The sequence below is a fragment of the Salarias fasciatus genome, chromosome 20 (assembly GCF_902148845.1).
Source record: "Salarias fasciatus chromosome 20, fSalaFa1.1, whole genome shotgun sequence".
NCBI lineage: Eukaryota > Metazoa > Chordata > Actinopteri > Blenniiformes > Blenniidae > Salarias > Salarias fasciatus.
Window position 1 is genome coordinate 24,968,900 of NC_043764.1, and position 138,546 is coordinate 25,107,445.

A 138,546-nucleotide genomic window follows, 5' to 3' on the forward strand; every position below is an offset into this window, starting at 1 on the left:
ACAATAACACACGTGTAGAAACAGAAACCCCCTCTCTCTTTCTCTCTCCCTCTCCCTCTCTCTCTCTCTCTCTCTCTCTCTCTCTCTCATATATAGACTTCATAGGTATGTGTAACATCCTCCCTCCACTCCTGGCTGCAGGCTCCACCCTCAGTCCTAGAGGACAGGCTGGTTGACCCAGGAGGAGGGGATAGCGGTGGAGGGAGAGAGGGAGGGAGAGAGGGAGGGAGGGCTGAGGTAGGAGCAGACCCAGCTCACATTCATTTCTGTTTGTGGTGTTGGAGAAGCAGCACATTGCAAAGGCGTAACGTGACGCAGGAGGACCTGGGACACACATGGCTTTCTAATGGATTACTCTGAGAAGCAGTCCTGAGCTGCAGCGCTGTGATCAGAAACACAGAGGACCTGCACAGCTGCTTCTTCAACACTAACAACCAAAAAAAGAAAAGTTGCCTGACTTCAATGAAGAGAAATTGATTTTTCTTTTATTAATTGTGTTTCCTCCTGCCTGATCTAATTCATTCAGGAAATAACTGATATCACACTGAGTGAAGAGACACTGATTGAGAGCTTTGAAGATGTGAACATTTTGGAATATGATTCTTTTTGGGATTCAGCTTCAGCACTGAGGAGGATTACATATAAGTAAGTAGCTACCTATTTCAACACTCTATTTCAACACACACACACACACACACACACACACACACCCACCATATATATTTACATTTGTCACACGTTGCTTAGCGCTGCAGAAAGTCATTCACGTGCGTTCAGGTCTTTTTTTTTTTTTTTTTTTTTTTTTGTCTGTATCTCTGCAGCTCAGATATGACTTATCATTTATTGGTGCACTTATTCGTTCCCCACCCTCAGATTTCATCACCTGAGACATTTTTTCCCCCACAGTTTATGTTGCTATCATTAATAAAAAAAAAAAAAAAAAAAAATTCACATTGATTGTGCGAATAAATTGGAATTTTACAAGATAAAAAATGGACGCATGAAAAATTAAATAAAGCAAAACAAATCTGCTTTAGTCATGCCAAAATCTTTCGGAAAGTTCATTATTTGATCGCCTTTTGCAATATTATTTTAAATGTATTCACTTGTTTTATAAAAAACATTTGCTTTCACATATGACCTTTGCACATATTTCTCTTTTGGAACATCAAAACAAGACAACAACAAGACAATCACAATGAATTAATTACTTTTTTCAATGAAATTTCATTGACTCTACTAAAGACAGTCCTGATTCCCTAATTTAATATCTGTGTTGGATCACCTGGATTTTACAGCATTTTTTCCTTTAAGTTTAATCTATGGATTAAAAAAGCTGAAGGGAGCTGTCAGCTTGCTCATGTAATGTTAATGGGGTGTAATGGTGACGGCTCTTAATGCTTTTCTCCCACAGCCACAGACAAGAGCAAAGCAAACTCAAAGAAAAGGACACATGTGAGAGAGTCTGCCATGCACTGAGGACAAGGTGAGAGGCCACAGACAGCGGTCTGTCTCTGTGCACGTGCACGCCCTTCCCTTATTTTCAGAGAAAAATCAAGTCTGTGGATGACAAACAGATTAGAGCAGATCTGTTGTCCCTGTCTGGATTTGTGTGTGTGTGTGTGTGTGTGTGTGTGTGTGTGTGTGTGTGTGTGTGTGTGTGTGTGTGTGTGTGTGTGTGTGTGTGTGTGTGTGTACAGTACGCACAAACGCTGTCAAAATCTCATAAAATCTGTGCCAAACTTTAATAGAAGTCACAGAATCAGATGATGGAAATTTGAAGAGGAGAGTTTACAGCAATTACACAATTAAAGAAACATCTTTGACTTGTCGGCTGTGTCAACAAATCTTGGCAGGGGCTCTTCTGTAATTGCAGCCCTCTGTTTATACCACATGAAGTGTTTGAAAAGACTTTTCCCATTAATTATAAACTATCCTCTCCTTTTGGTGTTACACAATCCATACACACTGCCTGCTATAGTGAGCGCCATCAGGCAAAATCATCATCATCATTACTGTTGCTTTCATGGTCAATTAAGCAGTGTGTCCCACAGAGAATCATTTCATTGTGTTTGCTTCATGATCTGAAAGTATCAACTGCGTCCTCCGGGTGCTGCCAGAGCTGACGGAGGAACACTGCAGCCCACTTTCCTTTCTCCAGGAGGTTTTCCCTGACTTCTGTATCGGCCTTGTGATGGGGAATCAGTTCTGCTTTGTGTAAAGGACCTGTTTGTTGGCAGTGGGCTGGTTAATGATACATAACAAGAACAACAGTCAATGATCTTATGAGCGGGGCTTTTATCAGTGGTGATAAGGAAAAAGTTGGACCTGTGTTCTTCCTTTGAGTTTTATGGAGAAAAAAAAAAAATAACTGCAATATTTGCAGACGCAGAGGTGGAAGAGCATACCTGGGAAACATGGCAGTGACTGACTGACTGTGTGTGTGTTTGTGTGTGTATGTGTGTGTGTGTGTGTGTGCAGCCAGGTGTGGTCCCGCATGATTAAGGTTTAATGGACTGTTTGGGCAGGACAGTAAAGGAGCGGGTTGTGTTATTGCTGATGTGGGCTGCAGTTTGTGGTGAAGACCAGAACCTGTGTCACAGAAACCGAAAGGAATAAATCGCGATGGAGAGCTGTTAGTCTGATTTCCAATGAGTACAGCAGGTGCAGCCACAAACTGAAAAGCATAAATGCATAGAGAGTCTGCACCTGCGTCTGACCCGACAGAATCGAGAGGGCGAATTTATGCCGCGAGTGAGTGTGCCGGTGGGAGGTTTAATTTATCCACATGTGGGGCTCCAAGAAGCAGCCGAAGTCATTCTGGCTTTATCATGCAGATGAAATGCGGCACCGGCCTAGTTTGTATCCCCCACATGACTCATTGAGGCCGTTATTGTGCAAGAAACTATTGATCAATATGTAAATAAAGAGAGAAAAGCAGCATGGCATACCAAAGCGTAGGAACTACTACGACTCATCCAATACGTTAACTTGCAGTGAATTTAAGTGCAGCCTGAGCCAGACCATTTCAATTCTGCCTTCTGTCTGCATAAGTTGATCAATGAGGGTGATAATAGAATGAAAACAAACATGTATATTAAGTGGCTGGTTTGGAAACAGAGATATGGGCTGCTGGATGTGAAAGTAGTGGGGCTGCTAATGAGACCTGAGGAGGTCCTCATTAATCAGATTTGCTCAGACCCGGTCAAAGGGAGCTAATCAAGGAGCTGACCAACACACACACGGTGGCAGGGAAGTGATGGATCGTTCATTAGGTTGGGATTATTGCACCGGTGCATAAATTCACTCAGTAAACGCTTAAAGAGTCATAGCAAGGGTTCAGCAATTGGCCCATGTTTACTTCACAACTCCCCACAAATTAAAACAAACCAGAACAGAAACCAAAAATTAGACAGATCTCATTGAAGTGTCTGCACGCTAAATTATTGACACGACTCTTTAAGCTATCAGATGATCTGTCAGCAATAAAAAAACTGATCAGGTTTTTGAACAAAGGCCTCTCTTGGAGGGAAAAAAAGATTCATGAAGAAACTGGCCAGATAAAAATCACCATGCAGACATCAGAAACGTTCATGTTGATTATCTTTCACAACACTGTCACGAGGAACCGAATCAGTTCACCACTAATACTCTGGTAAACAGGACATGAGTGAAAAATCACTGACAGACAACCGCTCCTGCTTCTGTTGGCTCAGCCAGCCAGAGATTAGAGTGTTTCTAAATAGATAATTGTAATGAGTTGCTAAAGTGTTCCTGATGCATTACTCACAGCGATTATCATCTAGACCGTCTCGCTCGTCACACTGGTGTGAGAATCTGAGTTTATGAGTCCTGCTTAACTTTTCTGTGCTTGTTTTCTTTTTCTCTCTAGTTTCTTCCAAAAACAGCAGCCGAGGTGAAAATTTCTTGTCGGGGTGTGTGTGTGTGTGTTTATTTGTGTGCACGTGTCCAGGGTGTAACTGGGTGTAGCACGCGTTTGATCATTGTTCGCAGGGACCGGCTCCACCCTGAATGGGATAAACCTGCTTAGAAGATAGATGCAACAAACCAAACTGCTTTATCTTGAATTGATTTTTCCCTTAATGCCACCAATCCTGAGTCCTCACTTCATTTTACACAGCCTGCACCGTTCTTAACTAAAAGTCTGCTTTTATTTCTTGCTCCTACCAGAACGTCAGCCACGATCTTCATAAACCAATTCAAGAATGTATTTTTTTCTTACGCAAATGCATCTTGAGATTAATTTTCGAAACTAGAAGCATTTTTCAAAATCCCCACGTCTCCCAGGTCGTGTTTACTTAGACCAACTAACCATACAACGGGCAATGTTTCTATAAGCCATCGGGTTGTGAACAAACTTTGGGATGTTTGAAAAGGACTTGGACAAAAAGCAGATTGTGTTTAGATCTTGGCATAGCTGGAAGATGACGTAGTTTGTCAAAGAGAATGACCAAAACATGTGTGTGTGTGTGTGTGTGTGCTCAGCAGACAGTGGCATGACTGGGACGTTGAAAGATGCTCTGAGATGCTCTGCGGCTGTAACGCTTCTTGTGAATGCGTACGCCTTAACTACCTGTTAGCGTTGTCCCCCGAGGCGCTACGAGGCAAAGCAGCGCGGGATTGGGGAGTACGTGGAAATGGATGGTTGCACACTGGTTTGCCTCTGGAGGAGCCTGAGAAGGAGGGACCGGCTGTCATTAATCACAGTGAAAGCTTTAAAGTCAAGAGGGGAAGCCGCATGCTACGCTGACGACTAAAAGCAGCAGCTACAGTCTGTCCGGTGGCGGGATTGAATAATTCCTGCTTTACGTTGAGTGGGACGGACAGATGGGAATGACGCGATGTACTCGGAATACATTAACCTGCTTCCGACAGGATCTGCAGACATTCTTCACTTCTCTCGGCTTCAGGTTGAGAAGCGTCGTCCTCTGAAAGGGAGTCGCACTGCCAAGAGTTTCACTGTTGCGCTGTTCGTGAACCGGCTGCGTTGAGCAATGTGAAGACAATTCGTCTTGATTTCTTGGATGCGCAGGCAAAATGCAAATGAGCCTCCAGCGTATTTGGAGAAATCACATGGCGTCCTTCAGGAAAACAGAGGCTGCTCAGAATTTTCGAGAATAATAGTTTGATTTGACAGGAGGAATCCACCTTGAGCCTGAAAGCATACACCATGCTGGAGTTTCTTCTTTATGCTTGCGTAAAATACAGCTTATTAGATCAGCATGACCTGGATTCCTTTCTAAGGCCATGTAGGTAGTACGGCACCTTCCTACAAGCCATGACTCCAATTCTGACCGGAGACACACTTGACAAAAGAATTTCACATCAGAAATTAGTCACATGGGGAAAATATACATAATGAGATTATGCAGGAGGGCTTAAAGGGCCACAGACAGACAAAGAATCCTCACATGAATTATGCCATAATTACAGAGGGGGGCACCGGGCTGTTCAGGTTCTGATGAAGAGAGGCCCTCAGAGTCCTTGATCAAAAAAGGGAGTCATTGTTTCAACGTCTAATTGAAGAAGCGTAATAAACACATAATAAGAAACAATATTACCTTCTTTGATCTGAAAGCGTCTCTGGACGGGGCCAAATAAAAGAGGAGAATTCTTAAAAGCTATTAAACCGATTAAGCTGAAGCGGCATATAACGAATGTTTGATTTAGTGTAGCCTTCTAAGGCAGCGGGAATCCACTGGAAGCAAAAGGGGAGCAGTTGTCGGTCTTCTCAGAAACGGTTCTGCTCAGATTCCCTCGGTTTGACGCGCTGCTCTTCCTTTGGTGCTGGGCGGCGGAGTCCAGCTGGCCTGGCCTGTCATGCGTTCATGCATTCCTCTGGCAGAGTCGCTACGCAAAGCCTGACAGTATCCTCAGCTGTGTTATCGCAGCCGGCGCGACCAGCTACCGCAAGCAAATTGGTCATTAGGTCGTTATAGTGAGAACAACCCCGTAATGTCTTCTGATTCATGCTCAATTGTTTGATGCTATTTTTAGGCATGGAAAGTTTCCAGCACCTACTCAGCTTGTGTATCTTGACCGCTCCCTGCACATTAGTCAAAATATTACTTCAGTGCTCTGTCAATCATGGAACACTCCTGCATAACTATTAGTGCACAACTCTCTTCACGGCTATATTTGGACACCTTATCTTATCATCCTCTTTCACAGATCTATTCTGTTACCTTCTCTGGTCTTTTTTTTTTTTTTCCTTTCCCCACACTGCCTCTATCGTCAAATACTTTGTTCTGCAGTTTGTTTGACCAAGGCTACACCCGGCATCCCTCCGCTTCCTGTTACTTAAACTGTCATCTCATTTCTGTCAACCTGATGCTCTTTTTAGCCATTTATTTATAAGTCAAGAAAAATAAATGTAAAATTCATTGAGATGAAGAGATACTATGTTGGTGGGGGGAGGACGAAGGGGGAAAGATTGCTTGGATGCATGAGAGAAATCTGGAGAAAGAGGAACGAAAAGAGGAATGTATGGGGGTAAGCATGGGATGAGAGCGATTAGGGGAGGTGAAGGAATAAGAGCGGAGGGATTGAAGGGGAAGCTGTCAAGTCAACCTTGAGAAAGTATGAGAAAGAAAATATACGGGGCTGGACTTGCGTCAGACAGAATGGGGAGCGATGAGACGCGCACAAACAGACAGCCCCAAAACTTATTAAAAAATTTTGAGAGGCAGCTACATTCACATGGCAGCGTAATTGGTACCAAGTCTGGCTTTCATTAGTTTCACTCAAATGTCTTGATGCTGCACAAAGGAAGCTATTTGTAGTCTGCGATGTGAAACTGCTGCTGATGCTCCCGCAACAGAAGTCCCCATCAGCAATTCCCTCATCAGCGCCCATGTAAAATAAATGAGCTGAGTGTTCTGGTTTTGATGCTTGGCTGTTTAATAAAAACATATTTAGATGACTCAGCTGACAAATTCAAAGGCAAATAAGTCCATCGGACATTAAACATAGGTCTGCCTGATAATTCATAACAAGGAAACTCTTTGTACCATACATTTTTTAATAGTCTTATGACCTGCGTTCCAGCAAAACACAAACAGCAACTGGCCTCATTAATGTGCTGATTGTTTTACAGGAATGGAAAGCATCAGTGTGGAAACAGACTGGGATGGGTTAGGCCTGTCCCCTCTGGGCGCCACAGGAAGACACAACTTCTCCTCCGCCTTCGTCTCCGAGCTCAACTCCTTCAACGCCTCCCACAGCGGAGGATCCCTGTTCGGGATCTTCCCCGAGAATGGCTCCAGCCACTCGGCCCGCACCACGCCCCAGCCCCGGGTGCGAGACCCGAGCCTGGCCCGGGCCGAGATCGCCGTGCTCGGGGTGGTGCTGGCTCTCACCACGCTGGGGAACGGCCTGGTGCTGTGGCTGCTGCTGAGGAGGAGGAAGCACAACGCGCCCATGCACGTGTTCATGGTCAACCTGTGTGTGGCTGACCTGGTGGTGGCGCTCTTTCAGGTCAGTTCTCGGGTTTTATAGAGCGTCAGAAGAACTGGAAATATTCAGTCATCACTCAAGCATTGGAGATGTGAACATTTACTTCTTGCTTCTTCAACACAAAGATTACTTTGATTTACAATCATACAAATTTCCACTGAATTGAAGTGTTTCTTTTAGCTCCATGCATTAGTCTTGTTTTATTCATTAATATGAAAATAACTAAAGGAAAAGGCTCATGATTTTCTTTTTCTTCATATATATATCGTACTAATTTTCAGTAAAAACACATCAAAAACATTTCAAATAAGACCATCTCAATTTATATTAAGGGATTTCATTTTCTATTCCTACTTTATCAAACTAGAGGTCTCGTTTACCAAGATCCTGTGGAAGACAGGATGGTTAAATTACTCACTAATATGCTTTTAGTTTGCCTGCATTTTGTGGGGGATCAAATTAAAAACAACACAAGCCATATGAAGCATTGAAAAACCCTCTTAACCTCAGTTGACTGAAGGATTTGACCTTTTTTTAAACTGTTTGTGGTGGTTTTTCAATCTGTGCCTGCAGGTCCTTCCTCAGCTCATATGGGACATCACCGAGCACTTTCAGGGACCGGACTTTCTCTGCCGGTCCATCAAGTACCTACAGATAGTGGGCATGTTTGCGTCCTCCTACATGATAGTCGCCATGACAGTAGACAGGCACCACGCCATCTGCTGCCCGCTGCAGGCCTACCGTGGAGGAGCCATGTCCCGCTGGAACACCCCTGTCATTATAGCCTGGGCCCTGGCACTGGTGCTCAGCGTACCCCAGGTAGGACGGGCACGGACGAAGCCCTTCGCACGCAGCACAACGCAGAGCGCAGAGGAAAACGGAAATGAGAGCCCAGCGTGTGTGCGCGCACACCGGGCAGAGCTCAAGATGTTGGTTTTCAGTTAATGAGCTCAGCTGACAGGAGAGGAAACGGGCGAGTCTGCGGGTGAGCTGACGGCCCTCCCTTTGTTCCGTCTGCCAGGTGTTCATCTTCTCCCGCTCGGAGGTGGCGCCCGGACAGTTCGAGTGCTGGGGCCACTTTGCGAAGCCATGGGGGCTGAAGGCCTACGTCACGTGGATGACTGTGGCCGTCTTCGTCCTGCCCGCCCTCATCATCACCGTCTGTCAGGTGTAGCCCCTCTATTCCGCATATACTTATGGGGAGGGCCCTGAGTTCTTTTATACTACCTTATTTTGTTTTAAAAGTGCTTGAGTTGTAAATTTTTTTAACTGAGCTGAAACAAATAGAAAGACCAATGAAATTTAATGACCAGCCGTCACTCTCTCAAGTTTCAAACCACCAAACTGTATTAAACCTTTTGTCACAAATAACAATGCACAATAAACAATGAATAGAATCTCCCCTCTCCCACAGTCAACCAATCAATTAAGTCCATCAAATGCAAATGAAAACAAAAAAAAAAACTCAGTGGGCCCACTCTCACACTGCACACCCACACAGACCTCAAATTAAAAGTTCCGTTGCAGGCCTGAAGCGAGGCTCGTGTGCGGTGTGGCCTAAAACTGAATGGCCGCTTCACTCTGAAGAGCACTGAAAAGAAAAGTTGGTACCGTTTGGGCAGAGAACTCCCTGATGAACACCAGTCCTTGGTCCCGAGTGCAGGATGCAGGTCTTAGCCGGATGCAGGCCTCTGCAGACTGCAGGCCTCAGCACGTGCGCAGGCCCAGGCTCCCTCACCTCCCAGTCACCAGCCAGCAGCAGCAGCCCAGCGACGGTCAGGAGCAGCCATGGAAACTCCTCCACCTCCTCGGGAAAAACGCCACTCTGCAGCCTGTAGTACTCACTGTTCCAGTAACTAACTTGGCTGAAAGTCCGCTCCTTGGTCAGCAGCAAACACCGCGTGTCAGTGGCGGCCTTAATTGATCCACTTCTCCAGTGAAAACACGGCGCCTCTGAGTCCACGGCAGGATAAACGATACAAAAACTCCGTGCTGGAAGTCCTCAGTCCGTTTACACCCAAAAGTACATGTATTCGGAATCTCTTCAGCCGACTTTCGAGTAGAAAATCCACAGATAATCCCACACATGCATCTATTTCGTCCGTTTTCTTTCCACCCGTTTTTTTCCATCCCTGTTCATTGCTGCTCCTTAGCCCAACTCGTTCCTCCGCCCCTCAACAACCAATCAGCTTTCCCCATTTGTCTCAAACACACACAGTACTTCCGATTCACCCAGTGACCCTTCAAAATAAAATACACATTCAAAACAGTTTTAAATGGCAATAAGGCACTCATAATACTTAGAACACTTTAAACAATCAAATCAAATAATGAAATTCTCATATTCACCAGACATGAACTACATTCTCTTTTCTTCTTTTTAATTTTTCAAACATTTCCCAGTAATGAGCTCCTTTTTTAAAAAAGAAAAAAACTTTAGACACTTTTAACCATGGGTTAACCTGGTTACATCCTCCCCCTTCTAAACATCTGATGTCCTCAGCAGACTTTACAAACTATACATCTGGGATCACCTTTTAGTTGGGAGGGTACATATTACACACTTATTTTTTGCTCTTTCCAATTTTAATGGTTACACCTCTGTGTACTATGACAAGTGGTTGGTCCTTAGCCTTTCCTGGCTCATCATAAGTTAGTCTCACAACCGGTTTAATAGCCCGTTTAGGTCTATGCTGTCTCGGTGTCACAGTTCTGTTAAAACTTTCTGTCAGTGGTGCTTCATCATCATCACTACTGGACGACGTCTCAGAAGCAGAATCAGGGTCAGGAGTCAAGTCCAGTTCAGGTTCATCTTGTACAGAGTCATCTCCCTCTGAAACACACTCATCGGCTGGGGAATCAGCCACAGTTTGCTCTGACCTGTTTTTACACCTTCCTCTTAGTCTCCGGGCAAACTCTTCCAGGTAGGTTCTATAAGGAAAGTGTGACTGTTCATATTCAATGTCAGAAGACTCAGTTGACACATCACATTCAACCTGCAAAGGCTGATCCTTCAAGACACTCTTTTGACTTTTGGGGCCATTCACATGAGACTCTGTTTTGTTCTGCACCATTTTAGTGTTATTCCCCACTGGAAGTCTGATCAGTTCCCCAATAGGTAATAAGTTATCCCTGTGTAATGTCCTTATTTTACATTTACCAGTCTGGTGTTTTACCTTATACACAGGTAAATTTGGAAGTTTTTCAACCACAACACAGGGAATGTCACTCCAGCGGTTTCCAAGCTTATGCTTCCCTTTCAGTCCAAGGTTTTTTACCAACACTCTGTCACCAGGTTTTAAGTCCTGAAACACAAGTCTCTTGTCATGAGCCTTTTTGTTTCTCAAATGTCTCTTGTCTGAGGCTTCCGTAGCCAACCGGTAGGCTCTCTGAAGATCATCTTTTAGCTTGGCAACATAGGAAGAATGCTGAGCGTCACCATTCTCAGTAGAATTTGTACCAAAACAAACATCTACAGGCAATCTGGCCTCTCTCCCAAACATGAGAAAATAGGGTGAGTACCCTGTGGAATCACATTTCGTACTGTTGTACGCATGGACAAGATGTACAACATGTTGGCTCCACTGCCTTTTTTTCTCCTGATTGAGGGTGCCCAACATGGACAACAGCGTCCTGTTAAATCGTTCTGGCTGGGGATCACCCTGTGGATGGTAAGGCGTCGTACGAGATTTTCGTATCCCGAGTAGGTTGAGCATCTCTTTTATCAGTTTTGATTCAAAATCTCGGCCTTGATCCGAGTGAATCCTGGTTGGCAAACCATAATGGACAAAATATTTTTCCACTAAGACTTTAGCTACAGTGAGGGCCTTCTGGTTCTTAGTAGGAAAAGCCTGCGCATATCTGGTGAAATGGTCAGTGACAACCAAAACATTACTGACACCTTTGGAGTCGGGCTCCATCGAAAGAAAATCAATACACACAAGATCCATCGGCCCTGTGCTTTGAATCTGGTGCAATGGGGCAGCTTTTTGAGATGGGTGTTTTCTCAGTACACACTCACCACAGTTCTGAACATATTGCTCAATGTCAGTAGCCATTTTGGGCCAGAAAAATCTGCTCCTGATCATGTCAGTTGTTCTTTCAATTCCCAAATGACCAAGGTCATCATGCATGGACTTAAATACCATCGCCCTGAACTCAGCAGGCAGTACGAGCTGGTAAACTTTCTCTCCAGTGTTGTTTGTACTCACTCGGTGGAGTAAACCATTTTTAATGAGTAATTTTCCTTTCTCTCTTTTCATAGCAAGCATGCACGGATCAGACTTCACATCATCGGGCCATTTGCCTGTCTTCACAGCCTGGACTGTGGGTCCTATTAAAGAATCCTGTGCCTGAGCAGCCAGCAATTCCTCTCTCGACATTTGCCCGAGTGAATTGAGTTGCATTCTCGTAGGGAAAGCATACACATCAGGAATGCTATCAGGAGGAGCACCAAGTTGTTCCACATACCTCGGGGAGTCGGCAGAGGATCCTAAGACTCCAACCCGCTGGCATATAGATTTCACACCTGACTGAGAAATGCCCTGCCATTTCGATGCTTCTTCTCCCTCCTCCAATCTCGATAACAGATCAGCATCAATGTTGTTTCTGCCTGGTCTGTAAATAATGTCAAAATCATAGACCGAAAGATCTGACAACCAACGATGTCCTGTGGCATTAAGTTTCGCTGTCGTAAGGACATATGTTAGGGGATTATTGTCCGTACGTACGGTGAAACGAACCCCATACAGGTAATCGTGGAACTTTTCCACCACAGCCCACTTCAGGGACAGAAACTCCAGCTGGTGAATGGGATAGTTTCTTTCTGAGGGACTTAACTTTCGACTTGCAAAAGCTACTGGACGCAGCCCCTCTGGATGTTCTTGGTACAGCACGGCACCAAGTCCAGCCAGACTCGCATCCACATGCAGGACATAGGGTTTACCAGGGTCTGCGAAGGCAAGTACCGGAGCATGTGTCAGACAATGCTTGATCTCCTTAAAAGCTTTTGTGCATGAATCATCCCACCTACTCCCAAAAGGTTCTCTTTCATCGAAATACACAGTACTTTGTGCTTTCTGGGGTTTCCTCCCTTTCTGAGTAGGAGCATATCCCCTTGTAAGATCAGTCAATGGGCGAACAATGGCAGAGTAGTTTTGGATAAACCGCCGGTAGTATCCACAAAATCCGAGAAAAGATCTCAAAGTCTTTAGATTGTTGGGCTTGGGCCAGATGGCAACAGCTTCGATCTTTGCAGGATCGGCAGCCACTCCCTCAGCTGAGACAATATGACCGACATATTTTACCCTGGGCTGGCAAAATTGGCACTTATCAAGGGAGATCTTGAGCCCCACCTCTCTGAGTCTGTCTAGAACTTTGAGGAGTCTCTCCTCATGTTCTTCCAAGGTCCCTCCAAAAACAATCAAGTCATCAAGATAGACAAGCACCTGAAGCAGGTTCATGTCACCAACTGCTTTTTCCATCAGTCGTTGAAAAGTCGCAGGTGCACCAGTAATGCCCTGTGGCATTCTCTCAAACTGGTAGAATCCCAGTGGACAAATGAATGCTGTCTTTTCTTTGTCTTCATCACTCATGGCTATTTGATAGTAGCCGCTTCTTAAATCGATAACAGAAAACCACTTACTCCCCGAGAGGCAGTCCAAAGCCTCATCAATGCGTGGGGTGGTGTACTGATCAGGAATAGTACGACTGTTCAGCGTCCTATAATCAATACACATCCTTACATCACCATTCTTCTTCCGAACAATGACTATCGGGGAAGCGTACGGGCTTCGAGACTCTTTGATGATGCCTGCAGCTAACAGCTTCTGAATGTGGCGACGCACGTCATCAATGTCAGCTGGAGCAATACGCCTGGAACGTTCTCGAAATGGTCTGTGATCTGCCAAACGAATGGTGTGCTCAACTCCTTTGGCTAAGCCAACATCCAGTTCTTCAAATGAGAAAACATCTGCTCTCTCCGACAACTTCTCCTTAAGCCTCTGCTTCCACTCTTCTGAAACTGGTGAATCCCCAAAATCAATCAAATTGGGATCAAACTTCTTCTGCACTGACTCCCGTGTTGATGTTGTGGTTACAACATCAGCGACACAAAGGTGGCCAAGGAAAGTGTCGACCTCTATATTAACATCCTTGAGTGACTCATTCTGGAGTACTACTGTGAAACAGTTGGTATCCACAGCATTGCTTGTAATGACCACAGGCTGCAGTAGCACACCTGTTGGTAGGGGTCTTAGGGCAGAGGCTTCAACCATCAGTATCTCTTTGGGCAGTGGCTGTTCCACTACAACTTTGCTATCCACCTTACGACTGCCACCCGCAGGTAACACCAAGGAACCAGGGCCCTCCCACTTCACCCATCCCACCACATCATCAACATCATCTCTTTTTTCCAAGCCGGATGGGTTTACCCCTAAGGTTTGGGCTGTGACCGCTTCTGTTTTTGGTTGGCATAACTGAGCTAGTCGCTGATGCAAGCTAGCTTTGGCGTTAGTACCGACAATCACCGGTGTCTGATCTGGGCCTGGTGGGTCAGGACAAACCAGAGCGAGGACTGACATGGCAGTCGGGGCTCCAGCGACTTTTTTAGGAAACTCCATATCTACAACCACGTAGCCTAAGTAGGGGTAACTGGAGTCACTTAAACCCCAAATGTCAAGCCTACTCACAGAATGGATTGGAGTACCTGCCAAGTATTTCCGGTACCAAGACTCAAAGATTATGCTCACTCTTGAACCGCTGTCCAGAAGCGCATCACACAGGTGTCCATTCACTTTAAGTGGCTCTAATGATGGTGGGCCTATTAAACCCTCTGGCAGCCCAAAAGGATCCAATGTGTGAACTTCACTTTTACGCACAGTGCAGGACGGCTCAGTCGGTGTTGCATCAGTGCTTGGCTGTTGTTTAGTAACTTTGGATTTCTTCAGAGCTTGGATAAGCCTCTGAATGACTTTGCTTTGGTTCTCTGGGTTTCTGCAATTACCAGCAACATGTCCATTTTCCCCACAGCGATAGCAAAAGTAGGGTTCTGGATTTGTAGGCGGACTGTTCAGTGTGTTAACAGCATTAACAGTCGCCATGACTTCTGTTTGTTTGGGTGATTTTGAGTTCACCTGTTGCTGTAATTTTCGCACTTGTTTTTTCAAAGCCACCACTTCAGAATCAAAGCCTGTTTCTGGGGCTGACTTCACATTAACAGGTGGGCTTGCACATTTGTCCTCTGTGTTTTTAGGTGGATGGGTGGTAAGCACTGCAAAAATTGATCTCAGTTCTTTAATTTCCTCTCTCAGTTTTTGAATCTCCGATTGCTTCTCCTCACTTTCAGGTTTAGCATGCACTGTGCGCACCGACTGAGTGAGTCTTGCCCGTGAAGCTTCATATTCCTCCTCTCTACGAATCTCACAGAGCAGTTCAAGGAAGCTTGGGGGTGTATCCCTCCTTTCTCTTAAGCGCAGTTGAAGTAACATGAGATCAGCGCCTACAGCACCTTTCAGCAACTGATCGACTCTGGCTCGGTTCATACTGCTAGCTGGGAGACCACCCCTTTGCACAACTTTTGCTAAGCAACGCTCCAGCCTTCTCAAAAACTCAGAAAGTTTCTCTCCGCGGTTTTGCTGCATCAGTCTGAACGCAAAAAAACAAATCCTCTCCAGATTCAGCTAGTCCAAATGCACTGTCAATAGCCTCCAGGCATTTTTCAGGGCTGACATCAGGATCAGACAGACGCACTGCTTTTATGATTTCTAGTGCGGGTCCCTTCAAGCTCTCTATGATCCTTCTCCTTTTTTCTTTCAGAGAACAATCACTCTCTTCGACCATTAGGTGAGCCTGCTCTAACCAGTGGTCAACTTGTTCCTCTCCAGCCGGAGTGGGAACAACACCTGAGAAAGTTCGAAGACGGCGGTAACCTCCCCCTTCAGATGGCTTGGTTGTTTTTTCTAACAGGTTACCAACCACACGAAGAAGAGATTCAGTTTCAGAAGTAGCTGGCTGCGGTTCAGCGAACAGAGCTTGCACATCATCCAGAGACTTTCCCTCAGCATGTAACAGGGCATTGAGCTTACTGGAAAAGTCATCCTCAGCATCAACACTTTCACCCACAGTAAAGATTGGCCAGGCCGACAATCCTTCAGGGGCTAGTACTTCAAGAGGAACATTCGCACCAGTCACAACTTCTCTACATTCACACAGTACGAGAAGATCTGTAGCTGTCTCATTCAACATCCTGCCTCTGACACGCACGCGACCAAGGCACTTTATGTTCTGCAAAGTGTTCTCTATTTTATCAATCTCTGTGTTTGCTGGAACAATGGTAAGTAAGGCATGAGTCTCATCCAATGTCTCTCCTTGACACCAGTTCTTCAGCTTGCTTACAAACACACTGCGTGTCTCCATTTTACTTTTGCACTGCAGTAACTTTAATGTGACGGTTATGCTGGTCAAAATTTTTCCAAATTGTGAATTTTAACAACTCAAGACACCACAAATACATCCCAGCAGTGCCTCCATTTATGTAGCCCCTCTATTCCGCATATACTTATGGGGAGGGCCCTGAGTTCTTTTATACTACCTTATTTTGTTTTAAAAGTGCTTGAGTTGTAAATTTTTTTAACTGAGCTGAAACAAATAGAAAGACCAATGAAATTTAATGACCAGCCGTCACTCTCTCAAGTTTCAAACCACCAAACTGTATTAAACCTTTTGTCACAAATAACAATGCACAATAAACAATGAATAGAATCTCCCCTCTCCCACAGTCAACCAATCAATTAAGTCCATCAAATGCAAATGAAAACAAAAAAAAAAACTCAGTGGGCCCACTCTCACACTGCACACCCACACAGACCTCAAATTAAAAGTTCCGTTGCAGGCCTGAAGCGAGGCTCGTGTGCGGTGTGGCCTAAAACTGAATGGCCGCTTCACTCTGAAGAGCACTGAAAAGAAAAGTTGGTACCGTTTGGGCAGAGAACTCCCTGATGAACACCAGTCCTTGGTCCCGAGTGCAGGATGCAGGTCTTAGCCGGATGCAGGCCTCTGCAGACTGCAGGCCTCAGCACGTGCGCAGGCCCAGGCTCCCTCACCTCCCAGTCACCAGCCAGCAGCAGCAGCCCAGCGACGGTCAGGAGCAGCCATGGAAACTCCTCCACCTCCTCGGGAAAAACGCCACTCTGCAGCCTGTAGTACTCACTGTTCCAGTAACTAACTTGGCTGAAAGTCCGCTCCTTGGTCAGCAGCAAACACCGCGTGTCAGTGGCGGCCTTAATTGATCCACTTCTCCAGTGAAAACACGGCGCCTCTGAGTCCACGGCAGGATAAACGATACAAAAACTCCGTGCTGGAAGTCCTCAGTCCGTTTACACCCAAAAGTACATGTATTCGGAATCTCTTCAGCCGACTTTCGAGTAGAAAATCCACAGATAATCCCACACATGCATCTATTTCGTCCGTTTTCTTTCCACCCGTTTTTTCCATCCCTGTTCATTGCTGCTCCTTAGCCCAACTCGTTCCTCCGCCCCTCAACAACCAATCAGCTTTCCCCATTTGTCTCAAACACACACAGTACTTCCGATTCACCCAGTGACCCTTCAAAATAAAATACACATTCAAAACAGTTTTAAATGGCAATAAGGCACTCATAATACTTAGAACACTTTAAACAATCAAATCAAATAATGAAATTCTCATATTCACCAGACATGAACTACATTCTCTTTTCTTCTTTTTAATTTTTCAAACATTTCCCAGTAATGAGCTCCTTTTTTAAAAAAGAAAAAAACTTTAGACACTTTTAACCATGGGTTAACCTGGTTACACAGGTAAGACTGGTTGCGCTGCCTCCGCTCTGCGCGCTGTACGCAACCGCTCGCCGTGGCTCAAGACGGCATAATCCATTAATGAAGCATGAATGAAATGCTGTTTTGTTGTCCTGAAGTATTTGGCAGGCATTGTTCAGAAACCTGTGGGGAGCTGCGTCGTGTTATGTCACATCCCATGTGGCACTGGCGTTCTGGGCTGCCTCCCATCGGGCCACTCTATTTAGGGAAAGATATTTCTGGGGTCCAACTATTTCCCCTAATTAACGCAGCACTTGGATGTCCACTGCTGAGATAGCTGCCCACTCTGAGAACCTCCTGCCAGGAAGTGAACTGCAGCAGATCTCAGCAGGATCCTTGACCTCTGTTCAATGCTAGATTTCAATTGGACATTTTGCATTTTGCAAAAAGAAAGAGGCGGTGTTTATGCAGAAGGATACAGTTTTGGGGCTTTGATTCAAGTGGATAAAACCCATTTACTGTTTGGTTGCACACTGAAAGTAACTGTGAATAAGCGTTTAGTGTTGAAAGGCTTTTCTTTCTGCATAATGTGATGGAGCGTTTGATTTTAATGCGACGAATAATATAAAATAACTAGCATGACTCATCTACTATTGCAAAATTTTAATCATCACATCACGAACCAATTTTACTGCAATTCCATTTTATGGTAGCTGATCTGAAGAGTTATAAAGGAAGCCTGGTGTTTAATGAAACAATAAAAGTGTTCGGCAGTGGTTTATGGCTGGTGGTGTAGCCAACACTCAAACAATCCTGTTCGCTGCAAAGGGAAACCTCTAAAGGAGACATTTCCTGGCATAAACTTCAATCTCCTGAGCCATAACTATCTATTTTTTTCTCTCATCAAACTGTTATGACTCTTTGCAACATTCCTTTCTTTTCCAGATAAGAATCTTTCGTGAGATTCACAATAATATCTACCTGAAGTCAGAGCGGATGGTGATGGCCGAGCTGAAGAACAGCAAGATCCTCTTTCGTTTCCACGGCTTCAAGAAGGAGGACGAGCGGACGAGAGAGAGGGGGAGACGAACGTCTGGGGGAGGGGGCAGAGAAGGGAGGGGAGGACAGCATCTGAAGGGTGCAAATAACAACCCCCACAATAACCTCCGGAACAGCCAGCAGGCGGGGGATTGTTACGACTATGTACCCTCCGCCATTCAGTACAACGCTCGCTGTGGAGAACCCGTGACGACGACGGCGCTGGCGGCACAGCAGCAGGCGCGCGACGGCCAGGAGACCCACGCCGGCTCTCCCCGCTGCTCCCTCGACTACGCCCCCCCTCACCCGCCGCCCACTCCGCCTCCCAGCATCACGAAAGCCATGTCCAAGACAGTGAGGATGACCCTGGTCATCGTGCTGGTCTACACCATCTGCTGGTCCCCCTTCTTCATCGTGCAGCTGTGGGCAGCCTGGGACCCCAACCCTCCAGACCAAGGTGAGGACCAAACACACTCCAGGACTGAGGCGCTCCGGGTCCAGGAGTGCTCGCCTCTGTAGTGCACACCCAAAAAGAAAAGCAATAAAAACAAATGCATGCGTTCCAGGGATTTAAAGTAATTAATAAAAGTTGTTTTCCCCAGATGGATTGATCCTGTTCAGCCAAGCTAATCCACTTAATTGCCTTTAATGTGCAACCTTTCCCTTTTTGCACTCTGGGCGGGCCAAAGTTAAATGTTTGTGTCTGATTCATCACAACAACCTGTGATCAGAGCCGGCGTCCTTCTTCATGAGTCCAAATACGATCCCACGGTTGTTCTGAGGACAAGCTGCAGCTCCGGCAGCGCAGCGGAGGGTGAAACAACAAGGTCAAAAACAATATCTGTTTGGACCCTGAATGACACCTCTGGCCCCTGCGTTTGGACACAAACACCATGTTTTCATGTGTTCTGACAGCCGGCGATGAGTCAAGCCAGGGACGCTGCTGCAGCATTGAGATGCTTCTGGCAGTATGGACCCAGTGGGTGTCCTCCGCACTGAAACCAAGCCAAACGCCAGAGGCCGCTCAGCGATTTGTTTATATCTCCTGCTGATTTAACAATGTGGCCAGATGTTGACATGTCATCAATAGCGATCGGTGCCAGCAGCTTGCAAACATCAGTCAAAATCACAAGCAGACTCGCAGGACGAGACACATGAGCCTCACATGAATGTATGAAAGCCTCTTAGCGGGCAGCGAGAAGTATGCGAACAAATAAATGAGTCTTCACCGGCAGGCCAGGAGCTGATGGCTGTCAGCTGTGTGCTCTGACGTTTCTTGGCGTTTATCCGTCTTCCTTATTTGGCTTCAGTGAAATCATTGCAGTTATTATTAAACCTAAAGAACCTGAAAGGAAATGCTAAAAGATACGTTTAGAGTCCTGATGCAGTTCGGAAGGAAATAAAAAGAGAAACAATAAGGACAAATGCTCTATATTCAGTCTGAAAACTACATGTTTATGTTTCTGTGAGTGGAAACAATGCATTTTCATTCTTGCATGTGTTGCAGGAATCGCCTTCACCATCCTGATGCTGCTGGCCAGTTTGAACTCGTGCACCAACCCGTGGATCTACACGGCCTTCTCCAGCAGCGTGTCCAGAGAGATGCAGAGCCTGCTGCACTGCCGGTCACGACCCGGCCGCCGGGGCTCCATCCCCGACGACTCCACCACCACGCACACCTCCACCACCAAAGACAGCCTGTACTGACGGGACATGAAACAGATGACATGTGGGAAAGGACGTGCACCCGCCGTAAGGACACACAAATCTGCCGCTGCCATAACCTCCAAAATTACAGTCTGAGAGCAGCGCTGCCCTCCACCAGATGTTTTGAACAGCGAAGGACAGCTGCACTGTCAGCAGGACATCCATGTGTAATCACCTGACCAGCCTGGCAGTAAAGAAAGGTGCCATTGGAAATGTCAGCATCAAGGATACGCCTTCATTTCACTGCACTTGACAATGCAAAACAGCCTTGAATATCAGGACATTTTCACCCCAGTTGCCATTAAAGAGGACCTGTGTAGTGAAAAAAAAAAAAAAAATCTGCCATGCTCAGACATGGCAGAGCAGCAGGAATGCGAGGCGTGGATCACTGCGCTAATGGACTTATGGCACGCCTAATGTACAAAGCTGCAGACATATCTATGGGTGTAAAGTAAACCATGCGGCAGGACGAAGAAAAAAAGAAATGAACACATGCAGACAGCAAAACACAGCCAGACTGCAGCGGGGCAGAGAGCAGACATGGGATGTCACGGGTGTTACAGCTGCCGGAGCGGTCCTGGGAAGGCTACTCATGAACTTTAATAAAGAGAACAAATTTTTCTATATCACAGGAGGTGGTTTTGTGAAGGCCACATGAGGCCCGGATTCATAACTAAGAAGGAATTCTGTTCTAAGTAACAATACTGATTTCTTTGTAAGATAGACTCATGTGCATTTAAGACACAGAGGACAGGGGAAAAAAAAAACCCTCTAACAAACAAGCAGGGGTTTGTGTTTGGAATGGGAGAATTTATACCAACATTCTGGGTTGCCATAACTAAGCTTGGCCACAGCTATGTGATTGTATTTTTTGTACAAACAGTAGAGTACGAGGTACGCAGAAGGACCTTCCTGCCGGGCCGTCGCCGGAGTGTTGGAGGAGAACACGATGACACAGGAAGGAAGCGCTCAACAACATTCCATGTACAGAGACAATGTACAGAATATTTATTGAGAAAGTAAGGCACATCGCATATTATGACATTCTGTGTAAGATAAAAGCTGAATGTAAACCACCTGTACTGGTCTGTATTTGTGTGAAAATGTCAAACCAAAGATTTAACGAAGCTTGACTTTAGACGCTCCGCACGTCTTAACGGACAAGGATTCATTGTTTTTAGTGATTTAAACTGCTGGAGGTAAGGACTGTACGTCAGCAGTGGAAGTAGTGCGAGTGAAATCCCGGCGTGCCTGTGGTGTCAGCGGGGCCTCCCTCACTGGATTCATCCTCAAGTGAAGTCAGCCGTGTTATTCTTAGAGCTACCAGCGGAGCCGGGATCGTCGGGATTCTTACATCACACCAGCAGCCGCCGGTTCTTTTGCCTTATGATTTATTGTTGCACGAATTAGAATACACACATAAACACACAGTTATGTAACCAACTTACCGCCTTTCAAGCTACATGACAGACCAGGAGCACTGTTATATTTTTTTCTAATGATGGAACTTATTGAATAAGCCACTGTAGAAACGGATGGTGTGTGTGTATAAAGCCAGATAAAGATTTGGCGCATTTCGTGCAAATTCAGCGGCTTCTGTAAATAATCATGCTTTTTTTTTTTTCCCTTTCTTTTTCTTTTCTAAGATGTTCGCTCAGACTGACCAAGTACAACACATCCTTTTTACATGAGAGAACAGTGCTGTGTGTGTCTGCAGGACAATGCTGGGATGCTTTCAAGGTGTCTGGGGAGCGCTCCTCTGGGTCGAAGGAGCAGCCTCACCTTTTCCTCTGGGCCGCCGCCGTGTTTGGGCTTTCAACACGCCACTGTGCATTTGTTCCCCTCAGACACAAGCCTCCACTTTGATTGTCTGCCAGATGAAAGGCTGCGGCAACGGCGTCCTGCGTCTCACTTTGTTATGTCAGGAAATAGATGAACTTCTCCCAAACCTTTTCGGGGTGTTCATGTATTTTCCTCTTCCTGACAGGAAGTTGAGAGTTCGGAGGATTTCAGAGCCGTTCAGCCTCTCGGATCAATGAGGGAGGCTTTTAGCACGCCCATTAGGGAACATTAAATGGTTAAATAATATATGTTGGCAGAGAGTTAGCTGGAGCAAACATGTCTAAACATCCACTATAAATAACTCCATCAGAGCGGAGATTTTCCCTGAGCCTCTGTCTTTTTCCCCCCCTCAGGACAGAGGACCTGATAGTTGCTATTAGCACCCCAACCACCATCATCCCTCAGCTGTCAGGGCCCGTGATGAATGGACCGGCGGGTAGAACTCGGCTTTTTTCTAATCTCGCAGTGTGTGCGTGCAAGAATGTGGGTGTGTTTAGGCTGAGCGTCCAAACGCTCGTGGCTTTCCATACTGAAGCGCGGCCGGCGTCTAAACTCAAGGTCAACCCTTCATTATGGACGGAGCGGCTCTTCCCGGCAGGCCCGGCGTCGCACGGAGGAAATAAATGGCCGCTTGGCGAAGGGCATGAAAATAGGGCAACTTCCTCATTCAAATCAATTCAAGGGCCACCCCTGACTGTGGAGTGACAGACTGCCCCCCCACCCCCAGTCCCACTCCCCCACTCTTCACCGCTGGGGGTATCAATCACATGCGGAGCCTGGAGCTTTTCTGCACTGAGGGATGTGTCTCTGCTGCCCAAAGGTTGCTCCTGAGCTCATTCTAAAAGTGTAGTTTTGTTTACACCTCAACAAAAACCATAATTTCTTCATAGTAAAAACCTGTTTTTACAATGAGCTCCCTTTAAAAAAAAGGTGTTTTTATCAGACGCCGTCCACATGCCTGCATGTGGACGGCGTCTGATAAAACCACCCCTTCTTTTTTTTATGGGAGCTCGTTCAGCAGGATTTATGCACCGAGGAAAGGTTTGTTGTGATGTGTCTGCTCCTGTTTGACTGAGAGTTTTTCATGGCTCGGGGCCAGCTATGAGCAGCGAACGTACATGTCAAAAATGTGTACTCCAGCAGCTGACCTTCCAGTGTAAATTATGAAGGACACGCTGAAATTAACCAAGAAAAAAAAAACACCCATAAAAACAGAAGATGAAAGTGACAGACAGCGATATTGGCATTTTTCCCATATATGGTTGGCAGGCAGAGCGGATTAGATGATACCCAGAGCAGGAAAGGAGGAGATAATGAGGAGACAGACGGCAAAAAACCCTTTCATTTGCAGCTATACGTCCAACACGCCTCCCCTGAACTCATAATCCAGAACAATGAGTGTTGTCGCAGCGAGGACAGGGGAAGTCGGCGTGGAAACGATACAGTCACTTTTATGATTGTTGCATTAGCACGCAGTGTGAAGTGTGACCAGCGGGCAGAGAGGACAATACTGACAGGAAAGTGGGACTCCGTGTGGGAATCATTCGTGCGACGCCAGTTTCCACATTGCTGAATCCAGTTAAGCCCATCGGTGTCTGTGTTACACACACTCACACACACACAGACACACCTCTGTCAAAGCAGCTTTTCTTTGCCTGGCAGCACACACACACACACACGCACGCAAACTCATAATCGGGCCTACCCAGTGATATAATAGATTTTTCCTTCAACGACCTGATCTACTAACTCAGGGTTTCAGGGTGTCATTCTGTAATTTTTACTTGTCCCCAACAAATTCAGGAATAAAAATCTGTGATTTAATGAACCGACTGAGAGCTTTTCCATCCATCCATTTCTTTTCATCCTGATTTCTCCTCAGCAGTGAGAGAAGCTGTGGATGTTGACGTGTTGATGATCTCCGGCTCCCTCGAGAGGAGCCCCGGCCATCACTTTTGAGAAACACAAACACAAGCAAACTCGACCTTGTGTCCAAAAAATGTGAAAGTTCTTCCACTAATATGGAAAATGTGGTGTGTCTACCAGACAACCAAGAGTCAGAGGTGGTCTTTTATACAGTCGAGTTTAACTGACACTGACAGATCCCATAAACCTGGGGTGTCAAACATGAGGCCCTCGGGCCAAAACATTGGGTTTTTTTTTTTTTCGTTTTTTTATTTTCTTAACAGATTTCTTCAGACCCAAGCTGAGATACTGGAGATTCTGCCATGAAAGATAGCCGCCTCATTTCTCCTAAACTAGAATTAGCCTTGAGCTTCTATAAACAGCTACAGGAGAAGTTTTGTTCAAACATTTTACTGTATTTAGCACCAGAGTGTTTCATTAAAATTGGCTATATGTTGAGATTGCAGTAATTTTTTTGTTAATTTTAAAGGTTATTGTGGTATTTTACTTGTCCGGTCAACACAGGGTGAAACTGGGCTGGCTGCATGTGGTCCCTGAACTCGGTCTACGTCAGATCCATTAGAACTATTCCTTTAGTGATTTAAAATACACTGAACTGCTTTCATATCTAATCATGAATTCCCCTCTATGCTCTTGTATCTTTCACACAGTAAGAATCCTGAACAACCTGTTCTATGAGAACCAGCTGCACATGAGATTGTTTGTTTCTGGTTTCCATTGGTCAGTCCTGTACACGTCTTCAGAAATCAGCTGCAGGACGTTCGTGATGTGCGATTCCACAGATATTTGTTCTCCGATCTGATACCGAGTTCAAACTGATCCTGTTGACGGTGACACTGATATTTTGAATAAAAGCATTTTTGTGTTGAATTTCCAGAAGTGCTGGCCTGTCAATATCATGAGGCCTGTTTCCTGTTGGTGGAAAACTGCATTACACGGATCAGTCAAAGCGTTATGAGGGAACTGGCAAAGTGTTGTTGTTGGACGACACGAGAATGAACCACCAGGAAAAGTGTGACACTGGCTGGATGGAAACCGTTTTTCTGATTCTATTTAAAATGAAGTTTTGTGGGAGAGTGATATTCAAAATTTTGGGGATAAATGGTAACATCATATTAAGAGTTAATCAGCCAAGTTGGAGTTTTTGGAAACCTGCTCCCTCTAAACGTTGCCCTAATGTCGGGAACCAAAGGAACACTTCAGATCTCTTGATGAAACGCGGCACAACATGTAGTCATTTCCATCTACAGTTTTATCATCACAGGCCTTTAGAGACACTTTAAGCTGACCTGAAGCTGAAGGTGAAGCTTTCTTATCAACCATGAAGAAAGAATGTCGAATGACATTGTTACTGAGCTGTTAAATACATTTGACTTTTTATAGTATTTTCCTATATTCCACTTAGCTCCATGTTCTTATTTTCTGTTTATAGATAGAAATATTCATAGTTTCTCATTATCATGAGTAAATCTTTATTGTCTCTCTGGGTTCGATGTAAAACTGCACTTCACTGTACATGAACGTTTTAAAATGACAATAAAATGACAATAAAAAGAAAGCTGATCTACAACTGAAGATAATCCAGACCTCTGGTCTGTATCCGCCTGGTTGTGAATTTCATTAGATATCTCATCTTGTTAAAACCAGACGAGCTGTGTGAACCGGTCTTATCATGATGATGATCCCAGATAACAAACACTGAACGCCCCCCGGGGACTTAATGAAAGCATTGTTTATGATGACTTCTGCACATCACATGTTTGAAAAGGAAACATAAACAACTCATTGTGTGACAGGGTTTTACTGAGAACTGCTTCACCACAAGTTTTCTTTACAGTCGTCATAGTTTTCGATCATACTTTTCGACACATTGCTCTTGTTTTTTTTTCCCACATGGACTTTGTGACAGCTTTTCTCTCTACAATATGTTTTTTTTTTATACACTTCTTCTCCAAACACTTTCACCTCCACGTTATCACATTTCATTTTATAGTTGTGGATACTCAGCACTCCATTTAATCTTTCCGCAGTGGATAAAAGCAGTATCAAGCGCAAAATGCTCATTTAAATTACCCCTGTTTCCCCACTCTGATTTTATCAGAAGCAAAACACACACACTCCTGGAGGATCATGGTAAATCCAGCTTTTCTGTAGCCTTTGCCAGAAAAGTGATATCTTCACTCTCACTCCTGTTTTCAGGCCTCACAGAGAGAGAAATACACACCATAGAGTGTGTGTTGGGCCTTTCCCATTGACAGAATGCAGTCCTCATCTCCCACACTAATTTTAAAACATTACAGCTGTCTAAGCCCGAGTTAACCTTTATGTGAACTAAAAGCGTATCTTAAGCCTGACATGTGTGGGACCATAGATTTGGGCCCCTCAAAGATTTCCACAGTCCTCTGCGGTGAAACGTTTTATCTCATGTGATGATAGTAAAGTTTAGATTTCAATCATAATGATATTTATTCTGTACCTTCAAAAAAACAAACAATGCTTTTCGTAAATCGAGATCTAAACCCCAAGTGGTGTTCGTTGACGTTACTTTAGAAATTAGTGTCTGAAACAAGAGAAAAAAAAATTCCTTTAAACAAACAATCCCTCAGTGACAGAATAAATTGTGGCTTCCTGTGAGTGCATTCAATTTGAAAAGATAACAACTACATCCCTAAATATTTCATTCAGCTGTGGCCACTGATGTGTGTGGGTTGGAATTACGCACGTTTTACTTATCGTTGGAGGAAGAAGCTTGTGTGGATGTCTTAAATGTTTGTTTGTTCAGTCCATTTATATCCCTCCATCCAGCCGCGCTCTGCTTCCCACACTCTGATAGGTCTGCCGAGTTGGAAAGCAGTTCGAGCTTCCTGGATCAATAACTCTGAATGGGAACATCAGAAGGTTAGGTCGGACACCTCACTGATACGACAGGGTGGAAACAAACTGCAGCTCCATTCATTTTAAACCATAAACAGCCGTATGGGTTTGACTGGCCAGTCAATATGTGGAGTTTGGGCCCTGAGATCGATGCAGGGAGTGTCTGCGAAGCACAAAACTGAAGTACAATTAAAAAAAAATAAACATTAATTTACTTCTGATTAATTAGGAAGATGTCCTGAAGACTGCATGTTAGGCAATAAAAATTTCTAAATACTCCTCAATAGTTATTTAAACATCTCACCTTTCTTCAAAATGGTGCTGCAGGGACAGACTGCAGTCCTCAGCAGTCCTCAGTGGTTGAACGTGAGCCTCAGCCTCAGGTCGGCGCTCCGCAGGGCTTTGTGCTGGGCCCCCTGCTCTTCAGCCTGTCCCACCATCAGGGACGTGGATGAACCGGTCTGTGTCCATCTGCTCTCTGTTCGAGCGGCCAGGAGATCCAGGACTGAGCAGGTCAGGGCGAGCAGACTCAGAGACTATTTTTAACCACATTACTGCCCTGAATGCTGGCAGTGACGTGTGCAATACCTGCAGGATGTTTGTTTTGTGTTTGTGTGTGACTGACTGGTGTATTTTTAGAGTTTAGTCCTTTCAGGGTTTTTTTTTTATTCTTTACGCATCCAGTTTCATTGTATTTGTGTAATAACAAATGCAGATTTTTAAATGCCAGTGATCAGTGATCCAGTGAACCAGTGATCTTCAACCCGAGGGTCGCAACCCTCACAAGGGTCACAAGATGATTTCAGGGGGCCACTTAAACATTGTAGGAAAAATGTAAATGTTTTCTGTTTTATAATCTGGACAGATTTTTTTGAAGGGGTTGAACTGTGCATGCATGACATTTCTGTTCACACCCAGATAGAAGTACAACAGTCAGTAGCCTGCAGTCTGACACTGGGGTGCGTGTTAAGGTTCAAGGCTTATCCAAGTAGACCGTTTTATTTTCCCCAGGTGTCCTATAACTTCTTTAAACAGGTGAGAACACCCTGACATCGATTTTGCAGTAATTGTGAAGGTTAAGATGATTAACTCTGAAGGGTGATGCTGCAGGCAATTCAATCCCCACTTCAGGTGTGGCTGGATGATTGGAGCTCATTATCTACCTTACGGAGGAACTATCCGGCGCCATTAAGGAGCCATTGATCTGTGAAGTATGTATGACCGCCATTTGCTTACCGACTCCACTGAATTAAATCTGACAGGTGACTCCGTCGGGGCGGATCCGAAAGTCATTCATGTGACCCCTTTTTGAATGAACAGCACTGTGATGTGCCCCGAGACAAAAGTGGAGATGTGCTTACACCACGTGAGCGTGCGAGAGGACAAATCCAAAGAAAGAAAATCAGACATCTGAGAAACTTGTTGTGTTCTGTACTGTAGACAGTATTTGCATGTGCAGATAGTGTTACTCAGGGTGTGTGTGTGTGTGTGTGTGTGTGTGGGGGGGGGGGGGGGGCGTCCCCATTAGTCTCACGGGACTCGGTGAGAGGGTGCAGTTGTGCTGCTGTCTTAGAAGTTAAATTGGCAGGAGTGTATCAGCCGTGCGCGTAAACACTGATGTGGGACAGACAGAAATAGACGGGCTAAGTTTAAATCTCTCTAGCAAAACCGGGTAACTTCAGCCGGCAGTGTGTTGTGAGTGCTCGTAAATCTGCGTCGGTGGAGATGTGAAGCCGAGCTTAAACAGCATTAGGATCATAGTTCACACCGGACAAGCAAGGGTCAGGATTTATCAGTTTATAAAGTGAGAGCTGGCTTCAGACTTACAGCTAAAAAAATAAAAAATAAACAATGCAGCACAGTGCTGCCACAGTGTGTTGAGATGAGGTACTACACAATGAGCCAAGAGGAAACATCCACAGAATAATAATAATAAAAAAATAATAATAAAAAAAAATAAAGCATCTTTCATGTTGGGGATGGAGAGGAAACAGGACAGAGCATCAACAGCTGATGAGCTGCTGAGTTCGAACACTGATCTGATCCTAATTATCAGGAAAATACTGGTGGGACAGCGTCGCTCTGCATCTGTTTTATGGAAACGGTCAGCACACCCGCTGAGAGTTCAACCACTTATCTGGACATGTTTACAGAAAGAGCTGAAACAGTTTTTAATAAGTCTGTGAACTGCAAGCAATCTTATGTGATCTGTCAAACTTGAAACTCTATTTGTACAGTAGATAACTCTTCATTGAATCAAATTCCAAGAAGAGTAACTGTAACTGTTAAGGAATATCCACAATGTTGTACTTGAACTTGTGCATCGACCTCTGGAGGACAGATCGATCGTCTGGACTCTGCCAGTATTAAACAGATGTGACTTGTTCCTACGGGATAAGAAATCATACATTTTCCCCTATTTGTCTTGAAGTAGAAGTAATTAACAGAAAGCAGACCTTTTTTGTTGGACTATCTCAAGAACATCACAGAACACTGGAGTGAAAACAAGCCGTTTATTCATTTTCCTGGAAGAGACATCACCAGTCGGTCTGCTCCGAGCAGGAACATCTTCCACATGTTGTATATGTTTGAAAGGCCAGACCTTCCCTTTATTGGTGTTCAGAGGGTCTGCACCAGCCCGACTGTCCACACTGGCAGCCGTTTCATTTGTTCCAGATCAAAAAGGCTTATGTTCAATGTTAATTCTATCCAGGCTTATTGGTCTGGACATTTCTCCAAAGAAAGAAAGAAAAAAAAATCCCATTCATCCGTAGACAAAACTGTAAATTAAGACTGATCGCACACAGACACAGTCTGAATAAAAAAAACACAATGACTGCTCCTTTTCCTCCTTGGCCCAGTGCGGCGGGAGCGACAGAGTGGAGTCCTCCCGTCGCAGCGCTGATTAACAGATCGCTGGTCCAGCTCCACCAGCTCAGTCCTCTCCAGCGATCCAGTGGCTAAAAAGTGGTTTCTGTCTTTATGCTTGGATGGTGCTTTTGGCGCTGAAAGCCAAGTAGTAGACCAGGATGCCGATGAGCGCAGCCACCACCTCCGTCGATACCCAAGGACCACTCCACGCACCCTGCGGGAAGGAGGAGGGGGAAACATCACCAACAGAATGTTTAAAACAGGTCAACCAGGGAGTTTTATGAACAACAGGAACAGCAGATAGTGAGCATTTTGAACCCTCTGTTTATTTTTAACTTCATATTTCACCTTTAATACCCTATTCCTTGCCTTGCATGGTGTCTTTCTTCCCCCAGCACAACCTCACCTGTCTGATTCTACCATCATTTTTGAGGCTGCGCCTTATGCTCCTACATTTCTTGTGTTTCATCCGTTCCTTGTGTAAGGACTGTTTTTTGGAGAAAGAGCTTTCAGCTTTGCTGTCCCCATGACATGGAATACTTTACAGTCTGAAGATAAATTTATTCCACTTGCAGTTCTATCCTGAGGGATCGCCAGCAGGAGCCTACTGAACAGTGTCTCTGTTATTAGATCTAAAAATGTTTGTTGTCTGTTATAGAACTTTTTACTGTATAACACTTTAACTTCTCAGATGTTTGCTGATGACCTTTTGGCCAGCGAAAAAACATCCTAATCACATTGGGTTTTATCTGATTAAATAAAAATTAAACTTAGACATAATGTATGAACACATTGGATCGAAGATTGCATAAAAATAAACAACTACAAACATGTACAACAAATCAATTTCATAATGTAGAATGGAAATACAAATTTGAAAAACTATTACACAAGTTTAGCAAAGATCAGTTATATACAACTATTCAGGGAAAATGAAGCGATCCATCCTTTAATCAGATACAAACAAATCTAACGGGCTGCTGCAGCTCCACCTCTGCAGTGGTTGAATAATTAGGATGAGTGGAGCAGCTTTAAGGTTTGTCTCTAAAAGAGATCAAGGTCAGAATATAAAAATAACTTGTCCAAGTGGATCGCACCCAATAAAATCTGATCTTTGATGTTTGAAGTATTAATTAACATCTGACTGCTCCCACTTCTAGCAGTTGCAGGAAAAACTAGCAACCTCTCAGCGTTTTTTCAGATGTGTCTTTGGAAACGCGGTGAGTCAAGAGCCTAAAAGATGATCATGAAAATTTACATAATTCCAAGGAAAGTGTCTCTTTAGCCGCTCAGAGGGAAGTAAACATTTTTTCTACAAAATCAGACGTCAGCTGGTTGGAAAAGAAAATCTCCAAATCAGCTGAAAGATTAAAGTGATGAGGGTTTATCACGCACAGGGGCGGTCAGGAAATTCTTTACTGAAGTAATGACTTAGCAGCTATCGTTCAAGCGCTTATTTCGCTTCTAATTCTTTTCTACTGACAGAGGGTCTGTGGTTCAAGACTCACCCTGTGGTCGATGTTGACGGAGAAGAGAGGCTGAATAGCGTTTATGTCCTCGTTGTTTCTCTGGGCCTGAAACAAATAGCACACACACACACACACATACACAGATTAGTTTAAAATGTCTTTACGTGAAAGCAGCACATTTAAATGTGAGCTGAATGATTCATCAAACACGGACCTTGCGCAGGGCGCTGTAGGACTCCTCGTCGAAGAACTTCACCTGATACGTTCCAGAGCTGGCCTGTTTGTGAGGAAGACTCCACGAAACCTGACGGAGGAAATCATCTGTTACCTTCAAGTGACTCAACTAAAAACCGGGTCGGTCATGACGAGCGATTTCAATTTCAGGCAAACATTTTCTTCTTGGCTGAGGATACCATTAATTTAAAAACTGATCATTTCTTGACCAGAAAAGTCCTGATTGTTCCAACTCATTGATAAGTTATCTGGTTTTCAGAATGTTACAAAAAAGAAGAAGAAGAAAAAAAGAAGATTATCTCCATGATCAGCAGGGGACTAAAGGATATGACCAAAATCATTTTCATCAACACAGGAAAAATCCATACTGAAAAGAAAGAAACTCAGATTGATGAACTGGCTTGGGATCAGTGATGCTTGATTTGTTGAAATAAAAAAGCCACTTCTGTGCCTGCAAATGGTTTAATAAGCAGTTTACCTTAACACTTGACAGACTCATCAACCACTCAGCTCTTATTGGTGAGCTCACAACACTAAAAAGGTAAAACTTCACTCCATTTTCTGTATTTACTTTGGTTCTTCTGGCCTTTGGACCACAGTGTGGTTGTACAGTGCCGTCATACAGATGGCTGTCATTGTTCACACTGTTGTCTCGTCTCTCATTATATTATGCTGTATGTGCCTCTTTGAAAACTAGTCATTTGTGGAGTTTAAGCGGACATTCATACACAATTTTGTCAATATGAGTTCCAAAATAGCAGAAATGTAACAGACAATGTTTTGTGATTAAACAGAGGATCGTGAATGTGTAATAAAAACAACAAATGCAGGAAAGAGAAGTCAACTTAATGAGGCGGTACATCAGATCTGGGCAACACAAGGCCCGCAGTAAACATGTGGCCCTTAAACACTGCATAACCAGCCCTCAGGGTGTCACTGGGACATTCTGCAGCTAATGAAAATGACTGTTTGTGATGTATGCAATACAGCCAAGGAATTATAAGCTTCATTTCATCTAAATCAGTCAAGTTTTTCTCATTATTGACTGTGTCTAGCACCTTGGCTAGCAGAGAGCATTTTTTAACCTAAAAATCGGTGTTTACAGTGAAGAAAATGTTACCGTGAAAAGCTTACATTAACTGAACTCAAAATTTAGAAAAAAAATTATCAGTATTTCCAGCCAAAGCCTGTGAAAAACAAGTTACCCTCTCCTGCTGTACACTGAACCTTTTACAGTGCCATTATCTTGAGGTGTGCAGATATGATAACTGCAGCAGACAGAGTGAGAACATGTGTCTTCATGCTGAAGCAGCCTTACCTGATACTTTCCAACATCCTGGCCTCTGGTCACTGGGAACTGTCTTCCATTGACATCCGCGTACAGAGTCACGCTCTGCACAGAGATCACAGTCAGGCCGGTCTCAGTATCAGCAGGTTTCTGACGATCTTTGATTTACAGTATGAGCAGATATTCGGGGCTCTGTGTGATCTGTGAGTTGAAGTTACCTGAGCTCCGTTGGCACAGGCCAGACTGAGTTCAACGATGAATACGGACTCGGAGGAGATGACGGCGTCCGAGGTGGTGTAGGCCGACGGGGAGATGACGGGGTCCGTGCAGCTCTCTCCTGTCAGTAACAGAAGTGAAGTTAACTTTAAGTGAACGTATAATCTCTGTAAAAGCTATTGAGTTTTACACTCAGCCACACTAACATGCTAGCAGACAGAACCGAGTGGTTGAATGAGTGAGCTGCTAGCTAAACCTGGTTAGCTTTACTGGATTATTAACTCCGTTAAACTTCCCCAGCTGCTCGTCGCTGACCTACCCGAGCAGGCGACCACCAGCAGAGCGAGGAAAGCTGCTATCCGAATCATATTGGAGTCTGAGGGGTTGTCGGGAGGCTAGAGTGTTGTCCTGCTGCTTCTCTGTCAGACCAAACCGGAGGAAGTCCACCTCAGCGCACCGCCACAAACTCACTGCGCATGCGCACTACGACGTGGAGCGGAGCACCGCGGTGCATCTCTGGGAAAAATGGTCTCTGCCGACACGTCATCTGAACGTCAACGTGGACTCAACTGAGCCATTGGTTGCTGGTTCGAGTCTCGCCTTGGACGAAATGTCGTTTTCTCTGACTGTAAATTTAGAAATGTTGTTTTTTGGGTAGACTTGAAATGCTAGTTGTTTGACAAATTTGACAATCGCTCTGATGGAAAAAAAAAAAAAAGAAGCTTTTTTGGCATACCCATTAAAACTTACAGTCAGAATTTGGTCATTAACACAGTTTTAATTGCTGGAAACTAATAGCAGATGACTTAATCCTTTCAGAGAAACTGTTGGCCTTTTGTCAGTTAATCTTCTATTTGTTTATTATAGCATCTTCCTTTTCTGACTAGTATCTATCTATTGCCTAGCAGAAAATGTAAAACAATGTTACTGTGCCATACATGTTTTGTAAACTACAATTTCATTCAATTAAAAAAGTCACTGTAAAATTTCTGAATATGCTTTCAAAAATTGTATTCTCTCACTACCAGCTAAAAAAGCGCTTCCAAAATATCACAACATAATATATAACCAGACTCATAAAATTCTCAATTTCACCATATTTTCAATGGTGAGGTAGTTGGGCTTCTTGACTCACAGCAAGAATGTTGTGAGATAAATACTATCTGGGCCTCTCTGTGTGCAATTTGCATGAGTGTGGATTTCCCCCGGAAAGTCTGGTTTCCTCCCACAATTCACGACATGCACGTTTGATTAACTGGTGACTGAATTGGCCACAGGAGTAAATGTGAGTGTGTTGCTGTCTGTCTATGTATTTTCCCTGTGATGGACTGGCAGCCTTTTCCAGGGTGCATCCTGCCCTCACCCACACTTAGCTGGATTTACTCCAGTGCAACTGCACAGGATAAAACATAGTTTTAGATGGATGGATGGATGGCAAGAGTTTCCTGCTCAAGGACACTTCCAAAACATGTATAGAGAAAGCTGGGCAAATCAAACCACCATATTGATCTGGAAAGACAGCAGATTGAGCCACAGCTGTTCCCACACAGACCTTTCTACATGCATATTGCTGCAGTAATGCAGGTACTGTACTCGGTTAATGAGGTAATAACCCAATCTTCAACATCAAAACAATAACGTTGTAAAGTCAAGCAGCCAAAATGAGTTTACTCCAGAACTTTGCTAAGTGTGCACTCAGAAACCGGCTGGAGCGTCTTCAGGGAGCTCAGCACCGAGCCTGAGAGTTTCTCATTGAAAGAAGCCACTTGGTGTGCTTCAGGCATCCTGGGCACCATCTGCTGAGGATATAAAACACACTTTCAACTATGAGACCCCAGAAGACCCACAAAAGGCTAAAGAGACACAATATTTAATCTGGCTAATTAACACCTCAGAACACTCCTGGAGGAGTTTAAAAAAAAGCTCTCTGAAAAAGTAATAGCTGAATAATCTGGATTTTATTTATGAAAGTATTCTTCTTCATAAATACACGCCTTGCTTACAGTACAGAAAAATTAGAATAGGCAATTTATTGACAAATCAACATATAAAGACTATTTATCTGTCAAATAAGAAATATTTCATATGTACAAATTCAGAACAGCTACAGTATTCACAGTTTTCTTTATCGACTCATTTTGGATACAGCGTTTGTTTGCAGACTTTTGCAAACTTACAGCTCTGGTGCAGACAATGTTCCTGCATAATCGACACTAAATCGTACAAAACACAGTGCATTTCAAGTAATCCAGTTTCTACATCACGCTGCCAGTTTGCAGTCAGAATGTGAATCTGCTGTAAAAACACAAGAAGAAAAAAAAGAGCCTTTAAAATAGGCCTAAAGCAATCAAACTGGATGTCAGAAGGGGGTTATGGGTCAAGCTCTGTTCTCTAGAAATAGATGTGCTGAAAGCTACTGTCAGTGCCTTCTGACATGACACCTCAGATTTCATTAGTATCATCCCTGTCTCTCTCCCCTGTCATCTGTCCTCTCAGTCCAGAGGATCTGCGGCTCTGAAGAGCCCTGCTCCTTTCCCTTTGCGGCCATCGCGCTTCCCTTTCCCCTGGACGGCTTCAGCAGGGGGATCCTGCAGTGCTTGTTTCATTAGAAGCTCCTTGAAGACGGAATCCATCTGGCGGCAGACCTCCTGCAGTATGAAATAAACACAAGTGGTAACAGTTTTTTTTTTTTTTTAACAGAGACGCTTCTGTTTGGGGATTAAAGGAAGCCAGATTTCCATGAAGTCATGCTATTCTAGCTGAATTCTTTGCAATGAGCAGCTGAGGATGAACGATTATGTTGTTGGTGAAGGAACATTCATCACTGGAGGGTCAGAGCTGGAACCAGATGAGCTCTCACCCTGCACACCAGTTGACTTTTAAACTGAATTCAATATTTCCTAATGACTGTCATGTTGTCAGATATTGTTAAAAGTTGCTGGGATCCACAGGTAATGAAAAGCTTTGTTTTTTTTTTCTTTGGCAGTTTTGTATCTGACTATATGTACACAGTTTTCTATCTGAAAACTGTCAGAAAAATGTTAAAATGGAGAGAAAACCAGAACTGTATTTTATTTGATCACATTGAACAGTCAGTTCTATTAAAATTTCACTGAACGGTGTAAACGTAATATTACTTAGAGCAGGTGCGTTCAACATAGGGCCTGTGGGCCAAAACTGGCCTGCAAGAGGCTCCAAACTGGCCAGAGATAAGAAAACAGTTTTTTTGTTTTTAAAAAAATTCTTAACTTTAGAATACACAGCATGCTGCCATGAACGCAAACTAGCTTCAAAGTCATGTTGTTAGCTTGAGTCTGTAAAAACATGAACGACAAGACAGCTATAGGAAAAGTCTCCTGGACAAGTCACTGGATTTTGCATCAGAAAGTTTCATTAAATTTGGACTGAAGCTGAGATTATAGTGATCGTTTGCTTTTGTGAAAATATGGACATTGTCACCTTGTACAGTCTTCACGAAGGAAAAACTTTGGTTTAAATTTAAAAGTTTTGACACTATTTTACTGATCCAGCTCACTCAGGATGAAATGTGAATGAGGCCCCTGAACTAAAACATGTTTTTCACCCCCTGTTGAACAGAGAAATTAAACATGAGTAAAAATGAAATAAGACCGACCTTGTCTACTTGTACAGTTATATCTTCAGTGGACGACTGCGGCTGACTTCTAAAAGAAAAGAAAAAAAAAATGCACACATCAGAAAACACTTCCTGAAAGCGGCAGCTCTTGTGATTCAGCCACACTCACTGTCTGTGCACGTATCCTGGAGAGTGCATCCTCCTTGGCCTGCACTGAGGCCCCACTGGAATCTGGAGCGTCTTCCCAGCTGAAGCGACGGCGCCGCCTGCTGGTCCCACAGACGACCTGCTGTGCTCCACGGAGCCGCTGCTGTTCGCTCTCGGTCGTTTACTCTGTGCGGAGGCTGGAGTGGAGGCTCCGGTCTCCAGATCTGCAGTAAACATGAAAACCTGATTGAAACATGATCGCAGTTTGAAAGAAATGATCGTCCAAGATAAGCAAAAAAAAAAATCCCACCATCTTTACTGTGATACGCTTCCAACTCTCCTTCTTCGATGTTCGCCTCACTGTGAAACAGAATCTTCCTGTTAGATACTTCTCAATATCACGAGTGTCTCAGTTAAAAATAATTTCGCTCTGTCATACCAGTCGTCCTGCTCCAGCGTCATGCATTTTTCATACACGGGCCCTCCCACTTGGCCCTGGCTGGGGAAGATGCTCTCGTGCTGGACGATGAGGCTCTTGACCAGAGCGTTGATCTGCGGCTGCAGGGTGACCACGTCGTCGTCCTGATCGCCGCGCAGCAGGCTGGGGCCGAAGCACACGGCCAGGTTGTACGGCTGCATCATGTTCTCGTCGCTGTACTGAGACACGCTGGAGGCCGGGCAGAGAGGAGCGATCGGCAGGTGGTTCAAAAGAAAAGTTCAACAGTTCTTGAACTAATAACCTGAACACAACATGAGTCACTTCCTTAAACTCAATCCGAGGTTTAAATTACTACATTTGTTTGGTCGTATTGTTCTTTTCTTCAATAATTTCCTTGTTGCCACCTGGACTTTAGTTTTTCACTTCCATCAAAAGGTAATTCAGTCCTTCCTCATTTTAAAAAAAAAAAAATGTAAAAGGTGAAACTGCGGAGTGAAATACTCACTGATGGAGGAATGCGAAGAGGTATCTCATGACGACAATGACGGGTTCCGGGTACGAGCAGATGACCGTCTTCAGCTGAGCGGCCCTCTCTGCCTCGCTGCTTATTTCTGCCCGAGGACGAGAGATGACGGTGAGCTGCATCACACACACACACACACACACACACACACACACACACACACACACACACACACACACCCCGAGGATGAGTAACACTCACGGGCGTGCTCCAGGAGCTGACTGGTGCTGTCGATGGGGAAGAGCGGATTCTCCAGACTTCGGAAATACAGCTTCAGCACCCCGGCCACCGAGTCCAGGTCGTAGCTGCGCTCGGCCAGCGGGTCCTCTCCTGCAGGGGGCGCCCACAGCACACTGCCCCACATTATTAAAGCTCCACACCCAGCAGAGCTGCTCTGCTCCAACACGATACACACACACAAAAATCTACCTCGCTCAAACGCGTCTCTCAGGGCGTTGACTTCCGTTTGAGACCCCGGCACTCGAAAGATCCCTTCGTGGTGAAGCCCTGATGGTCAAACAGGATTTCTTAATCAAAGAGAACTTAATGTTTACCGACATTATCAATGGAAACTACATAAATCGCAAACTTTCAATATTGTGTTAATGTCGTCCATTTTCCAGTGGATGCTAGAGAGAGGATCCTTTTTGCCAAAGTGGTGTTTTAAATTTACGCTCGGCAGCTTTATTTATTCTGCAAAGCTGCACATGTTTATCTGCCGTCTTAAAGAAAACTCACCATTTAGGTTGATGAAGCAAATGCAACTTTCCACAACTATTGGAATTTGTTGTCCTGAAGCCTGAAAACAAAAGAAAACATTTGAGAAGATTCACACAGCAAAAAAAAAAAAAAAAGAAAGTTTTAAAGCAGTTAAATGAGTTTGATGGCAGCTACCTGTATGAAGGACAACATGTCTCCGTTGAACAGTTTGTGGTTGTGGATCAAATTGCCAGCGGACTGATTTCTCCGGACGCGTCCAAACTTCCCCGGGAGTCTGCAGAAGAGAGAAAATACGAGTGACGTCCAAATAATAAAACTGCACAAACAGAATTAACCCAGAAGAACCGTCATTAACAGCCATTTACCTCGGCTGGTGCTCGTCTGATGCTTCAGCTGGGAAAGAAGAAGAAAAAACAAAAAACACTATTTTCACCCAGATACAACTAAAGAAGTGTACAGATTTGATGACATTGCAACACGTTGCTCAGCATGACTTGTTCAGGGAGAAAAGCAGAACCAATACCTTTTTCCACTGCTACTTTTAGCAAGTCATGTTTGGCTTGCAGTTTGGACACCAGAGAACTGCCGACCAGATACTCTCTGACTTTCTGAAAGACACGTCGGATCATAGTTAGAGCCGTCCTCTCATCACCATGAGTCAGCAGAGATCAGAAACTCCCCGGAGCAAACTGTCAAAGATCAGACTTGACTCTGATGTGGAGGATTTAAAAACGAAAAGAAACGGACTCACAGTGAAGTAAACATTTTCGATTTCCTGCAGGTTGGCTCTGCGTCGGGCCGCGCTGGGTTTGACCGTGTTGTTCTCGGCGCCGTCCTCCTGAGACGCCTCCAGATCGTCGTCGCCGATTCCGTCCAGCAGGGAAGTCCGAGCCGCCGACACGCTCACGCCGGCCTGGGGGGATTGACACGAAAGCCGAGGCATCGTGTGTGTTCTGTCACGGAACACATGGCGCCGTCAGCAGCAAGAGACACTGTTCCAACTAGGGAAGTGGGAAAGTCTGGAAATCTGGCGCGTAGATTTGTCATCACATTATTACTGCATGAGAGTTTTCTTCCGGCAAGTAGGTTTTTACAACATACCTCTGACATGTTTCGACAGCGTTCTCCTGTATTAGTCAGAAATGTCAAAAAAATTCTACTGAACAAAGACATAATGAGCTAGCAGCTGAAAGTATCTGTTCTTCTTTAGTTAAAAGTGGATTTCTCAGCAGATTTGTATGTTTTTGAAGTCGACCACGCTCCCAAACAGCAAGTACAGTTCCACGTACGACCACAGATGGCCTGGAATAAAAAGGAGGAAGTGACTCTCTATATCGAGAAACTTACAGTTGCTAATTCATCACTTTTTATTAAATACTTCTCTTTCCTCGTCTTTGCTGAAACTCGCACCACAGAAATAATCTGTGAAGCAGAAACAGTGTGGAATGAATAAAATGTTAAAGATGCTTGTGCTTTACCTCCTCCGTCTCCTGAGTGACGGCTTTCAGCCGGGTCTGGATCTGCCTGAACCTGGTGTCCAGCTCGCATCTCATCTCAGACTCTGCACTGACCTCAGAAACCTGCGGGAACGCAAACGGGTGCGTGACCACACTGAGGAGTCCGCCAAGCATCTCACACACACACACACACACACACACACACACACACACCTGGTCCCCGTCGTGAGGCTGGTAGGGGAAGCGCAGCGGCATGGAGAAGGTGCTGTAGTGGTCCTGGAGGAGGGCGTCTCGGTCCCGGCTCTGGTCCAGGCCCGACACGGCGTCCTGCAGCTGCTGCAGACCCGAGCTCAGGCTCTTCTGGACCCGCCACCGTCTGGACAGGTAGGCCTGCATCACCCGGCTCAGGGAGAGGTGGTACCCGACATCTGCACACTGAACCGAGACCCCAGACAGAACGCTTATGTTTTCCTTTAGAGAAACGGAGTGAAAACCGAACAGCTGGATGGACTCACGTCTATCAGAGCGGAGATGTCCTGGAGGTAGTACTTATTCATGGAGGAATTGACTGCAGCCAGGTTCAGCAGGTAATCATTACGAGCCTTGCTGCACTTCAGGTGTATCTCTTTCACTTTTCCTTGTCTCTATAACAGAATCAAACAGTCACTGTGTGTGTGTGTGTGTGTGTGTGTGTGTGTTTTCACAGAAACGTATGAACGCTGCGTTAAGTGATTTACCTTTTCTATCAGTCTCTCCAGTTTCTTTGCGCTCTGCTTTTGTTTCTCCTCCTGTTTCTCGGCCTCTCGCAGCTTCCCCTCAGCACACACGAAGTCGGAGTGGTACTGGTAGTACGTCCGCCACGCCTGCTCAAAGCACACACAAACACACTGCTTTTCTCTGCGTGTTTGGGAAACAAAGCGTCTGAAGCGAGCCGGCGATCACTCACAGTCTGCAGCTCTGTGGTGACTTTGAGTAAACCGTCCTGCAGCAGAGTGCAGATGTCTTTACTCTGCAGGGAGGAGGAATTAGAGAGCTGTGAAACGAAATCTCAGGGTGAAAACCAGACAGGCGCACGCTGCAGAAGCGGACACCTGTCTGGCGAGCGACAGATGTTTGTGCGAGCGTACCTTCTTGGCGAGGCGCTGCGTGTATTCCAGGCAGTGTGTGAGCGGCTGGATCAGGACGCTGCTGCAGTTTTCGCTCAGGCCGTTGTGATCGCGGCTGTCCTGTCGGGTCTGAGACAGAAGAGCCAGCCAGACCTGCGCGACCGACGAGTGACTGCTGGGCTCCTTCCTGAGGACATTCACATGGACAGAAGTTAAAAAACACGTCAGACGGCCTGAAAACAGTATTCCAGTGCATCATTTGCGGGCTGTTATTACTTCTTGATCCTGGAAGTGAACTTTTCGGCCAGTTTCTCCAGAGAGCGGGAATACTCGCTCTCGATCTCCCCTCGCCTCCGCAGGTAGTCGGAGAGGTCCTGCAGCTGCTGGCTCTTCTGCTCAAGTTGCACGTCCAACACTTTCAGCTGGTCCACGAGCTGGCACCGCACCTCTGAGGGAGAGAACGCCAACAGGCCGGGTAAACAGAAAGGAACCGCCAGGGGAGCGAAGCTGACTCACTCTGAAACACCCGGGGCTGCAGGGCGACAAACCGTGCAAAGCTGGTTTCTCCCTCATCCAACTCAAAAACACAAGAACAAAAACATACATGTCAGGACAAAAATAAACCTGCTACCTTTGATTTGCGTGTCATAATCCACGATGCCGACTTTCTCCTTTCGCAGCTTGACGTGGGAAGACATCGTTGCCCCGACTGGGTGAAATTCTGCACGAAGCGAACAAAACAAAACCAACACTTTAAACCGCTGAGGTTTCCCCACATGAGCACAAGTTTCATTTTCTCCAGCAGCACGACCATGTCTGACCTACTGCTGCACCCTAACCAGACACCCTCCACCGGCTTCCTCCCACCAACGCAAAGAGCCAAAACAGCATGTTCCCCTTACTGTAACACATCTCCTCCACACCGGTCGCCCTCAGTCGCGCCGCGCCGCGCCGTCCTGCCCGGCGGACAAAACCAGCTGACATGTGTCGCCTGCCGCACCGGTCACGCTGCAGAACTGCATGTCGGGTAAAAATAGCTCTAGTAACATCTCGGCTGCCCTAAAAATAGGGGTGAACCACAAGGCGTACAACTGTGTTTGTGCTGAGGGCTACAGGTGGTTTCACCAGTGAGAGGATCTATCCTACAATCAGAGGCCGGGCAGCAGATCCCACTGGGTTTCACCTCATTACTGCAGCACTAGGATGACCTCTTCACAGGAAAAGTGAATTCAAAAGTAAAGCCATGAGGCCTCAGTGATATAAACACGGTCCAACTAAAACTTTGCCCCTCAGACGGGACAGAAGGAAAGCCTGAAACATGAAGCCGCAGCATGATTTCACCCATTTTCACACATCATTTTTTAGCATAATAATTACTGCGCTTTACCAAAAAGAGGAAGTCCGGGGGTCTTTTCCTGCTGCATCACAAGCTTTAGTAAAAAATGGTCACACACTCTCTCTCTCTTCACCCCTTGAGTTCCCCTTTTTTCACGAGCCAAATGTCACTCATCAGCATTCCTCCTCAGCTGAAGTGAAGCCCATCCGACTGACCTGCTGGGAGCGAGGCAGCGTTTCAGCCGAGCCGCCTGAAGAAAGCAGTCTCATTCTCATTTTTCCACACTGTGTCACCCTTTTCCATTATAGCCCTTCCATTCTTTCACTGTGCGATCAGCCATGAATCACCACCTCCCGTCGTCACAATCTGGTACCATATTTTATTTAAAAGGATACTCCTCAGAGACGACTTCCACGGTCGTGTTTCAGCCGCCCTCCCGGTGATTTTCACTCGCCTCATTTTAGGGTTTTACAAGTGCTGACAGATGCTGCCTGAGCTGTGAAACGTTCATGGCTTCAGGGCCCTGTCTCAACCAAAATAAACCCGGCAAGGCAGAGGCTGTTAACGGCCACACTTTCAGCTCGAAAACATGTTTGTGGAGGATTTAAATAGCCTTGCCTGTCTTGAGTAGTAGAGAGAAGCCAGAAGATGAATCTGATGAAGTTTTACAAAACGACGCAGTAAGTTTAAAAGAGAGAAAGAGAGAGAGTCGTACCTGAGGAGGAGCGGTCCTGACTTGCCTCGTCTCCAGACTGAGGCAACTAAATAATGCCAGTTAATAGCACAGTGAACTGTTTCACCTCCCCCTCACATTGGACACGGATGGATGTGGGTGGAGTGGAGCTCATCTCTCTCTCTGACTCTCTCTCTCTCTCTCTCTCTCTCTCTCTCTCTCTCTCTCACTTTCACTCTGCTGGCCTGGCTTCTCATCCCTCTCGCGTGTTCAGTGTCTGACTGTGCTTGTGTGCGATGAGTGTAAACCTTTTTTTTTTTTTTTTTTCTTACCCGAGCCCAGTCCTTCCTCTGCCTCCCGGGCTCCTCGGCAGGTCTGCAGTCCGATCCCCGACGCCAGCTGCCGCCCCTGATTGGTCCCTCCTCAGCCGGCTGCTTGAGTGAAATCAGCTGCTCGGGAGTTCAGGTGGACAGGAAAGCTTCTCAGATCCACCAGCGTGTCCACAAACTGTCAAGAGGGCAACGTATGAGTCAGTACCGGCTCATCTCACGAGTTCACCGTTTCACATTAAAGTGAGCATATTCACTGACTTCCTTTACTGTCAACCACAGGAAAACCATAAACAAAACAAAAAAAACAAAAAAAAAAACCAGAATGTTGTGAAACTTATTGAGATGACTTCGGTCTGTATGAGGTTTGGATTTTGTGTAAATACTGACAAAGTCAAGTTACTTCTGCTTAAAACTTCTCTTCTAATATAAACACTGATGGGTTTTTAAGAACTGACAAAAACACACCAGCCCTATAATGGATAAAATATTTATACTAACATCTGACTGTAAAGAAGAAAAAAAACACTATAACTGCACTGAGAGAGTGAAATATCCAAACCGATGGAAGATTTGTCATGAGCGGCACAAACATGGCCGTTGTCTTCTCGCACGTTGAGCTGAAAAGTGTGAAATGGCACGGAGGTGTGAATTTCAGCTATTTGTGACAAAGAGCCCAACTTTTTGAAAGGTCGCTGAGCATAATTTGCAGTTTTCTCTCCCGTACACTTCTCACTTGCCGCCGTTTCCTTCCTCTAACAGACCATGGGCTGCTGTTGTGCAAGAGCAGTCTAAAAAAAATAAAACACTTGGAAGACATATTTGAGTCGGTGTGATAACAGATGAGCGAAACATTTTCAGCTTAAAGTGAAGTCAACTCCCAAACCATCGGGAATGTTAAATACATCTTTACACTCGGCTGTCAACGAGGATTCGGGTTTAGAGGGCAGACAGATTCATTGAGGTAAATTTAAAGTGTCATTCAGCAGGTTTTACGTCCACGAAAAGACAGATGGGAGACACATCCCGGTGAGGCCTGGAAGCCTGGCGGAGGCAGGGAGGGATCATTTACAGGCTCCACAGCAAGTCAGAGCAAAGCTGCTCTAAATGACTACTTTGATTCAGTGATGAAAACTCTTCTTTCACGACTGTGAGGAGTGACTTCTGAAGTATTTCTCCTCAATTTGTCACCGTGTCTGTGTGGGTTTCCTGCTCAAGATGAGTTCTTTATATAATGCAGCGAGTCTGAATGGAGCTGAGGGATGGATGTGTGTGTGTGTGTGTTGACCCTGTGATGCCCCAGGCACCGATGAAGGATGAGTTTCCACTCTCAATAGATGTCTTGATAGATCTCTGGGGATATTGGAATGGATGGAGAATCAATGGCTCCTGCACCTCACTCCTCAAGGAGGACACTGTTTCTACCAATAGAACATTTAGACCTATTGATTGTACTGATAAGTAAAAAAACAGGATATAAATCCAGTCAGATTAAATGTGTTTATCGTGTCCACAGAGCACAGACAGCAGGCAGCGTTCACAGTCATCTCATGTCAGTCCATCTGAATAGGGTGGAAACTTTTACATATTAAACATTGCCGTGCACGGTTGACCATAGTCAGCAGATTTTTTAAAAAAGCTAAACAAATCAGAATAACGCTGTATGGGTGGAAAACAGCTGTTTATTATGAAATTAGCTTTGCTCTTACTTTTGTCTCTTCCTGTTAAAAGTGGCTGGGAGACATTAGATGAGTTTGTTAACAATCAAATCATTAACTCACACAAAGTTCATCTGAATACATTAATTTGGTTTTTCACCAAAAGTAACACATTTAGTGAAACTTCATTGACTGTAGTAGCAGTAAATTACAGCTCATATTAGAGTGAGACTTACCTGTTGTTGAATAAAGTGGTGGTGTGACACTCCTGCCTCGCTTTATAAGGTGGAATTCAACACAATGCTAACTTGTTTAGCACATTATCGCAGATCAAAGGTCAAGGTGGAGTCGTTTCCATCCACAGCACCAGCAGGTGGCGCCACATCCTGCTTATTCATCCATGTTGGGAGAATTCATGCATGAAATCTACATCTGCTCACAAATTTAACAGCCATAGTGCATCTACTGTATCTCATGCTTTGAACAGATATTTCATAATTTAATTCCCACTCATGTAAATTCAGTAAATAATCTGAATTTTACAACTTTTGAACTTCTTTTTGTATTTTAAGAGCTCATGCTTCATCCTCAGGAAACACTGAAATAACGAACACCAACACTGTTTGAAAGATTTATTTGCATTACTCTTCTTTAAAAAAACTTAAGACCGAATTAAAAAGCACAAGTTGTCTTTAGATCTGGGCCTCCACATGTTGCCAGCAGGAGTCAAATAAAGATGTTCAGGCAGTAGTTTAGGTTTAATTTGGAGAAGTCTGTCGAGTCACAGCAGAAGAGAAGAACTCTGGTGATGAAAATGTTGCTCTTTAATGCACAGGCGCGGCAATCCGTGAAAGCGCAGATAAAAAGAGGATGGTTTTAAAAATGTCTGGGTGTGCGGCGTCATTGCGAGTCGGAGGAGGAATCTTTAACGTCTGTGCTTTCTGTGGCCTCGCTGACTTCGCTCAGCTCTTTGCTCTCTCCCCCGCTGTCCCTCTCGCTCTCCCTCTCCTGGTCGCCGGAGCCCGACGGACTCTGGCCGGACGGCGCCTCCGGACCCGACAGGCGCACCCCGGGTTTCCTCAGCTGCAGCAGCACAGACAAGAAGGAAAAAAAAAAAAAAAGAAAGAAGTAAGGGGGGGGAAATTCATTATGAGTGTGCTTATCTGAGACGAGCGAGTTCACACATTTTCCTATAGTGACAGATAAACAGCCTCAGAAACAAAGGTGTGAACAACTTTATTACTTCATAATGCAAAGCGAACAGAATTTGGTTTTAGTGTGAGCATCCGTTCTTCTAGAAAGAACTGCATGCTTGATCCAGATCCTCCGTTTCTTCATGTAATCCCCGGCAGGCTCCATGATGAGTAGATCAGGACGTTCGCACCCTGAGACACTAACAGTGGCTAAACTACACACAAAGAGGGGAGTCTGTGGTTGATGACTGCTGCCAGGTCTCTCCATCCTCTCCAGAGCTGTCCACTATCTCCACCTCTCTGTCTGGATTCTTCAGACTTCAATCAGCCAATCCCCCAAACCGGAGTCAACACCTAAGAAAATCTGTTCGGCAGCGGCACAGAAGATTTGGACAATTCTTCTTGGACGCAACCCATATGCTCATCCCACAAATGCATGCAGGGTTTTTTTTTTTCCCCTTTTTAAACACATTTGGCATCATTTGTTAAAAAAAGGAACTAGAGCTTTCCAACACCAGACACTACCGTCCCTGCCTCATGCGTAGTTTAAGTTATTGGGGTTATTTCACTCTACTGCAGAGTAAACGATTCAGTTATTTTCTTTTTTGGTATTGCAAGATGAGACAGCAACATTACTTTCAGTCGGGCCGACAGAAAGACCACAGTGGTGTTTAAAAAAAGAAAAGACAGTGACCTCATCCGCCATGTGGGCCAGATCCCTCTTCATGGCGTAGGCATCCTCCCCGTCTGCGTAGTATTTAGGCTCGACTTCACTAATCCTGGAAAAGAGCAATGTTGGACAAAATCTGAGCAAATTGTTGATTTAATTATGTGAATAAATGATTAATATATCAAAGATTGATGCTAAACTCCAGCTATAACCATATAAACAACAATGTGACACATCTGCACAGCAAATTTTGCCTTCTTATTAAGTTTATACACAACAAATGCGACCTGAAGCCAAAACAACTACCAAAGTGTGATTTGAAGCGTCTATAAAACCAGTTGGATTTTTTTCCCCATGACTTCAGTCTCGTTTGACATTTGAGTTAATGAACACACCAACAGTCCCCGAGGGTGAGTAAAGCTGAAATGGACTTACTGGAATTTAAGTGTATTGGAGTACAGATGCAGGGCTGCTCGGTTGCTGCAGAGGAGAAACAACAAACACGGAGTCAGTGTGAACTCGCCAATAATTTATACACAGAGTTGGAACAACCCGGCGTCGCCCGTTACCTTTTACGAACGTGAAGCGAGACGTATTTGGCGTTGAAGTTTTCTATCATGGCTCGACTGGCCTGGTCCATCAGCTTCTGAGCCAGGCCGAGACGCCTGTGGGATCGCTTCACCGCCTGGAAGAAACCCAGAAAGCACCCAGGATTATCTCAGGAAATGAGCTGAACTGGCTTCGAAATGTAAAGAGAGGATTCAAGAAGTTTCAAGTTGAGCTGTGGTAACGGGGAGAAAACATATAGTGATTACACTTTCAGTCAGGGATGTCAAATCAGACGACATCTTCATCTTGGGAGGGTCAGACGTTGACAGGAAACATCAATTTGAACGTGCACTGTATGATGGACTGGCGACCTGATCAGATTATCTACACCCTGAGACAGGGTTCAGCCCCCTGCCACCCAAATCTGACTGAAGCAGAACTACAAAAGGAATCAATGGTACATTACTTAAAATACTATTATGAGTCAAGGTTAGAAATCAGTTCAATAACTGTCCGTAAAATACTGACGGCATGCACAATATTCTAAAGTGCAGCATTATTAGTATTAGCTGAAATTAACTTAGCATTGGTTGTAAAGTGGTGAATAATCCTGCGCATGTTTTGCAAAAAGCTGTACTATATGTACTATAATTGTCAATTCAATCACATAAAGAGGATTAATTCTTCAACAGTTCAAAGAAATTGATGTGCACTAAAAGCAGGACGACACTTGTAAATGGTTGAAAACTTCATTAATAATAAATACAAGTCATTAAAAATTAACAGTTTTTGGTTGATGACTAATGTTACATTTGTATTAGATGAACATTATTTGGAGAAGAAGAATAATGTGAATAATTTGGGGAAGTTGATCAAATTAAAAAGTTTTCTTTGCAGAATTCTATAACTTTCTACCACCTTTAATACAGTAATATTGTGGCATACGCACAAATTTAAAGCATTTTATTGCTTTCTAATTTTTTTTTTATATTCAAAATGTCGCACATGCACTTAAAGTTTGAAGCTTTTAACAATTAAAAATAAAGACTATAGTGACGCTGACATACGGATTATTGCTATTGACTACTTGTAAATACACACAAGAATCTGGAAGTTACGTAAAGGTAATGAAATAAAGTGTAAAGGGGGGGAAATATACCGTATGTTTCACTCTAAAATTTTTCTGGACTACAAATTGCTGAAAACTTTGGTATGAAATCAAATTATCCATTCATTCATTCATATCACACTGAGAACACTGCAGAGGTAGATTTTAAACACAGCAAGTAAGTAAGTAGTCTGCAGGTTGAACAGACAGAACACATTCATCCCTTTGACTCTTTTTTTTTTCGTTCCACTCACCAGAGATGTGATGTGTCCGTGAGGTACATCATCTGGATCCTCCTCCCTGAAAACAGAAGCGTTCCATCAAAAACGACCAGTGATTAAACAGATATCAACATGCAAAAACGATCACAGATACTCACATCTTTGCTAACACATATCCCACGATTTTTCCGTTTTCGTCCTCTGCAATGTAGGAGAGCTGGAGGGACGCACAATCGAAGGGTTCGGGTTAAAGAGAGTGAAAAAGGTCAGAAACAGAGATCCGGATAAAGATCCAGGGCTGTCAGTCACCTGCGGCCATGACAGCCCGTGGTAGAAGTAGTACTTCATCTGGTAGTTTTCTGGAAGACACAGCAGGTTGCAGTGCTGCATGTTCATCAGGTCTTCGGGCTGAAAGAGAGAGAGGACAGGGAGAGTTGTGGGAGCGGAGAGAGGACACCCGGCGGGGCGGCGGAGGCTAGCCGCAGCCTGGGAGAGCTAGCCTTTAGCTACCGGGGAGGAACAGCGTGGTGCCGGGGAGCGTTTCACAGCACTTACCCTCGCGTTTCGTATGTTCATTTTGTCAACTCTCACTCTTTCAACACGACGGGAAAAGAGATGAACTATGCCGCGCTGCTCCGAACAGTCATAATAGTCAAACTGCTGGTTTAAAGGTTTGTTTCGTTAGCCTAGCTGCGAGCTAGCCAGGAGGAGCGAGAGGAAGGAGCACGCGACAATAACCACCGGGACTTCCGGTGAAACGGACTTTCACAATAAAAGTCCTGAGTTATTCTTTAGCCAAGGACACAATCGCTTTTATTTTGAAGGACACGCTCATAAATGCCCCAGATCATCAGCGGGGGTTTTAAAACACACTTTTAATGCATAATGATCATTATTTATGGGAAAGTTGCAAAGAGTTAATGAAAAAAAGTTCACGATAGTCTCGCTGTCACCAAAATAATGTCTTATATAAGTGATAGAAAATTCTTAAAACTCACAGGAATGGCCAGGTTGGATCCGAATGTAGCCAAAATGGTATCTTTTATTTAATGAGAATGAGAGAGAGTCTTTATTATAATTATGCAATGCACAAAGAAATAGGAGAGCTGCGTTTGTCTAAGTGGATATATTGAAACATTCGACAGATTACAAACAGGTATCAAAACATGTCCAAAAGCGCCTGACATATAGACAGACAGATAGATAGATAGATAGATAGATAGATAGATAGATAGAGTCAAATGAATATAAATTTAAATGGAATTTAAAATTTTTGTATCTTTTGTGTAAAACCACTCATAGCAAGCCAAAACATGAAGAGAAGATTACTCTTATTTTTACAAATGTTGTCTTTTATTCGAAGTTCTGTTCTTTATTATTTATAATGAATGAATGAATGAATGAATGAATGAATGAATGAATCACTAAAAAATGGGACTTCTCCACTTGTACCACCAGAAGGAGAATCAAGCGACTGCATCATGTATGTATTTACGATTTTGTTTTTCATAGCAGTATTTTGTTACTGATTAATGTTACATAGAAATGATATACTGGATTTCCCGTCAGTCCTGAATAAACTGGTGAAAGGCCCGAGAGTGGACTCCTACTGGTCGGTTTATTCCAGGTAATCTGGCCTCGTCCAATCAGCTGTAAGGAGCAGGTGTAACGGGGAGGGGCCAAGAGGAGGATATTTTTAGAGGATAAAAAAAAGAGCCGACAGCGGGCGGAGCCGCCAACACTTCATGGTGATATGGCATGAAAGTGTCTCCAAAACAAGGTCATTCTGAGGAGGGTGACACCTGAGCGATAAGGACTGATGTGAGATCGTAATCCCGCGACTGTTCCTCGAAGATGTGAGAGTTTTCTCCAGATTAAAATGTGAGCAGAGAGAGCGTCGTTCCAGATGGAGACTGACCTGTGTTTGGAGTCCAGCCTGTGGGTCGGGAATAAAAGACACCGGGCGGTCCTGACGGGCTGGCACTTCAAGTGGACTGAGGTAGATAAGAAGAACAGAGATAAGAAAACAGGTAAGAGGCCATGCACCTTCTCTATAATCTACACATGCTGCTGATTCATTTATTTCCTTTCTTTTTGATTTAAAAAACTTCTTAAATTCTCTTTTGCTTGGAGTTGAATGTAAAAATAGGTCATTCTGAGTGCAATGCACTGCCACAGGGAAATTCTTATCTCCTGACAGTTGTTTAAAGCCATTATCTGTCCACACTTAAGTTGCACAAACAACACTGGAGATAAGCAGTACAGTACTGTATTTTTTTTTCCTTCACAGGTAGCCTAGGACACCCAATAAACCAAACAAGAGTCATTACATATCATTTGGGGCTATTTGGTGAAGGGTGAGCTTCAATTATGTGCATGCAGAAAACATGAAAAACGAGTTGAACAGCATGAAGGCAGCGCACTGAGTCAGTTTACTGAAAACAGGCCTCACACGCAACTCATGACAGCAGATCAGGAAGCAGCTCCGTCCCACCTCACTGTTTTTTAACAGCCAAAGGCCCAGGGGTGAATTTGCAGAGTGTGTATGTAGGAAGGGATGTGTGTATGCAGAGATGGAAAAATAATGCTGCCATCTTTTACAGTTGATGGTTTTTAATATGTAGACTACAAAGTGGAAAAAACAAACAGAAGTTACTGAACACGTGTTTCTCTTCTTGCTCTTTTGCCCTGGTTATTTTTTCCCCTCAACATCTGGGTTTACAAAGTGACATTTTATCAGTGTGTTTGAGATTGTCCAGTTGACATAAATTTAGAATGAAGTGATCAGATAACCATAACCCTAACCTCAATATCACCTGATTGAGCCGGTCGATCCATTTCATAAGACTTTATGACACACAGATTTAATTCAAAACATGATTCGTGATTGTTTCTTTGATCTGCGTTCATCTCCTTGCATTTCAGTCTTTGACTTGACAAACTTAGCGCTCCTGTGTGCGTTTGTGAACTTTCTTTTACAAACCAGCAGAAAGCCTTATCAATAGCTTTAGAAATCTGAACATGTGGGGATAAAAAAACATCCATCCATACACACTCTTCTCTCTCTCTCTCTCTCTCTCTCTCTCTCTCTCTCTCTCTCTCTCTCTCTCTCTCTCTCTCTCTCTCCCTCTCTCTCTCTCTCTGTATATAAATACTGTATATAAATACTAAGAATTGAAATCAGACATATTTGGTATCGGAAGCAAATTTTTGCATGAATGTGCAATTTTAATTCTAACTCTCTTCTATAAGTACGATCATAAAGCAGAATTTTTATTTTCTTAATTAGTATGGTGCTCTAACTTGAATTCCATGAAGGGTCCCCTGAGAGGAACCGTAGCTGTGTGTTTACAGATTAAAATGTTTTCTTTGGACACACAAAAGCAGCATGTCTGTTAAAGTTTACCCTCGGTGTGACTTCAGTTTCAGTTCCTGTGTCGGAGGTGGTTGGCGTTGAGGAGGGCAGAGTGGAAATCCTGCCACGGAAGTCAGCCGAGGACACAGATAAAGACTTCACAGGTGGGTTTCTTTTAAGAACCAAAACCAGCTGTCAATAAATAATGTGCTTTATAAGGGATCGATGTGGCAGAACGATGGGAGTCTGTTTGTGTTTCCTACTTTTCATTCAGGGCTTTTAGTTGATAATATTCTGCATGCGGCTGTAATTTCTATGCACGGATGGGATGAGTTTTAGATTTCTGTTGTTCTTAAGTTGCAATGACAATAAAGATTTTCCATTCTGTAAGGATAATAAAGCGGCTCATGTACATCCTATCTCTGTTCTGCTGGGCGTGTTAACCATGCGGCTGTAATTTGCTTATCTGTAATCTACCTTCAGTTTTCTATGTGAAGCGCAGCAGCAGCGGCGGCTCCTACGGGCTGCTGTGGCGACTGGGCCGGATCCAGTTCAGCTGTCCCAGCCGGGCGCTCCGGGACCAGTGGACCAAGCAGCTCCGGACGGCTCTCAAAACTCACAGTAGGGATGGATAATGGAACAAGGCACTTTGCTGATATTCTCACTACAAGTCTCGCATCGGAGTTTTGAATTCCCCACGTCAGAACTGTTGTAATATCCCCCTCCGGCTGCGTCTCTCAGGTCCCCTTCGTCCGCACAAGCTGCTGGTGTTCATCAACCCGTTCGGAGGGAAAGGAAAAGGAAGACAGATCTATCACTCCCTGGTCGCCCCTCTCTTTGAGCTGGCTGGTATCAGCTGTCATGTAATAGGTAAACACATCGAAAGCTTACACTGACTTAAAAAAAAAAAAAAGAAGTAAAACAACATTGAGTGTGTATATAACGTGAGTGTTACTGTTTAGTGACTGAGCGAGCGAACCAGGCCAGAGATCACCTCCTGAAGAAAGACCTGGCCGGCTTTGACGGGTGAGAACCATCATCACCGCAGTGCAAACGCTGCGGCGAAAGAGCACAATGCAGCCCAAAGCCTGCGGGGAAGAGCTGTCATAACTAACTTTTTTGTTTGCTTACACCAGTGTGGTGTGTGTGGGCGGGGATGGCATGTTCAGCGAGCTGCTCCACGGTTTGATTGGGCGCACTCAGCAAGAGGCCGGCCTCTGTGAGAACGATCCCGCCGTCACCCTGCAGCCTTGCCCTCTTCACATTGGCATCATCCCAGCAGGTTGCTGTTATTAAGTATTTATATGCTGGCTTTGGATTTACAGCTGTGATGCACACACACACACACACATTCTGATGCATCGTGTGTGTTGTAGGCTCTACAGACTGTGTATGTTATGCCACAGTGGGTGTGGTCGACCCCGTGACCTCAGCTTTGCACATCATCATTGGTGAGGAAGCTTTTCATTCATACCTTTCAGTTATTTGTTTTTAGGATGAAAATGTTGAAACAGCAGACAGCTGCAGACTGTTAGCTTTTCTTTCTTTATCCTCGCTGACGGCCCCCGACACCCCGCAGGAGACTCCCAGCCTCTGGACGTGTGCTCGGTTCATCACGCCTCGGCTCTGGTGCGGTACTCGGTGTCTATGGTGGGTTATGGATTCTACGGCGACGTTCTGGCCGAGAGCGAGAAGCACCGCTGGATGGGACCTCTCAGATATGACTATTCAGGTCTGGACTAATGAAAAACAGAAACGACTGAATAATATTAGATATTTATTTTGATCGTTGTGAAACCGTCAGGCCCTTCTCTCTGCCCTCTTGTTCCTCTTCACAGTTCTGTCGGTCCAGTCCGGTTTGTACAGTGTTTTTGTGACTGAACTGTTCCTCTCTCCTCTCCAGGCACAGTGGTGTATCTGAGCAACAGGAGCTACGCCGGCATTGTTGAATATCTACCAGCAGACCCGCTGTTCTCCAGTCCCAGAGATAAAACCCGCTGTCTCTCAGGGTAAAAACAGCACACAAACACACACACACACACACACACACACAAAGTCCAATTAACAAGGAGGAAGTTTTGAACCATTGTGTATCTTTACACAATGAGAAAGTGGGTCAAAGAGGGCAGCTTTGGCACGCTGCATTGTCAGTGTGAAGCTGTGAAAATATTCTCTTATTAAAACAAAAAGCATTTTAGTGACTTTTTTTCTGGGAAGCGATGGTTAAACAAACCCCCCCCCCCCCGCAGCCGCCACGATGGAAACTGTCTAACTACTAAACTCTCAGCCTCTCAGTAACTTAACAATGAGTATTGTTTTACCCGGCTGAAAGTGCCAAAACCTTTTAATCAGAAAGAGGGAAAGTGTTCATGTGAGTAGCATCATTATTATTCAAGCGGCTGTGAAAAGGTTCAGATTCGCTCTCTGGGGCACCGTAGCCGGTGCCTACCTACAGCGGAGACTCGGGTGTTGGCTGCACCTTAAGAAGAGTTGGAGCCACGGCAGGCGGAACCTGATCCAGATGAAAGGTGAGCCTGGCTGTCCTGCCGCAGAGAGCAGGGCCTTCGCCTTTGTCTCAGGCAGCTGCGTCTGGCTGTCGGCGACGGCTTTATAATGCTCCTATGAATGGGTGTCAAGGTCAAGGAGTTTGTTATTTCACAGACTTCCAGTGGAGTGAAACTCTGTGTTTGTGTGTGTGTGTGTGTGTGTGTTTAGGTGCAGTGTGTGCTCCAGAAGCACGGAGAGACTTTTCCCTCAGTCTTCAGAGTCAGGCTCCCTGTACAGCTCCCACTTCAGTCAGCTCAGTGCCGACTCTGAAGGTAACAAACACATCAAAACAACTGTTTTTTTTTTATTTATTTGTGTGTATGTTTCTGAATATCTCAGTACAAATCTTGAACACGGGTGGTTTGGTGACCCACTCACCAACAGGTTAATTACATCTACTGTGCAACCCTGAGTCGGGTTACACACACAACCCCACTGACCTACATCAGACCACGGCTGTAATGTTACTCTGATGGCTTATTTGAATAAATTATACAGATGTAAGAAGCAAATAAAGAAACTCTTAGTGTTTTCACATTAAATATTAACATCTGTGATTGATCTGAAGTGTAAAACCCCAATTTTCAACCTGAAGTTGTCTGCTCAGAAATGGACTTCTCCTCTCTCCAGGTGAGTGGGTGAGCGTGGAGGGGAGGTTCCGGTGTGTGTCCCTCACCTGCATGTCCAGCTCGTGTGCCAGGAGTCCTCTGGGTCTCTCCCCCTCCGCTCACCTGGCAGACGGCACTGGAGATCTCATCTTGGTGTGGGACACTCACCCTCTCGCCTTCCTCAAGTTCCTCCACCGACACACAAGCACACAGGATCAGGTCTGAGTCGGTCACACAAAAACCAGAAGGTTTAAAAAAAACAAAAAACAAAGCCATCTGACCAAAAGTGTCTCCTCCTCTCTACCAGTTTGACCTGCCGTTTGTGGAGGTCCACCGTGTGAAGGCGGTCCGGTTCTCTCTGCCCAAAAACAGAGATGAAGAAGGACAGGAAGAAGCGCGAGGGGCGAGTGTGGGGACGGACGAAGAGGAGAGAGGTTATGTCGACGCTATAGGCAGGGTCGATTCCCAGCAGCATCTGGCCGACGGCACGGCGGGACGGGATCAGACCGGCAAGCAGAAGACTGCGGCCCCCTTCCTGTGTGGGCTGTGCTGCAGGAAGCCTCCTTCAGAGTCTGTGTGGAACTGCGATGGAGAGATTCTGCCGTTCACTGAAATCCTCTGCAGGTCAGAGAGCACGGCACAGCGATTCGACAACGCTCAATAATCCATCTCATTTATGCACAAACCCAAACAACATGCTTACATCTGTGTATCAGTGTTTCTACATGTGTAATTACATGAGGGTGTGCGGAAATAGCCGGTCTGTGGACTGAGGTTTTGGTGTGGGAATGCCTCCGTCTTCATCTCTCACCCTGATTTTTATTCTCTTTTGATCCTCTGAGTGACATAGTTTTGTTTGACATCGTGTTATTTGTCCTCAGTTTAGACTCACAGGTGAACTTTTGTCAAGTTTATCAGTCCTGCACAGCTCCTTTATTTTTATTGTAAATGTATTATTGCAAAAAAACAAAAAACAAAAAGCAACTTCATAAGACACAATCTGTGCCAAACTAAAATGTTTGTATCGTGGTAAATTCTCCAGCACACAGAAGCAGCCAGCAGTTGACCATCAGTTCTTTTCTGCCTTTTCATGCTGTTCCTTCTCCCTCTTCTCTGAGCGTCCTCTCCTTAAACCTCCCTGAACACCACTGAGAGGAGGAGGGGGGTAAATAGTCCCTGACTAGCCTCTGTCTTTAGCGCCTCTCTTGAGCCTCCTCCTGAGGTTTCCTGTACCACAGTGTCCCACAGTGTGAGAGGAAAAAAAAAATCACACTTTTTGAGACTCCTGAGACATGACAGGTTCCCTAAAGGTGTATTAATATATCAATACACACAGCAAAGATAGTAAATTACTTAAAACTTTATTGATTGTGGTTCCTGTTCACAATACTGTAGGTATATGCTAACAAATCTCTTGAAACACTCATGCTAAAGCACTAGATTCTGCCTCAAACACTTGTCTCTATCTCCGTTCTTCACGTCTCTCAGGATCCACGGCCAGCTGGTGCGTCTCTATGCCCGGGGCATCGAGGACGGAGCGGCCATCGACAGCTGCAGTCAGGAAATCGACGAGTCCACAGCCCGATGCAGTCGATACTGAGGCTCCTCTTCACATGTGGAGGACTGGAGTGTGTGAAGCAGCGTGAGATTCATCCGTAAAGAAGCCTTACATGCAATAATGGCCAAAGATTTCACATATTTTCATACATGTTCTCATCCTAATAACTGTTATATATTTATTTATCATTGTCTGTTTATTGAATGTGAGGAAATTCATCTTGAATTTTTTTTTTTTTTTAAATATAATGTGTCTGCAGTTTATGTTCCAGTTTTATCTGAAAAACTCTTTCATCAAATAAAAACAATGACAATCTTTCAACTTATCATCATGTTTGCAGCTGTTTTCTGTAACACTAAATAAATGCTTCCATTTCCCTTTGATTGCACGTGAGTGATTTCTTTTCTTTTTTTTTTTTTAGGTCCATTTTGTTGAAAAGATTGAACTTCATGTTTCCCACAGGACTGCAGGTCAGATTAGGCCATAAACCTGGTAAAGAAAAAAGCAACGACACACAACATCAGGCTGATGCAGGCATTTGGGGAATAAAACAATATTGACATGTAAAACATAATTTCATTTTCTGTGACATGCTAATAAGAGTTAATCAATTTCAATGTGAAACACATACCTGGAAGTTGTTCTTACCTGAAGCAGCACACATAAACAAGTCTTCTCTCTGACGATTACTAAATAAAAAAAAAAAAAAGTGTGGCAAACCAGACTGACGAGTCCTGCGACTGTACAATGCCTCGAACACGTCACCCTCATCGGTGTTCACAATTGTGGTTCTCTGGCCGAGACTGAAGTTTTGAAACATGAATGCAAGCTGTTGTTTCAACAATAAACTTGTCCTATGTAAACTAAACACACGGCGATATACACCCTGCAACACACGACAACATCTTGTACATTATATCTTGGGCTATTTTGGAGCTTTTTTTTAACAGTGTATGCATATATGTGCAAAATGTGAGTATTTCTATAGGATTTTAATAATAACTTTATTTTGTATTAATGCAAAGACATATAAAGGAAAACTCAAGGTTTTACAGCCGTATTGTGCTGTGGCTGGCTTTTCAGCTTGTTTTTCTTCTTGTTTTGGTTATTTCTGATGCTGATACTTTCCTAGATCTTCTCCTGGGACAGACTGATCCTCTGGTTGGCCCAATTTGGTCCACAGGCCATATGTTTGAAAGCTCTGTTTTAGAGCTTTTTGGCATTTGTTGCACTGAACTGCATTACTGTTTTGTTTGGAAGCATTTACACTTCCACAAACGGACAAACATATTTAAAAAAAAAAAAAAAATCACAACATTCAGGTCTTTTTTAATCTTACCAAACCTTACAAATGTGAACACACCTCTGTGATTGCTGACTGTTGACTGTTGACCGTTGACTGTAAATGCAGACTCCAGTCTGTACTCTTAACATTCAGGTGACTCTCGCTGTAAATATTGATCCGTTTCTCCCTGAAACGTCAAACATCCTGAGGCCAAAATGTGAACCATTTACAGTGTGTTCTCACAAAAAGTGCAGGCAGAAGAGTGAACAATGATTTATTCAGAAAGCTGGGTGCTCTTAAATCAGGGCGTTACAGTGTCGTCACTCATTTCCACACGATCAAGGTGAGGAGGTGGTGGCTCCGTTCACACATGCAGAGAAAATCAAGAAGGTGGCGACAGTGGACATTCCTGTGAACTTTCTGACTACTGCATCCATGGTATCAGTGAGAACGTGAGCGCATGTGTGAGGAGAAGCGTCAGTTTGTGTGGGGCTGCACCCACTTGTATTTGCCCTCGTAGCGGAATCCCACCCTCTTCACCAGATCGTCTGCCTCTGCCGGACCACGACTGCAGACAGCAAACCGAGAACAGGAGGTCAAATCATCACTGCAGCTCAATGTGCATCAAGTCTTTCCAGCTGTCACAACAGCGGCGGTTTACCTGCCGTACGTATACGGGAGCGGGGCTTTCTTCTCTGCCTCTATCTGGTGGAGGAGGGGGGTGAAGATCCTCCAGGCCTCCCGCAGCTCATCGCTGGAACATGAAAAAGAACGAGTTTCTGGTTAAGACCGTTTAGCTCGGTGAGTCTGAGGAGGCTACCGTCTCTTGTTGGAGGTCTAGTGAAATGAGTGATGCTACCAACCTGCGGACAAAATGCATCTGATTCCCACAGAAGACGTCCAGTATCAGTCGCTCATAAGCATCTGGTAACTTTACATCCTGAAAAGAGACGACAGCCATCAGCTGACCTGACGTTCCCTGAAATTCTTCCCAGTCAGCAGCCCTCTGCTTCTTAGAGACGATTATGAGATAATCTAACACTGAGGTGCTTTGAAGCAGTGCGTGGTTGTGTTTTTCACTGACACAAAAAACAAAATCTAAAAAAAATCATTTGGCCCGAATGGACTGAACCTCAGTCACCTTGTATCTGCTCTTGTAGGTGAGGTCCAGCTCCGTCTCCTCCGGGCTGAAGTACACTCCAGGCCTCTTGGTCATCATTTTCAGGTAAATGGCTTCATCCGGCTGCACTCGCACCACCAGCTCGTTCCTCTGGCAGCGTTCGCCGAAGATGTCTCCTGGAACGTCGGTGAACTGCAGACGCACCTCTGCTTTTCTCTCATTTAGAGCTTTGCCACATCGCAGGATGAAAGGAACTCCTGATGGATGGATGGATATATGATTGGAAAACAGAGTGAATCAGGAGCTGAAGAGACCCTGAAGAGAGCTCACCATCCCATCTTTCGTTGTGGACATAAAGCACCGCTGTGGCAAAGGTTGGAGTGCAGGAGCCGCTCGGCACAGTGGGGTCGTCTTGGTAACCCAACCTGGAGTGGCCTTTTCCATCAGGATTCCCAATGTACTGACCAAGCACCACATCCGGCGCTTCGACAGGGGATACACACTTTAAAACTTTCACCTAAAGAGTAGGACCGGGCAATGTGAGGGCCTGATTACAGACAGTGATAATAACGTAGCATAGCAGAGGCGTCACCTTCTCATCCCTCACGTCATCTGGACTGGTGGAAGCGGGTTTCTCCATTGCCACCAAGCAGAGCATCTGGAGGAGATGGTTCTGCATGACGTCTCTGCATCAACAGCAAAAAACAGTGCATGAACTTTCTACTGTGGCAACAGGTTTTAACATTAATCTGAACGTAGTGTCTCTCACCGAATAATGCCAAAATCATCAAAGTATCCTCCGCGGCCCTGAGTGCCGAAAGGCTCCTTAAAAGTCAGAACAACACAGGCGACATTGTCTCTGTTCCATATCGGTCCAAAGATGCGATTTCCAAACCTGGAAAAGAGACGAGGGAAGACTATTTCTGCAATTCTGTATTTGTTCTTATGTATTGCTGAGGAGGATACCTGAGCACCATGAGGTTTTGGACCATCTCTTTTCCCAGGTAGTGGTCTATACGGTAGATCTGGTCCTCTTTGAAAAGGGAGGAAAGGTGCACTGACAGCTGCTGCGAACTCTGGAGGTCACGACCAAACGGCTTCTCGACTATTAACCTGTTCCAGCCTCTGCCAGGAAAAAAAAACAATCAGAATTTACTGTCACTGTTTGGAAAACAAGAATAATTTGAGCAGCATCAGCTGGCAGTGTGACTGGAAATACTGAACAATGTGGTGAATTAACATGCGAGCCATCTTTGATTCGGTCCACACTGACCTGGAGCTCGTGCAGTGGTGCCTGATGTTGGCGCTGACGTGGTGGTAGACACTGGGAGGAAGGGCCAGGTAGAACAGGCGGTTGGCGCCGGACCCGCCGGGCAGAGACGACAGGTGGCCGTCGAGCTGTTTGAAGGAGCCGGACTCATCGTACGTGCCGCTCAGGTAGGAGTTCTTACCGAAGAAGGCCGAGAGAGACTCGCTCTCTGCTGCAGTGACCTGGAGGACGAGGAGAGTATAAACTCCTGAAAGCAACCTCCAAAACATCCACGGTCTCCTCCGACGGTCATTACAGGAAGAGAGCTACCTTCATGTGAGGCAGACATGCTGCTCTGATGTCCTCTACTGTCAGCTTAGACCTGGCAAAACCCACAAAGAGGGTGTCGTCTGGAAGCAAGCCGTCCCTGAATAACCACCTGAACAAGTACAGGCATCAGTCAGGAGCTGTATGGCTGACCGCTCTGATCAAAGGTCAAAATGCTCTTTACACACAGCAGCAAAAACTGGTCATTACTGTGAGCGATGCATTTCTCTACTCACCATAAAGTAGGATAGATCTTCTTTTTAGCAAGATCTCCCTGTGCAAACAACAAACATGCAGACAGATCATGGCCATGGACCGGTAGTCACACTGGTAATCACATGGACTGTAAACAATCAATAAAGGGTCAAAAAACTCAGCCAACTTTAAAAATGAGCAGCCATGGTGGACAAAGATAAGATACACTGAACAGCATGAGCCTGATTTGAAGGAGACTTTGTCATGTGTCGGTTTAAAAGAGCAAAATGTTGCAGGTTTATTTCTAAGACTGTTTTATTTCTAAGCACTGTAGAGTGCTGGACAAAGGTAAATGCAGCACATTTTCTGGCTTTGTTAGTCTGATTATCCCTTTGTGGCCTCTCTGTTGGGAGACCCACCATAGACTGGTCCCTACACCGTCTGGTCTGCTGCACAGACGCAATCACAGTAAACAAAACACCATTAATAAAGGAAAGTTTTGAGAGTTCCAACTCAAAAGTTTAAGAGGCTTGTACTTACAGATGCTCCCAGGATGATGAAGATGTGTGTGTTGGTCTGTGTGGACTGCTCCTCTCCATAGAGCTCCTTCCTGAGCTGTCCAAACACCTCAGAGCGAGTCAGAGTCTGAGAGCTCATCTTCTGTGTGTCCCTGCAGTGTGTCCTCTCTGTCTACCCTTCTCTCTCTCACACACACATTAACAGCATGGGAGATTTTTCAGTTGTCACCCTTGCATTGCAGAAAATCCTGCAGCTCTGTGCTGCCATCTGTTGTTACAAAGTCTCAATACATGAACGTAGGCGCTTCCGCCTCGAGATCAGTCTCTCCAGTCCAGCAGGTTCTCCATGCTTGAATTCCAGCCCTCCTTCAGATCCGGTTTGGAAATCCTGTTCTTTCACTTCAGCACACAATTCAGGTCTACTTGGGAGACAGTGAAGCAACTGGCTGAAGGTTTTTCCATTTCAAACCACTCCTTGTTGTGCAAACATGAACAGATCCCTCAAGGTTTCTTATCAGCGCATGACCTCCAGTACTCTGGCTCTGAGTCATTATTGAAACATTTCTGTTCTTGAGCCGTCTAATCTGTGAAGTGTCAGTAACTACAGCAAAGATTAAGTTAATCATTACTTAAGAACAGAAAAGACTGTTGAAATATGGGAGGGAAATACTAGCAGCTGCGTTGTGGCGCTTCTCAAACATTCAGTTGTTAAATTTGCTGTGGATAATCCCAGGGAGAGGCAGGATAAACCCCAAACACGCCATCAGTCCATCACAGCAGGCAAGACATGAAAAACACACTCACGCGTCTTTAGAGTGTGAGAGGAAACCCCAAAACACGCAGGAAAAACATACAAACTTCAAATAGAAATGTGCCCGATGTGAGCTGCGAACTGCATGAAAAGACAATGGGCAAAAAAAAATTGAACAGATTAAGACACAAAGCTTTAGAACTGTCACAGTGAAATTTATTTAGAAAATATATAGACGCCACTAAATTGACATGTCATTTTGTACAGTATGTGAGCGGTGACGGGCCCAGTTACTCCATTTTAAAATACATTAGATGTGCTCACACCCACCCACCTCCACACACACACAATTTTGATGAACCAGTGAAATCTTCATGAATGACAGAAAACATTTCACATAGACATTATTCTTTATTTGACAAAACCACTCATTTAAAAACTAGACATCTCTCACTGCTTCATGACCGTTATATAAATTCACATTTCAGTCAACGCAGACAAAAAAAAATGTCTTTATTACATATTTTACAAGCTGCAGTGTAAATCCAGTTAATTCGGGCGGCTCACAGCCTTCGTCATGCTCGTCCACGATTCATCCAAAGACCCCCAAACACCACCAAATGACTTTCCTGAGTTTATCTCATAATTTATTTTTTTAAAAAGGGCTAAAAACTGCCCCAAAGTTCTTTGACCACTGTAACTGTCTTTACTTTGTCCTCGTTGTGGTCGAATGCTCCCTGAGCTGCGCGGAAACTCCAACAGCGCACCGCTGGCTTCACGTTCCTGAGCCAAGTCCGAGGAGGAGGTACGAAAGGTGCCAGGGGTCACCTCGGGGACACGGGGGGGGGGGAGGGGGGTCAGCTGAAGACCCACTGCTGGTTGCGATCTGCCGCGTTGCAGTGGAGCATCTGAATCACTTTCTCATTCAACGCTAAACATTTTCCACTGCTGGGATTCTTCAAGAGATTTTCCTGCAGAGTAAGAGAGCAAACAAACAGAATCAGGCCTACAGCAACAAATAAGTATGTACCACAGAGTAGTTAAATATATAAATACAGCAGGAATGTGCGGGGGAAATGTGGCGTAAATAAGGTAAGCCTGTTTCACATTAACTCTGGAGATGATTAGCTGATATTAATCCACTTCTGTTCCTGCAGATTACTTATTAACACAAACTATGATAACTTCTCACTATGTGAAAAAAACAGAAAACAAAACAGTGGTTTTGCTGTAACAGATATTTTTCTGGGTGTAACAACTTGCTTGACTTTGATTTGTTTGTCCATCATATTTGGAAGAAAACAGAAGTCAAGAAACTCATTTTTTGTTGCTGTAATTGTCAGTACAGTAAGCTAGCAGTGAGCTAAAAGCTTCAAACTAAACAGGTGAGACATGGTTGTGTTAAGCATCAGTTTCGTTATAGAATCTACATGAAGACTGAAGAGGATAATTTATGACAAGCATGGAAATCAGGTTGAAAAAAAATTTGGCGGCTATGTAAATTAGATAAAAAATGTAACACTACAACTGAAATACAGGAAGAGAAAAATAATAATGAACATGAAAATTAGAAATGAAACGCAGATATAATGTAGTGTACAATAACGAGGTGAATCACAGATCTGAGCTGGATGCAGGATGTGGTTATGAACCCATTAAAAAATATGGAAAAGAAGCAATTATGCTGATTTGAAGTTTTCTCCAATAACGTCAAAGAACAAAACAATGCTCGGCTGTAACTAATTTTAAAGATGGCTCATCATTTTAATATCTACTTAGTAACCCTTCTGTTTGGGCAGAAAATTCAACTAAACAACATTTCTAACTGTAAACAAGGACAAATTCAGATGAGCTTCTCAGAGGTTTCTCAATAATCTTAATTACACATAAATAATCTCACTTAAAAAAAAAAAAAAAAAAAAAAAAAAATGTCAGTAAATCGCTGGAGAGTGAGTGCAATGAGGCTGTAGTCAAGCATCACATTCCCAATCTGCTGCCAGTCCTGAGCCAGAGGTGAAGTTCTGGATCAGTAATGTGTTTTCTATTGTCAGGTGAGCCAAACAGGAGAGGCTGAAGGCTGCTGTCCAACCTGGACGTCAATAGATTGATGGTCTCCATCGATATTTATTGTCGCCATGTAATTTGTAACCAGTTCAAATGACGCTGAGATTAAAAAAAAGCTGAGTGTCGGTCGCATTGGTTCATTCGTGTTTGATTTTCTGCTTAACATTAAGCCCTGCTGCTGAGCGCTGCTGCTTTCTCTCACCTCTGTGAAGATCCACTCCTGGTGTGGGGAGAGGTGGGTGCCTTTCCCTTTGAGCTGACACATCTGCAGCTTCACGGGATCCGGGTAGTTGGTGGCTTCCAGGCAGAGCTGCTTCCCGATGTTGTGCCGCAGCTCCTTGTGAGACGAATACTCAAAGTACTGGAAGGAACCGGGGAGCGGTCAGACGTCTGCAGCTTCATGAAATCACCTTCCCCAGACCTGCTACTGTACCTGGTTGCCCCCCATGTTGTGACACTGGTACATGATCATCGGCTTCCCTCCATTGTTGTTCTCGCCAACGTCCAGGCAGGTGTTAGAGCCCAAGTTTTTAAGCTGGTGCAAACAGGGACGGAGCGACTGTGAGATACTGCAGCATAATTATCACACAAGACAAGAGCTGAAGAGGCAAACTTGACTCACAGCGCCAAACTTTTCTGGCGTCAGGTCTGGAACGAAGGCCTCTGGGTAGATGTTCTTCAGGTACCAGGTGAAGTTTTTGCAGTTTAGCGACTCTCTCAGCTTCAGGCGATCAGAGATGTCTCCATAATTGTTCTGTCACAGTGGGGAAACAAACCGTTCACCACAACACTGCTAAATAAATGCATTCAACATGCTGAGTGACAAACTGAGGCCCGACCTCGCTCGCCATCTTGGCGGCGTTCTTGTTGCGTCGATAGAAGATCTTCTTGTAATCGTCCATCCACACCTCTGCCAGCCGCACCTGGTTGCGAGTGATCACCTCCGTGCCTTTGGGGAAGGTGTGCGGGCTTTTGGTGCGGAACACGTGGCCGACCACGGAGCAGGGGATGATTTCCAGCTGACCGCCACACTGCCAGACCTGAGAAGCCCACAAGACACCGCTGTCACGCATTCAGGCCGTCAGACCGGACGACGCCTTTAAGTGGTTCAACGAGAGGAAAAAACACGCCGCGTTTTAATTAATAAAGACAAATGTTGGACACTACTGGTTCAAATCGTCGCCATCAATACCACACCGGTGTTCATGAGGGAATCTGCTGGGCGTGCACGAGGCCCGTCCTGATATCCAGACGAAGACTTCAGTAACGGTGTGATTTGATCAATGAACTGACCCTGAAGGACATTTCCACGTTTTCTCCGCCCCAGATCTCCATCTTGTCGTCGTACGTTCCGATGTGCTCGAAGTACTTCTTGGAGATTGAGAAGAGGCCTCCGGCAAACGTAGGGGTTCTGAAATTTCAGCAGGTCAGAGGCTTTAGGGCGGGCCGGCTCGTGGGGGATGAAATAGAAAGGGATCGGGTAAAACTGGTTTTTACTTGACGGGGAAGGTCTCGTCCTTGCGCAACCTCTTGGCGTCCTCGGGGATGGCCTCCCAGCCGAAGGTCAGGCTCCAGTCGAAGTTCCCCCGGTTGTAGGCGCGGTTGGTGGCCACGGGCTTGGCGAACTGGAAGGTGTTGAGATCAATGCTGCTGATTTCAGGACTGACCACGGCGGTGGGCTCCTCGACGATACGGGTCAGCAGAGGCTCCAACCACCCGTGGAAACACTCACCTGAAGACATTCACAGGGCAAAATCAGCTTCATATCTCCAATTCTACCAGATTTACCTCCACACCTGACAGGCACCGATGAAACTTACATTAAAAAAAAAAAAAAAAAAAAACTGCAGCAATTAAACCAAATATCTTATTGAGAAATGGACAACTTTAATTAACAGTGAAGGAGCCACGTGGTGTCTCAACATTATGAGTAAACATGAAGCATTTTAGCTGCTCACTGAAAAAAACTATACGAACAAAATGAAGTTTAATACACTTCTGAGAAATGTGTTTTGAAAGCCAATAAACCAGACATGGGAATCCCAGCTCTTTACACACATGTGGCCCGTTAGTAATTTTTATAGCTTGTGAGTCAATTTCAAAAAGTCCACAGATTAGTCTCAAACTATTTTAAGAACTAGTCTAAGTTTGGCTCGATTGGCTAGATTAAGTTTTATATTTAGACTATCGTCTGTCTGTTTCAGAGCTATGAGCTGATGCGAATCATGAAGCTGGTTTGTCCACTCAAACAACTTGACAATGACAGGAGGCGTGTGTGCGTGCATGTGTGCCACCCAAACGATGTTTCAAGATGAATCATGAAAGGTTGTGAATGAAAATAATTTCCATACTTGAGTACATTCTAGACTTGAAATTACTTACCTACCTGTATTTCTACTAAGTGAGTCTTATTAGTAGAAATCAAATTAGCAGGTATTTTTATTGTTGTAGGAGTAGTGTTGCGCAGGTGCGTGCGTAAGTGTTGCGCAGGTGCGTGCGTATGTGTGTGTATCTCCTTACAGTGTGCGTCTAGGAAGGTGAGCACTTCGCCCTGAGCGATGCTGGCACCGAGCATCCTGGCGGTGATGAGGCCTTTCCTCTCCTCCTGCCTCACTACCTTCACCACTTTCAGCTGACGCACATACTCCTCCAGCCGTTTCCCCAAGTGCTCTGCAGAGACAAAACAGCATCGTCACCTCACCCTCCTTTCATCGTTTCATATAAAAGTTCGTTGAGCTGAGGAGGCGGTCTTTTTTTCCCCTCTGCCGCCGTCACAGCAGCCATGCAGCTGGCTTCAAACGCACAACCGAAACCCAGCCTCGTATTTCAAAAAAGCACCTCGATGCTGTGGCACAACACACACACAAAAAAAAAAAAAGAAAAAAAGGAAGAAGAAGAAGAAGAAGTCAACCAGTCTTTACATATATACCCACGAGACCAGCAGCAAGCAGAGAGGCGGCGAAGTGGAAATGTTGTCAGTAAAAGTAGGTCACACTTCCCCTCTTGAGGCGTTTCAAACCACAGTGAATGGCAGACGTTTCATGTCAAACTGGGTGACTCCACCAGAAACACAGATCGGAACACTTGTGACCAAAAACAGAAGCTCCAAGCAGAAGGAAACGTCAGAATAATCTCACGGTATGACCCGGATCAAGAGTCAGGCTTACTTAGATCTCAAAACAAAACAAAACAAAACAAAAAAAAAAAATCAAAGCAAGGTCTTTCTTTAAGATTTATGTGGAAGCCTGTCTGAGTTATCACTCGCTTCTCAAAGTGTTCAAGTCAAAAGGACGTAACAGGCCAACAGCAAACGTTATGGATTATATTATGCAGTTTGGAAATAAAGCATAAATTGAAATGAACTCCACATTATACATTGAAAAATATTTGTCTTCAGTTTTTAAGTTAACCGTTCATTCATTACATCTTTGCTAGTGCTGGTTGAAATACTGCAGTAAATCTAGTTCAAGTTAAACCACAATATAGTCAGACAGACAGTGAATACTTCATGAAAAGAAAAAGTCAGGATGAATCAAACGCAGAGAGACATCCTGGATGAAAACCAGATCACTCTCTTCAGATCAGTCTGGACCTCAGACTGAGATGATGGTTCATCTTTCAGCAGGACGACGACCTGAAGCCCAGAGCCGAGAAATCAAAGGGGGTTTCAGGGCAACTCTGAAAATCCTCGACTAGACCAGTCAGAGTCCAGACCTGAACCTGATCTGACATCTTCAGAGAGATCTGATCCAACCTGATGGAACTGGACAGGTTCTGCAAACTCACCAACACTGGCCAAAGACGGGCGTGCTGAGCTTTGAGGCGTCATATCCAAATTGACTCGAGGCTGTGATGCCAGAGTGGCTCAACACAGGCTGTGAATACTTTATATACATGTGATTTCCAAGATTTCTAGATTTTTTATGTCTAAGAAATTTGCAAATATAAATTTTAAAAAAAGAAAAAAAAAAAAGGACTTTCAGATTGTCATTTTGGGGCATTGTGTGTAGAATTTTTACTTAAAAAAAAAAAAAAGATTGTTTATTGTGGATACTTTCCAGAAGCACGGAGATCTGAACTGTTCCTGCTCGGCAGCAGCCTTGAAATCGTGACTGTTTTTGGCGAGTAAAGGTGGTTTCAACTTTAATCCTTGAACGTAGAGATTCAGTTTAGGCTTCAGTTGATAAGTACTGGGACTTTCACATGCTAATAATAAAAACTCGACATTAAATTTTTTTTCCTCGTCTTTCCCCACATTGAGGTCACGAGTTACCCCCGTTAGCATTGCAAACCAAAAATAAGAACGTATACTTTCATTTGATCTGCCTTCAGTCACCACGTTCACTACAATGTTGTGATCACAGTCTCTCGTTTCTCCAAACTTTCCTATTTGCCGATTGTGTGAAAGTCGTTTCTGTCCCAAGCAAAGTTTCAGCTCCAGCTTTATCTTATCAGCGAGTGGAGCGTTGCCCTGGAAACTCCATATCCACAACAAATCATAAATTACGCACGGCGCACGTCAATAGTTATACACTGGATCCATTTTTTTAAGTTTATGGTGGGAAAGCGATAAATTACAAAAGGTTAAAAATCAACACTCATCAACATCAAATTCAGGATTAATAAGTTTCGTCTCAGAAATCTCTCAGTTCAAACACACCTGACTACATGAGTGGCTCAGAGAAGAAAGACATTGAGGAGCAGAAACTCATCAGGAGCGACACTCATGACCAGAAGTGTTTAACATGAATCCAAAGATTCTTTTTTTTTTCCCACCTTGAAACTAAAAGCCAGTAACTTGGGAGTGAATTCAGTTGTCACCTGATGAACCACGGGGCGTAGTCGAATGTGGTCTTTGGACCGTAGATTGTCTGTTTTATGTCTTCAGTAACATAATCAAACTATCCGTGATTCAGAAACCAACGCCGCTACGCCCTCGTCTGCGTCACCAAACGGGTTCCTCCATGTTTTTGTTCTGAACTCAAATCTTATCCTGCCTCGTCGTTTGCTTAAAGGCGTTTTCACACATGATCAGGTTTGGTAGACTAATCCAACATGCCGCACACAGCACTGCTATGGAGATTAAGCTTCAGAAAATATTTCTGAACAACTGTTCAAACACACTTTGTTGTTGTATTTTTGCTTCTATTTTAAAAACTGAGAACAACCTGAATCAAACAAAACAAACGTCTATTGTTTTCCCTCCTTTGGTCACATGAAAAGGACACCGCCCGCATTAAACGCTGCTTTGAATAAACTGATTCTTGTAATTAAATAGACATCAGTAACTCTTCCTACTGCGTGGAGTCCTTTTTTCACACCTGCAGTACTGGCATCATCCACCATGATGATCTCTTTGAGCAGGATGGCGGGAGACGTGTGCAGGACGCTGAAGACCGTCCTCAGGAGCGTGGACCAGGCCTCGTTGTGGAACACGATGATGACGCTGGTGGTGGGCAGAGCCGGGCAGCGGCGGAACTTTCTCTCCACACACCTGGGGCGAGGCGGGCCGAGCCATGAGGAAACACACACAGACACAAAGGAGCGCGTGAGCGCGAGGTGCTTATCTGAAATGAAAGTCACAGACAGTTTCGCCGGAGCCACGTGTGACGTATCAGCGTTCGCCGACGTTCGAGGGTCTGCTCACTAACAAACACCAGATGTAATGAAGCCACTAGGAGACCGTGGCAGAAAAGGCCCATTAAGGGCCACAGATAACGAGTCAGGCAAACATTTCCAGTGAAAGTATGCATAACACTGATAATGCCTCAGGCCCGGCCCGCTCTGCTCCGCCGGCATTCAGCAGTCGCAGCGGGATTTCACATCTGACTGAAGGGATTTCTTTAGGGAAATGCTCGATTCTGCTATGAAAACGCATGTAAATTATTTACGTCCCTGAGCACGACCCGAGCCGAGACGCGGGGCGTTATCAGTGTACATGTCAGCATGTTCGTCAGTGAGAACCGCAGTGGATAAAGTCCTTACTCCACGGGGCGGGTGTCTTCCCCGAGGCTGCGGCTGAGCGAGATCCGGTCGCTGGCGAACTGGTTGAAGCAATGCCGAGTCATCCCCTCGTCCTTCTCCTTCTGCTCCTCCGGAGACATGCCGGCCTTCTGAAACGCCTTCCCATCGGCTCCCGGGCCGCTGGGGTCCTGAGGCGGTCTCTCCAGGTGGGGCTTGAGCTCGGCCAGGCTGTAGAACCCGGCGGGACAGTGGATGTCCTGGGTGGGCTGCTCCTGGACCGGCGGCGGCTGAGGGGCCCGGATCTGGAAGTTAATGTTGTTGACGGCCTCCCGGACGATCACCATCACTTTGTCCTTCTTCTGGACCAGGTCCTGCAGCCAGGGGTCGGCGGCGGACGACGAGCCGACGTCCTTCTGTAGAACCACCAAGACCACCATGAAGAGAGTCCCCCCCAGCAGCGCCAGCTTCAGGGGGGACATGCGGCGGCGGAACAGACGCATGCTTCAGAGCTTATTGTTTCTGGAACTGAAATACAGAAAAAACAAAAAAGAAAAAAAAAAGTTTTTGAGATTCACTGACTGAAACCTAAAGGTTTCAGACAAACTTTAAAAAAATATTTCATTAAAATCAAACTATTCTTCAACCTCATAAATAATAAACTTCCACTGAATTAACTTTTCTCCTCAAGTAAAGAATTCCTGAAACCGGTTTGTGCGTCTCGGCAGGCGTCATAGCAGCTGGTAAACTGGTCTGCCTCACTCCTCCTCCCGATCCGTCTCTTTAGGAAACGGTCCCGAGGGGCGGGCCAAGATGAACAAACACGCCACACCTCTCAGTAAACACCTGAACTCACCTGCTTGGGCCACAGTCCTCCAGGACCCACGTGTCGGGAGGTGAACCGCGGCAGCGCACGCTCACACAGCAGGTAGCTCTCCAGTTAATCAGTTACATGAGTGATTACCAGCTGTCAACTGGAGGAAGTGAAGTGATGCATGATGGGATCTCAACTTTATTCAGTCAAAGTGCAATGTGAGGAGGCTGCTTCCTGTTACGTAAAACGAAAGACTACAGCCAAGCAGGAAATTAGTGTTTCTGTATTATGACTGGGGCAGGGCTTTAATGTTTCAGAAAGAAAAATAGAAGAGGCCGAGGGGCCGTCTCCAAATTTATCATCTACGCTGGAAGTCAACCGATGCCTTAATCAAGATCAATTTACACAAGAGAACAGAGCAAACATCAGAAGGCGTGTTTAAGTTTAACCTGCAGAGCAGAACTCAAGCTTACTGACTTCTTAAAATGTCTGATAAGTGTTACGGTTAATGTGGAAAAGATTATGTGCAAATGCGCTTGTTAATAACTTTCAGAGAAAAGTTTGTAAAAAGCAGTTCTTTGCATCTGTTGTTAAAGTCACAGGTCATTTCAGCCTCCAGGGATATATATAATACAGGTACATCTCAAATAATAAGAACATCATGAAAAAGTTCAATATTTCTCCCTCATTTCAGAAAGTGAAACCCATATATAGATCCATTAAATATAAAATGAATATTTCAAGGCTTCATTGCTTGAAATCTGGATGATTATGGCTCACAGATAATGAAAGCCTAAAATTCACAGTCTCAGGAATGTCAGGTCTTGTGGAAATGCTCGAGGCGTGGCGCGGCAGCCATCAGCCTGTAATGGAAGCCCAGGTCACCTGCATTGTGGCGCGGTCTGGCGTCTCTCATCTTCCCCTTGACAATAGGCCGCAGATTCTCTGAGGGGGTTCAGATCAGGACAGTTTTCTCTCACACTGTGGCCACTGAACCAGGTTTCGGTATCTCTGGCAGTGTGGACCAGGTCACACTATCCTGATGTGGTCTCCGGTTCAGCAATTTGACATGAAGACTGCCACAAGTGTCCCATGTCGACGATTTGTGTATGCATAGAGATTCACGATGGGCTGAACACAGCCTCAATCCGCTCTTTGTGAAGCTCCCCAAATTCTCGAATGGATTTTGCTTGACAGTCCTCTCTCAGCTGCGGTTATACCTTCTGCTGTTGCACCTTTTCCTGCTACATTTCTTCCTTCCACTCAACTTTCTATGATTATCTTTGCATACAGCAACTCTGTCAACAACCAGACCTTTTGTGGCTTCGCCTCCTTGTGAGGGATCCAACTGTCTCCTGGATTTCTGTCCAGTCAGCAGTCTTCCTCATGACTCTGTAGCCGACTCAAGAGTCCTCTGCAGGTGTTTTGACGTAATCATCTGACTGGAGCGTTACACCACAGTTTCTAATGTTGAACTTTTTCACAATATTTTCTGAGAAAGTGAGTTTGGGGTTTTCATTATCTGTGAGCCACAATCCAAGTTTCAAGAAATAAAAATCAATTCTGCATGTAATGAACCCTTTTTTTTAGATTTCATAAAAAGTGAGATGAACATTGATTTCTGCATTGGTGAACCGTTAACCGAGATTAATATCAAAAAACGTTCAGCATAAAAGCGTGCAAATCTATTCAGGAAGTATGTAAACAAGCAGCTCTTTGTATCGCTCTGTTGTTAAAGCAGCATCAAGCCTGTTCAACTTCATGCCCGTGAGCTCAAACTGGAGTGGAAAATCAACACAAAACATTACGTTTCTTTCCTTCTAACTGCTGCTTCTACTGTATTAACCAGGGTATTGACAGTTCGGGTCAAAGAAGCATGACAAGAGTGACGCCTGAGCCCAGAGATCAGTGATGCAGCAGTGGTTCGTCCTGTCACCTCACACTGAGATTACCCCGGTTTGAGAGCAGCCACGGGGACATTTTCTGTTTTACGATGGGTTTCATGCAGGAAGATAAACTGCCTGAAGCACCTTTTGGAGTTGTGATTGTTGGACTAACTTCTCGAAAGCTTTACCGAGCTTGGATTCACAAACTGCTGGAACTGATGAGCCCAGCAGACAACCACTCACATCTACAGGAAACCCTGTAGACATCAACTGCACACACACACTGGTAGAAGATGCACTGTGTACACACAGGGGCGTTCCACCTAGACATGAACCAGGGATATTCTTGATGCAAGACAAAAGCATTGACCACTACATCACATAAAAGACAATATAAGAATTTCCCAGAATGTCCCAGTTTGGGATTAATAAAGTAACTCTGTAATCTGTCAGTCTTGGTCTGCAGATGTTGAAAAGGTTTCGCACTGAAGTTTATTTTAAAATTCAAATTTAATTAAACTTTGCTCAAAGAAACTCAAAGCATTCAGTGTTTTAGATGAAAAGAAAAAAAAAATCTTAATTTACATGATTTTTTTTCCAGTCAGAAAATGAAAGAAAAATCAAGAAAGGAAAGAAATCACTATTTCTACTGCTCATACTCATATGACAGGGTCATGTGAAGTTTCTCCCTGAGGAAAAGTATCATGTTGGGTTATTTATCCAGCAGAAAGCATAAAAGCATCAGATATGAACACTTTAAAACCAAAGGAAGCAGCCAGCAGAGTTTTTCTTTTTTCAGAAAAGGTTTTTTTTTTTTCACTCGGCAGAATGAAAAGAGGAAGGGGAGAATATGTTCCTCTCATTCATTTTAAACTGAGGCAGTTCAGTTTCACCAGGAAGTCACCAGTCTCGCCAGATTCGATATTAATTGAAAAACATGTCAAAAAAAAAAAAAAAATGAAGCAGCGGCAGCAGAGCTGGACGCGTCCGGACTCACCTGAGAGCCGCTGCGGAGCGCACCTGACCGGACCCGGATCGGACCCGGACCTCCTCGCCACTGCTGACGGCTGGAAGTTGGAGCGCAGGAGCAACTTTCCGGTTTGCTTTAAAGCTGCCAAACCGGAGACGAAGGAGGCTGGAGCTCGGGAGCGCGGCTTTCTGACGAACAGGTGCCATTTGGCACAATAATTAGTTGAAGTGAGTCCCCTGCTGGCCGCGCGTGCGTCCGGAGCGTCGCTCACGTGGCTGCGCGGCGGCCGACGTAAGGAAGAGAGAGACACGTGGTGACGTCAACAACAACAATAATAAACTAAAACAATGTGGAGAACGCGTTCCTCATCAGCAACACACTTGGAAAATAAAGATAATAGAGTTCTTCCAGGTCCAGACTCGATCGGGTCGAGTTTGTACTGACTCTCACGGACAAATGAGGACATGCAAAGAGGACAAACCGCAGACTGTCTTAGACGTGATCCTCTCATTTGTGAGCACATTGCATGCAAATGTGTGTGTATCGTTCTGCCTGTATCCATCTCCCTGGAGCCGATCCTGAGCGAAGACTTGGTACAAACTGTACAGTCCAAACAGAGGCAGAATGAAAAACACACTCACACTCACACCTGCTGGCTTCAAAATGCATGTTCTCGCTGAGGGAGGAAAGTGACAACATGCAAACTCCACACAGAAAGGCCACGTCTGCTACATAATGCTGCCTGTATATTGGGCAGGGAACAATCTGACAAGTGCACATGTGTGTGAAAGTACACTCTTAATAGAGTTTAACACAGGAGTCCACCGGGGGATTGAAGGGTGTTGGACCAGTCCCAGCTGACTGTGTGTGAAGGCAGGTTACATCCTATACAGGCCAGACACACAAACACACACGCTCACATGCACAACCAACAATTAGCCTCAAACATATGTTTTCTGACTGAGGGAGGAAACCTGAGCGCCCGGAGAAAGTCCACACACGAGCAGGGGCATCAGGCAGACCTCACACAGAAAGGCCCCGCGAGCTCGGAATCGAACCAGGAGTCTTCTCAATTCTTGCTCTTCTTGCCTCTTTCAACATTTTTTTTTGTTTTTTTGGTACTTGCAAATTTCTCCTAGATGTGAAGTGAAAGTGCTAACCACTGTATTAAATTGCACAGGTGTGCCTAACAGAGTGGCTGACGGCTATTTCCACACCCACACACACAGACACTCACACTGATCCCTGTATCATGAGTCTATTATAGCACCAGCACTTTATCATCAGGGATTAGGAGGAATTTATGTCACTTAATTAATGTTCAGCATAGAGTGCTGTAAGTGAACATTGCCATTACCTCAACAGAAATTCATTATTCATGCACAAGCAATTAAATACTCTCTCCTGTATCACCCTCTTGAAACCGTAGACTGATTTATTCAGAAAACGAGATGGGAGCGCCTCTCGGGTTACTGTCACAGGGAGAAATCTTGATTGCAGGCTGCTGATTGACACGCCGTCTCAATTAAACCTGACAAATGGAGCGGGGTGAAGCAAGCCTCCGAGTGGTTTCGCTTCGTCTTTGTTCAAGTTAATTGTGTGTGGATGTAAAACAGGGGAAGGTAATCAATTTTCCTGAGGGGCACCGTGGAGGAAACTAGGTCTGCTCGCACACAGCTTTACCTCTCCACTCAGATCATTAGATATTCACATAATGTTGAAGCTCTGCATACATAATCCAACACTTCTGCACATATATTTGTTTGATTTTTCTCATAAACTGCATGAAGAAAACAAAGCAAGTGCATACATTTCCCATTGATAAATCATTAGTGCTTGACCTCCAGGAGGCCGGTCAGGGTCAATCAGATGGACAGAAGGTCTGATCAATGAAAGCCAATCAAATAATCACAAATAATCCCAACAACAGAAGCTCGATGAATTCATAACCAAGGAGAGTTTGAAGCAGCCTTATGTTTGGCAGCCCCACAGAAGAAAAAACACAACCACGTTTAGTCGACGTTTTTATTTTCGAAGGACAGAGAGGGAGGATGAATCAATCTTTTCTGGAGCCTGTGAAGGCAGCATTTCTGGGCTCATCGACATCAATCAGTAAAAAGCTTCTCAAAAAGGACAAAATTCCTTCACCTTCAGCAAACAATACGACTGATTCAGCTCCTTCTTCAGTAACAAAGGCAACGAGACGCTCTCTTCAGTAGTCTCACTGTGGACAGAAATCTTCATTTTTACATACATTCATTCATTTGATTAGTCTTTCAAACAGCTGACCTTTCTGGGGGGGGGGGGAATGAACGGGCCTCCATGTGCCACATAGAAAAAGGGGGGAGGGGGCAAATACTGATTGTGTCAAGTTGTGAATATTGGTCCATGAAGTATGCGGACTTTGGAACTGCATAATCTCAAGGCAATACAGAGCAGACGAAGAATTTCTGCATACACTTTATCCTGAAGCAGTCAGGAAACCAGTTTACTGTCACGAGTTGTAACACAATCCTCCGATAACGACACAGGTTTGTAGGCATTTGCTTATTTTCCGTTGGAATGGAGTCAGTCAGAGTCACAGTCCAGTAAAAGGCGCAGTAGACTTTTTCATCTTCATGTTTCAAATTACCATTTTGACACACACACACACTCTCGCAAACACACAAAAAAAAAGTCAGGAATGGACACGCAACTCTGAAGAAGAATAAAAAACATGCCTCGCAGCAACCAGTTTGGCAAGAAAGCATCTTCATACAGATCCTAAAAACCTCACAGTGAAAAGTTACAGTATGCCCCTTTTATAAAGATCAGCATTCAGTTACATGTACACACACACGCACGCACGCACGCACGCACACACGTATAAAAGGTTTTGTAACAGTTTAACAATCGCTCTTTCTGTAGTTCCTTCACTTTAATGCAGCTGCTCTTCCTTCTTTTCGTACTTCTCCTTTTGGCCTGAGCCAAACACACTCTTCAGAGCGAGAGTTCAGTCCGAGCCTCACGTCCAGACCGTGTGTGTGTGTGGATCACCGGCCGGGAGGGAAACAAAGAAGGCCCCGATAAGAAATGCACAGGTCCAAGCCAGGGGGTTTTGTGTATTCTTTTTGCGTACGTGTGCATATGTGTCCATGTGCAAGTCCACAAGAAAAATAAGGGCTTATCTGTGTCGACGTTTCCGTGGCTTTGCTCTTGAAAGATGAATAAATTACTTAAGGTTACTGTACTCCCTAATAAAATCATTAGTGTGACTTCCGTATTAAACGTTGTTTGTTCTTTGGTTAATTTCATCCTTCGCGGCTGTCCTTGCATATTTTCATTTACGAAACATGAGTTTTCTTTTGCACGAAAATAAATAATGACTCCGGGTGAAATAAACTTGTACTATTGCTCATTAACACAAGCATAGCCACGTCCGTCCTAAGGCAACTGGGCTTCAGTATCTCTTGAGCAGCTATGGGGGGGGGGGGAGAAAAATAAACAAACAGCCTTCGATCGACGGCGGCCCGCACATGTGCGTGGGGGTGTGTGGCGGCCGCCGCCGGGCCCCGAGGCGCCGGTGGAGCTCGTCCTGGAGCCGGCCACTCGGCCTCTCTGCAGTCTCTGCCTGCTCAGTGCAGCGGGGGTCGCTCCGCGGGCGGCCCGGCTGTCGCTAGCTGCCCGGGGGGCCGCTGGTGAGGAAGTAGGTGGTCATCTCGCCCTTCCCCTTCACCTTCACAACACCTCGGCAGTCCAGCTGATAGCCGCTGTTCACCAGCACGTGGTACAAGTCCGTGGTCACCTAAGAGAGGACAGAGACATCCGACACGCGGGATATGAGACATCCAAAACCCAAAACAGGGTCAGTCCCAGTTTCACACTGAATAGTCTCCCTGAGGAGGCCGCGGATAAACAGCTTCATCTTGTTTTAAGCACGATTGATATTCTAAATATTCTAATATTTACAGACACTATTTGTTATTTTTAGATAATAAAACTGAAACATAGAAGGGAAGAGGAGGGTGGGTGAATATGGATGGGAGGGATGCTACAGGGGTTAAAAGTTCAAATATAGCCAAAAGTTTGTCATGTATTGAGTGCAACTGTATGTTAGAAGTTAATAATTTAAAAAAAAGAATCACACAGGAGAATATTGTGCATCAGGGAGAGAAGAGCTGTGTGGGGAAAGTTAGATATTATGTTTGTCATGTAAAAGGATAGTTCACTAACTGTGAACTCCTTCTGATATATTAATACTTAATATCTCTAAAAAAAAAGATATATATAGTTCTTCTTTTTCAAAATGTGATAATTTACTGGTCCGGCTCATTTGAGATTCAAATGATCATGAAGTAAAATGTTTGACACTCCTGCTTTAAGCCATTGTTTCCAACCAAACACACTGACACATCAAACACATCAAAATTGTGTGTGTGTGTGTGTGTGTGTGTGTGTGTGTGTGTGTGTGTGTGTGTGTGTGTGTGTGTGTGATTGTGTGAGATTGTGTGAATGATTGTGTGAGTGAACGGTGACTGTGAAGAGTGTTGAGACTGCTGAAGCTGTAAAACGCAGCATATCTATTTACTTTTAAGCAATTAATCAGATGCTGTGGGTCATCTGATGGCAATTTCAGTTGAAAAAAAAGTAAGAAAAGAGACATTTAGAAAATTCAGTTCATGAAAAAAAAATAAATAAAAGAAGAACAGGAACTGATCCCAGCTCTGGATAAAGCCTGTAAGAGGTCACCCCATCCATCAACAGGACAAACACACACTGTCATATTCACATTCTGAGTCACCAGTTTGTCAGACTGTAAGATAAACTCATGCAGGGAGAACATGCAAACTTCACACAGAAAGGCCTCACGCCAGAACTGGAGGAAGGAAACCTTCTTGCTGTGGACGAGAGAGCTAACCACTACACTTTTACCAACATAGCTTTGTTTAATATTATACTAACAGTAAATATAATTTTTTCCCACATTTCACACCAACAGAAAACCCTAAAGGATTTTCCTTATCATTAACAATTCACTGTTATGATGATCAAATCCAAAGCATGATCACAAGATTGACAATAAAAACATGAAGCGGCCAAAAGCTATTTTTAACACAAGTATTTGAACAATACTCTGCAGTAACACATTACACTCAACAGATGGCAGCATTGCTCTAGTAAGTTCTGGAGGGTTTTCTGTGGACAGGACTGTTGGAGTGAGGCCTGTGCTTCAGAACATGTGTGAGAGCAACAGCTCCACATCTGCGAAGACGGCGTCTCCTCCTCCGAGGATCACGACATGACTCTTAACCCGAGCGGACGATCATGCCGGGGTGGCGTCGCGGCTTCTGCCAGGGATTTAAAATTAGCCGCCCGCCCTCCCCGGGGAGGCGTTAAAACACCATTTTTTGCTGGAGAACAGCACGTCCTGTGCAGAGAGGAGGGGGTTCTGGCTCCGGGGTCCTTCACCAGAGTGGATGTCTCAGCTTAAATCCTTAAGATGAAAGGCTTTGCACTGTCTGCGTGTGCAGTATCAAGTTTCTGCTTTCCAGGACAGTTAAAACGTCCCGCTGAGGTAAACAACCATTTGTCACGGTACGAGCTTTAACGCTCAGAGGAGGAAGCGTACCTGGATGTAGTCTGGCACTCCGGTGCTGTCCATCCGGCTCGCCACGTTCACCGTGTTCCCCCAGATGTCGTATTGAGGCTTCCTGGCTCCGATCACTCCGGCCACCACCGGTCCCATGTTCAACCCTGAGAACCCAAATTAAAACACGCCGTCTAAACTCAACATCCGTGCCGCTTCCAAGCAGCCAATCCAATCCGAATGAACTCGTCAGGTCACGTTTCTCACCGATCTTCATCTGGAAGTTGTTGAAGGAGTGCTCGTTGATGTACTTCATCTGCTCCCGCAGCCTCATGGCGTAGTCGGCCAGGGCCAGGATGTGCGAGCGGCCCTCCTTGTCGTAGGTGGAGTCGTTGAGGCCGGACGCAGCCATGTAGGTGGAGCCGATGGTCTTGATTTTCTCCAGCTGACGGAACCTCTCCTCACTTATGATCTGACAGGCGACCGGTGTTGCGTGAGAGAAGGAAGCGAGAGAAACGGCAGCAGGTCAGGTCAGGCGGGCGAGCGGGAGTCGTTTTGTACCCGCCGGTCTCCGTCCCCCACCTCGTCGAAGTCTGCAATGATCTCGTTGAGCAGCCGCAGACACTCCACCCCCTCGTTGTTGGCCTCCAGCTCCACGTAAAACTCGGAGAAGTTGCTGATGGAGGCGAACATGACGGCGACGCACTCACAGGACTGGTAATACAACTCGTCATTCCGGCGCTCCCGCGCCAGAAAGTGGGCGGCCACATCCTTGGGCAGGATGTTGTGGAGCAGACGGCGGTTGTAGGCCTGCAGCTCCTCCATCTCCTCCTTCTCCTCTGTGGCCTGGAGAGGGACGGCGAGAGACGAGGCGGCTCACTCACAGGTCAGGGGACGCAGACCAAATGAACACAACGTGGCATCACAACAAAAACACTCAAGGTAGTGTGAATATAATGAAAACTAATTATTATCTTTATCATATCTGATGAGATCAGATCCTCGACTCCTGTTGAGTCTGAAAGCAAATATAACTGATTGTGTTCCAGTTTTTTCTCGCTTCCAGCCGTTTACCTGCAGTTTCCAGAGGAAGTCGAGGCGCGCCGTCGACTCCACCTGCTGGCCGTGCAAGTAGAGAGCCAGAACAAAAACCGTCAGGATTATGGGGGTCATGACCTTCAGGTAAACCTTAGGCACATTCTCCAGGCTGTGTGGGAGAAAGACCAGTCAGCACTCAAAACGTCCTTTCCCGATGCATCGAGGCAGACGTGCGGAGGAGCGAGAGAACGACCTACCACTGTTCAGCAGTCGCATTTAGACTAAACCTGGAAGACAGACAAGAGAAATCGTGGGGCGCAAAACTTTATGGGTCACTGGAAATGAAGTCATACGAGAAAACACAACAACTCACTGTTGCAGGGACTCGTTAACAGGTGATAATGGCCTGAAGGAAAAAACAGCACACGGGCAGAAATTAGGGCTTTACACGCGAGAAGTAGGTCTTTTATAATCTAAGCCTTATCGTTAAAAAAAAAAAAAAGTAGGTCAACATTAAACTGCAACCCAGGCGCCAGGAAGTGTGTACTCACAGGGTGTTGGCGATGACCAGCAGGTCTGCGTTGTCGAACAGCGCCACCTGAGGCCACTCCACCAGCAGCACGAAGGTGAGCTGGATGAAGAGCATCAGAGCCAGCTTCCCTATGCTGCTGATGTGGAGGAAGACGGAGCAGGCCAGCAGGGTCAGCAGAACGCTGTAGCTGAAATACTGCGGCACGGAGGAGACCAGGAGGGCGGGGGGGGGGGGGGGGGGAGGAAGGTTCAGGGTGAAAACTCCAATGTACTCGACACGCAGTCAGGAAAGACAAACGACGCGCACCTGCGCTCCGCCGCAGCGAGCGGTGACGGACGCACGTGATGGAGAGCGTGGCGGGACTGACCTCGGGGAAATGGCAGGGCTCGACCTCGCCGGCGCACAGGGTCAGGCCGTCCGCCGCCGTCCTGGTCAGGTTGTGCAGCAGGCACAGCGTCACGTTCTCCGATGTGTTCAGCGTTCTGGACACGCAGTCCCTCAAGTCCTCCCTGCTGCAGGTGAACTGGAAAGAGAAGGAAGGAACCGCTTTAATGGTCAGAGGAGAACGCCGGGAAACAGACACGTTAAAAACACATTCACATTTATATGTGTATACACAGTTTTATGAAATTCATAAAAACTAAGTTACTTTTAATAATGTGTTGACACATTTTCCATCTGAATTTGTTGCGTTTTGTGAACATGGAGGCACACGGAGAGCAGATTTTAACCCAGTGGGACCAGGAGCTGCTTGTTCCTCTCACAAGTGAGCATTTTTGATGATAGCATCACTTTCTAACTCATGAGTGAAAATAAACAGGAGAGGAAATGTGAAATGTAGTCACACGGCCCTCGGAGAAGCACAACAATCAACGCGAGAGAAGCCCAGACCGGTTTGTGTGTCACAGCACATCCAGGAAAAGGTCATGTACTGTTACATGATACACATGGAAAACTTCGACCGAAAATAAACAGATTCCCACAAACTGTGACGCCCTCCTTCAGCAAACTGGGCTTTTATTAAAACAAAGCAAATATCATTTAGCTGCTCCTTCATACAATTAAGACGTGCGCCATAAACTCAAGAGATTCAAACCCGGTGGCCCGGAACTCTACTCAATATGTCAACAGGGACGGCAAAAAAAAAAAGTATGTCCAATTTTTTTTTTTACATTTTTCCACTATTTGATAGAAATTGAGGTGGATCCAATGTTACAGCCTGCATGTTGTCATAAATCACCTGCTTTACAAGAAAGGAAATGTCCAATATTCCTAATTTAGATAGAATTTATAACCTCATTCTTTTTCAACTGGTGAGCAAATGTGTAGTTTTAAATTTCAGGCCTGGACATTACCATGTTAGCAAAAGAAGCAACGAAGACGAGGAGGATGGTGAAGACGCCCACCAACGTGCTGTTTGCTCGAGACTGGACTATCTTCTTGGTGACCGTCTGCAGGGCAGCTGGGAAGAGCTTGAACAGATAACAAGAGAGTTATAATGCCATTAGGAACGCCGTAATAAAGACTGAGGATCTCTCCAAGACGAACGGCGTCGGCGGTGAAGGCAGTTGCTCACTTTGATGCAGGAGTAGATGGCACAGACGAAGAGGATGTTGACCAGGATGATGAAGATGGAGATGTAAAGGCCGCGCATCAGCGGCGTACTGCGGGAGATGAAAACAAGGCTCATCAGGATTCACAAGTCTCATTAAGTCCCCGTAAACTAATCAAGACCACATTTCCTGGTGAGAGTCGAACACAGCTGAGAGACGGAGAGCGACTCACTTTGGAAAAACGATTCCCTGAATGGAGGCGATAAAGCAGAAAACGAGAAGAGTGCAGGCCACGTATCCCCCGAAACGGTCGTCAATCTTTTTGGAATACTGAAACCAGAAGAACAGGTCAGAGGTCAGACCGTACGACTGAGAGTTTTGGTGAAATAGGAAGTGTTTTCCGGACGGATTCCGACCTTCTTCTCGAGGTCGACGGTCTGAAAAGTGAGCAGAAACTTCTTGACGTGATCTTTTCTCAGCTGGTCGATGCTGCGCGCGTCGATGGCCCGTCCCAGGAACTCGTCCACCTCGTCCTCGGGGTTCAGCGTCTCCTGCGTGCAGCGGCTGTGAGGCACAGGGAGCGACGGGTCAGGGAGTCGGTCAGAGCTAATATGGAACTAATGCTGTGCTGGATCTGACTGTGGACTCAGACAACAGTGACAAACACACTTCTAATTACAAAAGCACGCCGACACACAAGAACGGAGCCCAAAACACTCACTTCTCTTTACTGGACGCTGCATCGATGCCCTGTGGAAATCAAAAACAAAAAGAGAATGAGAACAGAAAGAAGAAGAAGAGAAGAGGGAGAGATCATCATGTAACCACAGTACAAATGCAAAATAGACAGAGACTCAGACATCTGCACAGCTAATCCCTGTGAGCCAGACTGATGTTTTAATTAATGCTCGGAGGCTTCAAATTACACCCGCTTTGCCCCAAGGGCTCAAACCCTCTGAGATGGAAAGGACAAAAGGAAGGGAGGGGGGAATGAAAACGAGACTTTGACCACCGAGAAAAAAATATCTGCTGCCTCATCAGCTGAGATGAACCCGTGTGTTTGATAACCCGTCTGTTTCGTCACGAAATCTGACAAATTTAACGGGGCATCGTCAGTCTCGAGCTCCGCCAGCAGCTCGGTGAGGCTAAACATCGATCATGTGATCACATTAGCAGTAACGTCTCGGGACGCCGGTCCTCTGCTCGGCCTGCTTCAGACGTCCACTGCTCCGCCGCTCCTGATTCAGATTAATGAGTTGTAATCAAACACCGCAGAAGCGAATAACAACTCATTCATTTGAATTAGGTTTGTCGGATCCGTCCATATGGAGTGCAAGTCTCGGAGTTATAACCTTGAAAATGTGCGCAAACAATGTCACTGCTGGAGTGAAGGCAGCAGGTATGTTTAGAGTTTTAAATGAGAGATTCATTTTATGTGCATTTGACCCTCGGCTGGCCACGGGAGATTTATTCTAAACTGGTTTGAGTTGAGTTAAAACAGAAATCAGACGTAGAAAAGCCGAGGAGGCAGACCGTTCCGTCTCACCATCTTCTTATAGACTTTAGACTCCTTGGTTCTGGAGAAGGATCTGTCAGGAACCCATCGCGGCATCAGGCCCTCTGCAGAGTTGGCGCGCGCTCGCTGCATCTTGGCCATCATGGCTTTCTCCTCCTTCTGAAAGTGAAGAAACCCCGGCAGGGTGCACGCTTTGAGAAACAAGGCCGTCGGCGCCAGGCGATAAGCTATTATACTGTTTGTGAGAAATATGGCACGAGTGTGAGTTTCAGGAAGGGGTCAAACAGATAACAACGTGTGTGTTTGTGTGTGTTTGTGTGTGTTTTCGCCATGCACTCACCCTTTTCTGGCTGCAGCCCAGCACCAGGAAGGTTTCGATATTGTTCTCCTTCAGGTAAGCGTTCCGTTCCCCCCCGAACCCGGGCTCCACCTCGTAGTCTCCGTTCAGGTACTGCAGAGTGGCGTTAGTGATGTGGATCCGTCTACACACACACAACACAGTGTGGAGGATTTACACACTGTCCCCAGTAAGCAGCAGGTGGGAGGGGGGTGGGGGGGGGGGTGGGGTGGGTGGGGGGGGGGGGGGGGGGGGGGGGGGGGGGGGGTTCGCTCACCCAGCCTTTCCTCCGGCCTCCATTTGGTTGGCGAGCGTCACGTCGTTGGACCACACGTCAAACTGCCACTTGCGTAGGCCGAGCACCCCGCAGTGAACCCGTCCGCTGTGAATGCCCACCCGCATGTTCACGTTAACACCCGTCACCTCTCGCACCAGCCTGGAGACACACACACACACACACAGACACACACACTGCTGTCAAAGAACCAGTGTCACATGCAGCTTCCCTGGCACTTGTAGAGTGTGTGTGTGTATGTGTGTGTGTGTGTGTGTCCCACTCACGAGATGGCTTCGATCATGTCTACTCCCATCTCCACGCAGCAGTGGGCGTGGTCGGCGCGGGGCTCGGGCAGGCCCGACACGCAGTAGTAACAGTCCCCAAGAATTTTGATACGCAGGCAGTGATTCTCCTGCACATTAAACACACACACACACACACACACACGCACACGCACACACACAGAGAAAAAAAGTAGACTTTAATTTCCAGCTCATACACAGCTTGCTCATGTCAAATAGATGCATAATTTAGATGACACATCAGCCTCAGTAAGTCTAATTGGTGTGTTATACAACCCTGGAGAGTCCACCCACCCCAGCAAGTGCTCCACTCTGGCTCTGTCATACTAAAGGCGGCAGACCGAGGAGTTACGTAAAGGAGCCGCGGCTCGGAGTTTTGTGTGGGTACCGGCGGCGGTGGCGGCAGGTGTGAGCGCTCACCGAGGCCAGCTTGTCGAAGCGGGCGAACAGCTCGTTCAGCGTCATGACCAGCTCCTGAGCCGTGCACTGGGACGCCAGGCTGGTGAAGCCCTCGATGTCTGCAAACAGGATGCTGCAGGAGGGGGGGAGGGGGGGAAGGTTAACCGAAAGAGACGAGGAACAGGAGCAGGGAGACCAGAGGAGACGGACAATGGGATCAATCAATAAAGTACAGGGTCAGTCAGCACGCTCCAACACCTCCCTGCCTCTCCAGTGTCCAGCTGCCATGAGGGAGGGAGGGGGGCGGAGGGGGGAGGAGGGGGCATTTGTTCTGCTCTGGCTCTCATCAACTTAACCAATGTAGGTCACCTCCTCCAGCCCTTCCCTCTGAGAACGCCACCCCCCGTCCCCCTGTCTGCATGCCTTTCATTGCTAACTTTTGATAGTAATGAAAGGCGAGGATCAACAACAGCACAGACGCCAGTTCCTGCCGAGGGCGACAGATGGCGCTGTGAGTCCCGAGAGGTCACCCGCAGGGGGAGAGCTGCTGTGTGAAGCCATGATGCACTCATTGAAATATGAAAGTAACGGACCGTTTAGCACCAGACATATTTTCTCGCTTATGTTCGGTGGCACTTTGTAGAGTGGACGAGAGGGGGGATTTCAAATTCTGCTCCTTACAGCAAAAGCTAGTCACTGAAACAACTTCATAATGTGATAATAACTCTTCTAAACAAGCAGATCATTTTATTTATTTCAGAGTGATCAGAAATAGTCCTCGAATAATCGAACAGCATCGTTTAGGATAGTGGCTGCAGGTTCAATCACCTGTTGGCACCGAGTATTTTCCACCTCAGGAGGTGAGATCCACTGGAGTCCGTTGAGAGTTTGGGGGTGGAAGCGGGCGACAAACTTGATCACTGTCTACTTCCATGTGCTACAGAAAGCGCAGCAGCGTGCCGAAGCCAATACCGTTACTGCAGCCGGTGCCGTCAGTGTCAATAAGCAACAACATACATAATACATGCTGTCAGGGAAGTAGCTGTTAGAGCGACTCTGTAACTGACACATCAGTCAGTGGAGTGAGGTCAAAGCCGCCGCCGCTCGCCGTGGCGGCCAAGCAGACGAGCGCTCCGGCATCTTCCTGAGTGTCGGGGTGCAGACGCCACGTTGCAGCCTTTTAGTTTATTACCTGGATTTCTCAAGCTTGGGTACGACAGAAAGTTTAACTGCATGCCGTCTCCTGCTACCGGGCCGCAGCGGCATACTTCAACACGCAAGAATAACAACGTGGTCCAGGTTACGCTGCCGCTGCCCTCAGGAGATGAATAAATGAAGCTCATCAAAAATCAAGTAGCGCTAAGGCTTGATATGAGAGTGAACAGACAACATGGAGCAGCTCCAGCATTTTCCCTCAACAGGAAGTCTCCGATTTGTTTCCTCCACCAACTTTTTCTGCTACATTTCTATTGTAGCAGCAGCAAAACTGAACTCCAGTAAGGTTCTGTCACAACTCACTACTCAACTAATGGTTTTATGCGACAATGAGAGAGATCATGTCAGGAATACAGAAATAATCAAGGTAAATAAACAACAGAAAAACAGAATACACCTGAAACAGGAGAAGAAAAGAAGGAAAAGACGCAGTTTCCACATAGAAAAAGAACGAGAGCAGATTAAAACTGAACAAAGCGAGCTTGTTTCTGCTGCTCATTCTCCACTGTGGATCATGTGATCCGCATGTTTGTTTGCTTCCTGACTCAACCTGAGCAGCAATGAGCCGGTGGCAGCGGGATTTAAACCAGCGGACCTCCGGTTACCCCCTGTACCATACTCCACTGAAAACCAAACAGCGCTCCAGATTAAAACAAGACACAAACTGGATCAAGAGCAGAAAGTTGAAACAATAACATTGACACAGACTACAGCTTCAGAAAACCGTGAAATGACTCGGATATTATAAAATATGACAGAGCAGAAATAAAAAAACCTTGTTGAACGGCGAGACAAAAATGACAGAAACAACGCCCGAACACAACATGAGATAAAAACCACATCAAACACCGGAGTGAGCGCCGGCCCGCCGAGCCTGGGCTCCACCGTCAGTGTTTACCTGACGTTGTCGTGTTTTTGGATGTAGATCTTATGGAACATCATATCTTCCTTCTTGGCATTGATATCAGCCTTCATCTCCATGGCAACGTGCCTCGGCAGCACTGACAGCAGTAAGCGCTCCTGCGAGGGAGACGGAGGCAGAAAGAAAGGAGGGGAGAGAAAATGAGAATGAGCGGAGGGAGAAATTTAAACAGGGAGAAATAAAGAGAGAGTGAGTCCATTCATTTCCATCGTTTTCCACTGTTCGAACGCTCAGTGAGTCAGCCTGCCTCGTTGGCATGTGCGTGGGAACGTGTTAGTCAAATAAAAAAGGAGAGGAGGTATGTGTTACACTCTTCTACATATTGTTGACCTTGAAAACCCAGACAAACAAATTAGGCGAGAAAATGGAGACACCCATTTGTTGTTCTTTTGCATTTGTGTGTGTGTGTGTGTGTGTGTGTGTGTGTGCCCGTGGGCGTTGGCGTGTCCGTGCGCGCCCGTGCGCTGGAGTACCTGCTGCTGGTTTTCCCGCTGCAGGTGCAGCCGGGCCTGAATGTATCCTCGGGTCTCCTGGAAGGCTTGTCTCTGGGAGACCTCAGCGGGGTAGTGGGTGCAGATCCCGATCATGTTAGTGCACAAGAAGATCAGCACATTGGCACTGATCTGAAAACACACACACACACACGCACACGTCAGAAAAGAAAAAAAAAAAAAAACAAGTATACACAGGTCACATGACAAGAAGACAATGAACTCTGCCTGACCCGGGAGAGGTCAGCGAGCCGGCCCGATAACACTCGATGCCACAGAATGGACTGCGAGGTGAAACATTCCTCAGCCGTCTGAGGCCCATTAGACGTGATCTGGTTAGAGATGATCGGCACAGCCGCACAGGACGGCGGATGGAGTATAAGGCGGCGTGATACGAGGCGAGAGCAGGGAAAGAATGTGCAGATTTACACAGCGTGCCAGACAAGATAGAAGACATTAAAAGAGGCCTGCTGCTGTTGGACCGAAGCTTTTTACTGTAACATGATGAAACAACAATCAAGCAAGTAGAAGTGAAGCTGTCCAGAGAGGCGGCCATTAATAACACTTTGTGTGTACTCAGCGCAGTGAGCTGTGCTCGCGGAACAAGGAGGCTCGGAGAATGTTCGCAATCTGTACAACATTATCTGCAGCCTGAGTAAATTAGGTTTAGCTGTAGTGTACAGTGAGCTTTGTGGGGTCGTTGACCTTTCAGGCATTCCTCCGTGCCGCCGCCACCGCCTCGGACTATTCGTCCGTTAAAGTCTGTTCGTGATTTCTCTGCGTCACAGCCGAGACCGAACATGGCAAACTGAGGCTTCAGCAGCGGACTCCCCCCCCCCCCGGCTCCAAAACACATGAGCGCGCACGCACGCACGCACACACGCTCACACACACGTCCTCTCCATGTTCAGAAACACACTCCAGCCTGGGAAAGTCACTTGACCTCTGACCGGAGCGCAGAGTGCTTCCTCTGAAGATGATATCATCAATAATGAGAAAAAGACATGCAGGCACAGTGCACACATAAAAGCCCAGTTCCACTCTGCCTTCCTCGCAGCATTAACCCCCGGACTTGAAAGTCTCATCACTGGTACCAGGATGTCTGAGCCATGCCTGGTATGTGGCCAAACCAGAGTAAAATGTGTGTGTGTGTGTGTGTGTGTGTTCTGTTTGTGTTTATCAGAGGATGGATGGAGAACTGAAGATGGAAGCTGATTATCTGCACTCATACATACACCGCATACTTTGAGGGAATGTGCGTGAAAAAAAAACAAAAAACAGCTGGAACTCTGACTGGAAGAAGACAAAGACGCGGGGTGACGGGAGGCTTTCTACCACGGCCCGGACGCGAGGTTTACACTGTATACACAAGAACGTACCATTTGTTTTCACAACAGGACAAAGATAATCTAACAGCCAGTGCTTGAAACTGAACACCGTTTCCACGGGACAGAGGCAGGCAAATTCCACTCTTTGTAATGGACGGAGGCTCAGTGGTAGTCTCCCGTTCCACTCGAAAACAAACGGCTAAACCAGATTAGGAGCGCGGCAGTCGGCGAAAACAAACACACCGATGGCTCAAAGGTGCAGAAGCAAACACACCTTTGATGAACTGAGTGGATTCCAACCCCCGCCGTAGAAGAAGAAACGCAGCGTTACTCAGCAACAACAGCGCCACGTGCAGAGCACGTCTCCGTTCGATGAATTTCTGCAAAGAGGTCTGAGAAACCATTTAAGAATCGTAGAAAGACCCGCTTGTACGTTACGAGACCGGCTGAGTGATTGTTCTCTAAGTGCAACATTAAATTTGCGCCGCTCCATTGCTCACTTAGTGATTAGTTCATTGTGTTCGTCAGTCTCCGACAGGCCCGGGGCTTCCAGACCAGCCTGGCACCGTGACGTACCCAGAGAACCAGGGGAGACCCGACACTCCTGTCTTCGACTTGAACCACGTTAATCCCAAACAGATGGCTATCAAAAGAGAGTTGAGTGGCCCGTCTGAAGTCCAGGACCACCCGCAGCTCGCCGTGCTTCTTCCGACCCGATTTTAATGCAGATAACCGACAGTGGTCATTGAACGCATCGTGGGAATACTCACAGTGTAACTTTTCTCCATTTTTGAGCAACGTGAAAACACCCGGTGGTGCTCTGACAGCATGCATACACGCTCATTTACAAAGCAAATGTGGGTGCAGCCTGCACCGAAGCTGGCCAAATCCCCAAAACGCCAGCAGGTACGTGCGGGGCATTCGTCAACTGACTCAGTGCATCTTGAAGGATGGCTCCATGCAGCAGCCCGGCGGCTATGAATAAGTGTAACTAAAGTGTGGTGAAACATGATGAACAAAGCTTGTGCTAATGCCAAGTTATATGCTTAGTCACCACACGGTCTTGAGATTAGAGGCAGTAGCATTCGCTGAGGCCTTTGAATAAGTCTTAGGTGTGAAGTATTTGTGTGTGTGTGGCTTCTTTTGGACTGGCAGCTCTTTGATCCGGCGGCTTGTTGTATCTGTTGCTGCTCGTGTATCTCCGGGCCTGTAATTCCAGCACAGCCTCACTCCCCCTCTCCAAACAGGGCCGTTTCTCCCCGTCAGCACGGTGTCGCAGCTCTTATATCCAATAATCTGGACTTTAAGACTCTTCCACTTCTGTCTCCCGGTGATCCCTCATGCAAACGCGGAAAAGATGAACCTGGCTCAAGATTTACTTAAGCAGGGATCTCTTGGCGGCGAAGTTAAAAAGGAGTCCAAACATTGGCTTATAAGGTGCGGCCCACGGTTAGGTGCTTTACAAAGAAAAGCAAGGGGATAGCATGTAAGAAAACAAATGGAAGTAAGGGATGGAAAAGATTTCCACTTGGCAGACGCACTCCAAATCCATTCTGCCTTTAATAATATCCCACCGGACAAATTCCCTCAAGCACGAGCACGCTGGAATGTACATTTGCACGTATCAGGTTTTGACAGCAAGGTCATTATCCATTCACTCGGGGGCAACAAGCCGACGACGGCGACCAGCGAGCAGCCAACGCCGCCGCCGATGCCGTGCCGGTCGCGGACAGATACTTCATGGGAAATCTGCTGCGCTATCGCACGTGATCAAAGCTCTTCAGTGCAGGAAGCTGCGGACACACACGTCGCGTAACTTCTCTCACATGCACAGATTTAACAGTCTGCTGCTTGTATAACGGCATTGTCTGCTTGATCAATGTTTGGAGTCCAGATATTCCACTAACACGGAGCTCTGCGTAAGCTTCAGTTTAAACTATGAAGGGCCACAAAGCACTACATCCCATAAGTCAACACACAAGCTCCTGGGACACTGGCTGCTGTTGACATGGGGACTACTCTCCGGCAAATGACCTTTGATAGGCATCTGGAGCTTTTTAAAATGTCTTACAGAGATGAACGTCAAAGCCCAGTCACACACTGCTGATCACAGCCGGAAAAGATAACATGTGGTGCCGGAGCAGTAAAAATAGACAATAGTATGAGACTTTGTTGCAGACGGGTCCCGAGCTAACTGGAGGTTACTGTAATGTGTAATTACTGAGGAAAGAGCGAGAGACTATTCCTTATAAAGATAAATGTTGGAGGAGGGCTGGGGTGCCTGTCGTTGCCATCTTGGGCGCGTGCCATCTGGAATCAGAGCTATGTTTTTGTCATGACTTCAGCCAAAACCAAAATTGGTCTCAGGCGACCAGTGAGGCCATGAAGTCAACTTTGTGAAAAGGCTGAAACAAATTCCACGCAGCTAAATAGAGCTGGACTCAAGCCGCACATCTGTCAGGAGAGAGAGAGAAAAAAAAGTACCATCCCGAATTAATACTTTCATGAGGAAAGTCTCCCAGCTATCTCAGAGCTACTGACCAAACAAACTGCAACCAGCAGCTCCCTTTACACACATTATGAAGCACTTTTGTTCTTCTACTTAAACATTTCAAGCATTTTTGCTTCAGTTTAACTTTGAATTAAGGAGCTCATTTCTCTCACTTGTTGGTTGTTCTAAGTTACGGGTACCTGCTCCGTGAAAAAACACATTGAGGATCCTGTGAAATTTCACTTTATTTCTGTTGGAATGTAGCGTCTAGAAAAGAAAATGCAGCACAAACAAAAACACGTCAAATAAAATGTCATATTGACCTTTTGGCCACCAAATCCAATCTCCAAGTCAGATTGAATTTGTGTGATAGTTTTCAAGAATGTTCTGTAACAAGATAAGTTAACATGGATATAATGTGGAACGGACAGCCGGAGGACAATCTCTGAAGGAGTTACTTTAGTACAGTTTGACCGAAACAGTAAAATTCTTTCTTGCTTTGTTACTTGAGAGAACTGAAAAAAGACTGAAAGCTACAAACAAAGCCGGAAGGCCACCGTACTTTCGCTTGAGGCCGACAAACAAGTTGTGCGTAAATCTGTTCAGATATTTATCACTTCTTCTTTTTCTACACATTCTCCAACTTCTGCATGTGAAATGTTATCTTCACGTTACATAATGTTGTTATGTCGAAGCCGTGATGACTTACAGGTCAAAATGGAAAAGAGGGAAACATTGATCAACATCTCATCATAACGTATAGACTCTGACATTAGACAGACTTTTTTTTTTTTTTTTTTTTAAATAAACTTCCTGTTGTTTTTTGGGGGGCCTCAGAGACTGGGAGAGCATGCTGGATGTGATCCAAACCGAACCAGTCCGACGTCCGGAGAACATGAACGCCGACATGAGAAGAGAGCTACGCTCCCTGCTCACTTCGTTAATAACAGGTTTTTTTTTTTTAAAGGTGGTCTGGATGGCAGTGATAAATGTCAGTGAGCAGGACGCCTTAATGAGGAACAGACCACAGACCGAAGACTGAAGACAGACCTGTATATAATAAGGAAATACTTTTCAGCACGTGTACTTAAAATCTCCCAAACAGCTGTTTAACTCCATGTGTGTTTATTATATTAACTGCAGAAAAATACAATCGATTCAAAATGCAGGTCACCTAATAATCAGGATCGTCTAATATTCAGACTGAAATAACAATTTTATTGCTAACAGTGGAAGTTTATAGAGAGTTTATAGTGATGACAATAGAAGATATTACAATGCCTAGCAATGACACACACACTCACACACACTCACTCACTACTCATGGGAGGAACACTACAATGACTTGTAGCATTGGTAATAGCGCCGACTGGCTTTGTGTTCTGCCCTCTACTCTTCTCACTCATTAATGAAAGCGATCTGGAGCATGCGAGCAGCAGTTTGTCGGCCGTCTTGGCTGCCGGATGGTGCTGCGGGTCAGAGTTTGGCTGGACAGACGGAGGGAGCTCCTCCTCCTCCTCCCAGCTGTGTCCTCACTCACCCTTCACTTCCTGCCCACTCACACCCTCACAGCTGCAATTACAGCGCGGCCGCTGAAGGAGCACAAATCTGGTTAATTAGCTTTAACCAACCAGCCAAACCAGCCACATTAGCTTTTGTCTGGGCTCTGCTAGCTAATCCCAACCGTGCAAGGGAGGTTCAGGAATTCCCATTTCAGCTGCTGCAGCATCTCCTTTGAAGCACAGTTTAACGTACCCGGTGAACCCAGGGCCACAGCTACAATTAATGTTGATGAGGACTAATGTAACGTGAATATTAGGAGGCTGATCTAGAAGAGGAACGCCATGAGCAGAGCCTCCGGGACGGGTTCATCCGACATCGGTGAAGGAAAATCAAGATACACAAAAAAGGAGGCCGTGTGTATCTTCCAATAAAAACATACACAGCGGCTCAGTTTTCGACAGTCGCTGCCGTTTGAGCGCCGTCCCTTCTTCCCAGCCTCCTACAGCAAAGCACGCAGATCAATACCGTCACAGGAACTGGTTACAGTTTAAACAGCAGAGAAGATTCATGAGGTGCTCGGTCAAGGATGAGCTGATACCGGACTCATGCACGTCAACACATTTTTCCTGCCGGGCCGCCTTCAGGAGACGTCACGTGACGAGACGGGAGTTATGGAGGCGAGCGCGCATCAGCAGCGCTTCATGATTATGAAAGCGCAGGTGTTTGCTTTTAATACACGCTTGGAAACAACAGCAGCGACGGGAACTGCTACTGTACGCCTCTCTGTGTCCCGACCTTCTCCATCATCTCCGCTCAGCCATTAAAGCTGAACGTCCAAAACCTTTTTTCCCAATGCTGGGAAGCCCCGGCCTTCAGGACTCGACACAGATAATGTGATTCAGACATTTCGGATGTTTAAGAAACCTTTTTTTTTTTTTTTTTGTCTTTTCAGGTAATAAATTAGCTCCAGCGCCTTGCAAACCTGAAGCAACTCATCGGGTAAAAGGTCATCTATAGTCTGTGATGACGGTAACTTGTTGGTTGATGTACAGTGGTTTACGTGTCAGTGGGAGGAAGGTGTCGCCTGTTTGCACAGCGATAGCGGACATGTCATTACAGCGTTCCCCAGTCGGCCTCACATCTGCCGTCGCCGTTTTCACCGAGTAATTGTGAGAATAAGCAGGCGGGTGGTCGGCGCGACGCCGACCTCTGACGCAGTGCCGTTCACTCCGATTGGCTCCGCACCGGATGGGATCCCGAGCTGAAACTGCCCTTAAAAGCCCAGGGGCGTGTGTGCCACACAGATCAACATTTAACACCACTAATGGATTCCTAATATATATCTGTTGGCCGGCTGCCACGGCGCTCCGGCCTTAAATCCCTGTATTTACTTTTGCGCGGAGCCAAGTTGTTAGTAAACCATGAACTGTTATTAGAAGCCGGCACTTCCTCATCTCGACTCACTTGGCTATTCTTAGCCTCGGAGATTATTTCCCTTATCAGCGGCTGTATTTTAAGAGCAACATTTCGCTTATCGCCAATCCTAATTTCTCCCACCCGTGGTGATGGAACTTATCTGGGTTCGTCTGGTTGCCTCTGGTCGTAATTCAATAAGTGAATGAGTCACGAGCTTGTTGTCCTGTGAGGAGGGGTGTGGCCCGGGTACAAAAAAAAAAACAATAAAAAGAGAGGAGGGGGGGGGGTATTATTCAAGTCACTCAATTGTTTGACTCGCAAAGTACCTGATGACGGGTTCTCACCACCTGATAGCGGCACACGGAGATCACACACTGTTCATCTCGTGAGTGTGTGTGTGTGGGTGTGTGTCGGTAAGGACACGCAACATGTGTATACTGGACACCAGTGTGTTCAGAATAGGAAGGGCTGGATATCACACTTCAATACGGGGTGTCTGCTTCCGAAAACGTGTTCACAGCGTTAAGAGGGGGTGTCAGGTTTTAAAAACTGTCATCAAATACACACACAGTAAAACTATTTGCATGTCTCAGATTTGTTTCAGTCTGCCAGAATTATAGAGTTGACACAAATTATTATGATTTCAGATTAAGCTGTCAAGTAATGTTTGGTTTTGTAACCAGGTCCCTGGTCTGAGCTCTGATTCAGTTAAAAATATATATATGGTCTTGACAGATCTAATGATTTGAGGAGATTCGGTGTCTTTGTTTTGCTTTGGTATCACTAAAAGAGAGAGTGTTCCATCTGAGCGTACACGGCTCCCGTCGCCGTTTCCAGGCAAACATCATAAATCATGGCAGGGAGGCTGAGGTGCCTTGTTGTGTGGCTGCTTTCAGGTTTTTCTTGCATAACATAAATGTTCCGGCCTAAATACATTATGCATGCCTCAGTCATGCCTGTGACATTTCATTGATTGGTATCTTTTTTTCCCCCCCAGTGTTAAGCTGAGGGATCAGTATGTTTCCACTAGTCCCGCGTTCGTTGACCCCATAACAATCTGCCGAAGAAACAGGTTTTTCCTCTGACGCGGCTCACAATCGCCAGCACACGGGCTTACACGTGCCTTTTGAGACTTTGCTCTCTTTTTGACCCGTCTGTCAAAAAGGCCGCTCTCTGGGAGACTTCTTTGAGGATTCGGTTATCCAAATTGATCCCGCTGTAGACAAAAGACCAGCGTCTGTGCGGGTCCACGTTAATCCCTGAATGACATGGGGACACATGTCGGCTGCCCATAACTTCTCCGAACAATGGTGCGGTAAGTCACATAATCCCCCGTACGGCCGTACAGGAGTATGAAACGCAGCTGCTCACGCTGGAGGTATAGAAATACATACGGCGAAGAGAAACGTCTCAGCGCGGCTCTGGATGTCGATCAGGCACAAGCGGGCTGTTGCTTTGTCTGCCCACAAGAGAGAGTGACATAATGAAAACACTTTGGACAGTTGGCCTCTAAAAAGGAAACACAATGTCTCTGTGTGTACGACACAGACGAGACGTGTTTGTATCTGTGTGTTTGCGACTTCCAGCCACAGTCTGAGTGCTTGGAGCCAAAGACTAAAATCATAATTCATGTGGCTCGTCCAAAGTAGGCCAGCGAAGGGCCGCGATCCGCGGAGGGCGCTCTGTCCAAAGAGCCATCTTTCTTCTCCGACGTGAAGAGATTGCGGGGGACGATAGAAACACACGGCTTATTATCGCAGGCTTACACCTGAAACCACCGAGGAGTCGCACAGGTCACCAGAACTCCAGACTGAAGCAGCGTTCGCAACAATGTCAGCCGTCAGAGGAGTGTTTCTACACAAAATACTGTGACAAGGTTGAAGGATGCGAAAAAGCCAGTAAGCAGAAACGAAGGCGGCGTCTAACTGACAACTCTGTAGTCAAGTCTGTATCCAGGAATGAGCTCAGATATGCACCAGCAACAGGGCGGTGCAGCGGGTGGAGCTCAAGGACACTTTGACATGTGGTCAGATGGGGGAATCAAACCTGTGACCGAGGAAACCGGACCAATCGAGCTACACACACCCTGCATGTAGGAAGAACATGCAAACCCAATTGGACTTGAACACTTGACTTCACTTAAGAAAAGTAATCAATACCCCCCCCCCCCCAAAAAAAAAGCCCTCGCTTCAGAAGCACGGCAGTGAAGCTGTGTGTTTCCCCGGTGGTGAACCTGGGAGTCCCTGCACTTTGCACGGGGCGAGCTGGGACCGGCTCCGCGTCCATGTGAGATTAACGAAGATCGTAAATAAGATAAATGGAAGGAAACGTCCTCCAAGAGTTTCCAACATCCTGAGTTCAGATTAGTTTACGGCCATTCTACAGTAATTCCACGAAGACCAGCAATTAAAGGCGATAAAAAGATGACAAATGAAGAAATCTGAGCTGTTCTATCGCAGCGTATATATAACACATATTACAGTGACACAACTTGCATGGTGCGGAGGACGGCCGCATCACTCACCACTAAGATGAACAGCAGTACACTGTGATCTGAGTGTGTTTACTGCTGCTTTAGCTGGAGGTTTTCACAGAGAACGACAGTTCTGACAAACCACCGGTTCCAGGCTGATGCTCGTTGAGCCACCGCACGGCACAACGGACAAAGACAAAGTTGTGCAACTGCTTTACAACATGATGCTGAGCAAAACCTTGCTCATCTTCCTCTGGTAACATTTAGACTCGCAACACCGCAAAGCAACCACCCACCAACGCAACACACCAACTCTGTGGGATTATGGGAGAAACGGGGGAAACATGCAGAACTGGCAGCTTTCTCTTTTTTTTTTTTTTAAGATCACCTCTTGATGCCACCTCGGATTCAGGAGGGGCTGTTGAATTGTGCACGGTGTTTAACTCCTACACTTTAAGTCTGTGGGAGCCTTCAGAACAGCAGAGGCTCCTTCCTGTTACACCTTGTGTAAGAAATCCCCATAGTGCTTCACATGAGAGCGAAACGTGGAGATCTTTGGAAGAAATCCCCACGAGTAGGATGAGCTCGAGCTCAGTTGGTTCTGAAATAAAGGCCACTCCATCTGAGAGGGATTTTGTGAGAATGGAATTATGAGTCAGAGAAAAAAAAAAAAAAGAAGAAGAAGAAGAAGAGAGAGTGGCAGCTCTTTTACAGCAGGGTGAGTCAGCCCAGCATTATTTCATGCTCTCCATCCACGGTTGTCCCCTTGTCTCCACTGTAACCCCCCCCATCTCTCCTGCCTCGTCGCGGAGGTCCCTCACAAAGCCTCCTTTTGTCTCCGCCGTCATCGCTTCTCACATCTCCTCAGCCCTGTTCCTGCATGAATATCTCCGCGGGGAAAATAGAGATCGGGGAAGAGGCCGGGACACACAGAGGGCTACAGGATGATGAGGTCCCAGAAGAAGAGTGACGCCAGTATCCGCAGAGTTTCTGCAGGCTTTCATGTCTGGTACAGTCAGCGAGGGGAGCTGAATGGAGTCCTTCAGCATTCATGCAACCGTGCGGAGCTTGGAGCTGGACCGACTCGTTGACTCACTAAGCTGTTTTATTCCCGGGGCTGAACAAAAGGAATAAAAAGCTACGTCAGTTTCCTCGGAGATGCATGACGTGTAACATATTAAAACAACGGCAATAAACAGCCTTAAACAAGCCCAGCGTTCGTTCCTCCGTCTCTATAAAAGAAATGTGAAGAGAAACGAGCCTCCGGTCAAACCAAGTGAGGTCCATGTGGCTTTATTGATTGTTCAGACAACTGAAGCGGACTGCATGGAGGCTCCGGGCCCTCGGGCAGGGCAGCAGTCCATCATCACAAGACCGACGTAACCAGCCAGGACCGGAGCGCACGGCGGCAGCGCACCAATGTGTCTGTCTGGTCTGGGGCAGGGGTACTCAACACACAAGCTCACTGGACCAGCGGAGTTATGTCAATATTGCCTTACTCACTGTGGCTCCACATTTATCTGGTTGCCTAATACGATGGCTGGCAGGGGAAACCAACAGCATGTGACGGGGTGCAGTGCACATGTTTTTTTTTTTTTTGTTTTTTTTTTTTAAATGTTCTTGCTTTTAATTATTTAAATCTATTTATATGTGGAAAAAAACATTCTTAAAGCTTGCAGCCTAAACTGGTACATGAAGCTCCCGAACTGGAAACATGCTTTCATTTGAAATAATTACTTCTTTGCCAAGCTTGTAACAGCAGAACAACCTTTGGCACAGATGAGAACAGTGGAGTGCGTAAAGTACACACAGCAGAATTAATTAAGAGGCACATGCGTTAGAAGAGTCGAGGTGTTACTAATAACATTAACAATGAATCTAATCCAATTAAACGGAAAATACAAACGCAAGCAAAACAGCCCGACTGTTTATATTCACTAGAATCCATAATCTGAACGTGCGCTGCTGAATTAAATTCAAAACAGAAAGATAAATGACAGCCGTGTGGTGACAGTTCTTCACCGGAGGTCCAGAAACTTGAAGACGTTGTGTAAACGGGGCCTAAAGCAGATCAGAGGAACTCCCCTCCTGCTTTGTTCTGCTTTAATATGTTGGCTAAATGGGTTGGTGGGCGCGGCCATCAGGTTTCATCTTCACCCAACTGTTTTGACACATCAGGGACGTGAATTCAGAGGCTACGACTCAGAGGATTAAAGGAAAGAAAAGCTGGAGAATCTCTGCCGCAGAAGCTTTATATGGCTGCAAACTCAAAAACAAAAGAAGATTTATGTTGAAATAAATATCTGAATCCTACTTTTTCTGGCATAGCTCAGTGGTTTAAAAATAAATCAGAATAGCGTCATTTTTTTTTCATGAAAGTAACTGTTGGCTGCACTTAGTGTTGTTCTTGAGTCTGTTCTGAATTGACTTTCTGAAACTTTAAATACAGTATATAACTTTGAAATACTGCCGTATTTATGTGTTTGGTCACTGAAGTGATTTCATCTTTTAGAAACAGTTGTCAGCGTTTTTCAGTTTCATCTGTTGTGTTTTGTTTTCTTGTCAAACACGTTCAAGTTAGATTTACTGGACAGTTAGCTGGATAACTTCTCAATATTAATGCATATAATGTCATTCAAGATCATGTATCTGCATTTGTTCAAATCTAATACAAAAAAAAGAGTCTGTCATAAGGGAATCATCACCAAACATCTGCAAATACAAATAAAAACACAAAAGTCATGAAGAAATGCTTCCAGCGAGCCGAGATCTGAAGTCATTATAAATGCCTAATGCCATTTGGGTCTTTTTTTCTCTGTACGGCCTCCAAAATGCAGAAGTAATCATCCTGTTTTCCATAAAATTCATTGCACAATCTGAGTATCTCACCCCACCCTGTTTCATTTTACTACAATAGCCTCCTTGTTTTAGGGGAATCGTGGCCTGAATGGCACCATGCTACAACTATCATGATATTCCTCCACAACGCAGAGCGCGACGGGCTCGCTCGACCCGGGTGACCTTCCACAAACCCCACAGGAGGTGCCAATAGCGCCAAACACAGGCTCATTAAAAATCTCATCTGAAAAGCTGCGGAGATCCGCGGCACCATCTACTTTTAGTGCGGCACCTCGGACACGGAGGAGCGGCCGAGGAGTCCGCACAATGTTTGTCCTATATTGATGGGAGCAGAAAGTAGGCCGTGTCTGGCGAATACAGTAACCACATTGTGCTCCGTTGTATGGCGATAATGGTCGGCCGTGACCGGCACCACTGTCACACGTTCGGTCCCGTTTTCTCAAACGTAAACTTCAACTTCCACTCGGAGATGCGCGATTCAGATTCACTTTAACTAAGCTTCACAATTATGAAATGATAAAGTGACACATAATCTCTCTGGGGAAGAGTTAGTAGCCACTCTAGTCTTTTTCTAAGAAAGCATGAGCACGAAAATGAACCAAATCCACAGATTCCTTCAATGACGCATTATTTACACAACCGATATAACAACCGGAGTCACAGCCTCAGCATCCAGCAACATCTACTGAAGCTTCTGGATACGAGACACGAATCTCACCAACAAAAGTCAAAACAAAACCAATCAAACTTCCTGCTCAGATGCACTGAAGTTTCACAATAGTTTTGGATTCAAAGTATTTAACCTACAAGTGATCAGTACGGACCCACATGGAAATTATAACACATGAAAGAAGCGCTAAAAGTTAGAAAGTCTAAATTTCAGATCACATGAGATCACATCTTTTTTTCTTCTATGGTGAGATGACATTTCACAAATCAATGGACAGAAGATTTTTAGCATTAATCAGTTTCAGATTGATGAAGTTAGCTTGTATTAATTCCTCTTTAAACACTTGCAAGAGCACAGATTTAATACTGAAATTAAATCTGCAACAGGTTTGTTTAAACTAACAAGTCCATATGAGTCACTTTTTGACACTCAGTGACAAAAACCCCAGAAAGTCAATGTTTTAAAAGGACATGCCAGAGAGAAAGGAATATAGGAAAATGCTGAATTTCTTCAGAAAATGACTAAAATCAACTCATTGTTTTAACTTTAATCGGTGTGTGTTAGACGACTGTCTTCCCCGCGTCTCGTCTTAAAGGCAGCTGGACTTCATAAAGGTTCCGGAGATATTTCACCTTTGATTTGAGAGGATTGACGCGTCTCCAGAACCTTCAGGAAGCCCGGTCTCTTCAGACGGGCTGACGGACAGATTCGGTCGCCGTGACTCACCTGCGTGAGGACGAACTTGTCTTTTACGTTGAGCCGCCAGGCAATGACGAGGTGTATGGCGGACAGCACGGCGCCGCTGAGCACGGCCGCTCGCATTCTGACCGGCAGCAGCGTGTAGATGATGTAGATGAAAAAGACGGTGAACCAGATCCCCTCGGAGGCGCTGCGCGGGAACACCATCAGCACCCCGAGCACCTGCACCACGACCAGCACGCCGATCACCAGGTAGCTCACGATCCACATGTAGTCCTGGTGGAAGCCGTTGCGGTTGCACACCACCATCATGGCCATGAAGAGAGCCATGGCCACGGACAGTACCGAGATGTAGGCCACGTTCAGGTCCGTGTGCACGCAGTGGAAGGCGAGCATGACCCCGCACACCACCACCAGCACCCCCATCAGCATGGTCAGGGAGCTCTGGTTGAGCCGGAAGAAGTACCGCTGGTACAGGCGCTCCAGCTTGGCCGACTGGAACTTCTTGGACTGGAAGACCCAGACGACCCGCATCCAGCAGTCGGCGGCGGTCATCGTCCTGCAGCCGCTCTCCGCCGGCTCGCCGCACTCTTCGCCTTTGGCGCCCTTCGGCTCGCCGTCCTCAAACCCCAAGTCGACGGCCTTCAGACCCAGATCCCCGCCGGCGACCATCCTCTTGCCATAGTGGTCCTCCTGCCAGCCGCAGCGCAGTCCGAAGTTGCCCCCGCTGGCGCCCGCTCCAGAGTGGTAGTGTTGAGGGGCCACGCTCGAGGTCTCAAAGTCCTCCGGGTCCCTCAGGCAGCTCATGTAACGTGGGTTGCATAGCGAAGAGCTGTCCTTCCTTTTCTTGCCGTTGCGCTCCCCCCACGCCGTCTTCCGCTCGTCCACTCTGCCCACAAAGAGCTCTCTGGCCCACGACATCCTGGGAGAAGGCAGGGACGTAAACACGGCATAAAAAACAAATGAGTGGCACATAAAACTGGTCCGGCCTCTGAGCTTTTAATCCCAACCACCTGTTCTGGAGATAAAGAGATCTGAAGAGCCCTCTCACCTGTGTGGGCTCTGTTGTGTGTAGCAACACTGAGCTCGTTGGCCGGGCCACTAGTTCATCCCCGCAATCCCACACCATCAGCTCCCACTGGCCACAGGCATCAGAAGGGTGTGTGTGTGTGTGTTTGTGCGTGTGTGTGTGTGTCTTGAGCTGCCTCTCTTTTGTAGAAACAGTGTGTTAAACCAGTACACCAACTTGTGTCTTTAGGGATTGACTGTTTTCCTGTGAAGAAAAACAGAAACACACACACACACACACACACACACACAGATAAAGAAAAATGTGATGTTGTTGTGCAAACAATGAGGGTGGGGATCACTGTGAATCCTAAAACATCAAACGCGTTGGCTGTTATTGGAGTCATAGCGTACATATCTTTGTGTGGGGGATTTTTTTTAACAGTCATATCAGGAATATTCTTCAGTTAAATGACTCGTTTTCGCACCATCTGCTCCTCATGTGAGGGTATTTCCAAGGAAGCAATTTCCTACACAGGACCATCACAGGAAAACCTCACTTAATTAAATCCTCCTGCAGCAGGTGAAACTGGTTAGTGTTGACATCAAACCATAAGAATGAACGCGCTGCCTTTTCACATGAAGTTTTCTGTGCATTTAGCAGCGGGACGCCTTAGGGAGACCGTGGCCCGAGCTCCGCTATGCCCTATCGCTGCAATCTGCCCCTGACATCTTGAGTGGGCAGGGATGGGTGTGCTCTATTTGACAACAAAGGCCTACTGAGTGGGCACCATCAGAGATCAAGAGCTCTCCAGTCCAGATTAAATTGTCCATGCTTTCCCCATTAGCTTTGATGACTCACCACGGCTGGCTTCTGGCAGCACATGTCAAGGACACTGCTAACCTCTAAACTTAATAAGCAAATCTCTGCCAGGCCGAACGAGCTGGGGCTAATGGTGGAAAGAGAGACACACGAACGCCACACATGGACGTGTTTATCATCAGCAGTAGCATGCAATATGTGCTGCTCCGCCACGGCCGTGACATGCAAAACACTGAATGAGTCAACACTGACCAGATTGAAGTAGCAAGGAGGATTCCATGCTTACAGACTTCTATTCAATTTTTGGTGATATATTTTATCTATATTCTGGATTTTAACTTTCTGTGATATATAGTAACGCCTCAGGAGGGCAAGATGGATAAAACTCTGATTCCATTGTGTGTGTTGTAGCAGGGGTGAACTGTTGGATGCATCCTGACTTCACCACTTGGCTCCAACAACCTGGATGATGGATGAAAGGTACATTGTTACCTCCTTGCCTTTAGTTTTCAACCCACCTCTGATGAACTCACTCTTATGTATCTGTCCTGGACCATGACTTGACTACAGTCAGCCCTGCACATCAGGAGGTGCTGGTGCCCGGGATGTGCACGTTTTGGGTGTGCCGGTGCCCCCGCAGACCTTTTGTCATGATTGTGGACATGAAGCTGATGCTGAGGAGCCATGCTGAGCGAGAACACGTGCAGGCCCGGGCTGTGTGTGTGTGTGTGTGTGTGTGTGTGTGTGTGTGTGTCTGCGGGCCGGGCGGCCGGCCGGCCGGAGCGCATTACATAACAGGACGCTCCGGGTCGCCTCCGGGGGAGGTCGGCGGCTCTCCGCGAACAAATGAAGCCCAAATCCACAACGCTTCACGGAGACGGTGCGGGAGCGGTGCGCACGGAGCCCCGGCCCGGTGTGTGAGTGTGTGTTTGTGTGTGCGCTGCAGGAGAGAGAGAGAGTGCAGCTCTACACACACACAAACACACACCGCCGCCTTCAGTTATTCAACTTATCAGGAGTGAAACACTCCGACGGTAACTTCGGCAGCCCCGGCGTGACATGACGGGGGGGATGTGCGGGGCCGATCACGCACTCCGATGCGGGCCTGTCTCCCGCAACACGCGCGTGAGGAGGATATTTAGGAAAAAAGCGGAGAAACGCCGCGGGGCACAATGCCAACTGTCAAACAGCTGGCCCGGCTCGTAATCACGGCAATATCTCGCTGTGGGGGGAAAAGTGCATGTGTGTGTGCGTGTGTGTATCGGTGTGTGTGTCCGGTCCTGCAGAGCCGCGCGGCCGCACAGCGGAGAACAAGTCATCTGCTGGTATTTATCCGACCCGCAGCACATTACCGCGGCGCGGGGCAGCGACGCCAAAAGCCCGGGCAGAGGAGAGAGGGAGGGAGGCGGACTTACCATCGGAGAGCCGACAGGAGTTGGTGGAAACAACGCAGTGGGAGCTCCGCTCCAGCCCCGCTCCAGCCTCGCGCTCAGCCTGCACGCAGCCGCCTGGACGCGCCTCGCATGCGGATCCGTGCGCCCGGAGAGGCGCATGGGAAGCGGGGAAACACTGCGACAAGCTCCGCTCTGCTGAACCAGCCAGTGGAACAGCGCTACATTCCCACCGCCTCCCTCCCTCCCTCTCCCTCTCTCTCTCTCTCTCTCTCTCTCTCTCTCTCTCTCTCTCTCTCTCTCTCTCTCTCTCTCTCTCTCTCTCTCTCTCTCTCTCTCTCTCGCTCTCTCTCTCTCTCTCTCTCTCGCTCTCTCTCTCTCTCTCTTTCTCACACACACTCACACACACGAGCTGATTTTCCATTCCTGAGCACAGGAGTCCCCCTGCCGGTGGCTCCGCCGTGTTTCTGCCCACTCGTCTCGCTACTGATTTTCACTTCTGTCGCCACTTTTTCCCTTTTATTCTCTCACTTTTCTGTCACTTCAGTCCACGAGATTTTAACACAACATGCAGATCAGAAGAGGGAAAGTAAAGAGTTAGAGTTAGAGGCTCAGGCAGGTGTAGATAGAGCGCCATCTAGTGGCGGGATTAAAGTCCCCAGAAACAGATTCAATAGATCATCATCCATCCATCATCCATCCATCCATCCATCCATCCATCATCCATCCATCCATCCATCCATCCATCCATCCATCCATCCATCCATTCTCAGGGGTCACGGGTGACCTGGATCCCTCATTAACCCCACTAATAAATCCCATCCACTTCACAAAATGCCAGTAAATTTTGTTATTTGATCAAAAAGTCTGATCTTCTTTGGTCTCAGCAAACATTTCAAAAATTTACTCTTTAACAGAATCGAGGAAATCAGCAGCTTAACGCCCCCTGCATTAAAATGTCCATTTATAAAAACAAAAAAAAACTTCCTGAGTATCCAGGTGCTGTTGTGTTGTTTAATCTGTTGTTTAATCTGTATGATCCAATCTGTATTCTGAGCTGCAATAAGTTGTGCAAACTTTATGCACGGAAGTCAAAATTTGACTTCGAACAATAAATAAGCATAATACTGAAGCACATATCTCAGAAGGGTTTATGGTCATTTGTTCAATTACACTTGTGGATTCAATAGCTTGATATGAATTTTATGCATTGCCATGTATTCTGAAGGCTCCATAGTGTTTTCATCAGCGACTGAGCTGGTTATTCCATCGTGCTGAGTTAAAAGACCTAGAGTCATGTGACATTTTAGTAACACAGTGATAAAGTTGAACATAAGGAACCTGACAGTGCTGTTTGTGCAGGGTTTTTCCAGCAGGGGGCGCCATTAGATATGAACTGGTTGACATTTCATTTTTCCATGTTCAAAGGACTGATACTGCAAAATGTGCTCTGCAGTCACATGAAGAGATGAGAAACAATGTGAGAATCTGCTTCTGCTTTTTTTTCAGGTATTAAAGGATCTGCTATTATTTTCTACATTATTATTCAATATTTTGTATTTTGGTTATATTACAGCCAAAAGGGTCTCATCAATAAGATTTTATGATAAATGTTCATTTGAAGATAAGAGCTTTAACAGTCTAAATACTGATCAGATTCCAAAAGATTTATATAAATCAGAAGTCAGCATATACACCACTACAGTGCATTTTACTTCACACCGAGGATTTTCACCAGAGACTGATGAAGATTTTGACAAAAATGCGTGTTTGTTTGCTGGTGCTGACTTTCCCTTTTCTTTTTGACATTGGCTGTATATAAATACACGAGGCTGCTGCTGAAGCGGTCGATGGGGGCAGTGTAAGTGGAGGGCATTTACAGGATGTGAGGGGGGTGGAGGGGGGCAGACTGCTGGATCAGTGAAAACCGAGAAGACCTGCATCCGATCATCCAGTCCTCCATCCAGGTCCGGGACAAGTTCAGCCTGCGGACACATGACCTGTAAACCACCACAGCATCCTCATCAAACCAAACCCGGCTGAGACCACAGTCCATTTTCTTTTCACATCTGTTATATAACAGAGTATGCATGATGAAAATGTCTATTTTCACAAAACCGAACAACATAAATGAATATAAAGCCAAGTTTAATGCTACCCTCTTCTGCAAAATACAATAAAATGCCCTCTAAAAAAAGAAAAATCTCCTGTAGCTGCTGCTTTATGCATGTTTTTAGTCACCCTCCCTGAAAGCATGGCTTTCAGGCCGGTTTAACAGCAGTTAGGTAACTTTCTATCACGGCAGCATCATCGATTTCTCAGGACCCGCTTACACATTTTCACGTTAAAAAGCAAAAGTTTTGTTGCATTGTTCTCTCCGCATGTGTGTATGACTTTATTACAAAAACAAACAGCAGCAACCACTAGTGGCCCAACATGAAAACTGCATCGTTCTCAATGTTTCTGCCGTTTCTGTGTAAAACGGACATCATTTTCAGAGAGTTGTGAACTTCAGATTTTTCTGAAACCAAAATACTAAAATGATGAATTTGTCACTTGAATTTCTGTTAAGTAACTGTTGAGTTGTGGCTCCTATTCTTCTAATTTTCTTTTTTTTAAATCATTGAAAATTGAAATTTGTACAATTCCCTCGGTGGTTTGTCTGACCAGATTGGAGCCTTTTGCAGGCCTAGTTTTGGCCCACGTGCCTTATGTTTTGACACCCCTGGTGAAGCGTGTCTGCATGTGTTAATTACTGTAAATCGAATTAGCATGAGGATTGAGGAACTGAACTACAGACATACGGTAGTTTTGTGTGTGTTGATAAATGGAGTTAGGAGTGAAATTAAAGAGGAGCGACACCAAGGACAAGGTACCTTTTGTTAGTTTGATTTCCTGTCAAATTGACATCATCAGATTCCAATAAACAGGTCATTTTCTCGTTTTTTCGTTTTTGGGCAAAAACGAAAAAACGAGAATTCAGCTCAATTTCTCGTTTTTCCGTTCTGACTGACAAAACGGATTTTCCACTGTTTTTTTCATTTTTGACAGGTAGGCGGGGCTTAACACTTCTCGCTCCTGATTGGCTCATGTTTGCACCGTGCTCTTCAGAGTAAAGGTCTGTCTTAAAACGATGTATGACTGTCTGACTGACGCTCCAGCCTCCTGTCAGTACTGCAAATATCATAGCAGTTGCATTAGTGTGAAACACACAAGCTCACTCTGTGCTGTACTGCTCTTTTGTCCTGATTGTTAGACGCTAAACTGCATTTTTTTTACACCCGACTTCAGGAAAGTAGCTAAAAAAATGACCAGCAGGAGTCGCCCTACGTGGATCTCCTCATCACTCCGTGTTCCGTGATCAATATCTTAATCAATAGAAATGCGGATAGATACACGATAAATAAAAAAAAACGATTATTGTTATATTTTTATTTTCATGTTTCACCACATAAATATCATTAAACCAGTACAAAATCTGTCTCCAATACATATTTCAAACAGAACTTCTAGTAGAATTCTTCATTTCCACAGATATGAACACGAAACTGGAGCCATCAGAATCACAATATTCGTTTTTGTGGTTGTACAGTGTACAATGAGATTGGAGAATTTCTTCTTACCAGTGCAGGCACAACAAATATAACAGTACTACATTTCTCTTGTTCCGGACCATAATAATAATATCTGGGATGAGTCAGTATTAGTCCTCTTAATGTGCCTGGGAATGGTCAGTATCCATTCTGATGGTCGTCTCATGTCAGCAGTGTGAACCCATGCTCTCAGATTGTTGTCATACTGGTGGTGTGTAGGGTGGTGGTCTGGATTTATGTAGATGGAGTCTTTCTAAAGTGAAAGACTCAATCCCAAACTCTCCCCCTCCCAATTTGCATGTGTTTATTTATCTTTTGCATATTTCTAATCACATGAACATTCAATAAATTAATAAATTCTATCTTTTATCTCACTCCTTTGGAGTGTCAGTTGCCTGCAAAAAGAGTTTAAGCTCTAACAGGAGTTATGGAGTTTGTCTAAATGTAGAAATTGCCATGTGCAAAGTCTGAAACTTTGATATATAACTAATCGGGATATTTCCAGTAGTGACAACAAAGACAGGAAGCTGCAGTGGTTGTTTGACATTGAGTAGCACGACCAGTCTAAAGTTTGGACACATTTCTCGTCCAATTTTTTTTCTTTTCTTAATTTTCATGACTGTCTACGTGATAGGAGTTCAGTGAAGGTATCAAAGCTTTGAATGAATACACATGGAGTGTGAAATAAGACAAAACATGTTTTATATTTTCCTTTTCTCAAAGTTTGCACCATTTGCTTTGTTGACAGCACTGAAAACAACCGGCCTTTCTTAGTTTCAACTTGGTTAAAAGAGACAGTTTGACCTGGTGAGGATTTGAGGAGCTGCTCATCCAGGCTGGGTTCATGGTTGGTTTTGGTCTTTGGCCACATGGGGTCTCTGATTTATTAATTTCTAAGCAAAAATACTGTTAATCTGGGTTAACATGATTGTATATTCTAAAACCTCTATGGCATATATCAGTAAAACTGGCCTGCTGGCTGTCCCCTCCCCTCCCTCATATCGACTCTACCTGGTGCCTCAGCAGAACTCAGAACCTCATCAAGGACAGACTACATCCAGTTCTCAGCTTGTTGACCTGTTGCCCTTTGAGAGGCTTTACAGATGCATTAAAGTGAAGACTCTTTCCAAGAGCCACCGCCATCCTCTCCCATGAAACAACTGCTCAACAATATAATGCAGCTGTGTCTCTGCTGCTGTTCACTGAGTCATATCCACTCAATTCCTGCAATACAGTCACACTAAAGTGTACAATTCACCTTTTTACATTGTTATTCAAAATTCTTTCACATTTAAAAAAAGAATATTAATCCTTTGTGACATTTATGTTGTATATTTTTTACATTTGTAATATTTGCTGTGCCTGCAAGGAGAAATTCTCCAATCTCATTGTACACTGTGACAACAAAGAGACCATTCTGACTGTAATGGCTCCAGTTTCAGAGTTCATGTCATATGTGGAAATGAATTATGATGCTTCTCTGTCAGAAGTACTGTTTGAAATATGTATGGAAGCGAGCTGTTGTCCTGGTTTTATGATATTTACATGGTAAAAACATGAATATGACAATAAACTGTGTTACTCCACTGATCACAAATGAAGGCTACAGTCCAGTGAGGCTGGATTAATTAGAAATAACCACAGGAGATCTTTTTATTTTTCAGCATATCAGCATGTCTATTGATTATTAAGATATCAAGTTTATAAATTCGGTGTGATGAGGCGATCAATACAGGGCGACCCCTGCTGGTCATTTTTTTAAACTACTTTCATGAAGTCGTGAATCGAAAAAAATTCAGTTTTTTTTTGTCCGACAATGGGGTATTTTCACAGCTTCACTACTTCCTGAAAATAACTGTGCACATTCATTTCCTGTCTTGCATTATTGGCCAAACTGATTAATCCAGGTGTGTCTGGTTTAGACTGCTGCAACAAGACACACCTGGATTAATCATTTTGGCCAATAATGCAAGACAGGAAATGAATGTGCACAGTTAATTTCAGGAAGTAGTGGAGCTGTGAAAATACCCCAACCAAAGAGCAGTGAAGCACAGAGTAATCATGTGTGTGTAGTAGTAGTATTACTGCTATGAGATATTTACAGTCCTGACAGGAGGCTGGACCCTCCTCCAGCAGACAGACATTTACCGCTGTGTTGAGAAGACTTTTACTTTGACGAGAGCGGCCTAAGCCCCGCCCACCTGTCTAAAAGGGAATAATGGGTGGAAAATTCGTTTTGTCAGTCAGAACGGAAAAACGAGAAAACGAGTTGAATTGTCGTTTTTTCCTTTTTGGGCAAAAACGAAAAAACGAGAAAATGACCCGTTTATTGGTATCTGATGATGTCAATTTGACAGGAAATCAAACTAACAAAAGGTACCTTGTCCCACCAAATTCACGAGTCATCATAGATTAAAAAAAAAAAAAAAAAAAAAAAAAAAGCAGAAATCCGTCCTGAAGCCACAGAAATCCGGGGGGACTGGGCTGTGCGAAAAGTGCAGGTCTTGCATAATTTATCAGGAAAGAAAGCTGTAATCCATCCATCCGTGTGTCCGTGCGTATGGCTGTGTGTTCAGTTATTGATAACAATGCCTCCGTCCAGGTGGAGGTTCGAGCAGAAGCGTCCATATGAAGAGACTCCGGGCTGCTTCCCCCTCACTGAGAGCCACGTCTGCTGCGGATGTCCCTCAACAATTCAAGCGTCTTTCTGCTCAACGAGGTGGGACTTTTCTCTCTTTTGTTTCTGTGTGTGTGTGTGTGTGTGTGAGAGAGAGAGAGTGTGTGTGTGTGTGTGTGTGTGTGTGTGTGTGTGTGGAGGAGAAGTGAGAGCCAGCAGGTCCTGGTTGGGATCATTTAACCAGGTGGGCAGACAACAGCCTCGACACACTCAGTGTGTGTGTGTGTGTGTGTGTGTGTGTGTGTGTGTGTGTGTGTGTGTGTGTGTGTGTGTGTGTGTGTGTGTGCCAGCAGACATTATAATGCTCATCATAGCCAGTCCCAGCTAAAATAATAATAATAATGCAAGTGATCAGCTGCAGCAACAGATGGGCTGTGTGGGTTTTGTCTCAGCTCCAACTTATTTATTTCTTTTAGGTAATAAAAGACTAATTGCATTTGTGCTCAGCAACAAACAGAAAATGTTTTTTTTTTTTATTATAATGCAGTTTTATTACAGGATGAACTGTAGATGTGGCTCATGTCCAGATCTGAGTAAATTCACTTTGAACACACACAGTTCACTGATCTTCTTTTTGGGAAGTCTCGATAAAATCCCTCTTCCTCTCTGGGAGTCTCACTGTTTTCCTTTACACTGAAGATCGCTGTCAGTGACACTGTGAGGATTAGAAGCCTATCTCTTGCCTTCCTGATTGTTTTTTTAACAGATGGATGCATTTTTATCCACACCTGCTGAAGTTTCACATGGTTCTGTTTGAAGATTTTTTTTTTTGAACAGTTGAACAGAGAAATCTTCTAAATCACTCAATGTTGTGGTTTATTTTAGCAGTTTAGTCTCAAATTTCATCTTCAGCTGGAGAAAAGGGGGCAAAGATTTCTGACGCAATAACAATGCAAGAATTCAGTAATCGCAGCTTTCATCAGACAGTTTTTGGGGCGTCTTTTTTTACATTTTGCTGACACTTGGTTTAAGACGACCTCCTCGCTCCAGTCGTATTGACGGACTTTCATTCTTGCCTTCTAAAAATAGAAACTGAGTCTCTTTTTTTTTTTTTAAATAACTGAAGTGTGAAAGGTGTGAAAACCGTGGCGCTCACTGGTGAGATAATCCATCATCCCGGACACCGTCAGAGCATCCATCTGCATCCCTCTGAGCCGGTTCCCCTCCCAGAGGGTCTGGACTGTGTTAAAGGTGACTGAAAAGTCAAGACGCACGGCTCTCGAGCGCGCTGCCAGCCGGGCGGCTGAGAAAAGCTCCATCATTTGCTTCAGTGTGTGTCTGGTGGGCAAACCGCAGGGGGTCCAGTTGGTCTCCCAGCATCACAAATATGCTCAGAGCCTCTCCAGCATCTTACTTTCAGGAAAGAAAAGAGGCGATATCTAAGCTGTTAGTCCAATAAATGTCGTTTCTTTTTCTGGTAAGTGATATTCAGAGGCATCTCGAAGCGTTTTCCGCAACAGTTCCTCGTGGAAAAACACCCAGATCACATCACTTTCTCAGATAATTTAATCACATTTCCCAGAAAGGGCTTTAGGTGTGGTCTGAGTGTGATTTGTCTCCATTTCCCAGTCCTATGTAAATTAAAGGGAACAAAAGGCTCTTCTGAAGCATTTCATATGCTTTCATGCATGCCGATAACTAATTATGTCCTAAATCAAGGCTTTGTATGTTAAATGTTACAGTCCTCCTGCTGTATAGTCAGTTTTATAATTACAACTGCATGTCTTTATTTGATGAACCCACGTTAATAAGACCAAAATATAACCAGATATGAGTCCAGTTCACACGATTTCATTTCTTTGAGAAACAATATGTCAAACAGTTGCATAAGAAGGTATATTTAAGAGATCTTGTGCATATTTATATTTTGAGTTGAAGCAAAAGTGCAGTTAAGTTGACCTCAGTGAAGATTATGTGGAGTGAATTCATGTGCGTGTGTGTGTGTATGTGTGTGTGTGTGTGTGTGTGCCTCCCTCTCCTCTCAGCACGCTCGCTTCAAGCAGGGCTCTCGTCTGTGTTGGAACACACTCTGTGCCTGCGCGCCTGAACCCGACAGGTACTGTACAAACCCCATGAAAGGATCCGACAGCAGCCAGGTGTCATCTCCCTCCTCTCCAAAATCAAAACACAGCATCCCCGGCGCCTTAAAATAGCCCCTCATCCATAATGCACCGGGAGCAGCTCTGCCCACAGAGGCGCTTCATATGGGACAGACTGACAGACATCTGCACTCAATGCTTGGCTGCAGCTCCTCTCCTCTCCTCCGCTCACTGCCAGGCACAGCGGAGTTTAACTTTCCAACCTTCATTCATTCATATTTTATTCACATCTCCAGCTCATGCAGAATTCGAATGTCTCTCTCTCTCTCTTTCTCTCTCTCTCTCTCTCTCTCTCTCTCTCTCTCTCTCTCTCTCTCTCTCTCTCTCTCTCCCCCATCATCTATTTTTTTCTCTTCTGCTTCACTGTTTCCTGCAACCTATCCTATGAATTATGAATCTCAGGCTTGCTGGAGATTTTCTTTGCATCACCCATAGTCATGGTTTCTCGGTGCCGGATTGTTTTTGTTTGGAGTCATTTTGTTGATGCTGCTCTGGTCATCTTAGAACATTAAACACACACACACACACACACACACACACACACACACAGCAGGTGTGTCCGCCTCCTCGGCGGCACTGGTTTTTGTTTGAAAGAGAAACAGAAGCGTTCAGAGCTCGGCACGTCTGCTCGGTTCCCACCCGGCAGCGGAGCGGCTGTCAGAGCACAGCCAGCCGTGACATGTGCAGAACACACTCGCTGAACCGGAGGCTCCGCCGGGGACGCCTCCACATCCCCTCTCCGCCGCCAGCACACTTTCTCCCAGCTCCAAACTTTGAGCTCCCGGCGGGTTGAAAACTAAAATGGCTGAAAGGTAGTTGAAATTTGAAGCTTGTGTGTAGATGAAGGGTTATCTCTTATGACTTGCCCTCCTGCGATAACGCTGGGAGCCATGGGAAAGCTGAAAGGTGGATAGATCATGCAAAACAGTAGGAGGTGACTCCTCGTGTTATGTGGCGATCTCATGGAGCAGAACCGAGCATCATGAATGAACTTAGCCTGTGTTTGCTGTCCAGAGTCCCATTGGACGGGCGAGGCAGGGATGAGGAGAGGAGGAGAGAGGGTGGGAAGGATGATGTGCGGAGCGCAGAGAGCCTCACTGACGTAGCAGAGGCTTGTGTACCGAGAGTGGTGGAGGAACAGGAGGGAAGGGGGTGGGGGGTGTAAAGAAAGAGACTGCTTACAAGCACGCTACAGTACACTTCAGTGTTACCCCAGAGAGAGAGCGCACCATGACTGCCTAGCAGAGAGAGCAAGCAAGCGAATCGGGGAGTGTTCTCTCCAACCTCCATCTGAGTAAGTACCCTGCTGTCTGCTTCACATCCACCCTCTCTGGTGGAAATCGCAAAGGCGCTCGCTCTAAAGCCAACGTTAGACCTGGACTTGCTGATCTTGTTGAACAGATGCAGGTTTTTGCTTCCAGGAAAGAGGAGCATCTTTAAGCTCTGCTTCCTTTTTGATTTTGTCTCAAAGTTTGTCAGACGGGGTTGTTGTGAGCGTCAGATTTGTATCTACGTTTCAGCATCTTTTTAGAAAACTGGTGCGGGACCAAAGTCCTCAGCCTCGGCGCTGACATTTCTGTGGAAAGTCGGAGTTACGCTACAGCAGAGAAAATGGCATTTAGTGCAGTTGTGTGACGGCGGAGCGGCGGTGGGGAGCTGTGGGCATACTCACAGGCATTCATGCTTTCTGTGTGGATGGGGGGGGAAGGAGTGCATTTGGGACCGCTAGGCTTCCTGTGTGGGGTCAATTAAATACTGCATGAGACAGAGCACTAAAAGCCTGTCCCGTGAGGAGCGGAGTGCTTTGTGTGTGTGTGTGTGTGTGTGTGTGTGTGTGTGTGTGTGTGTGTGTGTGTGGGGATGCATCAGTGTGCAATGCCTTGATTAAATTTGATGAACCAGCACTGTTGAGAGGGTCAAAGATTCCAGTTTCAGCTTCTTTGAGTTCCTGATGAGAAACTCTGTGTGTTTTTGTTGCTAACTCACTAGAAGACCATAAAAAGTCCACACACTTAAATATAACTGCATATTTGTGTTTATAAATGTAGGACGAATCGTCCATTTTTTCATATTCAGCTACTGAAGTGTCTTCACCTGGTTAACTGGATCAAACTGTGTTCTCACTGATCTAGGTTCTGACTTGAACCTGCCAGGAAACCGTTTCTGAAAACACTGGAATATGTAAGTATGTAGGGCAGCATTACATATTGATAAGTCTGACATTCTCCCGGTTAGCTCAGCCCACCAGTCAAGAAGCTCCAATTAGGCCTCAGTCAAACCTCCAGCCGGAATCAGGTCATCTTCCTCCAAACACGTCTGATTTAATGAAGGATGCGGCGCCGCGCCGTAGGTGCGCGCGGCTCTATGTGGGTTAGCCGGAGCCTCTTTGAAGCAGTTTGGTGAAGTCAGGTTGAGGCGTCCCTCAGGGGGTGAAAACCTTAAGCATGCACGGCGGATCCGACGAGGCCGACCGAGTCAACAGCGTGGATGAAAGATAGCGCCGAGATAACGCTCCAGCCCCGCTGCCAACTCGCCCGTGATAATTCACATTCTTTACTTTGCCGCTGTTGCATTAGTGGCGTTTCTCCGTGCAGATACCAGATGCTGTTTGCTGCAGGAGCTTGGTGCTGTGCTGAGCAGCGGCGGTGGTAGCGGCGTGTTGAAGTGAGTTGGAAGGGCTTATTTATAGGCTGCGGGGGTCTGCCAGGCCTCGCTACGGACAAGGGGAGAGCATCCCGAGGTAACATTAGCAAAGGAGGAGGGTGGAGCCGCCGAGGACGGTATGGAGTATCAATCTGTGTGGCTCTGGTATTGATCCACTCTGCCCTACTCTGGTTGCACTTCTCTGCGCGCGCTGTAATGCTGCCTCAGCTCCGGCCGGGTGCGTTCAGCGTGGAGGTTTGATGCCTGAATCCGGGGCTTTTTTTTTTTTTTCCTTTCTTTTTTAAAGATCCTCATTGTTCCCCGTTTGGTGTTGAGCCGGGATGCTGACACCAAGTCCGTCAGACTGTTCTTTCATTTGGGGAAAGTTCAGCATGTGCACAGTGAGCATTTAGTATTTGAGAACTTTCTGAAAACAAAGCAAAAAAAAAAAAAAAAAAGTGTTGCTGACCGCACCAAAACCATCGTTTTGTATTTTGTCAGCACAAGTGTGAACCAGAGTCATGCTTCGATGAGAGGTATCGTGCACTGAAGAAACAAGCACAGCTGACGGTCTAAATAAAGCTCAGATCTGATTTGGTTGTGTTTTAATCATTGTGTAATGACAAACGGTGAGGAAAATTGGAGCAATAATGCTGTGATCATTAAAAAACACACATCTGTGACTCCACCTCTGTGTGTGTGATTAAGTGGAGTCTCAGCGGCTGCCTGTCCTTGTTTTTCCTTGTAGACACTTAGTTCACATTCAGATGGGCTCTGCGGCTCCGCTGAATGTAGCTGAGCCCGTCTCAAATCTGCTTTGCCTTTTCTCCAGGGAATTCATGAAACTCAGTGAACTTTGACAGTCCTCCTCTTTCTTTTCCCCGCTGAGAACTCCAGTCTGCGCTGGGAGGAGGAGGAGAAGGAGTAGAGAGAGAGAGAGAGAGAGAAGGAGGGCTATATTTAGAACAAAATACCAAAAAAACAGATAATTCTGTTAATCTCTGGTACTGTTGTTTCAGTGTCGCCCATCTCTCATCTCGTCCCATTTTCATCTCCTTGTTTTCTTCTCACTCTTTCGCCGTTTGCTTCTCATCTCCGTCACTCTGTCGCTTTCACTTCCATTGCAAATCAAGAGCTCGAGGAAATGGAGAAGAAAGCAGACAAACCCTCGGACATTAAATTTGTATGAAGCACTGGGTTTGTGTATAAGTTCCCTTTTTGTTACTTTCTCCGTTGAATCACCATATTTTCTTTTTTTCCTTCTTCTCCGTTTCTTTTCCCTCCGTCTTCTGTTTCATGTAACAGCAGTAATGATGAAGATATAGTCGCAGTGTCGTCTTCATACCAGAGGCATCTGGGAGTTGTGATAACTGCAATAACTGTATGCGCGTGTGTGTGAGTGAGTGTGTGTGTGTGTGTGTGTGTGTTTGTGGTCTTTGCTGCCTGCTCTCCTCTAATTTTAAAAGGCCGTACAGCAATATTGCCCTGAGACATTTTTTTTCTAAAAGCCTTTGGTGGAGTGCACTTAATTCTCAAGCAGCCAAAGTTGAAAGCGGGTGATAGAGAGCGTGTGCTGCCAGCATAATGGACCCCGAAGTAGGGTCTTGGGTGCCCGGGGCGGCCTGGAGGGCCGGGAACAATGAGGCCGTCTTCTACAATAGAGAGCTTGCTTATTAAGACATGTGATGGACTCTGGATGGCTGCTTGCTGACTCACCGCTGCATTTCTGTCCTGTAGGCCAATGCATCACCTTCCTGTCAGGAGGATGGTGCAGGCCAGGCGGACGGGCCAGGCGGACGGGCGGGCGCAGCCCTGCCCTCCTCCGCTCATCCTGTCTCTTCATTCACGTCCGTCCAATCCGCCGTCCGTAACTTTGTGCTCTCGACCTCACGTTCGGGGAAGGCGCTTATTGGCAGAAGAACGACAGCTGCAGACCACTTCCAAGCACTTCTTTGCTTGGATTTTGTTTTCATCACTTTACACGGCTTACAAGCCGAGTCTTTGTTCTGCCTTATTTATAGAAGCCGCCGCTTGTGCCAAGTGAAAAATAATATTCTGCAGACTGAGTAAACATCACGACCGTCTGCTTGATTTGATGTAATTTTAAAGGGATTTCTCGAGGCAGGAGCAGATATAAGACGAGTGTATTTACTTACTTGATAAGATTTTGATGCATGAGAGGGATATGGGAGAGTCTTGGCATGGCATGAGAGGAGGGGAGAGGAGAGGAGGAGAGGATACGAGGAGAGGAGATCATCAGGGATGATCTTCTCCTCTCAGATGAGAGCTGGTTCCAGGCTGAAGAAACCCTCTGTTCACCACCAGCGTGAGGGCGTGTGCGCCACACTGCTGCAGTCAGGGCATCAATTTTGTATAGGAAATGACTGTTGAGGCAGCGCAGCAACGGTGGTGAACCACTTAGCTGAGCGCGCCTCCCTCCCTCTCCTCCTTTAACCACGGGCTGAGGAGGGAGGAGGGCTCGGCTGTTTCTGTGCAATGGGGGTCCAGGAGCGCTGGCAGCAGAATCATGTCTGCCTCCGACTCGAGCGCTACAGGACTCATCTGTAACAAGGTACGCCGCGAATGCTCCCCCCACCCCCCACCCCCCCACCCCCCCCTTTTTTTTTTAATCATTCTGCATGCAAACTCAGCCTCCATCCCCGAGTCCCCCATCTGCTCGCTGGGAGACGTCTCCCCTCTGTTTTTCCTCGCCTCCCTCCCTCTCGCGCTCATCTCAACACAAGTCTATTCTGGTTGTCTCACTCCGTCCACTTGTGATCTCTCCCATCACTTCTTCTTCTCCTTGCTTTCTCTGGACATCTCGCTCACGTGTGGCTGTTCTCCGTATCTCCACGCCGAACTAAAAGCTCATCTGTTGACTTTAATCACTGACTTCAGTCGAAGGGGCTTTCTGAAGTCATTTGCTTTTGAATGCCAGAAGCTGAGAGAAATAAAAATTCACCCCGTCTCCTTTTTCAATTTGGCAATGATGCTTTGCTTGTGCAACAGTGTGAAATTTAAAACATGCACCAAAACAAACGTCCGCCCAGTCCCGCTCTGAGAGTTGGGGAACGGCTAAATTGGAGCAGTGGAAGTGTCATCCAGCTGGTTCTGTGGTTAGAGGTTGTTTATAACGTGCACACTTCCCTCTGCTGGTGAGAATCTACGACTGCTGCAGTCTCCATATGTCAGGGCTTCCAGCGTGAGAGGGATTTCTCTGTCAACTCACTTTTTGGCCAGGATGGCTGCACTGTGAGCGGCTCTCTGTTGTTTTAAGAAGCCCAGACTTTCAGAAAACAGAGAAACTTCTGAGTTGCATGAATCCGTTAATGCTGCTGCGACAGCGAGGCTGGTGTCTGTGTGACTGAAAATCTGAGTTCAAATCCTACTGTATGTGTGGTTTGCATGTTCTTCTGTTACTTGTGTTTGTTTTCGTTCCAGGCTTCTTATTAAATGTCTTTATTGGGTGCTTTAGATACAAGAAGCAAAACAGGAAATATTTGGAATTTCCTTTCAGTCTGAACATACTCATTCTAACTCAAACTTCACAAGATAGGTGATGCTTTGTGTTGAGGAATAAAGCTTGACTAATTCACATGAGGTTTATGAAACATTCCCAAAAGCTTCTTTGAATTTTAATCTGCAAATTATTCAAAGTAAGTGTCCGATTATGATTACTAGTTAAAAAAAACGTAAAATTATTATGAGAGACTGTACAGTTTGGATATTTACATTTTTTTTTAAATTAGAATTATTCAATGAAAGTGAGAAAAAGCAGCAATAAAACAGCTGAGATAAACGACCAACACGCACTCAGCTTCACATAGGATCATAATTATGCTAATCCGTCTCAGGTTTTGTGATTACAGGTTAAAAATAACTTTACTTGCAGGCGCACAGCTCTCACGTTGATTCAGGATCAATTACAGCCCCTTCAGTTAACCGGAGTTTATCAAAGCCACGGAGCTGTTTTAACTGGAGACGATCATTTCCCTTAATGCTTATGTTTTTCTGAAAAAAAATGTCTGATTCGTTAAGATCTTGCATAAAGCAGGTACATTCTGCACCCATGCAAATGGGTTCTTTCAGTTTGTGCTCAGCTAACAGCAACACCGTGATCGACATCAGGAGTATTCAGATGAGGGCTTTGCATGCTTTAGGCTCTGTTTACATGAGAGCAGTCTCACAGTAACAAATCACTCCTGTGTTTATTTGCATTGAGCGCTGAGCCGCCGCAGGTAGAACAATCTGCTGGACGTGTTTGTGGAGGAAAGTTCTCGGGAGACATTATTTAGATCTGTCAAAAAAAAGCTATCCATCATAAATTCTGCTCATAAAAGTCAACGTGAGCCAGCTGAGGAAATGCTTCCTGCCTCGTTGATCTGCCGAAGGGTGAGTTGGATTCAGACGTGTCACTAACAGTCACTCATCGGCAGTTGTTTTTATAGGTAGGAAATTGCTTCTTGCGTTGTACTTTGTACTGTTTTGTGGAATCTGTGAGACACGCCTGATATTCCATCTTCATGAAGGCAAGCGCTAAATGGACGGTGTGCATTATTCAGCGTCTGTCAGGCATCATCCGCTGTTAATAAATCAGCTTTCACGTGTGTGTGCCGCAGGATGTCATGCTTGCAGCAGGTTTGCATGTAAACTTTTAGATCTGCAGCTGTTTTCTCGTTCAGCAAAGGGAAACCATCAACCACAGTACTGATACCGTTTTTTTTAAACATCATTACTACTTTCATATTCATAATAAATTGCCATCTAGTTCGTACTGTTCATACTGCAGGCAGAAGAATCATTAAACTAAAAATAATGATTCTTTATTAATTCTCTCGGTGATCTATCCATCCAATGGGAGCAGTTTAGGATTCAATCCCTTGTGGGCAAATAGTGGAATCCAACCTGCAACCTTCTCAACCGTTCCCAGATTAGGATGAGGATTACCTATAGTGCTGTGATGCTATGATCTAGTTCACTTCTCCCCAGGAGGAAATATACACTGTTTACCAGAGTTTTAGTTAACTATCTTTATCAGCACTCAGACAGTAAACAACTGCTGTATCGTCCTTTTTGATCCGGTGGAAAGTCAGAATCGGTGGCGGTAATAGAGCCGTCAGTGGATGGAGATAATGTATGCATGCAGCGTCCTAATGAGGCTCAGTCTGTGCTTCACAGTGTCGATCCTCTTCATCCGTCTGCACAACTTTATGTGCTTTAATTAGGTTTTGTTTCTTCTTCCCGTTGACTCTTCGGGCTCTGGCAGGCTTTGATATTCAAATGATATCCACAAACTGTGCTGGATGCGGCTCTAACGCTGTTATTTATTTATTTTTTTTTTTTTTTGAGGGAGGGCAGAGGAAAAGAAAAGTCAAAAATGGAGCGGGGTTGGGAGGAGAGTCGGGTAAAAGGGAGGAGGAGACAGGTGGGAGAAGAGAGGTAAAGGGAAGATGACGTGTGGGGGAGCTATATTTGGCTGCTTTATGTGGGTGCTCCTGTCTGGGATGTGAGGAGTCTTCCAGCCTCGCACTCAGCCGGGACTGCAGCCACGGGGGGAAGAGCGGGCTGCTGACGGAGCTGGAAGTCTACCAGGTGAGCCTTGTCAGGGTTATTTACATATCACCGAGGCAAGTCCTGAGTCAAGTTCTGCTTCAGTTGCTCTTAACTGCGTCCTTTACATTGTCAGAGATAACCGCAAAGAGCACGTTGGCTTCAAGCTCAAGTTGAGAGAATAGATGTAAGGCATGATGTTGTTGCTCACGTCAGCATGCTCGGATGAAAACTGGACCTTTGCCAACATCTGGGGAGCCCGGAGAGCGGATAAATAGACAACTAGGTTGTTAGTGTTGCAGTTCTCACGCACTCGCTCCCCCGAGGACGCTGCTTTGGAAAGCTGCAGGAAAGGACATGCAGGCGCAGAGGCGGGCCGACCTGGAGACACGAGCGCGACGCAGCTCGTCTGTGAAACTTCAGCAGTGCCGACGATGTCTTCAGTGGGTCCGATCGCCGTGACGAGGTTCTGTCCCTTCACGGTTCTCCTCCTCCTTCCAGGGTTCAGCCGATTCCTACACTAGTCGACCCTCTGATTCCGACCTGTCCCTGGAGGAGGACCAGGAGGCGTCTCGGCGTGAAGCCGAGCGCCAGGCTCAGCTGCAGCTGGAGAGAGCCAAGGTGAGAACCGCAAGGTCAAAGGTCCCGCTCGGCTTTAAGGGCCCGTTCACACCACAGCGCTGTCACGTGAAAATGCTAAACTGTCATTGTATGGTATCTGATATTAAGTAACACAACAATAGAAAAATGCAGCTTTTGCAGAAGACTGTTCTGATATTTCTTCCTGTCTACAATTTCCATCTTTTTTCCTTCCCTCAGTCGAAGCCAGTGGCGTTTGCTGTGAAAACCAATGTGAGTTACTGCGGGGCCCTGGACGAAGACTGTCCAGTCCAAGGTGCTGCTATTAACTTTGAAACCAAAGACTTTCTGCACATAAAAGAGGTGATTTCCCTTTACATTTTACATTAAAGGTTCATTTCTGGCATTAACCATTGCCCCCAACAGGCCTCATGCATACACTGTTTCCATAGTTTGCAGATCATAAGCCATTTTCCATTAATGTGTTCTGCTGGTAGAACCATCTCAGCTGTAAAACAGGTGTTTCTCTCTTCCTCAGAAATACAGCAATGACTGGTGGATCGGTCGTCTGGTGAAGGAAGGGGCGGATATCACATTTATCCCAAGCCCAGTGAAACTTGAGGCCATGAGGATAAAACAGGAGCAGAAAGCAGCGGCGAGGTCAGAGGTCGTCCCGCTAGGAGAGATTAGTCGCTTCCTCTAATTTCGCTGATCTTCTCTTTGACAACTTTCTCTTCCTCGTGTGTTTGTTTTGGAAGTTCTTCTGTCTAAATTGCCTCCTCGGGGAATTCGCGCATGGTGAAGCTTTGCATTATGTGGCTCCACAGGAAAGGAGGGAACGCTTCGTCGGGAGGCTGGAGGTCCACGCCGCCATCTGCAGGTGAGTGAGACGGAAGGCGTCCCGCTGCCGGCTGCTCATATCGTCCCACATGCAGGGTCACATTTCCATAAAGGGATTATTTCAGGGCTGGAATACTGCCTTAATGTTCCAAATTACTTATCTCCTCACTTCAAATCTTGTTTGATTATTATCTGATTTGAGATCAGAGCATGAAGATTAACACACAATTAACAAAGGACGACAATCCAGGGGGCCAGCGGGTGAAAATCCACAGCTGAGGACGGCATCCTCACAGAGATTAAAATCTAAAAACACACTCTCTGAACTATCAGCCCTTTTCTCTCTGTCTTAATGTTCATTCTGTTTATTCTGAAAGCCAAACAGAAGCAGAAACAGGTATGTCTGCATCTTCCTCACTTTATTATTTCATAGAAAAATCGGTGCAAATGGGAAACTGCTAGCAGCTTGTTCTCATTTCTTTTCACTGGGAGTGTCTCTGAAGAAGTGAACGTTTCTGTTTTGCAGACTGAACACGTCCCTCCGTATGATGTGGTTCCTTCTATGCGGCCGGTGGTTCTGGTGGGGCCGTCTCTGAAAGGCTACGAGGTGGGTCTAACTCCAGACCTCACCACAATCAGCTCCGCTGAATATCCCACTACACCAGAAAATCAGTCCCCAATAAAAACATGAACAGTCCATCATTAGGTTTACAGAGTGACACCAGTCATGCAGAGAAGCCCGAGAACACACACATAGGAAAAACATGCTTTATTTTATGCAAATATCTATTCAAAACACCTCCAAAACTGCTGCATAATCTTTTCATACTTGTGTCACCAGTTGTCATAAATGTGAGTGAAATACCTCGAAAGGTTTGAAATGGATCTCTGTGCCAGGGCATTGATGCTCTGCTTAGGAGAAGTGAAATGATCCTTGATTTTCAGATACTTTTTAATCTACTGGTGTCTTCATCAGGTCAAAATGTTACTTTGTTCACTAGAAAATTACCAGCCCAAACTAAATACCTCAGTCTCAGCATTAAACGGGCTCTAGTCAGCGTTGTTACGTTAATGTTGTCTTATTATAGATCAATGTGCTGACATTAAACTAAAAGCACCGCTGTGTCTCAGTCCAACCCACAGAGCTGCTGTATAACGTAGCTTTAGACTCTCACGCTCCTCAGAAACGCACGTTGTCGAGGGCATCATCAAACACGATGATTTGAAAGTGTAACTCCTAATAATTTTCACTTTTTTTGTGGGTGATTTTTACCGTCTCTTTCCGAGCTTTCTCCCTCTGTACTGTATATTGTTTGGTTCAGTTTAATCTGGATTGTGTTTTCTAGTCCAGCAGGACGGCCGTGGCTGTCCTCCATTATCCCATTAACACTCACACCAAAACGCTGCACTCACATCCTGATCAAATTATACAGACGACCCGCACACCGGGCCGCGCACATCCATCCCAGAGACACACACAGCTGCACGTGTGAGCGCTCGCATCAGCCACTTCAATGCTCAGCACGCACACACACACACACACACGCATGAACCCACACTGCCGATATGACACAAAAACACACTCAGCATGTGTTCACTCAACCTGATGGATGAATATATTCCAACGTGGTATTGTGGGCTCTATCCTTTAAATTGTACTTTTCTCATTGTGACTGTGCAGGCTGTGTGCCAAGCAGTTTGATTTATGTTTGTGAGTGTGTATGTGTGTGTGTGTGTGTGTGTGTGTGTGTGTGTGTGAAATATTCATACATTGCTGTGGTGATGTGCTTCGGGGATGCTCCAGCAGTGAACGGCAGCTTGCGGCCCCCTCCCCGCTTTTGTCTCCCTTGTTCATGTTATTTTCAGACGCTCATCAGCGTTCTTCTGCGTTCTTCTTACCGTGCACGCTCCCTCACACGCTCCCTCCCTCTCTCCCTCCCTCCCCACCCCTGCACTCCCGTACCCTCTCGCTGTTCCTCCGTCTCTCCGGTACGCTGTGAAAGAGCAGCACCAGTGCGTGCTTCATCCTTTATTCCAAAGGCCATTCATTTTTCACGACTGTTTGAAAATAGCTGGCCTCGCCTCATCTCCACAGTGCACGTACACAGTGCACGTACAGGCGCTGGCAGGCAGGCTCGCGCTCTCCATGTTTATTTATCTGTCTGTGTCTTTAAGATCTCGTCCACACGTCTGCATCAACAAACCGCCTGTAGGAATCATTGCTGGATTTCTTTTTCTGTAAAGAAATGCTAACACGAATTAACACACACTCGTGTGTGTGTGTGTGTGTGTGTGTGTGTGTGTGTGTGTGTGTGTGTGTGTGTGTGAGGTTATAGAGACTTCTTCGCCTCTGTCTCCTTCAAAATGAGAACATCCGAGTGCGGTAACACTCGGCATAACTGAGAAGTTGGAGCGTCGGTGGTGCTCCTCTCTATCCGCGCTGACTTTCATTAATAATGCAGTCGTTTTAAAAATGAAAGGATACGGTTACTTTAATCTCCTCTCCGTCCATTTTTATTGTGCAAAATGAGATTATTCAAAAAACGATCATGCATTCGTTCAAGTGGCCTCGTCTCTCCTTTTTCTTTTTTCTTTTTTTTACCGTTTTACTGTAATGTAATTCTCATGATGAGACCGAGCAGACGTTGATTTGGCTTCAATATTCCTAAAGTAATTGATCCTTTTATGGAGGTTAATGAGAAACTGAATGAGAAGACGGGAAGGGTGTAAAATGTATTTTCACAAATTAAGCTGTGAAATTGTGATTCCGTCCATGCAGTTAAAACAAACCAGGTAACATTAAACTGTGTTGCGAATGTTGATTATATATTCCGAACATGTCACTAACGTCATCACAGAGACTTGAAGTAAAACTGTAAAATGAGAGAATCGTATTAAAACAGTGTGGTTGTGATATGCGTGCAGAGAGCTGTTGTGTGTTCGCTTTAATTTGAAATTTTCCTTGTCCTATCTCTCTCCCAGGTAACAGACATGATGCAGAAAGCCTTGTTTGACTTCCTGAAGCACAGGTTTGACGGCAGGTGGGTGCGTGTGTGTGTGTTTAACGCTGTGTATGACTCTGCCTCTCTCACGTTTCGTGGTCGATCGGACACATGGAAGCGATGATTTATTTTTAGCCGTGAGAGAGTACAAGTTCATCTCCCCCTTTGAAACGGAGCAGTTGTGGATGTGATGTGACGAGACGCCTCCTCCGTAGGATCTCCATTACACGGGTGACTGCTGATCTGTCGCTGGCGAAGCGCTCCGTGCTGAACAAGAAGGCCATAATGGAGAGATCCAACACTCGCTCCAGTCTGGGTGAGCCACGGAAAAAAAAAAAAAAAAAGTTGCCTTTGATGTGTTTCTGGCTAAATAAGGATTAAAACCTGCTAAGAATAGACGCCTCTTCTGTCTTTGAGTCTGAACGTAAGCGGGCGGCGCCGCTCATCTCGCCGCCGTGTGTCTTACAGCGGAGGTCCAGAGTGAGATCGAGAGGATCTTCGAGCTGGCCAAGTCCCTTCAGCTGGTCGTCCTGGACGCAGACACCATCAACCATCCCGCTCAGCTGCTCAAGACCTCTCTGGCTCCCATCGTCGTCTACGTCAAAGTGTCGTCGCCCAAAGTAGAGTCACAGAAATGTTTTCTATGCCAACTTGCATGAACCATGTTTACTAGAAGGATGGATGTAATAATCATTGATCACTTTGGTTGGATGGATTCGTTTTTGATCACTTTAACACTGATTTCAAAGCAAAAGCATCAAATGATTGATTATTTCTGCCCTTGGTTCGTCTCCCAGGTCCTTCAGAGGCTGATTAAATCTCGAGGAAAATCACAAAGCAAGCATCTCAACGTGCAGATGATGGCGGGAGACAAGCTGGCCCAGTGTCCTCCGGTATGTCTCTCTCTCCTCATGTAATCCTCGAGCGGCCGGCCGTCCCGTCACTGAGGGTGGAAATGTCCCCCGCTGTGCCACATTAGGAGATGTTCGACGTCATCCTGGATGAGAATCAGCTGGAGGACGCCTGCGACCATCTGGCCGAGTACCTTGAAATTTACTGGCGTGCGACACATCTGCCCTGCTCTGCCCCGGTCAACCCCTTACTGGACCAAAGCGTGGTCACCCCTCCTTCAGCCAACTCCAGCCAACAGGTCCCACAAACACGCTGCTCACTTACTCACACTGGTGTTATGGAACGGCCACTAAAGGAACATGTTGTCCGTAGTGAGATCAGATAGTTGATCCATGATCTTAACAACAATTTGCCAAAATGAAAAAGTTTTACATTTTTTTACATTGTTGACTTTATTGCATTCAGATTATCTAAAATGACTCTGTTACTGGTTGTTCCAGGTTTATTTTTCTGACATTTTCTCCTGTTCTGTGTCCATTCTAGTTTTCTGAGACTCAAGAGCTTATAGAATGATCTCCACCACAGACATAGGTGAGAGGAAATGTTTGTCGTTCTCTCTTCGCTCAGTTCTGAAGCAGTTTATTTATTCTGCCGCTCCTCACCGGATCCTCGCTGCCCTGCAGGAGCAGCCTGTGCTGTCGGCCGGGGTCAGAGCAGCAGGTCATGGAGCACGGGGACCGGGCGCCACCAGGGGGCGGCAGCAGCCCTCATCTCTCCCAGGCCAGCACCCACCTTCCCCCGGTCACATCTGGGCTTCAGCAGAGGGAAGGAGAAGGAGCAGGAGCAGGCGGGAGGTCTGAGCAGAGCTGGCTGCACCTCCTCACTGCCGCCCCCTCGGCCAGAGCTCCCCGCTCCCACCGTCACGCTACAACTCAGGGCCGCTTCCTGCAGCTGCACGGCCACTGGCGGCAGAACGACCAGCTCGGCCGTGCAGTCACTCCTCACCACGAGCTCCCTCCTCCCACCCTGACCTGGAAACTGGTCCTCACCTCTTGCTTTCAAGCCGGGAGGCAATTTCCCTTCCTCACAAAGCTGAGCCAGCCCCTGTGTGTGTGTTTGTGTGTGCAGACACCCAAGAGTGGCCCGATCGCTCACACACACACACACGGGATGCTTCAGCTCTCACTACAGACAGATTACAGTAATCACGACTGTAGCACAGCCGTCAGGCCGCTGTCTCCATGTCCGTCCTCAGCAGATTTCCCAGGGTTGTACGGCTGATGCGTCCCGACAAAAAAATCAATTCAGTATGTCTTCCATCTCTGCAGCTTCCCGTGAGCTGTCATTCTAAATGTTTAACCAAATGTTTTCTCAAAGGTTCAATTACATCTGTCGGAGTCACCGCTGTGTCACCTGTGGTGGGAAAGCCAAGGAAAACACACACCTTTCAGTTCCTCCTGTAGCCTTTTAATGCAGTTCTGACTATCTTCCAGATAGCAGCTACCCACGTTACTGACATTAATTCTGCTCTCAGAATGGCTGAATGCTTCAATGTATGCAAAACACGTGTAGAACAAGCACATGCACTCGGTCTATATGCATCTTTGTCACAGCTGTGAGTGTATGAATGCTGCCCCGTTACCATAGGCAGGGATTATTCACAATAACTGTGGTTTGGTTGTAGATAGTTTCAGGAAAATTTGACTTCTAACGGTTCTGGGAGAAAAAAATAAAGCATTACCAGGTCGTAAAATATTGCATTAGAACCTTAAGACAAGTTTTTGAAGCATTGAATTTGATACATAACTATTTTAAATCAGATATTGACTAAAATGCGGAAAAGAAAGCGCTCGATCCTTCATAAAATTGGACAAGAAAATAGTTTAAATAGACTGCGTATATTTTACACAATATACACAATAATGCTAATCGTAACTCCATAGTAGTTTCAAGCAGCCAAACAAACGCCTCCATGTAAATTAGAAAAATATACAAATTCCATGTAGTTTGCATACTCTATGAAACATTTTACAGGACTTCTACAATATGCACTGAAATCCTCACATTCATTCAACTGCTCGACTCATGTGAAGACTCCAGAAATCAGCCACCATGTCACACGTGTAAATAATCTGATGTATGTGCATGGCATATCGTAATCCTGTATCATCAGAAGGGCTTTCCAGGACCACCCACACACAGTCTGAAACACGACCCGCATCACTATTTACATATGCATTATCAAGGCTTAGCTGTAAATACTGTATATTCCAGATGCAGATATTATTGTTATTACTATCTAATTGCACAGAAGCAGCAAACGCTGACAGGAAGTAGAGAGGTTATAATCACGTACACTCTTCTATACTCGAGGCCTCAGAAAGCATGTGTTTATTATACGTGACGTCCGCTCTGTTTGGAATGATGCACGGCTTATTTAGGACCACCGTAGCGATCGCTTCCACTGACACCCACGTTCATTTCTAAAAGGACCAGGCTGGAGGTACATAACCTCTCTTTGACTAAACACACAGAGCACAGTGCATTATTTCGATCAGTCCCTCAAGAAATATCAACTTCTCCTAGTAGCTTAATTTATATTGCAGGAAATTTCTACAAAGAGTCAAATACTCTTTGGATGTCCAAAGCACAATTTTTTACAATTATCGTTTCTTATTGCGTTTCACTTGCCTAAATTCTGTATGCAATACAAAGTTTAGCATCGACGAGACACTAGCCGAGACTATCAAGATATCTCCTCAGTGACCATGGGGTATAATTGCACTACAATCATTTATATGTATGCTTTTCAATGCAATAAATGCACTAAACGTTATGCTGTACCCACCTCCTGATCTGAACAAGCTGTCTGGCCTGGCCGGCGATGTCTCCTGGTTTTCAACAATGATATCCAACAGATGAAGATGTACACAGCCTGCATCTTTTGTTAATAGCACATGTGAAGGAGGAGGTGAATAAAATTACATTTATGTAACGTTTCTCTGTGTAGGCTCTTCATTTCTGCTCCATGACTCCTGATACAACCAGCAGAGGGCAAAAGAAGCCCGTCTCCTTCCATCTGTGAAATCCTGCAGGATGCAATACCAGAGGAAAAGCATGATGGGTTAGAAGATTAGATTCTTCAGCCTCACTGTTTTATACCATGCAGAGGCTCTTATGTGCAACATCTCACTGAGAATTTAACAGTATGAGTATATATTCATCTTTTCGTGCGATTGCAGGGCTGACCCCGGCTGATAATGGGTGAAGACAGGCAGCATAAACCGGGGTGCCAAACATGAGGCCTCTGGACTCTGAGATCAGAACTCAGATATGATGCTGCTATAAAATCTAGCTAGCGGCTTCATTGCTACTAAATTAGCATTAGCCTCAAAGCCATGCTGTCAGGGTGAGTTTTTAAAAACATGCAAAACATTAACAGCACCAGAAGGTTTCATTAAAACTATACATGTTTTCATATACGTGGAGAAAAATAGCACATAAATACACAGAAAGAAGATTAAAATTCCTCTCAGTCCAAGAAAAAAGTTGGTGTCAAAAGTCTACAAGTTGCATGTAAAGTGTGATTATCTTTAAGAGAAAAATTGCTTTTGGGGTTACTTCCAGAAGTTTACTCTTACACTAAAATGAAAAAAACAAACAAACAAAAAAGAAACCATGTACCCAGTGCAGTATCCACATATGAGGAACTTTTTGTAGCTTACTTTATATTACAATCAGTTTCAGTGTATTCATTATAAATATCTCCCAGTTTGGTGTGGCATATCTTTGGTCTGAGTTCACTTAAATCCAAATTATTGAGCCTGGTTTGATCAAATGAACATCCTGCAACTGAACATAAACACATTTCTGCTGACGGATGTGGAAAGAGATGTTCAGGTGGTTCATTAACAGGTTTTTAATTGTTATATTCAGAAGGAAACAGGCAAAGTGAAGCCTGTGTTGTGCTGAAACTCTCAACCATCAAATCACAGATGCTATTTGATGAGCTACAAAACATCAATCTGCTCAAATCATCTATGAATGGAGCAACATACCACTCATTTAAATTCAGCATGCGCTGTGTTTATTACAAAAGACGTATTATTACCGCCTCAATCTGAGCGTGCTCGTCATTTGCCATCTGTCTCGGTCTTGTAATGCCACATTTCCTCAGATGGCAGCCTAATGTCACCTTCTCAGACTATTCCCAGACACAGTTACAAAAAACTGCAAATTTCTATTTCTAAGTGTATTAGTTTTGAATGTCACATGTGAAATTCATGCTGCATATTGTGGTGTTACAACACCATCTGCTGACGACGCCGTGGCAATAAGGAAGCCTCCCAGTCCTCCTTTGAAGAGCCTTGACTCAGCTTTTGTCTGTTTTTCCTGAGGTTGTGTGCAGACTGCTGTCACTCTCTCATTGTGTTGATGGTAATTAGCAAGACTGGCACCGAATATCTGGAGGTGTGATGGCTTTAAGTGTCACTGCTTTAGCCTGCCAGTTATCAGCCTCCTCCATGTCGTCCTCAGCCTCCTCCTCCTCCTGTAGTATCAGCCATCCAGCCATATTGGAAGGTGTCACTTTATGCCTGATGATTATTCACAGCCACCTGTCTCTCCATCCCTTCAGTGTGTGTGTGTGTGTGTGTGTGTGTGTGTGTGTGTGTGTGTGTGTGTGTGTGGGTTACAGAGAGTTCATAATGTTCAACTTTCCTTCCAAACTCTCTCTAAATGCCCCGTTGTTTGGACATCTTCAGAACAAAGATTAACAGAACAAAGATTGCTCACTTCATCAAAATACATGTAACATATCAGTATCTCTTTTCTGTTCTAAGCCTACTTTAATTACTAAATCCTGCTTCGTTTGTTGAATGATGTGAGATTCAAAATTACAACTCATTTGATTCGTTGTCTCATGCATGGCGAAACATTAGTGCAAAAAAAAAAAAATACAGACTGTGCAAAGACCTAAATGACATGACAACCAGTTACATGCAGGATGTGAAAACACAGGAATGACAAATGATCACGTGGAAAATCAAGATTTAAAATGTGCAATAGTTACTCGTTTTAAGTCAGATTTGACAATTAAATGAATGTTAGAAGAAGAATTATAACTGTAAAATCTCAGAGGACGGATGTACAGATGGATGGACGGGTGAATGAGTGGAAGGATGAATGGATGGATGGATAGATAGATGGATTGCTGGATGGAAGGACGGATGAGGACAAGGACAGATGGATGGATGGCTTGATTGACAGGTGGACAGATGAATGGATGTATGGTTGGATGGATGGATGGATGGATGGATGAGTAATTACTCGAAGGATGGATGGATTCCTGGACAGGTGGATGGATTTCTGGATACTGAATGCATGGATGGATGGATGGATGGATGGATGGATTGGCAGGTGGACAGATGGATGGATGGATGGATGATGGATGGATGGATGGATGGATGGATGGATGGATGATGGATGGATGGATGGATGGATGGATGGATGGATGAATGATGGATGGATGGATGGATTCCTGGACATATGGTTGGATTGCTGGATGGCTGAATGCAAGGATGGATGGACGGATGGATGGACAGATGGATGGATGGATGGATGGATTGGCAGGTGGACAGATGGATGGATTCCTGGACAGATGGATGGATTCCTGGACAGATGGATGGATGGATGGATCACATGAAGTCCCCCTGAGAAGCGTGGAACCTGCAGCTCACATGCTGTAAATAACGACTGACAGAACACCGTAAAAAAGTCCAGCCTAAAATAATGCATGGATAGAATGAATTCATGATACTCTGGTTTTCACGCTCGCCTCACCACGCTTTAGTGGAGACGCTTGAACGTTCAAAAAACCCTGCACCCAGATCATAAAAAAGAACTGAGGAGTAGATACTGACCATAAATTTTGAGGAATATTTTGATTGTTTAGTCTTGCATTTCTAAACAGAATAGATTCATTTCATTATTAAACCTGTTTTGCTTTGTTTTAGGTTTAATTTGACTAATTTTCATTGGAATAATTGAAAATTAGAATTAAAGGTGCTGTAGGCAGGATTCTGCATCTCCGATTGACCGATTTGACCCATCTAAGATGGCCATTTGAAACCCAGCACAGCCAATCCTGTCCTGTTTTCTCTGACATTACGCCCTTATGCAAGTTAAGCCCCTCCCTCAAGAACGTGCGACGAATGCGCCTCGACCAATCACGGTTAGAGCCTCATGGGCTCTTCTGATTGGTCAAAGATACCTGGAGCTGTGGAGATTCCTTTTCAGCTCAGAACAGAGACAGATGGAAACGCTGTGCCCTCACGGCAGTGCAGTTATGCTACACTCCTAAAGGATTATCAATGGATACTCTAACATTTAATTAAAAGAAAACACAGAAAAATTAGCATTGACTAGCAAAATCCTGCCTATAGCACCTTTAACTACACATAAAATGGTTTTTGTTGATGCACTTTTGTGCACCACTTATTGGGAGGAGCTGAACTTGTTACGGCGGTGTATAATCACAATATGTTCCCGTCACAGGCCATGAATAAATTGAAAAACTGCTGTGAGTCAAATGTTGCTGCTGATGAAAATGAAATGCTAACAACACTATAAAATATTTCCTCCTCGGCACCGAGGCACATCCCCAACAATCGAGGCCCCTCGTGTGATGACAAGGTGACATATTGGGCCGTAAAAGACAGACAGGTCCCAGTGTGAGGCGGTGAATGATATCGGCTGTTTGTGAACAATGGCAAATTGCTTTGACCTGCTGGGGCAACAGCAGCAGGGAGCTCTGATTGGCGACAGTAAGTGAATTATCCAGGAGGCTCAGGAGAAGCCACTTAATGGACTTTTATCTTTTAATTTCCCCCTCTCCAAACAATGAGATGCCGTTTCCATACAGTAATAACCTTCAGGGTGTGAAAGTCAGTGCCTCCGTGTCTCCAGGGGCTTGACCAGCAGACCTCTGGCTCTGGGGGGGTTGAGGGGGAAGTGGGGGGGGTCTTCACACAGTCACACTAAACACTGCTGTGACACCAGTCTTTCACCTGGAAATATTCACAAAGATTGACCTCCCATTCCTCCAGAATCGATTAGGAAACAAACACAAAGAATCTGCACACAGCAGGAAGTAATCCTCTACAAATATTAGAATAGTTGACTGATTTTAAGAAAAATCAAGGTTTAATCAAGAAGTTCACATTAGTTATAAAATCCACAAATCCATTTTTCAGACCTCTGTAGAAGTATTTTGTCTGGCAGACAAGGAAAAAGCAACGAAATATTGTATTCGTGTAGAAATAGTCAATCAAATTCAATTAAATGTTCATATGAAAAGGGTTGTATTCCATCAACATTTTCTTTATGCATTTTAGAAATGACACAGTCCTAAAGAAAAAAGATATGTAACATTAATCATCATTTTGAAAGAGTGAATTTAGTGGGGAAACTAGATGGTTGGAGAACCTTTGACTGAAGTGCTGATTAAAGTAAACCAATTAGTCTGGCATTGAATCGATCTGCCAGCCCAGTTGTGACAGTTTCACCAAGACAGCGTCTGCAGGAGATAACTGCTGATCAACAGCACCACACGCTGTTTCTGATAAGGTCTAAGACAATATGTGAAGAACCTTATTCAACAATTTAAGGAGGATTTAAGGACCTTTGGGAGACTGTATTGTATTTTCTGTGAAATTTTGGGTCCCCAAAATGTTTGTGTCACTGTGAATTGACACAATTGATATTGTGAAAGACTTTATAATCACCAGCAACACAACCACCTCACACACCTTCAACCTGGACAGTTTGAGACACTGAACTTTTTAAAAGTCCCTTTTCACTGTACAATATTCCTCTGTTCTGAGCAATAACAACTTTCAATCCAGTCACTGCCAATAAGATAATGACACCGTTATCATGTTGTTTCTGTGTTATTGTGACTGTTTGTATTTATTTTATGACTTTCCACTTTATGTTGCAATAATGAGAAATAAATGTCCCCCAATGAGAAACAGTTAAAGGATTATTAATCAATCAGCTTCAGACATATCCACAGGTTTCATAACTTAGTTAATATTGATCAATTCAGCTTAAAATACCATAAATGAATAACACTTCAGCTCTTCTTTGTGAGGAAAACAGTTTGTTGCAGCGCGTAATATCTGGTTTAGTAACTTCACGTCGCAAATCAAACTGTTAAATCTATTAAATGAACACAGCCTTGGACAGACTGTCTCCATGGACCGGTGTGTGTCTCTCAGAAGAAGCTGTCCCCGGCCTGAGCGCGGTGGAGGACGCTGGTGGAGGATGCTGCTGGTGGAGGCTGCCTGCGCGCCTCAGCCGCGCTGCGCTCCCATTGGCTGCGCTCCGCCCGTATAAAGCACCGCAGTGGCAAATTCAATCAGATCAACTGCGGGCATCCTTCAGAGACACGAGCGCCAGGACGCACGGGCACGCCGGGACCATTTCTGAGCCGCTTTTCAGCCTCCCTGGGCTTTGTGCGCTTCTTCTCGACCAGACGAACCGAACGCTGGCTCGGCGGTAACAGGATGAAGGAGAGGAGGAATACGCAGCCGCTGGTGGTGAGATGTAAGCTGGTTCTTGTGGGAGATGTCCAATGCGGAAAAACGGCGATGTTGCAAGTCCTTGCAAAGGATTGCTATCCGGAGGTACGTGAGCTCGTGTTTGTGGAAATCAACGGGATGGAGAAGTGTGCAGTTGTTGTGTGTTTTTGAGGCTGTTGATAGTGCAGGGCGCATGAAATGGTTAAAAATAGCAGTGAAAACGGTGCGCATGTTGCAGACACTGACAGTTTGCATGCGCATCTCCCACAAATCTCATCATTCTGGTTTGTTTTTTTAATCACTGGGCAGAACATATATAACTTCATAAGCCCGTTAGGTTCTGATCAGTAAAAAAGACGTTTTTTTACGCATTTTTCTGCCCTGATCGGCCTGCGCTGGATTCCCCCTGCAGCTGCAGTCATTCACATGATTGATTAAAATCTGAAATTCTCTCCAACTGATTGGAAACAGATAGATTTTTGTTAATTGTTCACTGAGGTGGGAGCGCCTATTTTCCCGTGGCACTTGTAGATAAGTTTGATTACCTGTGGCTGCCTGGCCGCCACCTCCCCACTAATGGCAGCGTGTGGCTGATTGCTCCCCAGACCTATGTGCCCACCGTGTTTGAGAACTACACAGCCTGTCTGGAGCTGGAGGAGCAGAGAGTGGAGCTCAGTCTGTGGGACACTTCAGGTAACGCATCCCTTTATTCTCCTCTCTTCTCTCCGTCTGTCTGGCCTGTGATTGATTCTGCCTGAAGGATGCTGGATTAGTCTCAGCATGGGGAGGAGAGGGGAGGGGGTCTCTCCTTAGAGAATATTGCTGAAAATGCATCTGAATGATACTTTTGCTTCATTGCTGTTGAAATTCATTTTGTCCTGACAGTTTATGTAGTGATGGAGAAGGTATAAGTGCCTTGGCCTCTTTGTTTTCATCTATTATTAAGGAAGGTGCTCAGGATGTGCACTTGTTGAGCTGCAGAGTTTCAGAAGGTCTCTTAATGTTGCTGCTTAAATTCACTCATTCATGATCAGATTTTGCAACAAAAAAAAACAAAAAACAAAGCATTTTAATCCAAACTGGGCACAGAGATGCTGCTTATTCCGCCCGGCTTGTTGTGGATGCTGACTTTGTACATCATATGTTCATTTACACTGAGCGTGAAAAAGAGGGTCAATGTGTCATTGTGGATCTCGGGGGAGATCCGCCGCTCAGTGTGCTGACCTGAATCCTGCCAGCACGGGTCTGCAAGCACCTGTTTGATTCCCTTCATGCTGCACTGCACAATGGTTCCTCTCTGCTGCCCACATTCCTCCCGTGCACGCTCGTGCTGGATGCATCCGCAGCCTGACTGGGTCAGCGCGGCTGAGCACGCCGTGCGTCTGCCTCCTGTGCGTATGCGTGTCTGCAAACAGCAAATCCTTTACGTAAGAGACCCACTTGTATGAGGCGACGCAGTGTTCAGCGTGTTCTCGTGGTTTCACTCCTCCATTATCACAAATCGAAAGCAGGAGTTAAACAGTGAGCGTAATTCCCTCCCCAGACCAAATCCTGTTTTTTTTTTTTTTTTTTTAATCCCAGACTGGACCTTTGGTCTGGAAAGCAGGAGTGGGCTCGATGCCGAGGGATGATGGTCACACAGAGACCGACATGCTGTTGAGCACCGAGGTTTTCTAGAGCAGACAGACAGGAGAGAGCTCAGAAACTCTGGTGACCTGCATTTTCCTCCATATGCTGCCCCGGGTGGGTCAGCCACTCAAACAGCATGAAGCAGGGGATTAAGACTGAATAGGACCCCTTCGGACTGACCCACTGTGTCTGAGATGCTTTCTTTCTTTCTCTTTCTTTCTCTTTCTTTCTCTTTCTTTCTTGATATTTTGCATATCACCACTTGACTAAAGAAACAAAGAGCAGCAAGCAGCACAAACATACACTGCCATGTAGTTTAAAGCACAATAGAGTCCAAACTCTGCACCATGTGGACAATATGAACCATCTAAACTTTCAGAAGATGTGGCCACACATCTAAAAACAACATGATGTTTGCAACAGGTCTGATTGGAATGGTAAATTGGATTTCACTGAGTGCTTTTCCACCGCTTGAGCGCCCAAAGTGCTTTACATCGTTGTTCACATTCACACACCGGTGGAGGCGACTGCCATGGGAGCGGGTTGAGGTTCAGTGTCTTGCTCAAGGACACCCAGGGAATCAAGACTTTTCCCCTCCGTGTTCAACTGAAAGGTTTCTTCAAGTGTCCCCTGGACTCCTCCGCTGGACGTTTGCCCCGTCAGGCTGCCGGTGATGGACGGCCGGCGCGGGGGCTGTTTGTTGGCCGCTTCCTCTCTTTACTGTAATTTGCTCTAATTGCGGCGCTCGGCCACCCTGTGAGGGTCTCCTCATTATCCCGGCTCCCCTCCATCGATCAGACCCACCTCATCTCCAGCTCCGCATGGCGGGCGGCTCCTTCTCCCTGCTCCGTCTATGGATTTACCGGCTGAAATCAATCCAGCGGTTTTAATCAGCCCGATCTGATCGGACGTGCAGGCGAGGCGGAGAGACAGAGGGGACGGTGCCCACTGTCCGCTGGCCGCAACTCATAAACAGTGAATAATGAATCCTGTTTCGGTGTTGGCGAGTAATTTATTTCGGGTTCACTGATCTTGCTGATAAGGCCCTGGAGTATCAGAGGATACTGTGCAGGTAATCATTTATCGTTTGATATATAAATTAGATTGAGTTGGATTTAACCCAGAATCCATTTAAGCTGATGAAACAATCTGTGTAATTGTAAAGGAAAGGGTTTGTTAAGAAGTAATAATGACACTGATGGCTTTATACCACTCATTTCTAACTGCCTGTTGGGATTTTTAGGGTTTAGTTTAAAGGTATTTTCTTTACAATGTCAATGGAGCTGATCAGAGCTGATTCTATTGGTGACATGCTCACAGCCGTCTGCACAAACACATCAGATGTTTGGATTTATTCGACCAGCTGATTGTTTCATACAAACACTTACACCTTTATTGATTATCCTCTGTTCAGTTCCAGAGTTCCTCTTTGTAATGAACCAATAAAAGGCCCAAACGGTTACAGAAAACATTCGTTTTCAATGAAATCACAGGTTTTACGGAACAGTCGAACATGTGGTGTTTCAAATAAACAACACCATGTTGAAGCTTTTTTAAGACATCCGATGAGAATTTCATTCGTTTCCTGTTTAGAGAGTCTTTTTCAAGCCAGTGACCAAGTGGTTTTGGTCACTTTTACATTTTTACAAACATTTTTTGAGCACATTTATAACATCCATAACATTTTAGGAAAGGTCTTTTTGGACTTATCAGGTTATTATGATCTATTATGATAAAATTCTGTATGTCGAACATTTTAATAGGTTCTTTATAAACAGTGAAGTCATTTTATGAGTTAGTGACTCTTTTTCTAATGAAATAATAAAAAGTGATTATTTAAGAAAGGAATAACAGTCTTGATCCAAAAAGAAAAGCTTGAAAGAGCAAAAATAAAGATGCTGGAGGAAACAATCAACAGGTAGAATAAATCCAATCCTGTGGAAGTGTCTAGAAATGATAGTTGTACCTGGCTCTATGTAAATAAAGCTGAATTGAACTGAATATATACGTTTGAATTGTGGAGT

At 45.5% G+C, this 138,546-nt stretch overlaps 10 protein-coding genes across 17 annotated transcripts in view; 4 read left to right on the forward strand and 6 right to left on the reverse strand.

The window, feature by feature from the left end:
• The first annotated feature begins 283 nt into the window (after positions 1-283).
• On the forward strand, positions 284-21,028 carry avpr2aa (arginine vasopressin receptor 2a, duplicate a). The gene is made up of 7 exons (XM_030118745.1): positions 284-645; positions 1,415-1,486; positions 7,118-7,497; positions 8,050-8,295; positions 8,498-8,644; positions 18,216-18,765; positions 19,816-21,028. The coding sequence occupies exons 3-7, from the start codon at positions 7,120-7,122 to the stop codon at positions 20,013-20,015; spliced, it is 1,521 nt and encodes a 506-aa protein (XP_029974605.1). The 5' UTR covers positions 284-645; positions 1,415-1,486; positions 7,118-7,119; the 3' UTR covers positions 20,016-21,028.
• Positions 21,029-29,156: 8,128 nt separating this feature from the next.
• Positions 29,157-33,227, reverse strand: ssr4 (signal sequence receptor, delta). Its single transcript, XM_030118746.1, has 6 exons — positions 33,055-33,227; positions 32,738-32,856; positions 32,550-32,624; positions 31,212-31,301; positions 31,037-31,102; positions 29,157-29,742 (listed from the first exon to the last, which is right to left on the reverse strand). Exons 1-6 carry the CDS (start codon positions 33,101-33,103, stop codon positions 29,638-29,640), a joined length of 504 nt encoding a protein of 167 aa, XP_029974606.1. The 5' UTR covers positions 33,104-33,227; the 3' UTR covers positions 29,157-29,637.
• Positions 33,228-34,682: 1,455 nt separating this feature from the next.
• On the reverse strand, positions 34,683-43,157 carry LOC115408554 (rho GTPase-activating protein 4-like). Of its 3 annotated transcripts, none has more exons than XM_030119382.1 (22): positions 43,064-43,157; positions 41,354-41,443; positions 40,999-41,170; positions 40,744-40,909; positions 40,563-40,625; positions 40,354-40,479; positions 40,132-40,260; positions 39,830-40,051; positions 39,638-39,739; positions 38,911-39,072; positions 38,683-38,767; positions 38,525-38,552; positions 38,334-38,433; positions 38,178-38,238; positions 37,869-37,946; positions 37,641-37,769; positions 37,422-37,527; positions 36,917-37,144; positions 36,788-36,837; positions 36,500-36,701; positions 36,370-36,418; positions 34,683-35,383 (listed from the first exon to the last, which is right to left on the reverse strand). In XM_030119382.1, the coding sequence occupies exons 2-22, from the start codon at positions 41,418-41,420 to the stop codon at positions 35,228-35,230; spliced, it is 2,481 nt and encodes an 826-aa protein (XP_029975242.1). In that variant the 5' UTR covers positions 41,421-41,443; positions 43,064-43,157; the 3' UTR covers positions 34,683-35,227. The 3 variants fall into 3 exon arrangements, with proteins under 3 accessions (XP_029975242.1, XP_029975241.1, XP_029975240.1); XM_030119381.1 differs by lacking the exon at positions 43,064-43,157 and adding an exon at positions 42,774-42,865; XM_030119380.1 differs by lacking the exon at positions 43,064-43,157 and adding an exon at positions 41,625-41,860.
• Positions 43,158-45,335: 2,178 nt separating this feature from the next.
• On the reverse strand, positions 45,336-49,204 carry naa10 (N-alpha-acetyltransferase 10, NatA catalytic subuni). Of its 2 annotated transcripts, none has more exons than XM_030118607.1 (8): positions 49,015-49,204; positions 48,769-48,867; positions 48,618-48,676; positions 48,493-48,538; positions 47,151-47,266; positions 47,017-47,061; positions 46,606-46,690; positions 45,336-45,801 (listed from the first exon to the last, which is right to left on the reverse strand). In XM_030118607.1, exons 1-8 carry the CDS (start codon positions 49,033-49,035, stop codon positions 45,619-45,621), a joined length of 654 nt encoding a protein of 217 aa, XP_029974467.1. In that variant the 5' UTR covers positions 49,036-49,204; the 3' UTR covers positions 45,336-45,618. The 2 variants fall into 2 exon arrangements, with proteins under 2 accessions (XP_029974467.1, XP_029974466.1); XM_030118606.1 differs by having other exon boundaries at positions 45,336-45,804.
• Positions 49,205-50,196: 992 nt separating this feature from the next.
• On the forward strand, positions 50,197-56,904 carry LOC115408896 (ceramide kinase). 3 transcript variants are annotated; one of them, XM_030119859.1, is made up of 13 exons: positions 50,197-50,489; positions 51,883-51,978; positions 52,298-52,435; positions 52,556-52,684; positions 52,777-52,840; positions 52,951-53,096; positions 53,191-53,265; positions 53,394-53,546; positions 53,718-53,823; positions 54,530-54,633; positions 54,992-55,188; positions 55,277-55,593; positions 56,458-56,904. In XM_030119859.1, exons 1-13 carry the CDS (start codon positions 50,366-50,368, stop codon positions 56,567-56,569), a joined length of 1,761 nt encoding a protein of 586 aa, XP_029975719.1. In that variant the 5' UTR covers positions 50,197-50,365; the 3' UTR covers positions 56,570-56,904. The 3 variants fall into 3 exon arrangements, with proteins under 3 accessions (XP_029975719.1, XP_029975720.1, XP_029975721.1); XM_030119860.1 differs by having other exon boundaries at positions 50,445-50,489; positions 52,317-52,458; XM_030119861.1 differs by lacking the exon at positions 50,197-50,489 and having other exon boundaries at positions 52,312-52,458.
• A 1,204-nt stretch (positions 56,905-58,108) lies between these two features.
• Positions 58,109-61,393, reverse strand: LOC115407985 (glucose-6-phosphate 1-dehydrogenase-like). Of its 2 annotated transcripts, XM_030118560.1 has the most exons (12): positions 61,244-61,393; positions 60,745-60,782; positions 60,512-60,620; positions 60,206-60,423; positions 59,899-60,057; positions 59,702-59,827; positions 59,525-59,618; positions 59,263-59,449; positions 58,954-59,189; positions 58,676-58,752; positions 58,474-58,566; positions 58,109-58,380 (listed from the first exon to the last, which is right to left on the reverse strand). In XM_030118560.1, exons 1-12 carry the CDS (start codon positions 61,358-61,360, stop codon positions 58,290-58,292), a joined length of 1,545 nt encoding a protein of 514 aa, XP_029974420.1. In that variant the 5' UTR covers positions 61,361-61,393; the 3' UTR covers positions 58,109-58,289. The 2 variants fall into 2 exon arrangements, with proteins under 2 accessions (XP_029974420.1, XP_029974421.1); XM_030118561.1 differs by lacking the exon at positions 60,745-60,782 and having other exon boundaries at positions 60,512-60,608.
• A 1,229-nt stretch (positions 61,394-62,622) lies between these two features.
• On the reverse strand, positions 62,623-73,811 carry galnt6 (UDP-N-acetyl-alpha-D-galactosamine:polypeptide N-acetylgalactosaminyltransferase 6 (GalNAc-T6)). Of its 2 annotated transcripts, none has more exons than XM_030118624.1 (11): positions 73,695-73,811; positions 70,022-70,525; positions 69,358-69,530; positions 66,557-66,706; positions 65,534-65,768; positions 65,330-65,447; positions 64,876-65,076; positions 64,659-64,790; positions 64,470-64,571; positions 64,239-64,397; positions 62,623-62,943 (listed from the first exon to the last, which is right to left on the reverse strand). In XM_030118624.1, exons 2-11 carry the CDS (start codon positions 70,498-70,500, stop codon positions 62,830-62,832), a joined length of 1,863 nt encoding a protein of 620 aa, XP_029974484.1. In that variant the 5' UTR covers positions 70,501-70,525; positions 73,695-73,811; the 3' UTR covers positions 62,623-62,829. The 2 variants fall into 2 exon arrangements, with proteins under 2 accessions (XP_029974484.1, XP_029974485.1); XM_030118625.1 differs by lacking the exon at positions 73,695-73,811 and adding an exon at positions 70,645-70,728.
• A 2,963-nt stretch (positions 73,812-76,774) lies between these two features.
• On the reverse strand, positions 76,775-104,694 carry adcy6b (adenylate cyclase 6b). The gene is made up of 24 exons (XM_030118246.1): positions 104,501-104,694; positions 102,306-102,527; positions 101,282-102,176; positions 87,798-87,947; positions 87,301-87,422; positions 85,209-85,320; positions 84,771-84,898; positions 84,487-84,645; positions 84,213-84,354; positions 83,903-84,031; positions 83,078-83,106; positions 82,773-82,920; positions 82,589-82,686; positions 82,380-82,467; positions 82,159-82,275; positions 81,171-81,326; positions 80,823-80,998; positions 80,645-80,677; positions 80,529-80,558; positions 80,308-80,440; positions 79,816-80,079; positions 79,501-79,705; positions 79,276-79,400; positions 76,775-77,451 (listed from the first exon to the last, which is right to left on the reverse strand). Exons 3-24 carry the CDS (start codon positions 102,173-102,175, stop codon positions 77,323-77,325), a joined length of 3,567 nt encoding a protein of 1,188 aa, XP_029974106.1. The 5' UTR covers position 102,176; positions 102,306-102,527; positions 104,501-104,694; the 3' UTR covers positions 76,775-77,322.
• Positions 104,695-117,798: 13,104 nt separating this feature from the next.
• Positions 117,799-129,307, forward strand: cacnb3b (calcium channel, voltage-dependent, beta 3b). Its single transcript, XM_030118734.1, has 14 exons — positions 117,799-118,060; positions 121,540-121,659; positions 121,858-121,980; positions 122,156-122,277; positions 122,445-122,497; positions 122,835-122,854; positions 122,984-123,064; positions 125,440-125,498; positions 125,675-125,775; positions 125,928-126,079; positions 126,257-126,352; positions 126,439-126,609; positions 126,855-126,902; positions 126,995-129,307. The coding sequence occupies exons 1-13, from the start codon at positions 118,016-118,018 to the stop codon at positions 126,882-126,884; spliced, it is 1,173 nt and encodes a 390-aa protein (XP_029974594.1). The 5' UTR covers positions 117,799-118,015; the 3' UTR covers positions 126,885-126,902; positions 126,995-129,307.
• A 5,490-nt stretch (positions 129,308-134,797) lies between these two features.
• rnd1b (Rho family GTPase 1b) overlaps positions 134,798-138,546 on the forward strand; it is an 8,027-nt gene continuing 4,278 nt past the window's right edge. The window contains exons 1-2 of the mRNA XM_030119518.1: positions 134,798-134,998; positions 135,499-135,586. Coding sequence (XP_029975378.1) covers positions 134,879-134,998; positions 135,499-135,586 — 208 coding nt within the window. The 5' untranslated portion in view covers positions 134,798-134,878. The remainder of the gene's footprint in view (positions 134,999-135,498; positions 135,587-138,546) is intronic.

Excerpts from the sequence above, each read along its gene's own strand:
- adcy6b (XM_030118246.1), bottom strand. The coding sequence starts at position 102,175 with ATGTCGTGGGCCAGAGAGCTCTTTGTGGGCAGAGTGGACGAGCGGAAG. Across the intron at positions 87,423-87,797 it reads AGCGGGAAAACCAGCAGCAG|GAGCGCTTACTGCTGTCAGT; the intron begins GTACTCCAGCGC and ends TCTCCCTCGCAG. Across the intron at positions 80,678-80,822 it reads CTGGTCATCGCCAACACCCT|GCCATTATCACCTGTTAACG; the intron begins GTGAGTACACAC and ends TTTTTCCTTCAG.
- cacnb3b (XM_030118734.1), top strand. The coding sequence starts at position 118,016 with ATGTCTGCCTCCGACTCGAGCGCTACAGGACTCATCTGTAACAAG. Across the intron at positions 123,065-125,439 it reads CGTCTCTGAAAGGCTACGAG|GTAACAGACATGATGCAGAA; the intron begins GTGGGTCTAACT and ends TCTCTCTCCCAG. Across the intron at positions 125,776-125,927 it reads CAACACTCGCTCCAGTCTGG|CGGAGGTCCAGAGTGAGATC; the intron begins GTGAGCCACGGA and ends TGTGTCTTACAG.
- LOC115408554 (XM_030119380.1), bottom strand. The coding sequence starts at position 41,706 with ATGTCAGCTGGTTTTGTCCGCCGGGCAGGACGGCGCGGCGCGGCGCGA. Across the intron at positions 40,910-40,998 it reads TTCACTTCCAGGATCAAGAA|GAAGGAGCCCAGCAGTCACT; the intron begins GTAATAACAGCC and ends GAATGTCCTCAG. Across the intron at positions 39,073-39,637 it reads TCACTCAGGAGACGGAGGAG|GCCGGCGTGAGCGTGTCGGC; the intron begins GTAAAGCACAAG and ends CAATCCCCCCAG.
- LOC115407985 (XM_030118560.1), bottom strand. The coding sequence starts at position 61,360 with ATGAGCTCTCAGACTCTGACTCGCTCTGAGGTGTTTGGACAGCTCAGG. Across the intron at positions 60,783-61,243 it reads TCATCATCCTGGGAGCATCT|GGAGATCTTGCTAAAAAGAA; the intron begins GTAAGTACAAGC and ends TTGTTTGCACAG. Across the intron at positions 58,567-58,675 it reads CAGATGCATTTTGTCCGCAG|CGATGAGCTGCGGGAGGCCT; the intron begins GTTGGTAGCATC and ends TTCATGTTCCAG.
- naa10 (XM_030118606.1), bottom strand. The coding sequence starts at position 49,035 with ATGAACATACGAAACGCGAGG. Across the intron at positions 48,539-48,617 it reads GGATATGTGTTAGCAAAGAT|GGAGGAGGATCCAGATGATG; the intron begins GTGAGTATCTGT and ends TTCTGTTTTCAG. Across the intron at positions 47,267-48,492 it reads ACGGACACATCACATCTCTG|GCGGTGAAGCGATCCCACAG; the intron begins GTGAGTGGAACG and ends GGTTTCTTCCAG.
- ssr4 (XM_030118746.1), bottom strand. The coding sequence starts at position 33,103 with ATGATTCGGATAGCAGCTTTCCTCGCTCTGCTGGTGGTCGCCTGCTCG. Across the intron at positions 31,302-32,549 it reads AGGATGTTGGAAAGTATCAG|GTTTCGTGGAGTCTTCCTCA; the intron begins GTAAGGCTGCTT and ends TTCCTCCGTCAG. Across the intron at positions 31,103-31,211 it reads CCTACAGCGCCCTGCGCAAG|GCCCAGAGAAACAACGAGGA; the intron begins GTCCGTGTTTGA and ends TATTTGTTTCAG.
- galnt6 (XM_030118624.1), bottom strand. The coding sequence starts at position 70,500 with ATGCGTCTGTTCCGCCGCCGCATGTCCCCCCTGAAGCTGGCGCTGCTG. Across the intron at positions 65,077-65,329 it reads ACGTGGAAATGTCCTTCAGG|GTCTGGCAGTGTGGCGGTCA; the intron begins GTCAGTTCATTG and ends TGGGCTTCTCAG. Across the intron at positions 64,398-64,469 it reads ACAACATGGGGGGCAACCAG|TACTTTGAGTATTCGTCTCA; the intron begins GTACAGTAGCAG and ends GGTTCCTTCCAG.
- avpr2aa (XM_030118745.1), top strand. The coding sequence starts at position 7,120 with ATGGAAAGCATCAGTGTGGAAACAGACTGGGATGGGTTAGGCCTGTCC. Across the intron at positions 8,296-8,497 it reads TGGTGCTCAGCGTACCCCAG|GTGTTCATCTTCTCCCGCTC; the intron begins GTAGGACGGGCA and ends TCCGTCTGCCAG. Across the intron at positions 18,766-19,815 it reads CCCCAACCCTCCAGACCAAG|GAATCGCCTTCACCATCCTG; the intron begins GTGAGGACCAAA and ends CATGTGTTGCAG.
- LOC115408896 (XM_030119859.1), top strand. The coding sequence starts at position 50,366 with ATGGAGACTGACCTGTGTTTGGAGTCCAGCCTGTGGGTCGGGAATAAA. Across the intron at positions 53,097-53,190 it reads CATTGGCATCATCCCAGCAG|GCTCTACAGACTGTGTATGT; the intron begins GTTGCTGTTATT and ends TGTGTGTTGTAG. Across the intron at positions 55,594-56,457 it reads TTCACTGAAATCCTCTGCAG|GATCCACGGCCAGCTGGTGC; the intron begins GTCAGAGAGCAC and ends CACGTCTCTCAG.